We start from the raw sequence: 144,179 nt of genomic DNA on the forward strand, positions 1-144,179 counted from the left end.
CTTTTCTCTCCTTTAGAAAAAACTTCCTTAAAGGGTTTTCTGTGTTTGCTACCTATATTTTCTCTCTTCTTATCACCCCTTACACTCACTCCAAACTGGTGTTTCTCCATGAAAACTCCATTGAAACTGTTCTTTCCAAAGATACCAATGAACTACGCTTTTCTATGTCCATGGATGAGTGTGTCTCACAGCTCAGGTATGTGTCAATACACGTGACACAGCTGATGGATAACTTCTCTGAGAGTTTCTTTTTCTGGCTTCCAGAACACACCGGTAGGATAAGTAAAGTGTCAGACTTTTCTGCCCTCCTGCCATTAGATTAAATGCATGCCTGATGGCGGACACCTGGAGTGGGGTGTGGGCGTGCATAGGTGGGTATGCCTGGGCTGAGAGACTGCGATTATAAGGGCGATGTCACGGGGATGCCAGCATATTGAAAGAAACAGCAGAAGAGGAGAACTAGCAGAGAAGCAGACACCACGCGAGAACACCAGAGAGCCCAGAAAGAGTGAAAACTTGCTGGGGGCTGGGAGGCCTGCCAGCCTCCCTGCCCTCCCCCCCTGCCCCCTGCCTGCCATGTACCTGGTAAAATGTCAAAGTGTGAAAAAGCCACCCAGGGCTCCAGGACTCTCCCTTACACATCTGCTCAGGTCATAGAGATCCTACTCTAACCCTTCCTACCACTACTACACCCTTTCTTGGTTTTCTTCCTCCTCTCTGGGCAATCTGTCTTAGTTTCCTTTACTGGCCCCTCCTCTTCTCCCTGACTTCATGATCTCTCAGGACCCTGGGGCTTTTTCCTTGGGCCTCTTCTCTTCCTTACTCATTCCCTTAGTCAGCTCACCTAGTTTCATGGCTTTAAATATCATCTATCTATATGCTGCCAAATGCGTATGTCCAGCTCAGACTTCTCTCCTAAACTCTAGACCTTTATCCAACTGCCCACTGGATGTCTCAAACTTAACAAGTCCAAACCCCCATTCTTCAAGTTAAAGGCTGTCCACCCACAGTCTACACCATCTCAGTTGGTGGCAACTCTATCCAGAATTAGCTTAGGTCAAAAGCTTGCCTCCTCTTTTTCTCTTATATCCAAATCTTGTCAGCCTCTCCTTCAAACTATATCTGGAATATAACCACTTTTCCCCATTTCCAATCTTACATTTCTGCAATCACTTCCTAATAAGTCTCCCTGTTCCTACCTGGCCTCTTGCTTCTGCTATAGTCTAGTCTCAAAATTTCAGAGAAATACTTTTTAAAAATTCAGATTATGTCACTCTTCTGCTTGAAATCCTCACAATGATGTCCTATTTCATTCAACGTCAATACAGGCCTCCATAGAGGCCAACACAACCCAGATGACCCGTTCCCCCATCACCTCTCTGACCTCAACTCCTACAGATGTCACCTTCATTCATTCTACTCCAGCTGTACTGGTCTTGCTGTTGCTCAAACTCCCACACGTTTGTTCCCTTGACCTGAAATCCTTTTTCCCAGATAGCCACGCGGCCCACTCTCTCACCTCTTTCACATGTTTGCTAGCTTCTCACCTTCTCAACAGGACCTACCTGCTACTTATTTAAATGGCACTTACTTTCCCTCTCCATATGCAGCACTTCTGCTCCTCTTGCCCTGATCTAATATTTACTTTTCTTCATAATGTTTACCTCTTCTAATGTCTATTGAAAATACAGATTTATTGTGTTATATTTTATATTCTCTCTCCCATCTAGAATGTAATCTCTATAAGAAGAAGATTTTTGTTTTATTCACTAATGTATTCCAAGCACCCGATCAGTGTCTGGCACATGGGAGAAGATCAACATATATTTTTGAATGAATAAAAGTTCAAATCTTCAGAGACAGGAATGACAGAAATGAGAAAAGTCTGTAGAGATCATATCTGTGTTGATTCAATGATTTTAAAAGGGATTTTTATCTCTTCCTGATGACGGAAATGAGCACACAATTTTGTGAAATTCACATATTAAAAGCACCCACAACAGTGTGTTCTCTTCAACTGTGGCTTTTGAAGAACTTGATAAGCATCTTGTCCTTCCAGCACTTCTTTTATTTTTGGTAAACCTTCTTTTAAATACTCAAATAACTGGGGTTTTTCTTCTCTGAAGGCATCAGAAAAGCAAATAGCTGGTGGAAGAAATTTATCAAGTTTCACGGTCAAAACATTCCTCAGTACTTGTTCTAGCCTGTCTTTAAGGATAATCCTCATACTCCTGTCTGGATAGCAGTCATAACACTCACACTGTTAGGGGCCTTGAATTCACTTGACCTATTTTCTCAGCTGAAAGGGTGGGGTTCTGACGGTGTGTTGTTTTGTGAACAAAACCTTTGACACCATCAGTCCAGCTCTGAGGAGGCACCATAGCTGTTATATGTTTCTATTGATGTTTCCCTTTGTGAGATAATTCAAGAAGTACTTTTCTCAGGAGTATGAAGTAGACTACATGTACTAATAACAATATTTCTGAGGTTGCTCAAGAGAGTTTTCTGGTAAGCCTAACCACTGCATCATGGATACTTAATGACATCATAGGTGGTACAGAGGTTAAAAAGGGTCATCCATAACACTCTCCTTTTCAGTGGAAAGCTAAAATAGTATACGCCATTTCATTCTCTAGCTTTGTACTTTCCCTACTCCAGGCATGTGCTGAAATAACTGTGGTAATGCATGTGCTAGAATCTGGTATTCAGATTAAATAATTTATGTTTTTTTTAAAAAGCAATTGTTGGTTATTTATAAGGTGGTTCTAGTACTTAAAATAACTATTCAAATAGATCAAAGTTCATCACTCAGGTTTTAACACGAGGGCTTAAAGTTACTGCTATATTTTTTAATTAAAATTATTAAAGGAATCTAATATAATGACAGGAGTATGGTAATATTATAAGAAGTTTGGACAATTAAAAATTTACTCATAATTTCATCTGATGTTATGATCATTGTACATATTTCCTGCTCATCATTTCCTATAGGCATGATCATTATTACTAGAACTGAAATGAATGTAATTGTCACTGGATGGTAGGGGAAATCTTTGATAGGACCCTTCCGGATAATTCCATGTATACCCATAGTGTAGCACAGGACCTGACACAGACAGGTGCTTGAAAAATTGTCAATGAATATAATAAGCAGATTTATGGAGTATCTAAAACTTAATTAAGTGCAAGCAGCACTGGACTGATTATTTTGTTAGTTTACAGGGAGAGGCCAAAGTCCCATCACTTGGCAAACAGCATTTGTTCTGTGACTTTTTTTTTTTTTAAGATTTATTTTTTATTTTTACAAGAACCTGGGTACAGGCCAGATGTGCAGGAGGGTGAGAGGATTCACCGGAGACAGAGCAGGTAACTGAGCAAGCGGACTGACGAAATACACTGCTGAGGGGAGCAGTGGGCGAGACAGGAGAGGTCTGCGGTGCCATGTGGGACCCTCACCGGGCTGGCCGGGATCGAACCGGCACTGCAGAGGCTGCGGACAGCTTCACAGCACTGGACTCAACCGCCTGCATTACCAGGGAGGCCCCTGTTCTGTGACTTTCTTTTCTGCTCAGACCTCTCTGAGCAGTCAGCAGCAATGGCGCGGTCCAAAGGTGCCATGGTTACTTTTCTGTCTTGCTTGAAAGCAAGGGCACTAAACCCTTTCACTCTTGCACTCTTGTCTTCAGATTACTGGACCTAGACTAACCTTAAATCTCTGAAATAGACTGAATACTAATAAATGAGTTGCTTATCCTAAAATACAATTTTAAAATAAGGGTTGAAGTTTGATGTAAAAGCCTGAGAAACACAGGTTTATTACTAATTCAGATTATAAATGTCATAAAAAATAGAAGCCAAAAAGGTTAGGTAATTTCTAAATTAAACACTCTTTCTTAAAATAATTACCATGTTACAGCATCTGTGTACTTTGGAGGAATTTGAATAACACCTCATTGCTCAGAATAATGCTCTATTCTTGTCACTAACTCATACTTGAGTCCATGATCTTGTACTCTGACTGCAGGAAGGGTGTTGCCCTAAATGCTGACACACCCTCTGCAGTGAGGCTTTGTTTTGCTGCAACTTTTCAGGTGCTAAAAAATCTCTTTCCCCATTCATTCACAGGTAAGACAACTGAGCTTTGTTACTTTTTCTAGATCTAAATTGATTGAGTTGGGCTAGTACAGTTCGCCATTAAGGACAGACCATGAAAACATGGAGAATATAATTTGAATTTTTTTCCATAGGAAACTATGAAAAGGGTAGGTCCATTAATCATAATTTGAAAGGCAAGTTACAAATCTTTTGATGGAGACTTTATAAGCTATCATTGCAGCAGACAGAACTGGGAACACTTTTTTTAGTTGAACATATCCACCTGGTCATTTTGGACATTTCCATTTTGATAGATTGGCCAGTGGGAGAAGGTTCTCTAACTTTAATAATAGCTTTTCAGCATTTTATGTTTCTAAGTCTGAGTCTGAATTTAAAGAATGCAAATCTGCCTCCTTTTATCCCATAACAGCTACAGAATTCCACAGAAATTTGTATAAAAGGACAATAATTGATTATCACAGTCTAGGAGATAGTCCTTCTCTAAGACATGGCATTACCTTCATTCAAAAACTAACAGTGGTTGTGTTTTGTATATTTTTCTGTTTAATGCACTTAAGTTTCAGTGTATGAGTTTTATTATTAAACTCTCCTTAATGTTCCTTAATCATCACTATTTTTTTCTGAATTAAAAAAGAAAGTCTGTTACCTTAAAAGCCTGTGTAATCATCCTAAAAATGAATGACTATGCTATTCATCTCTTAATATTTCTTCTCCTTCCTTCTGTAGTAAAGAATCCTTGATTTTGCCCAATAATAAAAGGGCTATTTCCCAGTTTCTCTTGCATAGAGCTAAGGAAATGTATTATATGGCAACTTCTGGAATTTCCTTTAAATGACAATTGGTGTATACCTCTTGCCCCTTCTTTTTCCCTTCCTCCATCCTACTCCCATGATTGTGGACATACTAGCAGGACCTTTAGCAGCATCTTGGGCCATGAAGATAAGGGCAACACAGCAGATGAGTGGCTTGCCTGCTTTTGCAGCTGTATGTGAAAGAAAGATGGACTTTCTTGCTTAAATACAGAATTCCACAGAATTCTGGACATGACTACCTTTTTAGAATTGTCTCTCAAATTGAAAAATAATCCTAAAATACACAGACATCTCTAATGAAAAATACTGGACTATCGAATCTGACATGAGGAAATAGACATCCTGTAGCAGATATCGATTCGTTCATCTGCCCAACACCTTTATTCCAGAATTGACCCTCTCTCTACCACCATCTAAATCATTATATAACATGAGAGTTTCTTAAGTCTAGAACATGACCCCATCTTTAGTTGAAGAATGATCCCTAACCTGAGTTGGGTCAACAAAAATCTCTGTCTGGGAATTTGAAAATAAGATGAAGAAAATGAGATTAGATTCTTTGATCTATGATACCATGATAGTAAATATCCGAGCTACTAGAAGCTTTATTTTCCACCACGTGTTGGGAGAAGTATGAGAAAACAGGCTATGATGACTACGAACAATGAATCAGAGTCAAAGAGAGAGGCAGAAATGTAGAGATGGAGGGTAGGGTCGATTCACAGGCTCCTCATAATCCTTCAGTGCTTGGTTGTCTCATCACAGTTGCTTGCTTACTTAACATCCATGCTCCACTTAACATACCTAAGCAACACTGACATTGTTCTGAAATCACCCATTCCCTAGAGATGGTTCCAGATTGGTCTAAGACAGGATGTACATGGTCACCCCCTGGGAACTGTATTGTTCCTGTGATGGGCATTTTTTTCTAAATTGGCCCAAACTGACTAAAGATTTATATTCCATATCTAGGTGTGGGGAAGTTATTCTTTCTTAGCTGGACATGAACAAGCAAGCACGTGAGCTTAATGGCCGTTGTCAGTTCTCTTGCCATCATGAGGGTGAACTTCTGGGCAATATTAAAAATGGCTGGAAAAAGAAATCTAAGACTGGGCTTTTAATGCTGTTTTTGAGCCCAACCTAGGCTGAATCAAATATATTATTATTTTAGATAATAAGTGTACTTTTATAGAAGTCAAGTGTCACCAAACTTTTTCATAAAGGACCACGTATTTTAAGATTTGCTAGCTAGAAGGTCTTTGTTAGAACTGATCCACTCTGCTCTTGCAGCTCTGAAGCAACCCTAGACAATACACGTATGAATGGCTGTGAATGTGTTCCAGGAAAGCAGATGACCAATTTACAGGTTATAATTTGCCAATTCTTATTATATGACATTCATGTCAGTTTTCTCTTACTTGATACCAAGTAAGTTACTACCTTATATGGTAACTAGATTGTAGTCCTTATCTAAAGGCCTTTGCATCTTGCCCTTGGAGTCTGTGAGGAACTCCAGTGTCCAGAGATAATGGTCAAAATATTTAACAAAATGTACAGCAAATATACCAACTAATCATAAACATGTAGGATGACCATGTTGGAGTGAATTGCCGTTATCTCTCTACCAAGTCTTATTTGCTATTTAATTAGTCACAGCTTATTTCTGTGATTTGTAAAAAAAAGTATCCTCACTATTCTGTTTTAGGTTTTCATTTTGGGTGCCCTTTTAATTGCTTTACTAATTTTTTTGTTATGAAGCTAATTAGTTTTGGGTTATTTCTTCTTTTTGGTCCTCCGTATCTTAAGTTTGATATTTTAGTGCCAAGATTGTAATACTGATTCTTTTAAAAATTAGGTAGATTAAAACTGGACCTGATGATGAGTTCTTTTTTTTAATTCCTGCAGTTCTTATGATCAATAACACAATCTAGCACTTGACACATAAAGTATGACTATAAATTATCAAAAGATTGCTACTCAGACATCCCATATATTTTGTTAAATGAAGTTGCAACTAGAAGTTTTAGTCCAGTAATGCTGCTATTTCTTGAAGTGTCTTTGGAAATTCTCCAGTCTCCTCATTTTATTTTCATATCTGCTGTTGACGGAGATCTATCGCATTGTCACCAGTCTTGGCTCTGAATGGATGCCTGCCATTTGAAAAAAAAAAATCCATCTTAACTATTTGCAATTATTGAGTAGTTCCCTTTTCTTTCTTACGTAATTATTAGGCACAAAGCTATACCTGATAAGTATTGATCACTCTTCTAGGTGCAGGAGAGATAAAAGTCCCTATTATTGATGTGTACATTAAAGGAAGAGAAAATAAGTAAATTAGTTTTAACGTAACCCAAATTTGCCCAGGTTGTATCTCTGGATACAAATATGGTCCTCCTAGGAGAAATAATCCAGATTTTTCAGGCTTTGCCCCACTTCCATCTGTAGGCACTTAGCCCTGTGCCAGGCTTTCACGTGTCTCCCACACTGACCACTTCGGCCTTCCCATTCCAGCCCTCCCCTGTTGACAGCTGCTGCTTTTCAAGCTTTTAAGCTTGCTAGGTATCTAGGTGTCCGTGCTTATTTCTTTATTTTTTGACTTAATTGATAGTGGAGGAAAACAATTCTACTTGTCATACTAATTTAAAGTTTTTCACGGTTTCAAAAAATTTATAAAGCAATTTAACAAGGAATAAGTCTCATAGTGGGCAATCTGACTGGCAGCTACTGTCTCTAGAGCAGTGCTGAGTAGAGGATTCTTATTATTTCCCAAACTAGCCTGTTCCAAAAAGGAAGAGGGTAGTCTAATCCAGTAAGCAAATACAGAACTAAAAGACAGGAGGAAAATGCACCAGGAGAGTGATTGAGACCACATTTCCTTCTCAAGTTCAACCAGTTGCCCCCTCCTCCTTTTTGGGAGGTAGAAGAAATGAACTTAAGTTTCTGCAGATGGTGCCTCCTGGTCATAACATAGCAACAATAAGCTCAAGAGGGCAGGAGCTTGGTTCATTTTCTTCTGTGTTGTATCCCTGGGCTTAGAACAGTGCCAGATACTTACTAGCAGCTCAATATATAGTGTGAACATTGAATAAATGAATGTCAAAATAGCGTTAGTCTTTTAGTTCATATTTCACTGTAACCCAGCTATCTTCCACCTGAACATGGGGAGAATGCACCTCCTCTTACTCAGTACTACTTTTTGTTTAAGGTATCCCCAGAGCAGAGGTATCTGGGCCTCTTCTGAAAATCCAGGGTAATCACAGTCTTTTTCAAATTATCTCTCAGTTCCTTTCTCTAAGAACGCAGACCTGGTTCTTTGGTCATTGCTGAGAAATAGACATATTTGAACCCCCTAAAATGGCTTATGTTCAAACCTAGTTTCTTGACTTAATTATAACTTAAAGTGATAAAAGCTTCATTAGCTGCACACATAGGGACAGCAAAGAAGATAAGAAACAAGGTATCAGGAAATCAGAGGGATGGGCACAAGTGATATAGAAAAGATGATGGATAAAACTTTGCTTGCTTCTTATTTTTGTCTTTTACTTGTTCTGAAAATTTTCTCTTTGTAACCTGATTGTAAACTCCTCCTCCTTGTTTTATAATTTACTCTTTCCAAGTACACAGTAGATGCTAGTTAAATATTTGCTTACTGGTTGACAAAGAGAATTGAAACCTTAGTGGAATCCCATTGCTTTCACCCTAGTATTTGTTTTTCCATCTTGATTGCTCTGTGGTCACCCTGGACTCTGAGATACTGGGTTATGAGAAGTCAGCACACCTTCATTTATTTAAATCAATAACTACTTGTGGACTACGTGTTATGTGCCAAACTTTGTACTACATGGAAAGCCGAGAAGATTAGTAAGGTGTTGTTTCTAAAGAAGTATGCAGTGTGGCAGTAAAGATTAGAGAGTAGAGAACCAAGTCAAAGAGCTATAATATGAGGTATGTAGAGTTCCATGGTACACTACAAGATCACATTACTTGTTATGAGGACACAGAGGAAGCAAAAATAAGTGATTTGTGAACTCTGAGAAGATTCCATAAAGGAATTCTATGAAGAATCCGTAGGATTTTAACAAGCAGAGATGGGTGGAGGAAGCATGTAGGAGTGGGAACTGCATGAACAAATTTATGGAGATGAAATTCAATCTACAAAGGATCATCCCTCATAGATGTTTCCAGTATTTTCTCTCATCCTTTTTATCAGTTATGTGTCAGTCTCTTAAAACATAACGAGTAGAATAGTGGCATGCCATGTTTTTTTCAATTGCACTGAAGGAGAAGCTTTTACTGAACAATGCTGCTGGCAGTATTTTAACAGAAAGATTGAAGTATTACACTGCAAGTGAATTGGTCCTTCCAACTCTATATGCAAAGCAGATGGCTGTTAAACATTTGTTCTGCCCTTGGTTTGTCTGCCTTATAAAAACTAAAGAGTAGCTGAGATGGAGAATTTATCACTTTAAAGGAATTTTGCCTATAATTTGTTTATAACACACTTCGGACTAATGGGCATGTCCTCTGTCTCTTGGGGTTATGGTCCAAATACACATACATTCCAGAATGATTAGCCGTTCCCCTGTTGCTGCTAAGAGCCCTAAAAGCCATGGAGATCAATACATATAATAATTTATCACTGACAGATTAAAATTTTCATTGATTTCTTCTGGGATGGGACTTTGTGCCCCCCAAGGAGCTTTATTCTTTTAATAGACAACTAGGCAATCAGTTGTAATTTGAAGTTTTGAAATTCTTTGGTAACAGTTTTTCGGAAAGACACAGAAGAAACATAGCAAGAGGCCCTGGATGGTTTCACAGTCTTGCTGAGATGTGCTGAAATGAATGTTGTTTGCTTGTCTGTGCTGACTGTGCACCTCGGTCCCCTAACGAAGATGCCCTGTCCCTTGCCAGGTTGCTCAGGACTGCTGTCAATTCTAATCACTGGGTGTCTAGTGAGTTCCTTGTCTTTCACTCCTTTCTGGAAACAATTGTCTACTTGCAATGCAATCTGAAGCTATACATCTCCACAGACCAACATGCAGTTGGTATTTGGAGGGTCCATTGTTCAAGAGGCCGTGTACTAGTGCTTTTTAAATATCGATTTGCCCATGAGTTTCTGAGGGAATTTGACTACAAAGCAAATTCAGGTTCTGGAGTGAGACCTGAGATTCCAGAGTCATAACATGCCAAGAGGTGTTGCCTCGTGCTGAACCTTAAACCCATTCCTCTCCCAAGTAGGAAGGACAGGCAGTGTGACAGGGCAGCAGGGATGCGCTGAACACTCAAAGGCCACCTGACTAACATCCCCAAACAGCAGGAACAGAACCCCAGGGAGAGTCTCAGCTTCTCACTGGTATAATTTGTCCTTATTTATGTGTTTTGCTGAGATAATATGGGGATACTAATAAAGTATCATTCTTCTGTTCATTCTTCTGATCCGCACATTTTATTTTTTTTTATTGAGGTAACACCAGTTTACAACGTTGCACATGATTCAGAGTACAGGATCACACCTCCTCAGAGAAACTTCACCACATCACCCCCACTACCGAGGCACCCACAGTCTTCACCAAAGCATTTTGCACATTTTAATCCCCTACACCCTGCCAGGCATTTTAGGTAAAAGGAATATAAATTATAAGAAAACTGGTAGAGAAGTGGTCTATTTTTGAAAGACAGACACTGAAAGCATTTCCCTCATTCCCTTTATTTTTGTCAGGAAACTTTTACTCCAAGAGACCCTATAAGGAATCCAGCATTCAGCATTTCCCAGCAGAACAACATAATCTGTCATTGTTCTTTGTGTTCAAAGATACTTCTGGCAATGATGTTACTATTCCTGTGTCTGAGTCTGGCAGAAAGCCCTAAGATGTGACCTAATTTCCAAATAGCTTGTCCTTCTGGTGAGCTGTTATTAGTAAAACCTGCTGTAGTTTATGACTCTACCCTATAGACTTTGAGCAAATAGTCGGGAGGGCAAAGGAGAGTTCCACCTGGGTTATTTTGTGTGACTAGATGATCCTTGGGGAATAATAGTTTCTGTCCATTATGTGAGGAGATCATACAGAAGCCAACACACCATGATTTCTTTCTGAGAGAAGAGCTCTTAACAGCTTGAAAGTAGAAGATCATTAGGTAATTTGTTGCTAGCTCAAGAAGGACACATCCTGGTATACTTATAGTCATGTTGCCCAAGGGGAGAATGTTTATGTATGGACCTGTTTTATCATCCTTCTATCCAGAGTGGATCTGGAAAGTTAAATTACAACATTGCATTATGCTTAAAAGGGCAGGATGCTTCACACAAAAGGCATTTACTAAGCTCTTGAGGGGCTGTTGTGCACTGATCAAATGACAGATGGTGTTCAGCTTTCACAATGTAGGAGTGCTAAAAGAATGTAAGGTCACAGCGAAGCCACGGAAAATCAGACTGAAATATGGTGCAAGTTGTTATAAGTCTGGCATAAGAAGAGGAGGTACCAGGAAAATGATCCTAACCACCCAGAGAGAAAAGGAAATTGAAATGGAAAATGATAGTACTTCAATTTTTTAAAAGCAGGACTGCCCCTAATTTAGCCCTGAGATGTTGGGTACATCACCAGAGTCTCTGGGCCTTGCTCTGCCACCCTGTGCAGATGAGGGGGTCCAGATGATCCCAGCTCTGTAACTCAGCGCTTACTCTACTAAATGCACCATCAGAGTGACACCTTGACATGCTTTGTCCTTTAAACTCTGGGAAGAGTGTCCTTTGTTTGTTTGTTTTGGGTTTTTTGGTTTTGTTTTTGTCATTCCAATTTTACAGTAGAGGAAATTGAAGTTGAGAGAACTTTAGAAACCCATTAGCTCATATAGCTCATAGGAGACAAGTCTGGGCTTTGAACTCAGGTTATTTGGCACCATACCTAATGCTTTTAGGCTTTATTCTTATGAGGATTTTATGGGTAATGAAAGAAGGACTATTTTGTTACTTTCTTAAAAAATCAATTGTGGGGGGGCATCTCTTACAACATTTGATATATACCTGTTTTATGTATAATTCTTGACATACTGGAGTTTGATCCTGATAAAGGAAAATGTAACTGGTGTCCTAATTTATTTATTTATTTATTTTAAAGATTTATTTATTTATTTTTACAAACACTGGGTACAGTCAGAAGCAGGGGAGGGTGAGAGAACTCACAAGAGCCAGAGCAGACAGAAGGACCGAAGTACACTGCTGAGGGGGAGCAGCGGGCAGCAGGAGAGGTCTGCGCCCCATGTGGGACCCTCCTCCGGTGGCCGGGGAACAGCCAGGGATCGAACCGGCGCTGCAGAGGCTGCGGGCAGCTTCACAACCCAGTGCTCAACCACTGCGCCACCAGGGAGGCCCTGGTGTCGTAATTTAAATGTCCAAGAACTGAAGATGTGAGATGAGCAGCATACACATTTCTACCTTACTCAGCTCTCTGAGCTGCAGGTACTGGCAGCTTTACATTTTAGGTTCTGGCCTGCCCAGCGGAGCCTGCTCTGTCAGGCCAGCCTGCTAAAAAGTAGTGGCATGACTGTTGACTAGTGGTATCTAGGGTTCTTGTTGCTGTTCTTCTAAACCTGAGATCCTGGGAATCTGGTAGCTCCGGGTCGCTGACAGCAGCTTCCTCTCACCTTCTTTCAATATAATTTCCCACATCCACATGACAGGGACTCCTGTAGACTTTCCTGGTTTGCAGGCTGATTTCCCTGCTGAGAGAAGAGTTCTGTTTTAAACACCATCCTATCCAAATGGGATCGGACACCCTCTGTAGCCCTGGGAGGCAGAGTGGCCAAGGACAGTGGTGGGGTGACGCTTAACCATTTTTTGTGTATCTGCATCCTACATGCAAATTCTCTCATTATATTTTTATTTAAGCTGACTCAATAAAAAATATTCAGTCGCTTAACTCCATTGTAAAAGTACTTCAAGACGTTTTGTAGTTTTAAGTTTTACATTTAGGTCTACGATTCACTTTGAGTTAATTTTTTATGGTGAGAGGTATGGATAAAGGTATTTTATTTGTTGCATAGAGATACCCAATTATTCCAGCATTGTTTATTGAAAAGATTATATTTTCTCATTCTAATGGTCTATGCACCTTTGACCCTCTCTTTGGAAGTTAGTTAGACTGGGTTCTTTGTTCCTCTTAATTGCTAGCTGAGGAGCCCAACTATGAGCTACTACTCATTTATCTTGAACTACTCTCCCCCCACCCACTGCCACCTCTCCCCGCCCCCCCCCCCCAGCAGACTTCCTGTGCATTCATTAGCTTGGACTCTTTGGTTTGCTTTATCTTTGGATGTTGTGACTTAGTATCTCAATGACCTCTCTTTTGTAAGGTCTCCCCTTTTCTTGAGTTAACTAAGCACCTCAGTGCTATCTTGCCAACTCCTTAACTTCTTTTTTCATACCAACATCCCTTTGATACCCCAAAAGTTACCACTTAAATAAAATGAGTTTGAAATTTTATAAGGCACGGGAGAGAGTAAGAAAAAGTTTGAATATTGTACAGAAGAAATGGGTGGGCAATCATAAAGACATTTCATTAACTAATGCATTTCCCAATTCAGATTCCTTAAGGATTCTTGTGGACCATGAGTTAATTCGCTTATGTGACTTTTGTTTTAGGGTAAGATCAAGCCACCTATATACTATCACACAAATAGGTACACACAAAGGTAGCTATGTAGACATAAACACACATGCATATCCAGAGATCTGGAAATATTTTTGCACTGAAATGTGACTTCCCTTTCACTTAGTCAAAAGATATATTTTATAACTATAGCAGGGGGGAAATTCCTAAATTACTGAGTTTTAGAGACTCTACAGAATTATCTGGGTTGATTGGCTGTCAATTCTGGTGAACTCGTGGTGATGTCTTGGAGCACTGCACTGAAGGACTGCCAGGCCGAATTTAGTTCATCAGGATATAGAATTATCATTGATTAGTCATGGCCCTGTGGCTGGGGGTGGTGGCATATGTGTGGTGTATTACTAACTCTAGTCTAAGACTAGGCCACTCTCTCTTCCAGTGCAATAATCTCTCTTATACTGTCTTGAGAGTTGGCCTTTTCAGTTTGCTATTTTTCAAGAATACCCATTGCATTGTTGAACAGCTCTTCTACAGGTTGAGTCCAAAATCAATCTCATTTCAACTTCCAATCACTTGTCCCATTTCTACAGTTTGGAACTGTGTGAACCAAGTTTATGGCCTATTCCACATCACAGCTGTTCCGACTATCAGAAGATAACTATTGTGTAATTTCTTCTCCTAATAAGCACTGCTTTATTTTAACTATTTCTTAGATATTGCAGTTTCTGGGTCTTTCATCATCCTGGATATTATTTAATTTTTCCTTGATCTCTTCCAAGAAAGGTACAAAGCATTTTTGATAGGATCTGATGGATAAATTGAGACTTTCTTATTGGCTTACACATACTTACGTTAATAAGTTTTAGTTTGCATCTGAAAGATGTTACTTGGTTATTTCATACTGAGCTTCCAGTATATTAAAAAAATTCTTTTTATCAGAACTAAAGTTCTTCTTTTTCCTGAGTTTGTATTTTCCTGAGTTTATATTTTATTTTCATCTTTTTTTTTAAAGATTTCTCTATGTATGCATACAAGAACTGGGGTACAGGCCAGAGGCATGGGGGGGTGAGAGGATTCACCAGAGACAGAGTGGGGAACAGAACAGGCACACATGGACCGAAGCACCCTGCTGAGGGGAGCAGTGGGCGAGCCAGGAGAGGTCTGCTGTGCCATGTGGGTTGCTCCCTGGCCGGCTTGGGGTCTGAACTCCTGTCGCAGAGGCTGCGGGCATCCCAACCCCCTGCGCCACCAGGGAGGCCCAATTTTCACCTTTTAAATTGTATCTTAATAATAACTACCCTTTCTTGAGTGCCTGTGTGGATACTCTATGTGTATTTTCTTTCCTATCTATGAAGTTGATGCTCTATTCCTATTTTGCATTTGTTAAAAACTGAGACTCAGGGGCATGTGTCAGGTGTAAGTGGCAGAGCTGGGAATCAAACCAGCTCTAGAGTTTATTCTCTTGTCTTTCAAATGCTCATGGCGGGGGGGGGGGGGGGGGGGGGTCCTCCCTGGTGGCGCAAGGGTTAAGACACAGCACTGTGAAGCTATCTACAGCCACTGCCACACCAGCCTGATCCCTGGCCAGGGAGCTACCCACATGGCCCAGCAGACCTCTCCTGTCTCAACCTCTACTACCCTCAGCAGTGTATTTCAGTTGATCTACTTGTTCACCTCCCCACTCTGTCTCCTGTGAATCCTCTCACCACTCCCCACCCCCCCTCCCCCCGCCCTGCACCTCTGGTCTGCACCCCAGCTCTGGTAGGTATAAATAAATAAATCTTTAGGAAGAAAAACAACAAATGCTCAGTTTGATCATTTTGGATCCTGAGGCAAAAAAAAAAAAAAAAAAAAAAAAAAAGAAGAAAGAGTAGGCTGAATTTTGTCAAAACATTCCTTGTCTTTGGCATTAGATGCAAGTCAAAGTCAAGTACTTCATTTGAAAAAATCAGTATAGGAAAGGAAATAAAATTTGGCCTCAACAGTTTCTGTTGAACTCTCACTGGTTACTAGTGGTAATCTTTAATAAATGCTCACTAGCTGCCTGCCTAACTGTGTAATCTAGAACTTTGCTGGGGTTTAGTGGCAAGTTTGTCAGTCTCTTGTGTTACAGAATCCATGTTCACTGGGACATTTGTGTTTTGCCCTTTGTCTGGTCACTGTCCTATATCTCTTATGGTCTCAGGGGCTACTCACAGTGGTTCTATTCTCATGGCGGTGGAAGTGTTCAGTTTTCTGGGATTGAGGTTGGGTGGAGGAGGAGTCAGTCCTTATTTATAAGTAGCTAAGCGCTTTCCCTGGTCGTATTCTTTGATTTCCTACCAATGATGTTTTTTCCATTTCCAGTTTATAGGTAAGTAGTAAAGCCTCTCTGCTAATGAAGGGATTAATGGAACAGATACACTCACGGTTTCCAGTAATTTCTGTTAAGTGAATTCTAAAGTAGACTCTTAAGAGTCCCAACGACAAGAAAAGATAGTGAATGCACATTCCCAAAAGCCCACCTGGTATTATAAGTTAATGAAATGCATTTGGATACTACTTACTCTTTCAGATGATCTGCACTAGAAAATTTCTCCATTAATAAAAAATAAGAGAGCTAAATATCAGTATTAATGTACGTGGTTAATCCCCTGATAATGTCCCCACTAGATCTATATGTATTTTGAAATTTATAGTCTATGACACAGAATGACATGGATGCGAGAACATTGATCAGATCTTAAGGAGGTTCGCCAGAACTTAAGAGAGGGGTGCGTTGTTAATGCAGAGGTTTGCCTGGATAAGAATTATGAAATAAGAACTTAATGGCCAGCTTAAAGCCGGCTCTTGGTTGTTTTCATATTCCAAGCGAGCTCTAGAGACTTGTCCGTGAAACATCAGTTGTTGGGGGGAGGGGGCACTGAAAGACCGATAAACTATAAGGAACACCACCGAGCTCCCTTTATAAATCTGACCTCGCCTAGATTAGCACCGTTCAATTTCCATGCGCCCCCTCCTCTTTGTAGTCTCAAAAAGCAAGCCCCAACAAAGCCCGGCTCCCATCTTCCTTCCATCCCGCATCAGGCGTGTACCACGTCTTTCTAATCCCTTTAGAGGCTCCGAAGCACAAGGCGGTCATGAATATTCATCAGGGGCGTGGCCCCGCGGGTTCCGCGCGGCTGGGACCCGCTGCAAAGGCGCACCAGCTGCACGCTGGGGAAACAGTTCTCATTTTGTGTGCCGGGCTGACAAGATGTCAGCTGGAGCCAGCTCGAGACCACACACTGTGCATGTGTGGGAGGGACTTTGCCACAACGATTGGAGTTTTCTGAGGCAGGACTTGGGAGCGGTAATTCGAGGGGCCTCAAATCTCCTTGCCACCCGCTTACCAGGACATGTGAAATTTCACTGATAAAAATTCAGGAGTTTTTCCCTTTTTAAGAAAACAAATACCCCTTGTGTAAATAACTGGAGGTTTTTTATTCTCTGGAGGCACCTCCTTCTTTGCAATTCTCTCCAACGGCTGCTGTTCTGCTTTCTTAGGCTAATTGCACTGTTCAAGCCATCTTGTCTCTATGTCTTCTCCTCTCCTTCATTCCTTGTTTAGTAGTACAGTACAGTAATTAAACGCCATTCTGGATTGAAAATCTAATCTGCCCGTTTACAGTCTGTATGAATGTGGCAAGTTAACCTCTTTGCCTCAGCTTCTTCATCTGTATGGTGGCCATAATATATATTAGAATATATATAGAATATATATTATATATATAGAATATATATTATATATAGAATATATATTATATATTATTATAGAATATAATATTATAGAATATATATTATATATAATAGAATATATATTATATATTATAATATATATATTATATATTATATATAATATAATATATATAGAATATATATTATAGAATATATATTATATATTATTATGGTGGTTGTTCCATATGTTTACACAGTGCCTGGTAAACAGTCAAAGTTAATTATTGTGTTGTTGTTTTTATCTTCTGCCTGAACAAGCTTGACTGAAAAAGCTAGTGTAAAACAAAGTGAACATCACCTGGGATATATACAGTTGGAGGTGGAGCTCCATTAGCGAAGGGGCAAATGAAACTGCATCCACCAAAGTAAAAAACAAAGTCAGGCTGAACGCATAGAGAACTGGGAGTGAGCCTGCAGTGGAAACTGGAAGGCAGCTGAGAAGGCAGTGACAGTGGGCAAGTGTGGGAGCCAATCCATTTGTGGAAGGATCACAAAGTTTCTACAGGTATTGAACACAGCATAGCAATAGACTTTTGCTGTTGATATTTAAGCTGAGTCCCAAACCCTGCTCTATACTACACTGAATCCCAAAGCAATAGGAACTGCACGCTGGTCCTAGGAGCAAGAGATGACCCTTCGCTCCATGTGCTTCTGGTTGAGAAGTTTGAGCTCTAGATTTCCACTGACCACAACTTCCTATCTTTGCATTGGTCCTGTTTTCAAACCTCCATTATTCTCAGCACAGCACTTAGCTACTGACCCCACCTAGTCCTTCTAAGTATATTGTCTCTGGCCTTACCTACCCGACGCCTTCTCTGGCCCTGTCTACCCACCATTTTCCCATAACACAGATTAGCCCTCACCAGCCCCATTAATTCCCAGGTATGCCAGTCTCACAGTCTCCTAAACCTGCTATGTGTTTACTACCTTATTTCATTTTCTTGAGCAGATGAGAAGATATTTCCAAATTCTTTTTAAATTAGGTTGGGACATTAACTAATGTCTTAATAACAGAATTTAATGAAAAGTGAGCAGAAAGAATTATGAGACTTCTAGGAAGTAGGAGGGGGCCCGTTTTCTTCATGCTCATTCACTCTCTTTTCTAAGCCAGAAAGTGTAGAACTCTAAGAGAGTGGGTTGCAAGCTGAAAGCAGGCTGGATCCTGAGTATCTGCTGCAGATAAAAAGCAACAGAGACTATGGGATTTATTTATTATATAAGCAAAGAATACTAACCTGACTAATAATATATATATGCCGTGTTCTTTCTCATTATGCTCAGGTTGTTAGCCTGAGTGATTGAATGAGTCTTAATACTAGTAAGGAAAATGAGAAAGGAGGAAGAGGAGTACATTTGGGCAAAAAGAAGAGCTCTATAATGTGTACGATGAATTAAGAGAATGGGATACCCAGGCAGTGATGTCCTGTAGGCATTTGGGTATATGAATCTGAAGCTCAGAAGAGAGGCCTGGGCTTAGGGGTAGGTCGAGAGCTGGAGCGACTGGCACATAAGGAGAAGTGGACAACATCCCTGAGGAAAGTCTGTAAATAAGATAAGAAGAGGGTGGAAGATGGAAGTATGGAACTCCTTGGAACCCCAACATTTAGGGAAAGTCAGTGGAAACAGAGATGTTACCACTTCATTAACTTTACCATGTCCTCCTAAGTCTGCCAGGATTGAGCATGAAATCTGAGAAACCATGACTAGTTTGTTGATCAACATTTATAAATGTAAAATTTAATTTTGAAGAAAAGAAGGTACTGTGTAATCAAACCTGTTGAGTATACATGAAAATGTCTTTGAAGGTAGATTTGCTTGTCTTTATTATTGAGAAAACTTCCTTGTGATAGTTTAGCTTTGATCATGTCAAAGGAAACCATAAATTGGTAAATTTAATTTAAAAACTTACCCAGGGTTTTATATCCCCGACTTCCCTCAATCCATAGTCTCCTGTGGTCTGTCAACCTCAAGGAGTGAGAAAGTTGTAAGGATTTTTAATTTATTATAGAAGTCAATTGTCTTCATTATTCTGTTTTGTTATTCATGTGATTGGTCTTTGCAGGTAATTCCTATATTTTCCTAAATGCTCATATATTACCATAGATCTATAAATAGCTCCCGGCTGCTGTCATGGGCCTATATATATATATATATATATATATATATATATATATATATATATATATATATACTACAGAGGTTTTTTCAACACAGAGACTCCCAGGTTAAGATCTCTGGAGTATCTCTCCCCCAGAAGAGTAACTCTCTTTTAAATCATCCCATGTGAAAAAAGAAATAGTTTCCCTTTGATGTAAAGATATATTATATTATATTATATTATATTATATTGTCAAATAAAATTCCAAATGTGACTCACTGTGCTGGTTTAATATACATGTTTTCAGTTGGAAGGGAAGAACCCCCCAAATATGTTTCAGCATCAGTTCTGTCACAATCCATGCCATTGGATGCAGTATTAAATAATTTAACTCTCTTAAATCTCTGTGCCCTTGATCTTGGGAGTCTGGAGCAAAGAAAGCAGTCTACAGTGATAGATGATATACCACTATGCAGAATGATCTATTTGATGAGCATCATATATTAAAAGGCATAATTGTGGGAGTGAGAGAGAGAACAGAATGAAAGTCAGCCTGCCCTGTGTCAAGGGCACCACTCCAGGGTGACATCTGCTCATGAGCTGCTTGGTAGCATTTTTCTCATACTGAAAAAATTATCCTTGTGATCTGCAGATTGAATGCCCTGTCCATGTGTTTATTAATTATTTTAGCTTTCCTTTCATTAAGTCGGTCGAAACCTTCACATGTCCTCTAAATGTACGATGCTGTTCTTAGTGGAATCATTGTTGTAACTGGCATTTGGTTTGTTGGTTTGCATCTGAGTGTCTATGACGGACTAGTCATCATATTAGGGAGTTTTATAACATCAATTTCTACATCAAATCTACAAGATGGTCATTACAGTTTTGGCTTTATTGGTGAGGAAACTGAGTCTGGAAGAGGCTAAATAAATCACTTTGGGTCACAGCTACTGAGTGATAGAATTGGATTATAATCCAGGACTGTCTGCTTTCAAAGTTCATGTCTCTATGAGACCTGGCCACTTCTCAATCTTCTTCGTGACACCTTGGAGTTCTTTCTCACAATTTCTTCCTGGAACCTAGAAGTTCTGATTTCCTGAGCCAGCCCTTGGGACAGTTTGATGAGTTAATTTCAAGTCCTTTATCTGTTCAGGGAACTGAAAATCCTCTGATTTTAGACTTCAGGTTTCATTTTTCTTGATGCCTGCTTCCTCAGCTCCTGGCCTTATCAGTGGCTGGCAGAATCAGTGGTGGCAGGTGGGTCTGTTTGTGCATTTGAATTCCAGCCTTGGGTCTGCCTCTAACTCACAGCGTGACCTGAGGATGTTACTTAACCATTGCAGGACTCTAGTTGAAACATGAAATATAAAATGGAGGTATATTAAGAATGACCTGCTTTCCTGAGGGCTTGCATGGACTAGCTAATTAGGCCCAGGACTGCATTTTAGAGCTATGAAACATGATAATTGAAGTCAATAAATATTTACTGAGTGCCTTTAATATGTAGGAAGGTGGAAGCATCTTGTTTTGACCTATGGATACACTATTTTAAACATTTCCTTCACTTTTATACCTCCGAGACTTGACCCTACCTCTAAGGATGACTTTATCTTGTTTAATTTCTATAATCACCTACATATTTCTTTAATTTCAGTGTGTGCCAAGACTCATTCTTCAGTAATATGTCATTACTGTCCACTATACATTGTCTGAAGGGAGCATAGTTAGTTCCTTCATGCCTTTTAGGAAGTCCTGCTAAAATTTAACCAGTCTGGAAAATGGCTTCTTCCTGCTCCATTGAGCTCATCGTCTTTTTCTGGTTGGGAGTGTGGTGTGGTCCATAGAGGTCTACACTCTTTGCTCAGAGGAGCGCACTTCTTATGTTTGATTTCAAACATGGGACCTGACCCAATGGTGAGACTCTGCCAGTGCACCCATACAGCATTCGCGAGATTCTAATGACAGATCTGCCTTTGTCTTCGTGCCAACTCATGAGACATTGTGAACAAATTGAGTTTACCTTATCTGAAGCCAGCTCCCCAAAGGTTAAAACTCAACCTTATTCTATTGAACCTGTTTTTCTTGTATTTTGATTTAGGATCTTTTAGTAATATGACCATCTTTGGGGACTCTGTTTTGAGCAGTTCTGAAATTGATGAGTATTTTTACATGTTTGGCTATATGTTTAGCAATTTATTTCTATTCTTTTTTTTTCCCCTTTGGGTGACCTACCAGTGGTAAGAGTTTTGTTTAGCTGGAAGCCTGTGATGATTTAATCTCTATTATTTGGGTTAATTAATGTAGCAAATGTTTCAGAGACTTAGTTATCTTAGGGATATAATGGGAATGTCTTCAAAGAATCTGCACCCTAGTGAAATAATGAACAGTGCTTACTGAAAGAATGAGCAAGACTGTGGGCCAGGGGCAAAATCTGTGGAAAAGAATTAGTAGAGGTTTTATTAAGTCTCGAGGAGAAGGAAGTATCTATGCTTTACCTTACTAAGCTAAAGCATTGTCCATTTCATAAAACATTTAGGCTATGCAAGATGTTTTTCAAAACAAGGTATCCAGCAACCAAAAGCAGTGAACTACCATTTTGGGAGAACAACAGCAATTTAACACTCAAAATCTTAAAAAACAAAAACAAAAGCCCCCCCCCCAAAAAAAATAAAATAAAGGAATGCTGTTAAAGTGACTTCTTCACTTCTTCTGGTAGTATCTCTGGAAACAAAATTTCATCAGCATTAAGAAAGTGGGATAAAATTTTTGAGACAAGTTCTGTCTATGTTGGACTTTCTTCCACAATCCCTTGGTTATCTTCTGTTATAAGGAACACAAATATATTTCTTATCCATTCAATTAATTCATCCAGCAACATGTGATGTTATCAGAGATAGTTTTGTTTATTGGAAATCCATTAATGTTTTCAGAGATTTGGTGTCACTTTTTCCAAAAAGCTTTTTAAGGCAATGACTAACCTGACAGAAGGCCTGGTGTCACGAATTAGCAATCCTAGTCAAAGTGCCTCAGTAGGGCTCATCACTCATCAGCTGCACTTTTTTATTTTTTAAATTTACTGTCCTTATCTGATATGTAGTTGCACCCGAGAATAGACACAATAATTGAAGACAGAGATCCTATCCATCTAAAACTCAAACACTGTTGTAAGTCAATGTTACCTCAATTAAAAAAAAAAAAAGAGATCTTTATAGTTAAAAAAAAAAAAAAAGTAGCCACTGCTGAAATGCGTCCTATACAAAATTTCCTTTAGATGGAAACATTGTGGTAACTGACATTTTATTTCTAATACTAATTTTAGAGAAACTTTCACACATCTAGGAATGTCAGCCAAGCACACCTTCTCATAGATCCTGAATCCTATTGTTTGTGGATTCATTATTAAGTCACAGTAGAAGTGGCTTCATACTAATTTTAGAAGCTCTTTTCTCCTTGAACCAGGTAAGCCCTCAAATGACCTGGTGCATTTTGAGAGGTAAGAAATTATAAAGTCACTCATTTGTGACTTTTAAAATTCTTACTATTCGTAGCAGAGGCCCATGATTACTTTAAAGATTGTTACTCATTTTCAGAGTTAGAAGAAATATCATGACAAGTGTTTTAAGTATTCACTGTTAAGAATTTGCCATAGGACCAAGGTATTGCCATTCCCATATGACACCTTTAGAATTTCAATTTAACATCCTAAAAGCTTGCTGTTTTGATTGAAACAATGAAGACATGGTAAGGCAACTCAATGCAAGTAAATAAGAATGCTGTTAAATGTTATGTGATGTTGTTAGTGCTACATTCTGTGAACTAAAAAAAGGATATGCTATCAGACCTGGGTAAAATATTGTGATTGACTCTGTATTTTTCTCAAATACTCATGGAAATATTGATCCCCTCAATATGTTAAATTTATTCCAAAGGGCCTCCCTGATGTCGCAGGCTGATGAGCGCAGCGCTGTGAGGCTGTCCGTAGCCTCTGCAGTTCCGGTTCCATTCCGACTGGCGGCTGCAGAGCAACCCACATGGCGTGGCAGCCCTCTCCTGTCTCACCCGCTGCTCCTCTCAGCAGTGTATTTCATCAGTCTGCCTGCTCTGTTCCCTGCTCTGTCTCTGGTGGATCCTCTCACCCTCCCACACATCTGGCTTGTACCCCTATTCTCGTATAAATAAATCTTTAAAAAAAATTATTCCAAGCAAATAATTAAAGACATGTGCAAAGAATAAGCTACAAGTTAGTAAGAATAAAAAAATTGAAAGTAAGCTTACTTTCAGGTTGTTCAACATTAGGGAAATTGTTAAGTAAATAATTGCATATATATACAATAGAACTTTGTTGCAGAGGAGTATTTAATGACCTAAAAGGATGATCCAGATGTACTGTGTGTAAAATGTAGTTCACAAAATTGTATGCATAGCCTTAGTGTTTCACCCCTTTGGGTCATGTCCCCCCTTGAGAATCTGAGTCAAAGTACATTGACTCTCAAATTACTAATGCCTGTGGCCTTTTTTCACAGGCTACTGTGAAAGTTTTGCTTTCAGCATTTTACCCTTGAGTTTTTCCCTGGTTTTCAAGTAAGAAAACCATGTAACACTGAACTTTGAAACTTTCCCATAAATTTTATGTAAACAGAAAGGCTTATGTGTAGCTTGTTTAAGAAAGGATATGATGTCAGACCCATGTAGGAGACTGTATATGAATCCATATTTTTCTCAAATACTATTGGAAATATTGGTCCTCATTTCCCTATGGAAATATTAATCCCTTCAATATATTGTACAGTAAACAAATTTGTATTGTATTGTAAACAAACAGCTTGCTTAAACTCTACTATTTGTTTGGATGGTTTAATATTCTTAGTGCTCTTTTTTTTAAGATTTATTTTTATTTATTTATACATAGAAGAACTAAGGGATAGAGGGATACAGCAGGGTGAGAGCTTTCACCAGAGACAGAGTGGGAAGCAGACAGGTGGATCTTCTGAAATACACTGCTGAGGGGAGCGGCAGGTGAGACAGGAGAGGTCTGCTGTGCCACGTGTGTCAGTTCCCTGGCCGGGGATCAGATTCAAGTCTCAGTGACTGGCAATAGTTTGATAGTGCTGAGACTTTAACCCCTGTCCCACCAGGGAGGCCCTTAGTGCTCATTTTGGATGGTGGTTCATTCATTCTCACTTGTAAAATACTCAGCACAGAGACTGCCATGCAGAAAACAAACATATAAATGCTGTTAGTTTCGCTCCCATGGTTTTGCTCTTCTACAGTTCTTCATATTTATTGGTAAAAGCAGACATTAATTAAACACTAAAGAAGAAAGGGGGATGGTGCTACAAAGTGGAAATAGAGAGCACTATGAGAGCACATATGGGGGTGTGCAGCCTCTTATAGGGCCCTAGGGAAACTAAGATCCTACGAGTGACTTGAAATTAGGTTAGACACTGGAATAGAGTAGAAGGGAAGGGAACAGCACTTCAAGCAGAGGAAAGAGCCTGTGCAAAGTGCCTGGTGACAACACTTGACCTGGACTCCTATAGATAGGCTTTCATAATTTAAAAAAGCTATATTCTTGTTCGGTCATTAGCAATCAAGAGCAGTGTAAGTATAACTCCTCCAAAACGGACTCCTTGCTGTTTTCAAAGTTTGTCTTCTTTAACTCTATTTAGAAAGAAGGTTGGGTGTCCACTGAATTGTGGTGATCTTCCCAATAGCTATAGGGATATGTACTTGGGAAGTAAGCCAGCATGGTTTCAACTGCAAACCTCAGCATTGAACTTCTGGCTCTGAGACATAAATTGCCCTGAAAATTTTAACAGTGTTATCTCAAGTTGTGTTTGAAAAAAAATTAAATTCAGAGTTCTCCCTTCATAAAATCGTCAACATTCTTAATTGATAAATATTATTTTGATATTAATTGGGATTAAATGAGAATGGGACAGCATTTGTTCACTGTTATTTTGCTGGGAAAAATGTTTGGCTTGCCCCATAGTGTGTGTACAGGTGATGGGACTCGCTTCCTGTGAAGTCTGTTTGCATATATAAACAGAGGTAAGTTCACTAGGAATTGCAGGTACTGTAAATTGTTCTGTATGTGCCTTGACTGGACTGAAGCCTCTTATCAAGTTTCAGTTTTATCAAATTTTACAAAAGGCTTGAGTCTATGAAACCAGAGTTTCTGGAAGAGAAAGTTCAGTGTAAGTTCAGAGGCAAAAGATGTGACAGAACTGCTTTACAAACATGAAAGATTGAAACTTTACTTCCCTGTATTTAAGCATTATTAGCCTCCCTCTTCCTGCATAACATCATGTAAGATAACATTGCAAGCAAATGCCCAGACAGATGCTGAATTATTCATAAGAACAGACTACTGATGTGGATTGGAGAGAAGAAATGACAAAACAAGAAATAATAATGTTATTAAGGCTGATAGAGCAAAAGGACATAAGCAAATATGAGTGAACAATATCTTTAGAGATTTGCACCCACAGGAAAGCTGTATGCTGTCACTCAGTTCATGTAGATGCTTACTTGAGAATAGAAATGACACCTGGGAAATTATCAGTATTGTATTATTTAACATTTTATTTTTAACTTTTCAGCAGTTTCTATAACTAGCGTTATTTAGTCACAGATGTCTTTGTAATCAAGATCCCAGGCTTTTACAGCCATATTTTTTAAAAGTGATGATTTGTAGTATCTCTGGTGCTTGACAATTTGGAATCTTCCGGTCCTTGCCTATTCACTATTGTATTTTTACAACAGATTACGTCAGCAATGGCAATTAGAAGATTTAGAAGCTCTATTCTCGTGCTCTTTTCAAAGAAATATCTAGAGACAGTTTGTTTCTAAGGACTTTGTTGTTCTGGTTTTTCAGATGTGAGCAGTCAAGATAGTATTTAGATTTCAGCCATGTGCCAATAGAAAATCTCAATGATTACCACCGTGGTTGGAGTACAGACGAGTCAAAAATCTTAAGAGGGCCCTTCTCTTTTAGGAATTTATTCTAGGGTGGAGATATGCTCTCCAGACTTTTCTGATTGATCACATCCACTAAATCTTCCTAGTTTTTTAAGGACCAAATCAGATTTCTTTACCATTTAGCAAAACCATACTTATACTAATTCATATCTTTAAAAATTAAAATGCAGATAGTTGTCATTATTCCTAATTAGGATTTAGAAGGTACATGATGTATCTTACAATGTATTTTTCTTCCATGCAGGCAGTGACTTTTTCATAAAGTCAAATTTGTCTTTTTTTACTTTCACCCTCATTGGCTAGAATAGTGCCTGACACAGAGAAGGTGCTCTATAAATACAGGTGAATAAATTAAGCAAAGCAAGTCAGAACATTTGTATAACCTAAACATATAAACCTTAGTAGTTTAGGACCATACATTTAAGTTACATTTAATGCCCACTTTATGATAACTTTGAGTTTATGTCTGGTCTACGGGAAGTTAACCCTCATCAAATATCCCCAGGGTATTCCAAAGTAAAAAGTTCATTAAAACATAAGCTACACTGGGGCATAGATTTCAGGAATCATAATTGAACTAGCTATTATGATTTACTTTACCATTAAATGTAGAGGGAATCTTCCTAGAAAATAAGACAAACAAGGGAGTATGTAAGCTGTATGGTTCTTCTAAGAAAATAGATGTATTATATTCATTTGAAGTTATATGATTTTCCCTTCAGGATTTCAGAAGGAATTTACTACAATACTGCTTATATAAGAAATTATGAGGAACTTAAAGGATGCGTTCAACTATTTAATGAAAGAAAAGAAATGATTTCAAATAAGTTTTTCAAGTGTTGTTTCTCAAAAATATCAAGTACAATTAAAAATATTCATCACTTTTTTTGGGGGGGGTATAAAATTGGACATAAAATTATATGCCCCAGGTATATTACTCTCTAATTATCTTACCTAGAGGAGTTAGAAATATAAGTGGTTAGAATCATTGGTTAGATAACTTAAATGTATAAAACTAATACCTTCTTTTGGTTGTGCCTTTTAATTAAAAAGTGCCACAGCTTACTTTTAATAGGGATAGGTCATAAACTCATTGTTAAATATAAATGGAAAAGATGCATAAATTTGGGGACATTTAACAGGTGGTAGGTCATTCCTCTTCCATCCTAAGTTAGACTACATGAGACTTATAAGAAGTATTTATTTGTTTTTACCCCCAAATCTTTTAATTTGCTCAAATAACTGAGCAATATTGTGACCGAGAGTTCCGCATCAATTCTGATATAAGAAATGATTTGGGCTTGAATGTTTTTATGAGTATCTATTGCTGATCAACCACTCAGACGATAAACACTGTAGTATATTCCTGTGACTGTCTGCCTTTGAGTAAAATTACAACCTGTAAAATCCATACAAGACTTGTAACTCCTGTGTGGTGGAGTATATTAGCTGCCCATTGAAATGCATGCTCCCATTTCTCAGCCTTTAACTAAGCTCTCACCAGTGGGATGTGGGAGGAACTGATATGGGCAAATTGTACCTCCTTTGCTTAAGAGGAATCTCTGATTCTGTTCTTCCCCTCTAGATGGTTGGAATAGAGCAGTTTTGGAAGCCACATGTTGAAAAGGGCAGAGGTCCTCTCAGCCTGAGTCTTTGAATGACTGTGTGCAATAGCACTGTCTACCAGCACAGAGCCAGCCAGCTCAGACAAAAAAAGACAGATGATTTTCTATATTCTAAATTGGTAAGTCTCCTATTGTAGTCACTTAGCTCACTTTGTTTGATACAACTACCAAAAAAAAAAAAAATCCACAAAATACAAACAAATTGAAAACAGGGATTCTGCCAAGCTGTGCGGGAGCATGACCTAGATCTTTGGTTTTCTGCCTATGACCCTGAATCTCTGTCTCTACCTTGGAATTCATAAAGTTATGTTTCCCCACGAATACTTGATTAGACTATGTCACAGATTCTGACCACTAACACTGCAACTGAATGGATCAAAAGTCCTCTCACTTACCAGCCAGCCCTGAACTGGAAGGGAAGGAAAAAGGTTAGCCTCTATTTGTTAGTGGTCCTTCCTGGTTTTCCTACTATATGGAAATATGAAGCACAGAAGTGCGCAAGACTCTCAACTATATAGGCCAGAGCCCGTTTCTCTTATTATGAGATCCACTCACCCCACCATCCATGAGTGTGGTTCAATAAGTGATCAAACTCTGACCAACTGGATCAGCTACTCCTTCCTTGGATAGCGGCAGCAAGTAGGTTAGAGATTCCCTTACGTCATTCCCCAAGAGGGGAGCAAAGTGGAAATTCAATATGGAAATGTTTCTCCTACTCAAAAAAGTCAGCTATCAAATGTGCTTCCTCAGTTGATCTGTATGACAAATCTAATATGTAGCATTCATGTTAATATTTTTCCAATTATGATTTTGGTTTCCATGTTTGGTAACTCTGGTCTTTTCAAGCCACACCTTCTGGAAGAGAACATGCAGACATTAGGAGACAGACATATAAATAGTGAATCCCCATATAGTAGAACCACTGTTGTCAGTGCCCCCAGCCTAGAATAGGGTCCTGGGTTACTCACAGACAGGTGTATCTTAACTGAGGTAACAGTATCTGAGGGAATTGAAATGTTTTAAATCCAGATAACAAACTATAAAATAGGTACAGTTCTCTCAACCACAAATTGAAACACTAAAATAAAGCAAGAAAATGATCTTTCAGCACTACCATAAAACAGTATTTTATTATGCAACAATATGCAGTACTGTGTTATGCATACTGAGAGCAAAGACCAGGAAAGTTAATTGTTTTCCTTCTCTTACCTAAGTGCTTCAGCTGCTCAAATCCTACCCTCCCTCTGATGCAGTGCAGAGTCTGCAGCAGAAAAGCTCAGTGGTGATGGTAGTTGGATGCCAGGCAAGAAACATGGGGAAATGTTTCCCAGGGGTCTGAACGGCAGAAGTCAGGAGAGCAGATGTTTAGGGTCAGGCTTGCAGTGTGCCACAGCTGAGATGCAGCGTCTGAGGGATAAAACTGCCCATATGTTTGTTTCAATTTTTTTTTCTTTGTGTTTGTGACATATGGGACCTTCCAAAGCACAGACCTCTCTTTTCTGCATCGAAGGGCAGCGTGTCTTGCAGATTCTCCTCATCAGCCATTAAAGTTTCCTTGCAGCTATCACGGGGCCCCTCCAGGTCTGTAGTCTGCAGACTTAATCCGCTACTCTAACTGAGGGTGAACTTTCTTGCTAATGATTTTTTCTTTAGTGCTCTGAATGGAGGGACTTGTCCTTTCTTTTCCCTAATAACCCTCCCTCTGGGGAACATGGAACAAGAGCCCTATAATTGGCTTAGAAGATTATTTGGGTAGCATTATCTGAAAGCATCCTTCCATACCACATCAGCCAGGGCCAGCCCTCAGAGAATTCAGGTATCTAGGTCCTTGACCCCATCCTCAAGCCCCTATGAGTTCTAAAGTTCTCTTTGCCCTCTGGGTTCACCGAGTCTTCCAGCAAATAAATAGGGCTCCTGTTGCCTGCCCTTGTTGCCAAATCCCTAAGCTGGAACTGCAAATTAGCACACCCCTCATTTCTATAGCTTATGCTTTTTCTGACAAAAATCAGACAACAGGTACCTTCATAAAGCTGTCCCAGGTTCCTAACTATAAACTCATGAGCACCAGAGAAGACTCTTGTCTTTCTATTTCTGATGGTTGGAGGGCATCTATCTAATTAACCTGATAACTGTGCCAAATAATTTACACAGATGGTCTGAAGAAGGGGGAGGGAGTTTTACATCCTTTTAAAATTGAGATTTCATCCATCAAAGGACTCTCCTTGTCTGTGCTAGGTTTGGGCATGTGACTTAAACAGGATTTATAGTTTGAAAGCCATTCTGTAATTATCACAGGCAGCTTTTGCCTATAGACTCACAGGATCACAGAAGGTCGGTGTGAGACAAATGTGATACTGTCCTTAATCAGGGTTTCTGGGAGCTGAGGCAAAGTCTTGCAATGACCAGGAAAGAAACTGGGAGCCTAAATCTCATATTTAATATAGTTAAATTGAGAGACTTAGTCCTTAGGTAGCTTGAAAAGAAAGAAAACTAATGTTCAATTTGGAAGGAAATGTAGCAGACTTGTCTGAAAAATTGAGGGCTTTTTTTTTTTAAAAAAGGGCTTGATTGTACTTGAGTGCTCTCTCAAGAAATCCATATGTATGTGATTAATTAGGACAGTTAGCATGGACTGAGGTTGAGTTAGAATGCTGCATTCCTATTCTGGCCATCTCTGGTTCATTTTTAATGTATTTTACTTTATAAATAATAATTGAGCAGTTGTTGTGCTCTGGGCATTATACTAAGCCCTTTCCCAATACTTACTCCACACACACACACACACACACACACACACTTGCATAAGTTAAGTATCCCTGTGTTCATTTCCTAGATGACAGAAGTGGAGCGAGGAGAGGTTTAGCAATTTGCCAAAAAGCTCACAACTAGTGAGTCTCAAAGCTGGAGACTGAGCTCCCATTTGTCTGGGTACAGGGCTCTTTCCACTAGCTCACACAGCCTTCTACTCTATTTGCAAATACATGAGTCTCTAATGCTTGGTCCAAACAATAAATTCTAGTGGTGTTCAAGTCTAGGTGGTCAAGGGTAGATTTACCATGAAGGAGAGAGCTATTGCTGTTTGAAAAAATATAGAAATGATCTAAAAGATGATTTTCCTTTTAGGTTGAGATTTGCTTCAGAGGAAAATACTGGAAGAAATGGCATGTAGCTGAGAAGGGATCATCACTTGACCTGCTTGTTCCTTCACACCAGGTCAGAAGATTCAGTAGAACATTCTGGGTCCCCATATTTCATTTGCTTTTGGTGTCCACTCTCAATGCTTCCACTATGTAGAGAGAAGTGACCATCCTGAGGTTCTCAGTTTAATGAAACATCTTGCTTGGAGTTTTATGTCAATGGGAATTTAATATAGAACAATACATGCTCCACAATATTTGGAAAAATTAACTTTCAAGAGCAAGGCATTGACATTTCTTTTGTTGCCAGTATTGAGCTAATTTTGTGACAGGGAATTGAGGGGACAACTGAGACAAGAAACAGGACTGAGGGCCTCCATGTACCTGCTTAGTTCTCCACCCCTGTGTATTTGGAATGAGTCAGCACTTTCAATGAGGTGTTTGTTTGCTTGTTTTAATGTTCCTTTATGTCATCTCTAGGTTCTATGCATCTTCTATGTGTAAGTCATGTGTATTTATGTCACATGACTTGATCTTATTAAAGAGAGGAGGTGTAATGTAACAGTAAAAACAAGGACTTTAGAGGTTAATGCATTAATTCTGTCCCTTTCTAGATACATGACCTTGGTCAAGTCATTTCATTGCTCTGAGTTTACGCTGGACAATGGGAGGGGCTGGTGTGTGTGTGTGGGGGGGAGGAATTCTTATCCCAGGTGGCCTAGAGGCTTAAATATAGAACGGTGTGAATGTCCTAATATCTGTCTCACTGTCAATACTCAAAAAAGGGCAACCACTATTGTTGATTTTTGTCTTTCAAGTTTTTTGGTGAAAGTTTCATGAATATTTTTTTCTTCAACAGGTACACAACAGGTGTTTGTGTCTAGTCAGCATTATCATCAGTACAGAAAAGGGCAGTAAATGTTCCTGCCTGAGGGTCTCCTTGCCCTCTTGAGTGGCGTCTCCCCTCTCTCTTTCCTATCACCTCCTCCACCCCTTACCATCCACTATTAGATTCTGGGTAGAAAACATAGTCACTCCACTACAGGTTTTAGTGTCATTTTAATTTTAAAAACCCTCTCCATTTCACATAATCATGGGTGGCTTCTGTTAGGAATAATAGACAAAACCAAAACTATTGTGCAGACCAAAGAGCATGTTTGGTGTCAGGTGATTTTTATGTTTTCTCCAACCAGCCACACAATGTATGCCTAACATAAATCCGAGACTCTTTAGGAACAAACTAGGCAAGAAAGATGATAAAACATATTTCAGACTAAAAATTCCACTCAAATCCTTGTTTTTGACCTGAGTAAAAATAAAGAGAAGAATGCTGAATTGTCTACCTCCAAGAAAAGCAGCCTGGATTGGGGGGTGAGGGAAGCACGACCAGTGGGGTGTCATTAACAGGGGCAGGCTGATGTGGTCTTAGCCACACTTCCTGACACACTTGGAAGGGACACTTGGGCACCATTCAGGCTCTAGGCCAGTTCACCTGCACTCTCAGCTCCTGCTGGGGTCACACTTACAGCCACCCCATTATCCCAACAGTCCCCATTCCCTTCCCAGAAGATAAACACCTTCCACTTATTAGAAGTGGAAAAGGAAGCCCAAGTGTGGTAGTGGTAGAGTAGGCAGAATACAATCCGGGCAGTATTTGCAAATCTGAGTGCATGTCTAGAGTCTTGGCTAAAACCTAGACAAGAGTTAGCCTCAAACCTCTGCATAAACCAGTTAGTTTCTTGAGCCCAACTACTTTGTCTATGCTTCTTTTATTCATAATCAGATATCTATTAATTACTTACTAAGTGTCAAGTATAGTTCTAGGTTCCCACTATGCCAGGGAAGGGAGTTAAGGGGTTTGGATAAAGGTACAAAGGTAGGTACAAATCAGTTTTAAAGTAGCTGATTAAGAAAGATTTGTTGAGGTGTCATTCGAGCAAATACTTGAAGGAAGTGAGCGAGTGAGTCATGAGGTGTGTGGGGGGGATGTCTTAAACAAAGGAACTAGCTAGTGCAAAGGCCCTGAGGTAGGAGTCACCCTGATGTGCTGGAAGAACAGTGAGGAGACTGATGTGACTGGAGCAAGTAAGCAAAGCAAACGATAGCAGCAGATGGTGTTAGAGGTATTATAGGAGAATAAAAAGGTGTTACAATTCACGCTGTCTTAGTGCAGACTTGGATTTTCACTTTGAGAGAGGATGGGTTGTGAATCTCAGACTTGAGTTTTGGATGGATCCCTTGGGCTGCTGTGCTGAGAACAGGCTACAGAAGGGGAAGGGTGGGCAGCAAATGAAGAGACTGTTGCCTCCAGATGAGATGATGGTGGTTTTGGACCAAGGTGAAACTGTGGAGGTGATTAGATTCTGGACATATCTTGAAAGTAGAAAGAAGGGGGTTTGTGGTTGCATGGGTAGAATGTGAGAGGAAGGAAGTAGTCAAGTCAAGGGCTCGGAGGCTTTTGGGTTTTCAGTCTGAACAAGAAGCATTGTGTTGATGTTAATTGAGGTGGGAGTTGGGGAGGGAAGGAGATGGAGAATTTAGTGATAATAATAAAATCTGCCCTGCCTCCCTCATGGGATTAAATGTGGAATTTACCCTCTAAAAGTGCCTTACTGTTCCTGATATTCAAGGACTCCTTCCTTTCCTATTCAAAAGCAGTCTGTTCTGTGGGTATTCTCTTTTCTCTCATGCTCAAGTGGTTCTAGTTCGTGGTGGGTAAAGGGTTTCTGGCACATGGACTCTTGGATCTGCCAGGTATTATCTGGGCTATGTATCAGTGGATATTTTAGGAGAGATCCTCACAACCATGACTCAAATATGACTTAACAGTTAATACCTTTATTTCTCCCTAGCAGAATATTGCTTCTAATTTTTTTCTTTTATATAGCAACAGATGTTGCCATGCAGATCTCTTGGTTGCTATGCGATGGTAATGTTACTCTGCCCCACGATTGGCCAGGCCCTCCTAAGCTGTGTGGTTCTCACTTGGGCGACTGACACTGAGCTGTTACTATGGTGAACTTTACAATTTCCTTTGATTGGTGGAATTCAGAAATAGGTCATCAGTGGAATTCATTATATTCTGTAAGCAAAAATGAAAAATAAACATCATAACTTCCCCCTGTCATCAATATCAAGGAAATGTGACACAATGACATAAGGGTCTTTAGATGACTTAGGATCCTTCTGATCACAGAAGAGTGATGAGGAACCTGTGCTAAATTTAGGTGGGAAATATTTTCCCTCTTATTTTGCCCTTGATTATTTAGAATTAAGGGCACTGGGCTGACCAGAGTTGGGAGGACGGTGTATCTAGAATGAAATGTAAACTCCCTTCTCTGGGGGTCTAAGGGTGACATTGGGAGCCTCGGTGTTGAGGTAGGAGGACTGAGGGCTCTGGGTAGGACTGATTAATTCTGTTTCTCAGGACAAAGCATCCTCCCAGCAGTAGGAAGGTGCCAAGACTTGGCTCATCAGACTCTCCCCCCAGAAAGGAACGTCACTGAGTGCTCACGGCTGCAGATGGCTTCACACAGGGCCTGGAGTTTCCAAGCAGGGCTTATGGTAGCTGAATTCTCCTCTCCCTCAGCCCCACCTCAGCTACTCACAGGTGGGTTCACAGGATCTGGTGAGGCAGACCTCAACTCTTCTCTTAACAAATGGGAAAACAGAGTGGAGGAAGGGATTTTAACCCTTCTAATTTTAATTAAACTCCCTTCTCTACAAGAATAAGTGGGAGAAAGCTAGAAGAACCTAGCGGGAGGGATGAATTATTTCAAGCACATCAGATCTGCCTTTCTCTAACACTTGCCTATAGTGATAGGTGTGGGGATGGGGTGGGGGCAGGGTGGGGGGGGTGAGGGTTGAGACTGTGTGGGAAAGAGAGAGTTAGGGAGTCACAAAAACAGAATAGGTGGCTGATTAGGACACTGGGACTAATATGTGACACCCAGAGAGGATAATTTCTAAGACTCCCTTTTTATATGGCAAAATTAATTTTAGTAATAATCACACAATGAAACCAGTAATAATAATAACCAGAAAAGAAATGTTCTTTTATAGAACTTTATATCATATCAATAAAAAAAGAAATATTATAATTCAAAATAGGAAAAGCGTTATGGAATAATACATTTAACTTCATTCATGTAACTTCTAAAAAAGATGAAAACATAGATTTACGTATTGGCCTTTCATAGTAATGAGTAATGAATAGTATATTTTAGTTTCTTTTTATAATTCTGAAAATTGTTCAGTCACTTGTTAAACTTTTTTTCCCCATATTTATGAAATGTTGCTTTATCTTTAATCAAAAGCATTTTTATTCATTTTAATTTTGAAAGTTTCCTTTCACTTGAAGCAACAGATTAAACAAATAAGAAAACTCTGAAACCAAGGATACATCTGGGAGTGATGTATAAAAATCTATTTCATAATAAATGTCAGAAAGTTTAAACCCAATTAAAAAAACCTCTAGTAGTCACAGAATGACAGTGTTGAAACAATTCAAGCTCTGTTTGTCTCTACCATCACTGTGGTAGCGTTGTTTATTCTGAATCAGTTGTTTGAACAGGAATATGCAGTACCAGAGAGGTTGGAGACTCGTGCCCAAAGCAAGCTTTGTTAAGTACACTCTCAAAATAAATGCATGAAGTTAATTCTCTGAATCAACTTCCATGTAGAATACGATGTTTACTAAAGGAGAAGCAATAAAAAATGTGCTGAATTGAAACTTAAATTTATATTGTTAAAACTGAACAGCAACTGTAGCAATTTCTTAGTCCAACAAAAGATTTTTGTGTGGGGTGGGGAGTTGGGGGGGAGTAGCTTGTTACTGATAGCAGTTGATTGTCTAGAGTAGTCTGCCACAGTGATAATTGAAAGAAAATTGGATTTTAGTTGGTTTTATTATTGTTTTTAAATCCTCTCCAGGTCTAGTACCCCTGGATTACCTGCCCTTAGAAGGGAACACTTCTCCTGCCCCTGCTACCACTCTGAAATAGAGTCACTATGATTGTGCCTTCCTAGAGCACAAGAGTAACAGGCACAACAGAGACAGATGCAGTTGGTCAGCAAATATCTGACAATTTTTCTGACCCTGGCACAACCAAATGGACTTTTTTTCTCTTCTTACTATCCTATAAAACAATAAAAACAATCACGCATCATTAACTTAAATGTTCTTTTTTGCTCATAAAAACATTAATGACTCCAGAGAATGTACATGCTATTTGTAATAACCCTCACGTAGCCTATCATTTCCACCTGGATTTTTGTCATCTTATCCTGTTTCATGGCATTGTTTTTGATCCCTAATTTTATATTTCTCTGAACTCGGCACTCAGTAGTATATTTACTGATAAAACATGTGGCATGCTTTGCCAACCTTTAGAACTGGTTTAGTCACAAGGAGTGATGGAATCAGGGACGTGGACTTGCAGGTCCCCTTGAGGGCTGGGGGCTAGAATGAATAGAGAAGAAAGGAAGAAGAAAAACACGCAGAAGTCACGACTTGCCCTTCTAGGTTTGCACTGTATGACATGCTCCCTTTTTTTCTTGTCACCTCATCAGACAGATATATTTAGATCCACCCTTGTATTAATAGATGGTTTCCTGGGTAGGGTGGTTTAAAAGTTCTGCTGCCCGAAATTCTACCATTAGTTCTTTATATTCTTTTAAGTTAAATTAAAGGGTCTCAACAAAAGCAATTACCTCCGGAGGGCAGGTTCCTCTGGGAGATGTAACTCCCTAATACTTTCATATAAATGGGAGTACTTGATTTTTTCCTCTATTTATCTGATCAGCACAATAGGGACCCTGGATACTGAAATGTCATGGAGACACCTCTCATCTCAGCCCTGCCCAGCTTTGAATGTGTGTCATTACTTTAAGGAATTCCAATTCTTACTCTGAAGTAAACATCAGACAGAGACCCACCCTGTTGATGATAGGTCTGAAGGAAGCTCACATGTAAAGGATAACGTGTTCTAATTTCTCCTCTGAGATTCAGAGCATCCTCCTGACCTACAACACAGTGCTGTTGTACAGTACCTTGCCCCAAGAGTGCCAGAGACTCCATGTTATCATCTGTGTCTCATTCTTATTCTACTCACGTATGTCTGGGGTGAGGGCCCTTTGAGATTTCTTTTTCTCTTTGTTTCAGGCTCCATAATAGCAATGGACCCACGCTTCTTAATGCAGTGAGGGCAGGTGGCAGCAAGCCAAAGTGGCCTCTGTGGAGTACGTTTGCAGGAGTGACGTTTTCAGCACGCTTTAAAGAATCAGAAACCAGGCAGGACAAAAGTCCAGATTGACAGTGTGCCCCTAAGAAGGGTGCTGCACCAAGGTTTTATAAAAAAAAAAAAAAAGAAGAAGAAAGAAAAGCATTTTCTTTTCTATTGAATTGAGTTAATGTTCTATGCCAGCTTTTGTTCCTGGGAGCTTTGTGTACATGCTGTGTGTGCGCACACACACATCCACATGACTAGTTGCTCACACATCTGCTACCTGAAAAATCAAATAGACAAGTTGTAGTAATGACATGACGCTGGAGAATGCTACCATATGCACCATGTAATATTACATCACAAAAATGGTAATTAGACCCAGACCCTAAACAAAATGATTAAAATTCAAATCTGAATGTGAAAGAAAATGGAACTTTAACGGGAAGAGTGTAGAAAAGGTCATAGGAAGTTATTGAAACAATAACTCGCTCAATAATTTTTATGTGGACCCTGGTGATAGTAAATACCAGAATAAGCCTGGAAGCAAATCTAGTGCTCCCTTTGCCACACTATATAAAGGTGCGGCAGGACACCTTGTAAATGGAATGCATTTTACACTGTTAGCCTGAAAGCGTTTATTCTGAGGGTTAATTTCTGCACCTCCCTTACAGACTTGCTCTCAGTGCTGCTTGGTCGTGGCACATGAAGAAGGAGGCTCCCAGCTCACATTCCTCCTGTTTTCTTGGCAGCTGCACCCTGGTGGACTACACCAGTCTCCCAGGCTTAGTTGGAGCTGTTGTTTTGCTCATGGATCCTTTCTTCCTTCAATTCCTATGAAAACATGACTCAAAAAAGGATTGTGAGTTTTTGCTCCCTTTCTTTTCTGAGCAAGAAATGTGACTGATATGATTAATGAGCTCAGCTGGACTTTCCTCAGTGGGCCGAGGGGAGGAGTGGATTCCCAGAATGCTTAGGGGAGGAACGGGAAGAGACCCAGCATGCTCTGCTGGCAGTTAGCCCTGGGAAATGCCAGGACTTGGAGAAGGTGTCCTTTCCCAGTAGGATTGCCTATCGTGGCATGACAGAAACTGCTACCCACCTACTCATAAAGAATAATTCCACCCCTCTGACAGCTGTGTGTTCCCTTTGATTCAAAGATGTCCCTGTTAAATGTGGCAACACACGAATTAATGGGGGAAATGGGCTTGCATGCCATCTAGAGAGGGGCTTAGCTAAGAAGGAGAACCAGGTGAGAAGGAAATGACCTGAACCACGACCAGCTCCAGTTCCCCACTTTGGAGACACTGTTCTTGCTTCCTAAACCTTACTGAGTTTAGACCGTGATTGTTATCTTCTTGGTAAAGGTATAGTGTTTATTGTCCTGTGTGAAATCAATAAGGTTTTCTTTCTTTTGAGAGATGTCTCTTCTTGGTGAAGGGAGGTCTCTGAACTGGGTGCACACAGGACAGTTACCCTGGCTGTGCCTTTTCTGGGTGAAGGGCTCCAGCCAGGGCTGCATTGGCCTGCTGAGCTTGCTGAGCTGCACCTGGCCCAAGGCCCGGTGGGTCAGCCTAGGGAAGTCTGGGGAAAGAGCACCTTTGTTGAACTGGTCTGCATTCTTCTGGTTTGCACAAAGTTCTCTTAAAGTACTAGTGGTTATGTGCCCAGGATCACAAGAGTGTCCAGGAGAGCATTCTAGGCAGTTTCGCTACAAAAATAGTTTTGTTGCAAACATTTTCACTGCATAACTAATTGGCTGTAAAGAAACTTTGCTGTGAAAGAAAAAAAAAAACACCTAATTGGTTGATACTTTGATTTAATTTCTCTATCAACAAATCAATCAACCAACTACCTTTGGCAGATTTACTTAATATATTTAAGCTAGTGGTGAGTTTGGTTTTATTTCTCCATTGGCAAAATAAGAAACCAACTCTTTGCAAACTAATGTGTTATACAGTATGTGATTTTGCTTTTCACTCTCTAATTTCACACTTCCTGTAAGTTTGATCACTGAAAAAATGTTTTTTAAAGGTGTAATACTGTGAACAAATGAAAGACTTGGAATGCAAGGCTTAGGAACATTCCACAAGAGCAAATCAGCTCCCTGTCCAGTGAGGCCATGAATCTCTGCCCATTTTTTAACATATTCATAGTATTTTGTTTTGCAATTAATTTTTCATATTTTGTGTTGTTGTTTTGAATGTCCCTCTTCTCTTCTGCTCTTTTATCTTTTACTGCACAACTGCCTGATGACCAGTTATGACACGAAGTGTTTGCTGCAAAAATGCTTGTAGAGAAACCACAGGAAACAGCCAGGAGCGTGTGCAGTGGCAGTCCGACATTGACATGGTGGCTCATGGGCCACCTTAGTGGAGCCTATCATCTTCAGGTATCTGCTTATTACCCTCGTACCTGAACAGTGACAAAACCTTGACTGTCAAAAGTTATGTGAATGACTGTGCTGGTCTGAGAGCCCTGAATGAGGTCCCAGGCTCATGGGTCCCTTTATTCTGAGAGGGCTCCAAAGACCTGCATTTTCCATCCAACTCTACTCTATTTAGTGTATTTAACCTAATGTGAGTCATTTAACCTTGTGACATTCTTGTTTCCTTACCTGTAAAAAAGGGGGTGACAATTTTCACATCAATCAATTGTCCTGAGGATTAAATCAAAGAATATTCTGGAGAACATTTTAAGACCTGTAATATCCTGAACAAATGCAAGCGTCAGGAATGATCATTATTCCCCATGCACACTTAGCCTCTGATTCACCTGGGGATGGGAAGCCAGCTGTTCTTGTTTCCACTTTGTACAGTGGCCACTTCAAAGTCTTGCTAAGTCTTAATGTGCCTGCATGAATTGAGCCCCTGTTTTCTGGAAGCAAGACTGTACCATGAGCTCATTGTTGCTTTGCTGTAGAAGATGTCTTTAGAGATAAATAACACTGCTTATGGGAACTTCAGAAAGAAGATCTTCCATGTGCCATAAAAAAAGATTTAGCTTTGTGAAGCTGAGTGTCTATGGAAATTAAATATTCAAAAGACAAAAGATTAGGGGACAACCAAAGACAGGAATTTATTCACTTTAAATGAATCTCTAATGTTTTTGTTAGTTTATAAATGTTTGAGTCTAACTGAGACAAATGACAATCTCTTGGGCTGTATCTTTCCCACTCCAGCTTGCCACCTGCATCACTCCCAGATGTTTTCAAGATCAACCTCTCTCTGAGTCTTTCTCCAGAACTCTGTAACTTTCTCAGCTTTATTAAAATCTTCAACAGGTGACTCCACAGCTAGGTTGATGGATTAGGTAGTAATTGAGCCTAAGAAATTCACGTGTATCCCATTGCTAATGACTAAAGTCCTGCTATTAGCCACTGTTTTTTAGATCAAGAAGTTATCTCCTATTAAAATCCAAGTAATCCCTGGAGAAGTTGCATATTACAACTGTTTTGCCTTAGTGTGAAGGACTTAGAGGCCAGCAGACTTTTTCTAGAAAGGATGACATAGTTAATAGCTTAGGTTTTGAGAACCAAAGAACTGTATTGTAACCACTCAACTCTGTCACTGGAGGGTTAAGGCAGTCAGAAAAGGCCCATAACGAATGAGCATGGCTGGTTTTTATAAAAAGGAGGTACATAAGGCCTGTGTGCTGCAGTTTCTGACCCCTGACTTAATTGAATCCCTTCAAAGGGAGCAACCAGCTGAGAGCAGCGAGGGCAACACCTGCACCTGGTGTTGGGGAGGGGAAGTGACCAACAGGGTGTGCGGCTGTGGCACAAAGAGTCCCGGGAGAGGTAAGTACTGTTTAGGCATTTAAATATTTTTTTTTTGGTTGAACTCAATCAGTTTGTTTACTACATATATTTTTTACATTTTTTTATTTGGTAGAAGAGGGACATGTTTTTCTACTCATTCTAATTTTATTTAGTGTATTAGTCTTAGTATCTTGATAGTGAAAGAGAAGGCAGCTCCCATTTTATTATATAAACCACTTAGAATAATATTCATGTCATGAAGTTCCTAAACATGAAAGTGCTTGAGAATACAAATAAATTTCAAATTGTATCATGCTTTCCCCCTCCTCTACACTGAATGCTTTTTGATGCTTGAATTACATTGCGGATGGTCTGAGAAGTGAGTGGTGTTCTGATTTCCTTGAAGCTGTGCATGAAAGATGCTTTTCTGGGTCTAGGCAGCCTTTTATTTCAGGATCAGTGGTGGCTGATGCCTGGTGCTTAGTCTTAACTGTGACACGTTCTTGAGGTAGAAAGAGAAGTCTTTGTAAACTGTTTCCAGCCTCATTCAGGTGTGGGGTAGGCAAGTGAGGGAAGTGCACTGACCATGGAGGGTGTAAGATGGTGCTACTGTCCATGGAGGGTGTAAGATGATGGTGTCCCAGGAGCAAGGTGGATTTGCCCTAACACTCTCCTCCTTTTTGTCATTCCCTCCTGTGACATACAGTGCAACATGGAAGATAACAAATTTAGAATAAGTAATAGAGCATGAAGCTGTGAACTAGGCAACCGGGAAGACTAAGATGGGGAGTGGGTCTGTAATGGGGTCTTTGAATTGGTGCCTTCATTTTACTGACTTCTCTCCACCTTTGGGAATGCACCAATACTTTGGAGACAGCCTAATTATCTTTTTATACATTCATAAAGAAGTTTATTTTTGGTAAAGACACTCAAATTGGAACACACTTGATTGGTTTGCATTGGAAAAGTAATTTGGGACTCCTCATCCAAATTACATTAAAAATGCAGAAATACATCACACTTATGTAGTCTAGTCTACTTACTGTATCAGGGAGCTAGAGTAACATCCAAATTATAAGGTCTGTATATGTTTTGTGTCTTTAAATATGAACTAGTAAAAGAAAAACTTTGCTTTTAAAAGGGGGCTATTAACATTCACTAGACAGTTTATACATGAACCCCTTCCTCCTCCTGCAGAACATTGTTAAGAGAAAGGACAGAAGACCCTCACAGGGAAGGGTGCTACTGTACCTGTATTAAGGTGCTTCCAGAGAAACAGAAACAGCAAGGAGCATGTGCAAACACATATCCATTCAATTCTTTTTTTTTTTTAAGAATTATTTATTTATTTATAAAGAACTGAGGTACAGGCCAGATGCGCAGGAGGTGAGAGGATTCACTAGAGACAGAGGGGGAACAGAACAGGCAGACTGATGAAATACACTGCTGAGGGGAGCAGCGGGTGAGACAGGCGAGGTCAGCTTCGCCACGTGGGACCCTTGCGACCCCCACCCGCACCCCCCGCTGGGATCAAACCCATGCTGCAGAGGCTGGGACAGCTTCACAGCGCTGCGCTCAACTGCCTGCGCCACCAGGGGAAGCCCTCCATTCAATTCTTGTTACTCATAGTAGTTATATTCCAGAAAGTCACCACAAACACTGAACCAGCAATACTGAACCGTGGCTCCCAGGGGAAAATATAAGGCTAGGTTCCTGTGAGCCTCTGGTCATATTTTAAGCAGCCTATCAAGACATCACCTTGTTTTGTCTGTGTTTCCATTTAAAAGACTTACTTATTTACTATATTCCTATTTATTTACTGTACAGTGTTGACTCGTTAACACTGAGCTCATAACCAACAGTAATATAACTCACTCCTGAGTGAAATTCATCTAATGTATGTTTTCATAAGGCCCATCATAGCCTTCTGGGATTGGGAACACTAGACCACATTTCAGGCCTATGCTTAGGAGCTATTTTAAGCAGCAAAGTCACAAACAAAGCACAAATATACGAAAATTGTGGTACTAAGTAGATTGGGGAAGGACATGTGTTTATAGTTGACAAGTGAACAAGGAGGCAGAGTGTTCCCCATACAGCTTCAGCTGGGAACATGCCCATTCAGTGACTTACATTTTTCTCCACTGTGCATGTGTTGATAAATGACCACAGAAGTGCTGAGAATACCAGTTTGGGGATTACAAATACATTTTAGCAAGTAGGCAAATTAACAGATAAGGAATCTGTGAATAGTGAGGACTGACTGCATATATAACAAGATTTATTTCAAGGAGTTGGCTTACACAGTTGTGGGGACTGGCAAATCTGAAATCTCTGGAGCATGCTGGCAGCGAGGCGACTGGCATCTCTGTACTTATGAAGAATTTCTTCATCTTCAGAGAAACCTCAGTTTTGCTCTTATGGCTTTTATTTTGGTTCTCTTAGTAACTTTTTTTATATTTTATTTTATTTTATATATTTTTCACATCATTTTTCATTTTTGCACAACATACGCATTTTCATCTTGGTTATATTCCCCATACAATTCCCATCCCCCTTATTTTGACTCTAATCCCTCCTCCCCTCCCCCTCCCCATAGTGTGTCTCTGGTTTGTAGTTGCTTGTTGATTTTGATTTTTACTTTATTATAATTAGTCTTTTTCCTTGTCCCTTATTTAGGTTTTCTAAATTCCTGCTATGAGTGAGACCATCCAGTATTTTCCTTTTTCTTTCTGGCTTATTTTGCTGAGCATGATCCCTTCCAGCTCCATCCATGTTGCTGCAAATTGCATGAGTTTACCTTTTTTGATTGCTGAGTAATATTCCATGGTGTATATGTACCACATCTTCTTGATCCAGTCATCTATTTTTGGGCATTTAGGTTGTTTCCATAGCTTAGTTATTGTAAATAATACTGCCATAAACATAGGGGTGTAGGTGCCCTTTTGAATTAGTGATTCTGTGTCCTCTGGGTAAATACGTAGGAGTGGAATTGCTGGATCATATGGAAGCTCCATCTTTAGCATATTGAGGAATCTTCACATAGCTTTCCATAGTGGTTGGAGCAGTTTGCACTCCCACCAGCAGTGCAGGAGAGCTCCTTTTTCTCCACATCCTCGCCAACATTAGTTGTTGCTAGTTTTTTTTTTAATATGTGCCATTCTCACTGGTGTAAGATGGTATCTCATGGTAGTTTTGATTTGCATTTCCCTGATTGCAAGTGATGCTGAACATTTTTTCATATGCCTGTTGGCCATTTGCATTTCCTCTTTGGAGAAGTTCCTTTTTAGCTCTTCTGCCCATTTTTTGACTGGATTATTTACTTTGTTTTTGTTGAGTCTCATCGGCTCTTTGTAGATTTTTGTGATCAGTCCTTTATCATTAGTGTTGTGTGCAAAAATTTTCTCCCAGTCTGTGGGGTGTCTCTTTGTTTTGGTTACTGTCTCTTTTGCTGTGCAGAAGCTCTTTAATTTGATGTAGTCCTAGCAGTTTATCTTTGCCGTCACTATCACTGCTTTGGGTGATGAGTCTTTAAAGATATTGCTGAGGTGTATGTCATGTAGGGTTTCGCCTATCTTTCCTTCTATATATTTTATGGTTTCAGGTCTTACAAGCCCATAGTCAATATTATTCTCAATATTATTCTCAAAAGTGAAAAGCTAAAAGCATTTCCATTAAGATCTGGAACAAGACAAGGATGTCCACTCTCACCACTGCTTTTCAATATAATACTGGAAGTCATAGCCAGAGCAATAAGACAAGAGAAAGACATCCAAGGAATCCAAATAGGCAAGGAAGAAGTCAAACTATCACTATTCACAGATGATATGATAATATACATAAAGAACCCCAAAAATGCCACAGAAAAACTAATTAAACTAATCAATCAGTTTAGTAAAGTGGCAGGATACAAAATCAACACACAAAAATCAGTAGCCTTCCTACACAAAAACAATAAATCTGAAGAAGAAGAAATCAAGAAAACCATCCCTTTTACTATTGAAACAAAAAAAAAATCAAATATTTGGGAATAAACCTAACAAAAGAGGTAAAGGACCTATACAAAGAAAACTGTAAAACACTGTTAAAAGAAATAGAAGATGACACAAAGAAATGGAAAGACATCCCATGCTCATGGATTGGAAGAATTAACTTTATCAAAATGGCCATCCTACCAAAAGCAATTTACAGATTCAACTCTATTCCAATAAAAATTTCAATGACATTCTTCAAAGAAATAGAACAAATATTGATGAAATTCATATGGAGCCAACAAAAACCCTGAATAGCCAAAACTCTCCTGAAAAAGAAGGGAATGGAGGCATCATACACCCATATTTCAAGCTATACTACAAAGCCATAATAATCAAAACTGCATGGTTTTGAAACAAGAACAGACCTATGGACCAATGGAAACAAACAGAAAATCCAGAAATAAACCCACAGATTTACAGTCAACTAATCTTTGACAAAGGATCAAAGAATATGAAATGGAGCAAAGAAAATTTGTTCAATAAATGGTGCTGGGAAAACTGGGTTGCTACATGCAAAAGAATGAAGCTTGACTACTACCTCACTCTATGCACAACAACCAACTCAAAATGGATTAAAGAACTAGACATAAGCTTTTATGGCTTTTAAGTGATTGGATGAGACCCACCTAGATTATTAAGAATAACTTCTTTTACTTAAAGTCAACTGATTACATATGTTAACCACATCTACAAAATGCTTTCACAGTAAACCTACACTAGTGCTCTATTGAATAGCCAAGTTGATGCATTGAAGTAAAAAGAACAAACCTTGGCACCCAATTTAGAGTCCAAGAGAATGGCCATGGAGGAAATCATCCCTCTGCCTTTTTCTAGAAAACCAGTGTGAGAGAGCAGTAACCCATAAACTTCCCTACGACTGGGGCCAGTGTTTGCTCAGTGGACTCCAAGTCCCCTCTGCAGAGGGACCACAGTCAGAGCACTGACCATAGTGCGGGTGATGATAGCTGCTTATTTTGAGGTGTTAAAAAGGGACAGAGACTTCTGACTCACCAAAGATCACCCATCTTTTTTTCTAATTAAATGCTTTTTCTGTGCCCATTGACTCAGGCTTTCTTCTCTGAAGCTCATCCAGAGGGATCTGAATGCAGAATGGACAGAAGATCCTTTTTGCCAAGGAATTAATGAAAAGGAGTAATTCCCTGCCCTGAAATGAATAAGAAGACCCTGCCTGCTCCTACTACATGTTTATGGACTTCAAGACGTGCATGTTATTCTGAGTGTTTTTTTTTAAGATTTATTTATTTTTATACAAGAACTGGGGTACAGGCCAGATGTGCAGGAGGGTGAGAGGATTCACTGGAAACAGAGCAGGGAACAGAACAGGCAGGCTGAAGAAATACACGCTGAGGGGAGCAGTGGATGAGACAGGAGAGGTCTGCTTCACCATGTGGGATTCTTGCCAGCTGGCCAGGACCAAACCCCTGTTGCAGAGGCTGCGGAAAGCTTCACAGTGTGATGCTCAACCACCTGTGCCATGCCACATCTGAGTGTTTTAATGGTAGGATGGGAACTGCCTTGCACTTCAATTATCAAGATAATAAATAAGACTAATACACTTGGGCCTCCCTGGTGGCGCAGGCAGTTGAGAGCAGGGCTGTGAAGCTGTCCACAGCCTCTGCAGTGCGGGTTCAATTCCGGCCAGCCAGGGAGCTACCCACATGGCACTATAGACATCTCTTGTCTCTCCCCCTGCTCCCCTCAGTCGGTCTGCCTGTTCTATTCCCTGCTCTGTCTCTGGTGAATCCTGTCACCATCCCGCACATCTGGCCTGTATCCCGGTTTTTGTATACAAGAATAAAAAAATATTTAAAAAAAAGACTAATACACTATATAATCCTGTATGTTATTGGGCAGTAGTATTATTGTCCAGTCTTTAAAACATCTCCCCATCCACTTGAGCCCATCATGGTTAGGAGAAGAGGGAAGAGGAATTGTGTCCTGTGCCGTGGCCCCTTGCCATTCAAAGTGTGCTACATGAATAGCAGCATCCAGCATCCCCTGAGAGCTCCTTGGAAATGCAGAACTCCAGGACTACTGACCCAGAATCTGCATTTTTAGCAAGATACAGGTAATGCATATGCTCAGCAGTCATCTAAGCATGTTCTCACTAGCTATCTGGAGTCTGCAGTCCTTCTACAATCACTGTTTTGGTCTTGAGTCCCAACCCTTCTTTCCACTTGTTGAATCTTTTTCTTTTAAAGATTTATTTTTATTTATACAAGAGCTAGGGTACAGGCCAGAGTCATGGGAGGGTGAAAGGATTCACCACAGACAGAGCAGGGAGCAGAACAGGCAGACAGACCAAGGGCACTGCTGAGGGAAGCAGCGAGCAAGACAGTAGAGGTCTGCCTCGCCATGGGGGATTCTCCCCGGCCAGCCAGGAATAGAACCAGAGCCGCGGAGGCTGCAGACAGCTTCACAGCCAGGCGCTCAACCTGCTGCGCCACTGGGGAGGCCCACCACTTGTTGAATCTGATATCCTGAATAAACCTATTCCACCGGGCACTGGTGAGCAGTCCCCTCCATCCTGCTTCTCACATTCGTAAGCACTAGAATAACTCCACCTACCTAGCCGGTGCATTTTCCCTTCCCCTGGTTGGGCATGACCTATTCTCACGCCCTCCCTAGCAGTGCTATCTCTGCCCAGTTCTGTCCATGTTCCTGCCAGCTTCCCTCCCCAGGAATGCTTGTTGGTCTCTACATGCCAGAGTGTGGGGGTGGAGGAAGTGACAGAAACTTCCTTTTCAGAACTGGCTTGGACAGATTCAACACTGATGAGCACAGTTTGGAAAGGAAGTAGAATCAGTTGAGAGAGTCAAGGAAGAGGGGGTCAATTTCTGGATATCTCACATCTGGAGTGAACTGAGATCAACATATGACTTCTAGGGCCTCCCTGGTGGTGCAGCGGTTGAGTGCTGGGTTGTGAAGCTGCCTGCAGCCTCTGCAGTGCCGGTTCGATCCCCGGGTTCTCCCTGGCCACCAGAGGAGGGTCCCACATGGCGCGCAGACCTCTCCTGCTGCCCGCTGCTCCCCTCAGTAGTGTACTTCGGTCCTTCTGCCTGTTCTGCTCCCTGCTCTGGCTCTGGTGAATTCTCTCACCCTCCCGCGCTTCTGACTGTACCCAGTGCTTGTATAAACAAACAAACAAACAATTGATACAGGTACAAATTCAAAGTGGCGAAAACTAGGATAAGGCAAGACATAAGCAGTTAACTCTGACAGTTTTTAATTATTCAAGCTATCCCTATGTTAAAAACTGAGAGGGCAGGAGACCATCTTTCCTGATTTTCAATACTTTGCTCAAAATCAGAAAGATATTCCTGTAAAATATATTTTTGAGTATGGTAAAAATGTTAACAGCAGTCTAAGGAAAGAACAGAAGAGTTGTCACAGGTAATACACGATTAATTACCAAATTATTGTACAACCACGATGGCCTATGAATATGTTTAGCTTGAGATAGAGAAGATTTTGTGAAGGTTGGCACTAAGCCAGAAGGTCTTAATGGGATTCTTGGTTTGAACCTAACCTATCTTCACCAGCCAAATTAGAATATTTCCTACTATATCTGATAGTGGAGCAAACAGCTCTTGAAATTACTTTCATGGATAAATTGTAAGGGTACTTCTACGGGGGATCAGAGAACAGAAGGATGGGTAGGATTGTGGTCTGAGCCTGTGGAAAGAAGGCAGGTACCCAAGGAGCATCTTCCTAGAAGCATCTGAGTCTCAGGTCTGTAAATAGTGTCCCCCTGGAGTTCAGGGGATGGAGACTGGCTTAATACAGTTGCCTTGAAGACTCTGGGGGCCACAGCACTGTCACCTTGAGGGTTGAGGCTTGGGGTCATCAGGAGAAAAGACATTATGGTATTTGTGAAAAACTTGAACAGGAGTGGCTACCTCAACCAAAAGCATAAACATGGTTTAAGGGTGGCTGGAGCAGGAGAAGAACATGGCAGGGGTCATGTGTCTTTGGTATGCGGTGAGTATGTGTCAAACATTGCCAGGGGTGAAATTTCTGGGTGTGACTTGGAGGGGCCTCAGAGGTCTTGCATCACCTAGGTGGGGCCATGTAGGGAGCTGCTATTGGAATGATTCATATGCCAATAAAGCTAGAGCCACGCAGGTTAGAGAGTTTGAATGCAGATATTTGAAATGAAGATCTGGGCTCATAATGTGGCAGAAAGATGTGAGCAAAACATTGGCATTAGGAATGTATATGCTGTAGTCTAGAAGAGTCCTGTAGGGGGTAATGGAAAACCAGGGTGTCAAAAAGATAGTGTCCAGAAGCAGAAGGCCTGACTTGCTAATGGAAAGGTTTGTTGATGAGTATGGTGCACAGAAAGCAGCATTCTGAAGATTAATCAGCCAGGGGTTTTAACAGTAGTTTTAAACTTGCTTTAGCAGTGGAAACATTCTGTGAAATGAAAACTAGTGAGGATGGTTTATATATGAGAAGTAGGTCAGACCAAAGTGGAAGAAAAGAAGAAGTGGGCCTTGGGGTACAGTGATACCCAAGTTGTTACTTCTTGGTGATAGGTCAGTCAGTGAATTTAAACTTTTTTCCCTAACCTCTATTTTGTATAACAAGAAGTTATTAGTTTGGTAATTAAGAAATCCAAAGCTATTAAAAACAAAAATAATTCACTGTTTTCTATTTCAATTTGGTTCACAGCTCATCTTTTTAGAAAAATTTTTCTTCTTGCTGTGGACTTCATAGATTTCTTCCTAAGCACATCTTGCAAGCTCTTTGGAAGTTGGGGACAGATTTACAGATATATTGTCGTCATCTGTTCAGTCTGCTATAAGAGAATACCCCAGACTGGGTGGCTTACAAAAACCAGAAATTTATTTTTGGGGTCTAAGAAGCCCCAGATCAAGGTCCAACAGATCTGTTGACTGGTAAGAGCCTGAATCTGAGACTTCTGTCTTCACATTGTATCCTCAAATGAAAAAAAAAGGATGAGGGCACTCTTTGGGGTCTTTTTAAGATAAGGGCATTGTTCCCAATCATATGGGTTCCTCTCTTATCCCTAATCACCTTTCAAAGTCCCAGCTTCCAAGTATCATCACTTTGGGGATTAGGTATCAACACATGAATTTTGGGGGTACACAAACATTCAGTGTTTATATATCAGGCACCTACTGCCCAAAATGTGTTAATGTTACGTTCATAAACACTCTGTAAACTTATTAAGGCCTATAAACTTACTAAGGTCCACTTGTCTTAACTCACAAATCCTTACTTTTCATCAGTAGGTGCTTAGTTAATGCCTCTTGGTCAAGAAAAGCTCCTTCTGCTAAACTGGAAGGAAATAGAACAGGAAATTTCTGGGTAGTCCTTAAAGCCTTGGTTGGAATGTTTAACCTGCAGCTTTAGGAACGTTGCATACATTCAAATGTTGACTTGTTTTTAAATCAGTTACAAGAATCCTACTGCTGGGCCTCCCTGGTGGTGCAGGTGGTGAGCGCAGCGCTGTGAAGCTGTCCGCAGCCTCTGCAGTGTGGGTTCCATCCCAGCCGGCCGGCTGGTGAGAATCCCACATGGTGTGGCAGACCTCTCCTGTCTCGCCTGCTGCTCCCCTCAGCAGTGTATTTCAGTCCTTCTGCCTGTTCTGCTCCCAGCTCTGTCTCTGGTGAATCCGCTCACCCTCCCATGCATCTGGCCTGTACGCCAGTTCTTGTATAAATAAATAAATCTAAAAAAAAAAAAAATCCTACTGCTATCAGAAATGGCAGCACATTCTTATATTTGTCATCCTAGCCAAAAGAGACTGCACCTCTGGAGATTCTGTCACTTGCTCAGAAGCATTTAATCTTTTACTAATTAGGTTAGGAGAGGACACACACATACACAAACACACGTATGGAAGCCGGGTGCTAATATAGCTCTGTCTTGAGGAAATGCCAGAGTGAGGTAACAGGTAGCATGTGTTTTTCTCAGGCTTCAAATCTGTCATAGGTATTTCAAGACACACCTCCACCTGCCTATGCAAGGCCATTTTGCTCTGTTACCCCTTCTTCCGCCTGGTGTCACATTGTCACAGTCTCTCTTTCTCTCAGATGCTTTCCTTTGTTAACTCTTTCAATAAGTCTTTGGTTGTATAAATCTTTATTTTTTAGTTAATTTCTTATTTCTTTTGGATTTGAACTTGCAGACATTTTCTGATGTATCTGGCAGAAACAAATAATCACAAACAAGCAAATGGCCAACACCAGCCCGGAGGTCTTTATGTAACAGCCATCTCATTACGTAGCAACAACAATAAAAGTCCTGAACAGCAGAGGCCAGGATGACATACAGACGACTTGTTCTTTTTAATATTAATAATGAAAATATGGGACAACACAAAGGTTAATATTGCTAATTCTTTAACTGGTATCTGATCTTTTACCACCACTTGGCTCACAGCATTCGGTAGTCTCCATGTCATTGAGTTACCCATGTTGTGCAACCAGAGATCAGTTTTGCAATGACTGAAGAAAACAAAGGCCAAAAATCAAAGAGTTCCAACAGAGGGGAAGGAAATGAGACTTCCTGCCAGCTGGAACTTCTCACCCAAAGGAAAAAAGGATTAGATAAAGTGAAAGGTGTTTCTCAGAGATGGGCCCAAAGTTGTTTCTGTTTTCTTGTAGCCTCAGGCTGGGTCTAGCTTTTAGGACAATATGATCCAGACTGCATCCTCCCACGAGTTCCTACCAAGCCAGGGCCAGAAACACTCATCCATCCTGATGTGGAAAATCATTTAGTCATGAGATTTGCAGTTTGCCTCATTCTGGAAGTCAGCCTGGGCTAACCAGCCTGGAATTTTCATATGGAACACTAAGGGACAGCTCAGGTGAGTTGTGGGGCCTCAGCAGAAACTGATCTATGGACACCCCAGAGTAATTCTGAGTTCTGAGTCCCTCCCTAGAGCCACCCTTGGCTCTCTCAGGGCTCTTTGAACCAATGTTTTGAGGCTGGTTTGTGCAACGTCATTTCTCTCTCTTTAGGATGTCCGTGTTGCTATTGCTCCATCTCTGCTACTAAAATCCTAACCAGCTTATTACCTTTCATCTGGACCAGGACTGAAAGCGGTTTCCATATGAAGGGTCAATTTCAATTAATTGGTCGTGACTTCTGGAAAGGATATTGAGTTTAGTAGAAAGAGTAGGTTGTCCATTAAGTGGTCATCCCCATGGTATGGGGGGTTGGGGGCAAGAAGGGGATGGCAGTATGCATCCTGATCTGGAGAGTTAAGTTAGTCTTCTAAGTGATATGCCTGCCTATATTCTCTTCCAGAAAAAGATTAATCTTCTAGAAGCATTATTTGATAACATCTTATAAAAAAAAAAGCCCTAAACTCCACTCTACTTGAGAAACTCAGACCTGTTCTGTTATCTCTTTCCCTCCCTCACTCCCTCTCTCTCTCACATATAATCACCCCTTATTCTTCCAGCTCCATCATCCTCTTTCTTTTGGTCTATCTGCTGTTTATCTCCACTCCTTTCTCCTAGCCCGTTACCAATGTGGTCAGATCCCCAGATACAATGTTTTTTTTTTTTAATTAAATTTTTTTAAAAGATTTATTTATTTATTGATTTATTTATACAAGCACTGGGGTACAGTCAGAAGCACGGGAGGGTGAGAGAATTCACCAGAGCCAGAACGGGGAGCAGAACAGGCAGAAGGACGAAGTACACTGCTGAGGGGAGCAGCGGGCAGCAGGAGAGGTCTGCGCGCCAGGCGGGACCCGCCTCCGGTGGCCTGGGAGCAGCCAGGGATCGAACCGGCGCCGCAGAGGCCGCGGGCAGCTTTGCAACCCAGCGCTTTGCAACCCAGCGCTCAACCGCTGCGCCACCAGGGAGGCCCCCAGATACAATGTTTTTGCCACCCTCTTGCCAACATCATTCTCTTAGCCCTCTCCTTTTGCTGTCAGTCTCCCAAACCCGTCACCTTGCGGATTAAGGCTTTATTAGGAATTTTGAGGGGGACACAAACACAGTCCTTGACAGCTTCTATTTCATGATCCTCAGTACCTACCCTTAGAACTTCAGGTTCTTCCACAGCCACACTCACCTTCCAGCTCTCCATCTCTTCTCAAAGCTGAATTCTCTTCTGCCCAGAGCCTCCAGCGGGACTGGATTCATCTCTCTTTGGGCCTCTGCTATCCTCTTTTTTCATCTTCACACTTCTGGATGTTCACTGCGACCTATAAAGATGATCAGTTCTCTTCTTTCTTAGAATACATTTTTTAAAAACCTCTCCCTCCTGGCATGTCTGTCACTATCCCTCTCCTTCACGCCATGTTCCTGGAAACAATCCACTCATCCACTTGAGCCTGTCTTGCCTGTCCACCTTGCAGCAGATTCTGCCATTTTTTTATTTTGGTTTTCTGAATACTAAGCCTTCTTGGTTCTCCTCTTCCCCCCCTGATTATTTCTCCTCAAACCTTACCCTTTAGTGATGGGGTTACCTGGAGATTTGAAAATAGGTCTTTTCTGATGGTAAAGGCTGATCCTGTAAGCACCATGTCATGTTCTACGTGGTAAAGTTCAAGCTGGCACCAGGTGAAGAATCAACCATCTTCCAGGGTAGGCTCTGGAATGTGGACAACTGTCATACCTGAGGATGGAGAGAATGGACAAAGTAACATTATTACCAGCAGAGTGAAAAGTATGAAGAACATTCCATAAATTCCAGATCAGCCCTGCTGCCTCTGTGGCATTCTCTTTAGTTCTAGTTAAAGAATGTGAAAAATGTAAATTTCCTTCCCATCTGAGTAAGACACCTGTATTTAACTGTAAGTATTGTCATGAAAGGGCTACCTAAATACCTGTTTACACCGATAGCGGCAGCTAATCCTAACTAACCTGCCTGGTTCTGAGACCTGTGCTATCCAAGGGACCATCAGGGTGAATCTGAAAAAGGAAGATCTTTCTCCAAGTCTTGGTCTTTGAGGTTAAGCCTCTCGTGTAAAGGAGGAAAAAATAAAAATAAAAAGACAGCCCTCAAGCTGCTTTATGACATGGAGAACTTGCTCTGAGTGGGAGGGGTTGAGCTCAGAGTCCCAAAAAGGGCTTGCGAATCAATCCTGCCTCCTTCCCAGTGGGTCTGGCTGGGACTGGTCTCTGATTCCTCAGACAGCACGATTGATCTGAAACTGGCCGCTGATGCTTACAAAATCTACCTCTATTTAGGGCCAGAAAGCTCAGACCTCAGGCAGGAACAACCCCAGCAGCCTCTCTGAGTGCTGGTGAATGTTGACAGAAACCAGGTGGTGCCTGAAATCAAATACCTCTTTGTAACTTGGACCCTCGGTTTCTTTCCCTGTGACTGGTAAGGCTTAGGAAATAAGCCATCCTTGGAAACGGAGCCCAGAGGTAAACAACTGAGAAGCTCACCAACCAGTTGGAGAAGTTCCACTTCCTGTGCAGAATGTGGGTTTTGGAATAATAATGCCCTGCTTCATAAGCTGCATTCCAGTTTCGAGAGCCCAGTGACTGTAACCATTCATCTCCATAGACAATTAGTCTCTCAAAGTGCCTTTCGAGTTGAGGAGGCGCTTGTGTGTCTGCCCCACACCGGCTTGGGGGAGTAGGAGGGGTGTTTGGATGATGCTGTGCCACAGTGAAGAGGGTCCCAAGATCTGAAAATATAATCAGATCCACCATCTGAGAAACCAGAGTGCTGGTTTCCTAAAGAGCTTAGTCACTTTTAGCCATTGCTTGTCTCCTCTGTGATTGGGCCCAGTGTGAATGTGAGTGAGTCATTCATTGGGGCAGGACAAACACAGACAAGAACAGCAAGGTTTTTTTTTTTTTTAAAGCCAATCTCATATTTACTGGCTAAATGTATTTGGCACCCGGTTGGTGCTCCTCGTACCTCATCATTTCATAATTTCTTTTTTTAAAGACGGAACCTTGGGAAATAAGATTTCAGCTGTTTTGGTGGAGGATCAGGAGTAGTAGCTTGCCTCAGTTTTGTCACCGTGAATACTGAGGGGTTTCTGCTTTCTACGCTTGGTGATACCGAGCCTTCCAGTGTTTAGTCTGTGGGTGGAATCCCCACTTTCCCCTCAGTTTCCAGCCCCAGTGGAGTTACACAGTGCAAAAGGAGAAGGAAAGAGCATTTGGGAGAGCTGCCCACCACCCAAAACAAACCCAACCCAATTCCAGATGACTTGGCTCCATTTTGAATGGGGTTTCTTATTGTTTTTCTTTTTCCCTTGGAGACTGGTTTTCATTATCCCTTGTTTTCCTAAGTGTATGAAAACTGAAAACTATGGGTATTGCATTTTAATTGGGGCCAGCACTATTCTAACAACAGACATTTAACTGATTTTTTTTTTAAACTCAACTTGCTGACTTGTAAGTCTTTTACTGAAATTTTTCACATGTTGATGCAGGAGGGTAGGAAAAGTCATTTATGTCCAAAATTAACATCTTGTCAAATATGGTCAAGTAGTAGACTATTATTCAGTTCTACATCTCTTTTTTGCCTAAATATTATGGGGACCCTGCTGTTGTCACAACCAAACTGGCACATGTTATTACAAATATCACCCCTTAACTGTCTACTTTCCTCATTAGCTCTTGTTGAGTGGACATTCTTTCAAACACTAAGAATTCCAAAAAGAATAATTTTAAAGAATTAATTATACTCATTATTAAAAGCAGAACCAGAATATATGGGATGTACTACATTAGCATGTCTCCATTTGTGACTATAAAGACATCAAATAGAAATTAATCTGCTTGCTACAAACTTAAGGAAGCAAATCAAAAACTCCATTTTATATTAAAGCTCTAATTAATTTATCAGCTCTTTGCTTCAATACTTGAAAAAGTAAAAAAAGTCATTTATATAGTTTTTGTCATATTTCATTTTCTAGACTATTTTATTATCTTAGCCAATAGATTTGTAGCCATATTATCTCATTTGTTATTTGTTGTTGTTGTTCCTGTAACTTGGGGTGTACTACTGATGATTAAGATGTTCTTTAGATTGTATAAGACAATTTCCTCAAAAACTGGATAATTCAGGGCCTCCCTGGTGGCGCAGCAGTTGAGCGCTGGGTTGCGAAGCTGCCGCAGCCTCTGCATTGCTGGTTCAATCCCCGGCCGCCAGGCAAAGGTCCCACATGGTGTGCAGACCTCTCCTGCTGCCCGCTGCTCCCCTCAGCAGTGTATTTCTTCGTCAGTCTGCCTGTTCTGTTCCCCGCTCTCGTTCTGGTGAATTCTCTCACCCTCCGGCGCTTCTGACTGTACCCAGTGCTTGTATAAATAAATAAAAATAAATCTTAAAAAAAAAAAAAAAGGGAAACTCCTTAATTAAAAAAAAAAACAACTGGATAATGCAAAACAAGATGATTCGATAGTTTGGTATCTACCTACACCCACGAGATCAATATCATATCTCAATATCAGACACACACTATTTCATGGATTTAGTCCTCGGAATTCTTGAGGGTGAGCCTGGGAGGGGCAGAATGACTTGCTTACTTTTCAGTGAGACAGAACACAAACGAGTCTGCTACCCCTAAAGGGTTAAAGGTGAAACCACATCGATCCATCAACTTGTGAATGTTTAAAATCTGTCTAGTTCAATTCTTTCCAATCTCTGGAAACATTTTCTGGAACATTTAAGAATAAAAAAATAATTCAAACACTAAAAAATGGTTCAACTCAGTTCTATGGAGAATAGAACTGCTAATCATCTGATTAGACCTTCTGTTTCCTTCAGAACTCCAGGAATACTGATGGCCTGTTCACTCCTGAGAGCTTGCTTGTGTTTTAGACATCAGGGTGCTGAACTAGTCTTGTCTGTATGTTTAACTATCAGGTCAGCAAGGTCAAGTGAAATCTGAAAACAGAATTGCCTGATTTTTGTTTTTTGGTTACCTAACATGTAACATAAACAGAATTGCTGCTGCCCCTTAGGATTTAAGTTAAAGCACTCAAAGCAGAGGGGGATGTGAAGAGAGTTTGTGATTATAAATGGAGCCATGTAGTTATTGCCTTTGCTCTTGTTAACTACTTCTTTAATTCCCATTTTTGCTTCCAGAAATTCCTAAAGTACTGCCCCCAGCTCCTACTTGATGAACTCTTGACTGTAATACAAATAATATTAATCTCTTGACTGTAATACAAATAATACTCCACTTTATGTAGAAGGGATGGGAGGAAACGAGTTATACTTTTATGGTTGTTGCTCCAAAGACACAGCTGGAAGACACAGCCTTGTGTGACTGGACATTCGGAACTCAGGAGTGCGGTCAGGACATGGCGACTGACCTCCCACCTCCCATGGCTGCTCCCTAATAAGGTGGGCTGAGGGAACCATGGCTATTCCATTACCTCCAATTACTGTGGACTTAAGGCTCTAAAACAATTGCCCACAAAGCAGAATAACCAAGTATTTCAGTCACTAGCAAAGCAAAATATCAATCCCTCCCCTTCTCTATGCATCCAGTTAGTGGAATGCCTTAAGACTGAGATACCCTGAGAAGAAAACAAGGGTAGTAGCTAGAAGGTGTATGGGACTAACAGAGGAGAGCATTTTGCAGAAGGGTATTTACATACAGATGGGAACAACGGATTGGGGGTGGGGTGGGATGGGGAGAAACAATAATGAAGGATGAATAGTGATGGATAGAGAAGAGGAAAGGAGAGAGCAGGTAGGAAGTGGTGACACACAGAAAATGGAACCGAAAAGGCATTGAAAAGCATCATCAGAACATGCTGGGATCATGACGAGCCGGGAGGGGCTCAGAGAAGATGCCAGCTGCTGCTTGTGAAGGGGAAACCATCACTCAGGCTAAGTGGTTAGTCAGTCTGTTGGCAGCCAGACCCTGGCCCCAAGCCAGCCACTTATTGGGAGCAGAGTAACGCGTCTTCTAGCAGGTGCTGCTGAAGAGGAAGGACGGTGTGGGTGAGCCCCGAGCAGTGGGAGGGCAGCCAGGCCAATTTCTGAAGGTGCAAACTCAGTGGGAGGCTGCAGGCAAAGGGCTAAGCGATGCCATGCATGCCCCCTGCCCCTTGGTTTCTCTCGCCCAGTCTGCAACCAAAGGAGTGGGGGTGTGATTTAACTCATTTCTCTCATTACCTCTCAGTTTTGCCACTTCAGGGTGACTGTCCTGCAGCTCCCTGAGGCTCTCCAGGAACAGATAGCACAGCTCCCAGCTGCCTGGGAGGGAGAGCCAGGGAGGTGCTGCAGCTGAGGGGGCCCTTGCAGCCCCTTGCTGACCTCATCTTCTCGAAGGAGAGGCAGAATTTCTCAAACGTTAATGTGTAGAGAATTACCAGAAGATTATGTTAAGATGCAAATTATGAGGTGAGGCCCAAGAGTCAGCAGTTCCCAAAGCTCCAGGCAATGCTGCTGCTGCACCAAAGAGCTAGGTTGTGCTAACCCTTGTGGGTCAAGACCACTCTGCCCTGAGAAATACACAGAAGCTCATACACACATACGCTTCTTACCATATGGGAGTCACCTCCCCAGCAGGCAATTACCTTGTGGCTTGACATCCTGGATGGCGACTCCTGCCCCACGTGCTTGCTGCCCAGTGGTTGCCCTTCCCCTGTCCCCACCTCACTGTCTCAAAATTTAGAGGAATCAGAATCACTGGGATACTTGTTAAAAATGTAGGCATCCAGGTGTGAGGGGTTGAGAGGCAACCTATGAAGCTATTCGCAGCCACTGCAGCATGAGTTCAATCCCCAGCCAGGGAGCTACCCACATGGCACAGCAGACCTCTCCCTTCTCGTCCACTGCTCTCCTCAGCAGTGTATTTCAGTCAGTCTGCCTGTTCTGTTCCTCCTCTGTCCCTGGTGAATCCTCTTACCCCTGCCCCTGCACCTCTGGTCTGTACCCCAGTTCTTGTATGCATAAATAAATAAATCTTAAAAAAAAATGTAGGCATCCTACCCCCCCTTCTCAATTCCAGAAAAAATGATTCAACAGGTTTGGGGCAGGGCACAAGAATATATGCTTTTACCAAGCTCCTCAGGTGATTCTGACCCCGGTATCGTCATTGAACATATCTGAGAAACACAGGATCAGGGTTTTCTAGGAATATGTACACTGAAATGCAAAAATCTGAAGACTTGAAAGAATGAAGCTATGATAGAGGAAGGTTAGGTGCTGAGGTTTGTATTTGTGGTCAAGTGACCTTAAGAAGCATTCTCTCAAACCACCTTGAGTGATTCTTTGACTACATGTTCAGTTGAGCCTACCCTTCATTTGGTAGAGGGTAACTGTACCTCTCACCCTCTCCAAGGAGTTGAGAGCTCTTTTTTCAAGAATTGATGATGGATTTGAAGGTGCTAGTGGGGTTGCCCTCAGGACTAGGGACACCTCCTTACCTGCTGCTGTGTTCTCTCTTTTGTGGGAGGGTGTTGGTCTTTCAGACACCTGAAAGGGGAACACCCACAAAACAAACCTTTCTCCTGCTAAGGTAGCAGGCAGGAATCTCAATCCACAACACAGGGTACCAGAAAAATGTCACATCTATTTGTTTCATTTAACTCTGATTCTAAGTCTTGGGCCCACTGGGCCACTGAGAAATTTTTGGGAAATCTCACTACCTCCAGGGTGGTATGAAGATCCCAAAGACCCTCAGTTCTTTGGCTCATACCAGTTTCTTTTCAATTGCCCTTTATCTAACCCTTCACTCAATGGCTTTAGTCAGAGCTGCTGGCCTGTCCTTGGATCCTGTGGAGACTGGGAACAGCCTGCTTAGGATCCAGCCTCCTCGCTGCTCTGTGAAGCATTCCCCTCTGGAATTCCTGGGACTTCCCTAGAACTCTGTAACAGAGCAGGCCAAGGGTCTAAATATCTTTTAGGAGCTGGGGGCCTATTGTCTTCCTAGTATTGGGGAATCCCCCCCCCACTCTATCTTGCAACTTCTGCCCTCTATCCATCCCTGCTTTGCCTAAACATATCAATAAGCTCAGGCTTTAGAAATACAAAAACCGGAAAGAGAGGTTGCCTGTAATTTAAAACATTTTTGAAGGAGTGTCAAATTTTCAAAAGGTTAAAAAGCATGACTCTGATGTAGATATAAAAAGAACACATGTCAAAGATTGTATTCAACTTCAATTTGTGAGGGACCAGGTAAAACATTAAAACTGGTCCAAAGAGCATTTGAATATCTCCCATATACATGCAATTAGTACATTGCTAAGCTCATTAGATACAATACTGATTAATGTCCAATAGGGCCATAAACCATAACTTTAGGACTTTCTACTATGCGAAACAGAAATTATTTACATCTCTTCCCAACACAAGTCTGCAATTAACCTTGCCAACCCTACAAAGTTGGAAAATATTCTTGGGAAATACAAAGTAAACTCCAGCACTGACTAAAATAACACCAACTGCTCCTCTCTCTTGCCTGTTTCCAAGTTTGAGGCATTTTTTTTCTGACAGAAGGCAACTCAAAGGGCCCAATGAACTTGGAATGGGTGAGGAAAAAATATATAGCAAGAACAAACTTCAAAATAATATCCCAATTATCCCATCAAGAAATAATGGGGCATGTGCAGTTGTATGGGGGAATATAAAAATAAAATTTATTATTTAATTAAAAAAAAAAAAAAAAGAAACATATGACCCAGGAGGACAGAGGACTGTGGTGATGGTGCACAGGTGAATTGGTGGTGGAAATTCTATGGGGACTACACCTGAGAAAATAAAGCAAACATTGTTTAAAAATGAACAATGCTGTAATATGTATGTGTATATATATATATATATATATATTTTAAAAGAAACATATGATCCCAATAATATGAGCAATTATTATGCTAATAGGGTATCTTTGTCTTTATTCTTCCCCTCCAAAGGACCTTCCTCCCTACGAGGGGAAGGGGTAATACAGACACAAAATCTTCTTATAGCATATAAAACACCCCAAGTGTAGCCTCAGCCCTCTAGCCTGTCTCTGGAGTCACAGTTCCTACTTAAAGACAAGACCTACTTCCTGTGAGCAAATAGTGTTTGCTTCCTTAGTTCCTGGGTTGCACCTTTGAGTCTCCACAGCTGTGCTGCTCCCCATCCCTCTTCCTCATGCGCCATCCCCTCTTTGTTTCATATGAAACTCATTGGGAAGTCAGACTTTGGGCTGGAATCAATGTAGCCTCTGGCAGGGATCCTGAGAGGGAGATCAGAGAGATCGTGAGAAAAATGCAAGCCACTGCTCAGACCGGATGAGTCCCAAGAAGGGAGGAAGGTGGGTCTCACAGAGGAGAAGTTGTTATTCATCTCCAATCTTTTTGATAGGAAGCCAAAGTTACACACAGAATTTAGGGAAGTGCGTTAACCCCCTCTAAAATGCTCAGTAGGTCAGATTCCCCAGTAGTTTCTCAAGACCGAGATTATTGTTTTATCCCTCTAGCATTGTGACTCTGAAATTTTTGTGCGCACCAGAATCACCTGGATGGCCTATTCAGAATTCTGAACCCCATTCTTCACAGTATCTGATTCAGTGGCCCATAAACTTGCATTTCTAAGTACTGCTGCTGCTGGTGGTGGTCCAGGAAACAAACTTTGAGAATCACTACTCTAGACCAGTGCTTCTCAGGGATTTTTAAAAAAAAAATCACCCAGGGAATCTTCCCAAAATACAGATTCTGACTCAGTAGGTCTGGGATTCTGCATTTCTAACAAGTTCCCAGATGGCAGCTATACTGTTGGTTCTCACACTGCTCTTTGAGTAGCAATTTTTTAAGCAGTGGTTCTCAATCCTGGCTGCACATTAAAAACATCTGGAGGAATTTTGAAAACTCTATGGTACAGGCAACACTCAACCAATTAAATCAGCATTTCTGGAATGAGGACCAGACACCAATAATTGTAAATCTCCCCCAGATGAATGCAATGTGCAGCTAAGATAAAAGACTCTTGTTTGAGAACAGTGGTTTCCAATCTCACTGCAATTTTTTTCTTTTAATTAATTGTTTCTTTTCTTATATCATTGTAGTCCCCATAGTTCTCCTGCCACCATATCACCCATGAACCAACACCATACTCCCTTGTGTTCTTTTCTCCTCTGTTTTGACACCCCTCTTTCCCCATCCCTTGCTGTATGCCTCAAATCTATGGTCATTTGCTAGTTTTAACTTTTTCTTGACTTTTTGTTTGGTTTCTCTATGTTCCACATAAAAGTGAGACCATCCAATATTTATCTTTTTCCTTCTGACTTAATTTGGTTAGCATAATCCCTTCCAGCTCCATCCATGTTGCAAAAAATGACATGAATTTGTCTTTTTTGATTGCTGAGCAGTATTCCATTGTGTAAATATGCCACATCTTTTTGATTCATTTGTCTATTTGAGACATTTGGGTTCCATAAGGCATTCCACATCTTGACTATTGTAGATAGTGTTCTAACTGCAAATTTTAAATGCATGGGATGGTTTTGCAAAATATCTACTCTTGAGTCATATGACTAATATCCTCCTAATAGGTCTCCCTAATCTGTTATCCAAATACACAGACACACAAAAACACACACACACACACACACTTTTTAAAAACATTTAGTAGTTTCTCCTTGCCTTTAGGATAAAAACAAGAGTCAGAATTTCTGGATGTGGGTCCTGGGTTCTTTATATTTGAAAAATATTCTCAGTAATTCAAGGGCTCAACCAGCATTGAGAACCATTGCTTTAGATAGTCCCTTAATCAATTTCTACCCGTTCTCTAACATCAAAGGTGGTCTGCCCACGCAGGGTTGTAAAAACCCACCTTAGGTTTTCTGGGTACACTCCCTCCCTCTTGTCTGCCCACTCTGCCTCTCCCCACTTTCACCCTATCATTGTTTGACCCCTGTGTCTTTACCTCCCCAAAGCTGCTTGGGACTTCTCCTTGTTTAACTAAATGTCATCCTTTTTTTCCCTGGGCTCTGACCCTGATACACATTCTCCCATGACCTAAATTGACTTCTGGCTCTGCTCACTTTCTCTCTCAGCTTCAGCCTCATTCCCCACCCCCAATACTGACTACTTGCTTAGCCTTCCATCCTCCAGAAAGTGTGTAGACCTACTGCAAATATTTACTGTGGGCCTCTGAGGTACCAGGCACTGCACAGGGTAGGGGCAGCCATGTGAACCAAGGTCATTGCATGGGAACCTCACCTTGTGTGGGAGGCAGTGCTCAAACAAATGTCAAATTGCTGCAGTTTTTCGTGCTGGAAAGGAGTGGGCACAGTGTTAGGCATGTCTCTCAAAGAGAAGACTTTCCCAAGGAGGGATTTTGAAGTTAGTATATAAGAGAACAGTAGGAGTTCCCCAGGTGAAAAGGAGAGGAAAATGCAGGTGGAATGTCACTGGCAAAAATTGGGCTGCTGGTGGCGCAGGTGGTTGAGCACAGAGCTGTAAAGTGTCCGCAACCTCTGCAGTGCTGGTTGGATCCCTGCCGGCCACGGAGATACCCACATGGCACAGCAGACCTCTCCTGTCTTGCCCGCTGCTCCCCTCAGCAGTGTATTTCAGTTGGTCTGCCTGTTCTGTTCCCCGCCCTGTCACAGGTGAATCCTCTCAACCTCCCACACATCTGGACTGTACCCCAGTTCTTGTATAAAAATAGAAATAAATCTTTAAAAAAAAAAAAAACCTGGGCTATGGGAGGGAACATGGCATATTGACAGCCTAAAGGCTTAGTGGCTGTAGCAGAGAGGGTGGGGGGTGTGAGATGGTGTTAGACATTCTCTAACCCATTCCCCAGCTAAGTTTCAGCTTACAGCAACAATCTACCTTGGTGTGGTAGTCATTTGGGACCCAGCTCTGCTGGGCTACACTTTGCACAACCGAGCAAGTTGCATGCTATGGTGACATGGCTAGTGCAATAGAATCTTTCTCTTTCCTCTTCCTGTCTCCTTTTTCTGTGGTCTCTGCTCTGTTTCCTAGGAAAATGGGGCAATTAACTGACTAATAGAGGAAGAGATTGGATATCACAGTTTATTTCAGCTGGCCAGGCGCAGCCTTGACATCCAAATGAATATTCAAAACAGTCCCTAATTTTAGATTCAAAGTGTACATCTTCTGGCCCATATACTATCTGCAGGAGCTGGAGGTTTGGGAGAGAGTCCATTATCCCATTCAGTTGTGCCATCATTCCCAGCAGGTTGTTTCCTTCCACCTTAGGTCTTTGTTTTTTGGGTTTTTTTTTTAAGATTTATTTATTTATACAAGAACTGGGGTATAGGTGAGAGGCGTGGGAGGCTGAGAGAATTCACCAGAGCGGGAACAAAATAGGCAGACAGACCAGAGAACACTGCTGAGGGGAGCAGCAGGCAAGGCAGGAAAGTTCTGCCCTGCCAGGTGGGTATCTCCCTGGTCGGCCAGGGATTGAACCCATGCTGCAGAGACTGCAGACAGCTTCACAGCACTGCGCTCAACCCGCTGTGCCGCCGAGGAGGCCCCATCTTAGGCCTCAGAGGCCAGCCTCATCTCACCCTAAAGAACAGCAGCAGCAGCAGCAGCAACAGAACTTCCCTTTGGACTCTGCTTCACAATGAAGCATTCCAGGAAGAGGTAACAGACAGCAGCGAAGGAGGAGGGAACAGCCCAAAAGACTCTAAGTCAGCAGGCACTCTAGAGTTTTAGACCCATGTGATCCTAAGGAGCATAACTGAGTGCTTGAGTGCCAGGAATGGATAAGAACCAGTCTCTGCTCTTGACACAGAATAGCCTCAACCGAGGAAGGAAAGATGTTAACAGAGACAACTATAAACTAAAGGTAGAAAAAAGTGATGTGTCAAATTTAAAAAGCTATAATTTCCTCAACTTGATAAAGGCTAGCTACAAAAAACCTACAGCTAACATTATACTTAATGATGAAAACTTTGAAACATTTCCACTAAGATCAGGTATAAGACAAGGATGTGCCTCTCAGGCCACCTTTTCAATATCACACTAGAAGTCCTTGCTGAAGCAATAAGGCAAAAAAAGGGAATAGAAATATACATATTGGGAAGGATGGTGTAAAACTGTTTTTGTTCATAGATGACATGACTGTTCATGTAGAGAACCCAAAAGAACAAGCAAACAAACAAAATCCTAGAATGGGGCTTCCCCGGTGGTGCAGCGGGTTGAGCGCAGTGCTGTGAGCTGTCCACAGCCTCTGCAGTGCCAGTTCAATTTCCGGCCAGCCAGGGAGATTCCCACATGGCAATGCAGACCTCTCCTGTCTTGCCCGCTGATCCCCTCAGCAGTGTGCTTCAGTCCTTCTGCCTGTTCTGCTCACTGCTCTGTCTCTGGTGAATCCTCTCACCCTCCCACACCTCTGGCCTGTACCCCAGTGCTTGTGTAAATAAATAAATCTAAAAAAAAAAAATCCTAGAATTACTAAACAACTATAGCACCCTTGCAGCATACAAGGGTAACATACAAAGTCAATTTTCTCCCTATATCCCGACAATGAAAAAGTAGAATTTTTAAAAAAGATTTATTTTTATTTATTTCTGCACACAAGAACTAGGGTATAGGCCAGGGGCACAGGGGGTGAGAGGATTCACCAGAGATAAAGAGAGGAGCAGAACAGGATGATCTACTAAAATACACTGCTGAGGGGAGCAGTAGGCAAGACAGGAGAGGTCTGCTCTGCCATGTGGGTCAGCTCCCTGGCGGGGGATCAAACTCATGCAGCAGTGGCTGGCAATAGCTTGATAGCACTGAGACTTTAACCCCTGTGCCAACAGGGAGGCCCTGAATAAGTAGAATTTGAAATTTAAAACACAATATTATTTAAAACACAATACAATTTATATTAGCATCTTTCCCCCAAAGAAACATAGGTGTAAATCTAAACATGCGTAAAATCTATGTGTACAACTGTGATGAATGAAATCAAAGAACTAAATAAATGGAGAGCTATTTCATATTCCTAAATAGGAAGATTCAATATCAATATTGCCAAGATGTCAGTTCTTCCCAACTTGATCTATAGATTCATTATAATAGTATTATGAGCCTTGCAGAGAAAATAAGTCTGCAGAGAGAATGGAGAAGGCAAGGAGAACAAAGAAGAGATGGGAAGTGTCCTGGTTTCAGAGAGAAAAAGAGAGAGGGCAGGGAAGGAAGGTGGGGAATGAGAGAGACATCATTTCTACTTTCTAACCTGGCTTCTATGACATCACCCCTCTTTCCTTATGATTTTATTTTCAAGTTCCTTTAAATGTATTTCAGTTTCGTGTAACCAAAGGGTCTTAAGTGAAGACAAGCAGGAAATCCAAGCTTTGGTGAAGGCCACAGTGCCACTAGCCAGAAGAAAATCTAAAAAATCTATAAAGACCAAGTGGGTGGAAATCACAAAGTGCCTCCAGGAGGTTTTGTCCCTCCCACCTGAAGGATGATTAAATTATTTGGTTTTTAGAAATGTACATTCAATCCAAGAATTTCAGAGTAGCAAAGAAGGTCTAGTGAGGGGTTGCTGTGTGCCCGGGATTCTGTGCCTCTTCAATTTACAGCTGACCTGCAGAGAGATTTGATTGCCTGACATTACAATGAAAACTTAATGACCAAGACGAGAAAGTTACTCAGGAATACTAGCCTTCAATCCTTACAATTGCTTATTGAGGATGGTTCTTATGCTGTGTGAACATTCTTTCATGTAGCCATTCATCCATCCATTGATCCTACAAGTATCTATTTAGCACCAACTAAGTAACAGATATTGCAGATACCAAGACAAGTAAAACATTGCTCTTTGTCCTCCAAAGGCAGTGAGGACTGTTCATTAATACAGCTTTCACAGCTTGTAATTGTATGTGTTTATGGGATTCTTTGTTTAATATCTCTTTTCCCCACTACGTCAACTTTATAAAGGCGGGAATCATGTCTTCTTTGTTCATTCTTCTATACCACCTGGCAGGGTTCCTGGAACACAATGGACACTTAATGCATGTTTGGTGAGCAAATGATGAATAAAGGGCTTTCAGTCTATTCCAGACCTAGAATTGCCTTTCTTCTGCTTTTATTTAACCCCTATTATATTCTACCCCATCAAAGGAAATCTTTATAGGAGAGCCAGGCAATAAAATATTTTGAAAGTTAGATGAATAATGTCGTGCAGTGTCTGAAAATTGAAGGTTCTGTGATAGGTGCCTGAGCTAACAGAACCCAGTAACTAAGAATCCTCCTTGTAATATAGATCCTGGCATCTGGGTCTTTCCTTTCCTGGTAGCTTTCAGATAAAACTACTCAGTCGAGAGACAGAGTGCAAAAAATGCATTGGCCTTGAGGAAATTGACCATGGAAAACTGAAGTGGATGTGGATCTCCACACTGACAGAGGGCAGAGAGGACCAGGGACTTTGTGTGTGGCTGTGTGGGTTGCGTCCTGCACAAAGACACCCGCCAAGGGGATGACTGGGGGCAGAAATCTAGCGAGGCTTCTCTCTGGCAATGAACCTAGGCAAGAAGCTGTTATCAAAGATGCCCCAAGGACCAAAGGTGGCCTAGTGAGGAATTCTGACAAGACAAGTAATGAGGGAGGGTGTGGGGGTACCTGTTTTTAGCATTCGATCAGAAAGCAATGAGGCAGAGTGCTGCCCGCTCTGATGGCCTCGTTCTGTGAACGACTGTTTGCTCCCGCACCCACCCTAGACCCCTCTACCTCCCTCCAGCACATCAGTTCTCAGAGTGATAGGACTGTTGACTAGTAATAGCAGGAGAGACATACAAGAGGAGGTTTAAGACCAGAGCTCTCAGCAAGAAGAAAAGAACCATCCTGCTCCCCTGGAGATGAAGGGGCTGCTAGCCTGCCCACCCAGGTCTCTGTACTGGCTGGCAGTATCAGGTTTCCTTCTCCCAAATTGGATAGGCTCTATTGACACTGGAAAGAACTCACATACACAGCTTAACAGAAAACCAATTTAGTACCAAATAGCTTTTTAAAAAGAAATTACCCATATCCAGTCCTATTCTGTTCTTCATGGTACATGGAAACTCCAGGGCTATTTCTAGCTTGAGATAGAGGGGTGCTGATGAGCAGTGGGGTTTCTGCAGCCGATTGCTGATAGGACCAAGCTGTTGCCACCCCGCAGAGGTGCTAGGGACAGGCAGCTTAACTGCACATGGCGGGCACATGGTGGGTGGGCGGGAGGACGTCTGGCTGCTTGGGGGGAGCTGAGGGAGGAGGGCTGGAAGCAGCTCTGAAACTGTATTTTGGGAGCAGTAAGTTAAGGACGTTGTAGCTCTGTGTGCCTCCAACATCACCTTCCTTCCAGAGCCCTAGCCTTGAAGGGAACCGAAGACAGAATGAAAACTCTAGGGCTGTCAGTGCAGCATCTCTGGCTGTTTCTCTTGCTTCCAATCTGGAGTGTCTTTGCAGGGGGCCAGGATGCAGTTCTTTTTCCTGATGGAGAGTATGACTGAGCAAATGAAAAATCTTAAGGAAGGTTGTCAAAACATCAGGGGGAGAGCAAGCGAGAGAAGATTGACTTCAACTGTAAAATGTCAGAGACTTTGAAATCAAATGAATTTGAGATAATTTCTGCCTCTTTCTTTATCAGTATATGACCTTAAACAGCTGCTTAATATCCCTGCACCATTTCTTCCATCTGTAAAAGGGGATAGTCATAGTGGGAAACATGATTGAAATCTTTTATACTGGTGGAGGTTGGCCTCTCTACGGGTAGTCTATGGATCTAAACACTTCCTTAGAATTAATTAATTAATTTTTAATTCAGGTAATATTAGGATGCCCCCTTCAGCTGCTGCCACTGTAGTGCGCCCACCACCAATTCACCTTTAGGGCACCACCACAGTCCATTGTGCTCCCTTCTCTCTCCTAAATGTTCACTTCTTTAGAGCTGATCAGTCTTTCCCAAACTCAAGTGCCTGCTGATTCCCAGAGGGGGTGTTTGTTGCTTTAATTCACTTTGATATTTTATCTGAATAGAAAGCTTGAAATTTTTTGCACACTCAAAAAACAGGTGGTACTGTGGCTTACACTAGGTATGTTATGTTATCAAAATCCACACATTGCCTTATTTTCAATAGTTTAAATATGTTTTGCCCCTCTAGGATGTGGGATGTCAGACATTGCTCCTTCAATGCTTTGTCTAAACTGAGAATGATACATGCATTGAAATGATTTTTGTAAGAATCAAGCATATGAATACTTAGTTCCATGCCTAGCATACAAGTGCAAGGAAGAAGAGTGGCTTTTGTGGCAGGTATGTGTTGGCAAACACATTTGGGTACAAGAATCACGCAATTACTCTGTGAATCAAATTACAGGCCAACAGGCAAATGAAAATATGTCCATCTCTTGTTACTAGGGAAACACAATTGAAAACCACAATGAGAATGGCTGTTATCAAGTGATAAGAAACAGTGTTAACAAGAAGGTGGAGAAAAGGGAAAACTTGGGGCCTCCCCGGTGGCGCAGCAGTTGAGCGCTTGGTTGCGAAGCTGCCCGCAGCCTCTGCAGCGCCGGTTCTATCGCCGGCTGCCAGGCGAGGGTCCCACATGGCGTGCAGACCTCTCCTGGTACCCACTGCTCCCCTCAGCAGTGTACTTCCGTCAGTCTGCCTGTTCTGCTCTCTGCTCTGTCTCTGGTGAATTCTCTCACCCTCCCGTGCTTCTGACTGTACCCAATACTTGCATAAATAAAATAAATAAATAAATCTTTAAAAAAAAAAAAGTGAAAACTTGTCCATTCTTGGTGGGAATGTAAATTGGTGCCATCATTATGGAAAACAGTAATGAGCCTCCTCAAGAAACTAAGAATAGAAATCCCATATGATCCAGGTATCCCACTGCTGGATATCTATCTGAAGAATACAAAAACACTAATCAAAGAGATATATACTGTATGTTCACTGAAGTACTATTCACAATCGCTGAGCATTGGAACAGCAAAATGTTGATAAATTGAATAAAGAAGATGTTGTATATACACACAATGGAATACTATGCAGTTATAAAAATAGATTTGCAATATCGTGTATGGACTAGAGGGTATTATGCTTAGAGAAGTAAGTCAGATGGAGAAAGACAAACACCATGTGATTTCATTCATGTGTGGAAGATATGGAAACAAATGAATAAACAAGACAAGGCAAAAATAAACTATTAGACTACAAAAACAAAATAGTAGTTAGCAGAAGAGAAGGGAGGTGGGGTGAGTAAACTAGGTAAAGGGGATCATTTGTACCATAAAAGGGGGAAATTAGACTTTTAGTGGTGACAGATGTTAGTATATGATTCTGTATACCTGACACCTGTATAGTGTTATAAACCAATGTTACTTCATAAAATGTTTTTCTTTAAATTATATTTTACTCTGAGTCTTTACTTTCTACATCTTATTCATTTTGGGGGATGGAATCTTATCAAGTCATGAGGAGGTCTGAGGAGCTTTACAAAGAGCAGAACTTTCCAGAAGGTTCTCTGGCCTTCCACTCATTCTGGTCACCCACTGATGTGCTCACTATCCAAAGCTGCTCTGCTACTTCCATCCCCGTGTTCATAGTGCTTATGGTGGCTGGAAGCCCCCATTCCTAGCACCCTGGTCCCCTCATCTCCCTAGTCTTCCAGTTTGCTGCCTCACGACTCCCCTGTGAGACTGAGGTATCTTGGCGGGGGAAAGGGTGGCAAAGAGTAGAAACTACTACTCAAAAGGTTCTGAGACTCCCCTCCACTATCACCTCTTCTTCAACTCAGGGAATGTCTTGTTTTCCTGGGAGAGAGGAGGGGGCTGGAGAGGGCTACTTTAGCCTCTGCTCTGCCAAACCCCAAGTGATTTCCATCGAAGGGGCCATTTCCCTTTTAATTTATCTTTTTCCTCTGCTATCATCATTATTTCTGAATAGGACATATCATCTTGTCAGAGGAATTTAGGACTCTTGTCATTTTTTATTTTGAGAGTTATGTACAGACTCAGAATCCCCTTCAACCTGACACCAAAAAAATACCTAAACCCAGAGAGCAAAAATCAGCTTCAGGTCCATTGAGAAACAGAGCTCTGCCTTCTAATCCTTTTCATTTATCGATTTCATGCACTCTTCAAGACAGTATAATGCATGACTTCACTGCTATTCTCTGTGAAATCTCCTCTATTTACCCATAGCTGTTGGGGACTTGCCTAACTTATCTAAGAGTTATTTCACTTGACTGCACTGTGTACTAGGGGAGAGGCAGAGTCGATCTCTCAGTCTGATTCTCTTGGGAAAGGAAATGTGTTTGCCAAGGATTTTCTGCAGCGGGCAGACACCGATACAACCCTGTGGCCAATATGTAAAACATCTGACTTTCTCACTAATGTAGTTAAATCTTCTGTTTTCTTACTTAGCAGGAGCTTGTTGAAAACTGACATTGTAGTTGCTGGCTATGATCACTGGCCTGCGAATTATTTGTGTGGTACGCAGTTTTCTAGAAGGCATTAAGCAAGGTAGGCATGATAGTTATTTGACTCATAGTCTCTAAGGTTAATGGCTCTTTTTTGTTTACTTCAGGGAAGGAAAAGAGAGGAGGGGCTGAAGACCTGGGATGGGCAGCTTATCAGCATAGATGTTTCTGAATTTTTTCCATGTCTGAAGGAAAAGGCTAATAAAATGTAAGCAAACTGATCTGTCAACTTTGAATAGGTTTGTTTCTCCTATTATTAAATGCTTCTTAAAAGTCATCAATGTTGAAGAAGTAGATGTGCAATTGTTGACAACAAGAGCAAATAAGGAAGCCTGAAAGGAGAAGAATGTGAATTAGCCTAGACTTACAGGGTCAACAATAGAAAGCCATGTCGTCACCAAGTCTGTCACAAATGAAAGTCTGGTTCATTTGTGAGACGGTATACTTGTTCTATGGAGAGTTGGGAAGACTTCGGCCAAAGATGTAAGTGGAATTCCTTCACTTCACTCTAAACACCAAAGTATTTGTTGATAAAATATAATCAAAATATTTTTAATATGTACCTAAGCATGATGTTAAAAAAGGATATCTTTTTTGCAGAAGCAAAAAAAAATTAAAGAACCGATAATCAGAGATAAATAAGAGTTTTACTGTGTGTATGTATGTGAGATCAAATTCACATTATCTATAGAAAGTGGAAACCCAAGTTATAATAGTGATGCTAAAATCTTGTATTAAACTTAATGTAAACATATAAGTTCACTGAAAGAGAGTTTTAAATGACTCCAAAATGAAGGTTAAGAAGACCCAATGTCACAAAAATCAATTTATCCCAAGTTTTTCTGTAGTTTCAATCAAAATCTCAATGGGAATATTCTGTGGATATTCTACAGAAAAATCTCAGTTTCTTATAAAATGTATATGGATGGGCAAAGGGTCAGAAAGAGGAGAGATAATTTTGGAAAAAGTAAAGTAGAAGGAAGGAGGGGGCTTGCCTTTCCACATATCAAAAACTTACTGTAAAACTGGTAATTAAGACAAGCTCCTGGGGGTTGTTGGCAATCCGTTTCCTCTGCTGTGTGGAGGAATTGATCGTGCAGATTTTGGAAAGCTGTAATGTTCTTAAATCAAGCTGGGATGGAGGCCAGCTATGGACTGGCAGCCAAGTGTGCCAGACGTCGGAGTCGAGAATAGAGTGCTTAGGTGCTCCTGGGATCCTGGGTGCTTGGAGAAGACAGCAGCAACAGTCGCCGAAATATAAATGAAAAAGAAAAGACAGCCAGTCTTTAATCTGAGCTGTTAAGTCCTTGCACCCCTCACGGACTTCCTTGACCTGATAGTCCAGATCTCCTGGGACTCTCTCTTTTCTTGGAAATGAGTATCAACCCTAAGAAAATATTTGGAACTTGAGAGAGATTTAAATGAAGTTTGCCTACTCAGGGAAGTCCATCTTGGTAACTCTGGTCTTCCTTAAGGGGCTGAGTCAACTCTCAGCACAATCCTCACATCCTCCTCTAGAACTTACCCTACCGATATCATGGTCAAACTTCTTGAAGACGTTATTTACACTTGTACCCATACATCTTTATCTCCCATCTAATAATCCAGTGAAATTGCTCTGGGAAGATTAGCCAATGACCTTGTTGCTAAGTGGGCACATCCCAGCTCTTGTCTTACTTGGTCTCCTTACAGCAAGGAGTTGTCATCTCTTTGGAAACACTTCCCTTGGCTTCCCTTGGCTTCCATAACTCCACTGTCTTGACTTTCCTTTTCAGGATCTCCCCAACCCCACCCACCTCCAACAAATTTTTTTGTACCTCTCCTCCTGCATATGATGGCGCATTGTGAGCTCTGGGAGGCAGAGCTTTAGACAAATAGCTTTTATCCTGAGGTCCACAGGTGAGAGCACCAGTGATGCCGGGAGGTTGTGGTCTCTGAAGAAGACTGAACAGTAATATCCAACTTGTGGAAATTTCAACCTGTACCCTTCTTCAGTTCTCCCTTCTCCTCCAACTGTGTGTGTGTGTGTGTGTGTGTGTGTGTGTGTGTAGTGAGGGGTGGGGAAAAACATCAACCACAGCTGCCTCCTCCTTCCCACAGCTGACCTGAGCTGGGAGCCTAGAGAAGCCTGAACTTTAAATCTGGCTCAGAGTTTTTATTATTACATAGGTGTAGGGCTTGCCTAGTTCTTGATGGCAGTAGATGAGAAAGCAGGTCACGAAGCCCGTCTGTGGGGAGCAGGAACAAGCAACAGGAGATACACAGGTAGCAACAGCATTATCTGTCCAGCCTGGAGGGAGCAGCCCAGGCCAGTGGCTTGGGCAGCAGCAGCCCCATGTCGGCCTGGTGGAGGCAGGCCCTTTGGGTTCCCTCATGCCCCCTTGGGAAGCCCTGGGTTCTCTGGGTCCCTCAGCCCTGGCAGCAGCAGCAGTAACAACAGTGGCAGTGTCCAGAAGCAGCAGCAGCAACGGCCCCATGCCCCATAAGTGACCAGTGAGTGGCCAGTGAGAGCTGCCCCCTGAGGAGCCCTATTAATTTTTATATGATCTATAGATAAAGCTGGAACAGGGCCAAGTTTGGGCCTAGTTTACAGAAGTATGTTTCGTGCATGCAAACTATATACCAAGGTTACATTATTATTTACCACTTTCCCCTCATGTGGACTACATCTCCAGGCTACATGTTACCTAGTAGGCCACCTGTGCTGGATGGTCACAGTGAAAAACAGTCTGAGAAACTGAGAAAACTTTTTTTTCCCATGGGCCCTACAATAGGACTGGACGTTTAATTTCGTAATGATACTGTATTTTGTGACTTCAATGGCCAGAGGACTCTAAGCTAAGGGGAAACAAAAAAGTCAGCAGCTCTGCGTGGGTTTCATTCTAGGGTCCAAGGAAGAGCCCACAGGGCAAATGTATAGGACTCCTGGGAAGTAAACACAGTTGTATGAGCTCTTCCCCAAGTTGCACTGGCACAATAAGCAGGAATAGAAACAAATCCAGGTCTGTCTCTGCCCTGGAGCTGGGACAATAGGGGGCATTAGGGTGTATGGAGGGCAGGCTTAGGGTCCTAATATAGTTAGAGGACAAATCCTTCCTGGGCAGAGGCAGGAAGCCCAGCTCACTCCCTGGCACCAGGGAGTCTGGACTGTGAGGGCACCATGGAGAGGCTTCTGGCTCTGGGTGGGAAAGGATGGGCAGAATCACACAGTCTGAGGACACAAATGGTCAGGCCCAGCCACCAGGGGCCCCTCCAAGGTAAAAAGCACACCCATCAGATAACAGGTGGAGACACCCAGGAAAGTGAGCCCAGGTGATGATGTGCCCTTATGCCTCAGGCTGAGGGAAGGCAGATGAGTTCAGAATCAGAATCAAAAGAAGGTGTAATTAGAATCTGCAAGGAGACATAAACGAACATGTAATACCTACCCTCACGCAACTGAGAGTGCTCAGAGCACTTTGGAAGAAAGGCAGGGCAAAAATACAAAGTAACATTATCATCTTAATTATAATTAGAACCTACAAGTCCAGTCTTGAAAGACATTCATAACCCATCCTTACTTGTTTAGGTCAGCTTCCCAGAAAGTGGGGAAAAAATAGACGTGAACATTTTTAATTTAGGCAAAAAACAAGTCCATGTGGCAGGGCTAATATCTGGAGTTCCCCTATTTTAAGAATGTCCTTTGGGGCTCAGGTATATAAAGAGTTGGCTAGATCTTCAGAGCTCGAGATGGTCGAAAAATAGTCTTGTTTTTTAGCTTTGGAGGGCTAGAGGCCAATTGGAAGCTCCCACCCACTGTGAAGTAATATGACTGGTAAAATAGCTGGTAAATTATCCGTGACTCAGGGCCTGCTGAGTGATTGGTCTGCAAGGCAGAGCATCAGAGGAGGACACTGAACAAATGTCTAGGGGAACCCCAGTGACTCTTGACTTTTCCAGGAGTTATTGTTCAGGTTGAGGATAACTCAGAGTTGCTGACATTTTCCCTCTCATCTCCCGTTCTTCTTAGGGGGCAGGAGGCAACCAAGCAGAACTGGAGGGAGAAATGGTACCTGCCCATCAGCTGTGATGGGCAGCAACGGTGAAAGTCCGTGAGAGCAGGTTTGGCCTGATGGTTGCAATGAGGTCTCTACCTCTGGACTGCAGGCACCCATGCTGCTTCTGTGCCCAGAGCACTTTGAAGTGAACAATCCAGAATGGCTGTGATATGCGGTGTCCCAGTAACCAGAGCCATGTAGACTTGATGCAGTTCAGCTGGCTTTGCGTGCAGTTCGGCTGGTTTGCAGACATTGTGACTGATCAAGACAAGTGCAGTGACTAATAAAGGCAAGTGTTGCAAGTCTTATGAAAAACTGGTTAAAAAATATCTGTTTCAAAAAAAATAATCTGTTTATCTGCGTCAGAGTCAAAGTGGACTGAACGGAGATGCACCTATGGATTATTTCATTTCTATCTCATCTTCTAGTCTCTAAACTTAGGTACCCAGGTTCCCTTGGCTTCCCAAGGCCCCCATCATGCCTGGCACTGCCCCGTTTCATACTCTGACCATTTCTTGAACCCCTTTCCCTTCTCTACCAGCTCCCACATTCCAAATTTCCCCATTCTTACTCTCTTCCCTAGGGATGCCGATTTGAAAATCAGCAATGTTGGATTAAAGTAACTCTTACATTTTATCCTATTTTGTGGAGATAAACCTCACCTGAAAGAAGACCACTGGGAGTGTTTGAGGCATTCTGTAGCCCTATGGGGGAGACCGATGTGTAGAGGGCATCCATGAACAGCACCAAATGCACATAAATCTGAAAAGTCTTAGAGCAACTGGATTACCCACTCCCAGCCCCCACTCCCACCCCTACCCCCTCAACAACATGGCTCTGAGTTTTTGGGCTACAATCAAATAAATTTACCACTTTCTAAGTTTCTAATCCTTAGGTTTGTCATGACTGATATTAAAAACAAAATTTAATTTTCTGCCTCCCAAGGGTCATAGCAGTTTTTGTCTGGATGGGAAGAAACTTAAAAGTCTGCTCCAAAACCTCTGGGAAAGGCAACTGTCATCTTTGCAATGATCACTATGTATTTTTCACTCACGGGAGTGGTTCATTGCAGTGACTAGCATTTTGTTATATCTCCTGGGTGATTTTGCGCAAAAATTTACAATGTCAAGAGAACATGGTGATTAGGAGCAAACCATGCAAACTCTTATCTGTTTCTCCACAGGCTCTAGCCACAGGGGTGAGAGCCCAGCGCCAACTCTTCCTGCTCAAAATGTTCACAATTTGGTCTCTGCCAGCAGTGAGTGAAGACTGCAGTGTAAATGTGCGAAGTCTTGCTCCAAACTGGCTAGACCTACACTTTGTAAATGTCATTCTGGGGATCCGTTTTATCAGAGAAACCCGTGCCACTGACACTAGCTGATGATGCCGTGCGAGTCTGCATCCTGCAGGGAGAAGCTCTTTTGAGGTCCCTTTCATTACAACTGACATGCTTCTTACTTGTGAACCTTTCCAGGACAAACTTAGACCCTCAAATCATTCTATAAATCTGACAAAATGAATATCAAAGACAGTACTTTTATAAGCTGCTCAGGTACTCTCCTTTAAAACATGTGCTGTCATTGTTAACATAACAGAAAAATTTAAAACCCTCTTTTTGCTTTCTGCCAGTGGGGTAAGATGGGTTCAATATACACCAAAATACAGAACTGAAAAAGCATTACATATTTAAATTACAGATTTTAAATACAGATACAATCCTGGAGCTTCCTCTTTAAAAGTCAGCATCATAATCTCCAAAGTATTTTTGTCATGCAAATTCAATATCAAACAAACCTCAAATTCTTTTAAAAAAATATTTTTATTTATTTATGTATATAAGAACTGGGCTGCAGGCCAGAGGTGGCGGGGGGGGGGGGGGGGGGGGGGGGGGGGGGGTAGAAGGGGGGATGGCTAGAAGAGTCACCAGAGTCAGAGTGGGGAACAGAACAGGCCAATCAACTGAAATACACTGTTGAGGGGAGCAGTGGGTGAGATAGGAGAGGTCTGCTGCACCATATGAGTCAGCTCCCTGGATGGGGATTGAACTCCTGCTGCAGTGGCTACCACTATCTAGCTTGATGGTGCTGAGACTCAACCCCTTACACCACCAGAAAGCCCAAACCTCAAATTCTAAATTCTAAGGTAAGGGATGCTACTTCAAAATGGAAGAAACTCTTTTTCTGAAATCATCAGATATATTATTTTACTTGGGTAAGGTCTGCAATGAAAGACTTAAGTGCAGCTGGTCTCTAGGTATTTATTTATCTAAGAAAGGATATAATCTTCAACCAGATATTCTACTGTGTTTCAAAATGAGATCCATCACAGTTTATATGCAATAGAACTACTATACATGTGCATTTAAATGAAATATGGTTTCTCCTCTAAGTGAAGATTTAGTGAAAGTGTGTACATGGTTTTGGTAAGCAGCAAATAAAAATCTGAGTGAGCTACATGTCTGCAAAGTTAAAGATGGGGTTAAACGTGACTATTTATTGTTCAAATTACAGCAAATACTTGATTTCCTGGAATCCAAACTGCTAGATAAGTTAAATAATTGGAAACATTCTGTTTTTATGGTTTTTATGTTTCCAGTAACTCTGTTGATAAGGAGATGTACATAACTATCAAAAACAAAAACTTCAAGGTTGCACCTTAATAGTGTTTTTGTTTCACCCCAAGATATTAGCCACCTGAGCTTATAGTCATCTGTTTTTGTGCTCTGGGAGGGCCCTAGATGGCTCGGGACGGTTGTGTGAAACCAGCATCCACAGAGCCAAGAGGTGGAAAACCACTCACTTGCTGACCACTCACTTGCTATGGTGACTTTAGGCCACTTTTGAATCTCCACTAGACTCAGTTTCCTTATCTGTAGCATGCAATGTCACATTATGGAATTGTGAAGAGAATGTGAGTGTAGTGTACCAAGCATAATATTGGCATATAGAAGACACTCAACAAACATCAATGATTATCATTCTCAAATGTTCTTTTTTCAATCTATGCCTTCATTTGACTAAAGATGTGATAGGACCCTTTTTGGGAGGGTTGTCATAGAAACACCTGTCACCTTTCTATTGCTCCAGGTGCAGCTCCTAAAATTCCATTGCTTGAGAGAGTGTAAACAGAATGGATTAGGATGTTGAGCACAAGTGTTACTATTAGCAGTAACAGCAGCAAACACCTTTCTGCATGTGTTACATGCTTTGCCTCAGGAGTCAGTTGAGATGTGGAGTTCTGACCTGTCTCAAACCTAGAATTCCCAAGCTCTGGCTTCCTGTGTCTCTAGCCACTGGGTTTACCATTTCACGTTGGCTCTTTGACCAGTTTATAGGTGTTTTCACTCCTTGTAATGATTGTGTACTCTGGATTTAAACAGAGCAGATCTCCTTTTATCCAGGCCAATGCAGAGAAAGCAAGAGGGAAATATGTTTCTCTTCCCAGCAAAGCTATCAGTTCTCTGGAAGCTGGCCAGGGGGAAAGATAGTGCCTATAAAACCAGTATCAGCTGCCTGGGTATTGCAGGCTGTACAGACTTCTGGGGTGATACTTTTCTCTAACATTTAAGCAGAGTGGCAGGAACCCCATCCCACATTTGGTGGATGCTAACAGGCATCTCTCTACAAGTCTTGGGGTATTCTCACAGGGCCTACTCATCTCCTAGTCCCCTCTTGCTCAGATTCTTGTTTTCACAGCACGCTTGAGCTAACCCCATGTCTCGCCTCCTAGAGCTGCTCCACACTGCTTTGTCCCATGCTGGACACAGACCTAATTCTTTCGTTGTCTCCAAAGTCCCTCTAATAAGAGGCGGTGGTGTGTAGCAGTGTTTGGAACAATGAGGGGTTACAGCACGGCATAGGAACAACAGATGTCATTGTTGTGAAAGCCCATCAATTATCACTTTGTTTCCTGCTGACCATCTCATCCCTTAACCCTATCTTGATACCATTTTTTGCAGTTCTTCATTTTCTTCTCTCCAAACCCTTCTTCCTTCTCTCTTCCCTTCCTCCCTCTTTTCTCAGGTCAGTTTTCTCCTTCAGATTCTAATTTCTTTCTTATGCATTTTCTTTCTTATGGTATTTCTTTTTTTTTCTTTTTTTTTTAAATGGGAGGGAAAGCTGAGGGTTTTTGTTTTATTTTACTTTGTTTTTAAAGATTTACTTATCTATTTATACAAGCACTGGGTACAGTCTGAAGCGCTGGAGGGTGAGAGAATTCACCAGAGCCAGAGCGGGGAACAGAACAGACAGACTGACGAAATACACTGCTGAGGGGAGCAGCAGGTGTGGCAGGAGAGGTCTGCGCGCCATGCATTGTATTTCTTCATCCTCTACTGCCCCTTCATCAGGTGCACATTTGCAGATCTACCAACTCTCCAAAGTGACTTGCCAATCAGAGGAATTGTCTTACTCTGGGGATCTGCCCTGAAGCTGCATTAACAACTTGACAGGTGGGCCTCCCCAGTGGCGCAGCGGTTGAGCGCTGGGCTGCGAAGCTGCCTGCAGCCTCTGCAGTGCAGGTTCAGTCCCCCACTCTGTCAAGGGGCCCACATGGTGTGCAGACCTCTCCTGCTGCGCCCGCTGCTCCCCTCAGCAGTGTACTTCGTCACTCTGCCTGTTCTGCTCCCCACTCTGGCTCTGGTGAATTCTCTCACCCTCCTGTGCTTCAGACTGTACCCAGTGCTTGTATAAATAGATAAATAAATCTTTAAAAAAAAAAAAACAACTTGACAGGAGCTTTGAAATCACGTGATCAAAATCATCAATAGGACATTTGTTTCTCCCGTCTCTGCAAGAGAAAGAAAGACAGTATATTGGTTGGGATAGGATAGAGGTGTACCTTATTGTCAGAGACCCAAAATGACAGTGGTTTAAATGAGATGGAATTTTAGTTTCTCTCATAATAGGTATCTGAGCTGCAATTGGGGCATTGCTACCTAAAGTTATCCTCAGGGACACAGGTTCCTTTTATCTTATTGTTCTGCAATCCCTAAGGTGTTGTCTTCACCACATGGTTCTTAGGCACATCCCAGTTCATCAGGAACAACCAGAAGGAGATAACAAGAATGTGCCATTAGGGCCTAGCATGGAAGTCTCTTATCCTACCTCCGCTTGCATGTATTGACCCAAACTCAATTACAGGCATGCAAAAGAGGCTATATAGCTGTATCTGTATATTTATGTATCTATGTCTATATCTAGCTGGCTAGTCTTTATTTCATGTGAACATGTGCCCAGTTAAAAATTGGGACTACTGTAGAACTGTACTGTTCAATACTAGTAGTCACTAGCCACATGTGGTTATTTAAATTCAAATGAATTAAAATTAAACAAAATTTCAAACTCATTCTTCCAATTGGTTGAGCCATATTTGGAGTGCTCAGAAGCCCCATGTGACTCATGGTGGCCATATTGGACAGTGTGGATATAAAGCATCCATCATCACAGAAGGTCCTACTGGACAGTGCTGTTATAGAAAAAAGAGCAAAATGCTGAAGCATAAGTGGCAATCATTGTCACAAGCAATTTATTTATTCTGCCCCTTTCAAGACCAAGTCCCTTGAAGTTGGGGACTTCTTCTTGCCCTATAATGTGACTCTATGCTGTAGCCACTTCCTCACTTGAACATGCCCTGCAGCTGGTCACCAGGCAGCAGCATGGGTAAAGTCTCAAAAGTATGCCTGGCACAAGCGAGGCAATCAATAAGTGTCAGTTTCCTGTTGCTATGCCCCGCTTACCTCCACACACACTCACAATCCTCCTCCCCTCTGAGGAACTTAGTTACAGAGTTCTGTGCTAGCTCCAGGGTTGGGGGAGGAAGACAATATTAATCCCCACATGACAGAAGAGAAACTGAGGAGACTTGGCCTTTCCAAGGTAAGGGAGCAAAATGTTTGGGGTGGGGGAGTGATTCCAGTTGTCCAATTGTCTCTCCCCTAGCTCACTGGGTATCTGCTTAGATGGAGTAGAAAATCTGATGGTGACAGATGACTACCTCCCCATCCTTTCTCAGAATTCATGGAAAGAATATATTAATCACAGCAGCTTGCAAAAGAGAGAACGGTTATCCTCTCCAGCTACCCCAGCTCTCAGCCTGCAGGTAGGTTAGTCTTGGACTGTGTTTGCTGGTGACCTCATGGGCCACCAGTGAAGCCATCCCAAACATCTCATTCTAAAGAATTTCCAGGTCACTTGGCTTGGACCCCCTCTCTGGCAACCAGGGATTTACATGCTGTGACATCCCAGAATCCCTGAAGGGTGGAGGGAAGAGATGGTAAGAGAAGAGAACAAAGTGAGGGAGGAGACCAAGGGGCTATAAAAGTTCAGCATTAGTCCTTTAAATCAAACATCTGTGTTTGAGGCAGAGGGGGGAATCATGAAGTTCAAGTTAATTCTTGAACTTTGTGCAGTCACATACCCATTTGAGAATGAGATTTTCTCCTCAGAAAAATGCATGTATATATCAAAATATAAAAGCCTCTTAGAAAGTCCCTGGACCTACTTAATTAAAGTATGTGCCATTTGCACTGGTGTCCCATATGGTCAGTGTGGTCTTAAATTTTATGCAAGAGCATTGTGAGGCTTAAAGAAGTTCTTTGGGGCCAAAGCTTGTTAAGGGCCAGGTTTACAGAGACCAGTCATATACTGATGCTCCAGCATGTAGGTTCCATTTTGATTCCTTTGTTTCTGGGGAAACAGGAGGAGTGCCTTCTCTAGAATTACACTCCAGGGACACAGGGGGCCATGTCCACCAAGGCTGAGAAAATACCCCAAGGTTCAGCCAGGAGCAAATATTACCCAGATTGGGAGATAGAGAAATGAAAATGCATGAGAAATGAAAATGCATGAGGCCCAACTGGCCAAACTTTCAAATGAGAAAATAAAATTCCTGATTTGAATTCTCCTTGGGGAGGAGAGTTCTTTGCTGTGTTATGGGAACAAAAGGTTATTGCATGGTAAATGTTTTCTCATTAGAGTGTGGGCTGAGGTCTCTTGGCTCAAGTGCACAGAGAGCATGTAGCTGGCTGAAAATGCAGTGACTGTTACTATGACCTGTACTATGTCACCCGGGGCTGCCATCAATGCCACGTTTAGCTCTCCTGCTTTATCTGGAGCTGCAACTCCTGGGGCAACTGTTGTTCACATCCTCGTAGTAGCTCTGTCCTCTAAAATCAGTGGTTCTGCCCCTGGCTGCATCTCACCTGGAGACGTTAAAGCTAACTGGATGCTGTCATTTATCTGGTCTGGAGTGTGACCCAGGTGTCCTTTGAAATAAAAGTTCCCCGGGGATTCTAGGGCACCATGAGGGTGGAGAGCCATTACTTTTAAGTACTGCTAGAAACTAGCGTAGGTATTCCAAGGGGTTCTAGAGAATTTAGATACTTAGTATTCCGAGAAAAACTCTAAGGACTTTCTTTTAAAAAAACATGACTGCCTTAGAGTTAGGGAAACTGTTGTCAAAGATGGTTGACCAAAAAATGGGTTTGTGGGTCTGACATTCATCCTTCTTTAAGTCATTAAATAACAAGATGTGATCAGCTTCGGTAATGAAAGTGAACTGCTGTTAAATACTTAATAAGATGAGAGCTTCCAGAGAGAATTAATCAAGAGTGAGTTTAATAATATTCCAATTAGGTGTGGGTTAAATAATGCCCCACATAAAAATTTAAACCAAACAGAGATGAAGAAAACTGTGGGGTTCCTCCTGATCCGGGTAGGGGTTACCCACACAGGTTTAATACTATTCCAATGAGGTATAAGTTAAATGGCACTTTTCTTCCAACTAGAGTATTCTTGTTTTCAGGAACAGAATTAAGGGTGATAGCTGGGGAATGTTCAGTGACATGTACAGTCAGTGAGATGAATATCTTAGTTTGGGTTCCCCAGAAGCATTCTCTAAAATATGGATTCGAGGACAAATAGTTCCTTTGGGGGGTGATCCCAAGAAAGAATGGAAGGTGGATAGAAAAATGAGAGAGCAAAGGAAAGTAGTAAACGGACTGTAACCTGGCAGACATGAAGCTTTTAAACTGTCTTCTGAATTTTCTAATGGGTGGGGGCTTCTCTCCACATATTAGAAAAGGTAAGATAGTTCTCAGTCTGGTCAACTATGCAAATCAGAGTTATAAGTCCATCAAGTTCCTATTGTTGACCCAATATGCAAATTAGGCTAGAAGTCAGCTGAGTTTCAACTGGTCCAATAACATGCAAATTAGTGAAAAGTTAGTTGAAGAATATTTGCTTGAGTTCCAGTCCTCAATGTTCTGTCACAGGCTAGGTTTGCATCAGCAACTTCCTGAATGGACGCCTGGACATGCCTGTGGCCTCACCGGCTATTGCCTCTAGATTCTGTTTCAGAGATCCAGGCTCAGATGCCTATAAAATGTTTCATATTTCTTGTCACATGCAACATGGTTACAACATGTTTATTGAGTGTCAAGCACTGAGAAGTTGATAAGAATGTCCCAGCTCTCCTAAAGTCCACTGTTGGTATTGAGGGGAGATAGACCTTAATAAAATAGCCACACTCTTCAGTGCACAATTACTGTCAGTGATTAGACTCCCCGAGGGAAGAAACCCAGTTTGAAAAGAACACAAAACAAAAGGAGTTGAGGAAGACCTTCCTGAAAAAATAATGCTAAGATCAGAAGGAGGTGGTGTTAACTAGTTGAAGAGTTGGGTTTTAGGATGGACATTGCAGATGGCAGGAGCAGCATGTGCAAAAGCCCTGTGATAAGAGGGCATCCCTACAGGGACTGAAGGAAGGCTGTGGGCTTGGAAACAGAGAATGGCAGAGAATGTAGTGGATCAGTCAGGATTCTTCAGTCACACTAAGGATCTGAGAAGCTCAGGAAGGTTTAAGAACTTGTCGGTGGGTAGGTGGTGGAGACACACTGATGCTGATTGTAGTTAAGACAATTGGACAGGGGAAGGGGAATAGCAGCATTAATGGATGTAACCCAACAGATGGACTACTGCTATTGTCCTGGCAGACATGTATCTCCAAACCATCTTAAAACTACAAACAGAGCATTGCTATTTCTGCTGCTGGCTTCCAGAAGTCAATACACCATGCCAGCCCAATTGCATCAGCTCCCCTGAGGGAGTTTCCTGGGGGCCTGTACACATTGATTCTTATTTAGTAGGTCTCAGGAGGGGCCAGGAATTGGATGTTTTAAGGCTTCTCTAGGTGATGCAGCATCGCATCTGCATTTTTTTTCATTTCTCTGTAGATTTGTTTGGATAGATGGCATTGAACCCTGGATGGAGCACTAAGAGTTAATTCAATTCCACCACTCCTAACAGTATGCCTTTAATTAAATGCCTTCATCTCCTTAGTCTCCATTTCACCATCTGTAAAATAGCCATCATCCTTTTCTCCTTGTGTGTCCCGTGGGGTTGTTTTGTGGATCTAAAGAGATAATGAATTTGAAATCATAACACAAATATCTGATAAGCTTTACCTGAAAACAAACACTGGTTTTCCGTGGTATTTTGGCCACCACCGCTACCCCCCCCTTTTTTTTTCTGGTCTCTGCTACCTTGGATAAGTGAGGGTTTTCTAAATGCACTTGGTCCCACGCGCCCACTCCCAATTCACCGCCTATCTCCTTCCCTGAGTGCTTGCCTTCCTTCCAGCAATGGTTTCCCCTCTTGCTTGCTCACACACTTCCCTCCACTGCAGCCAGCATTGGTTGCTCCTGCTCACTCTGGCTGTGCACCAATTAACACTGGCTGTGTGCCAGACACTGAACTAAACTCTTTACACATATTCTCAAAAATTATCGTTATGGTTCCCATTTAAGAGAGGAGGAAAACGAGCCCAAAAGAGGTTAAGAAAAGCAATAAGATATTTGCACCCATTAAGGACTCTGTTACACCTTTATTTGTAGGAGGAGGGAGTTTCCTTCCTCCCTGGGGTGTGATTGCCAAAGTTAAGGCGGCCTTTATTTCTATTCTTTACCTCATTTTTAAATCTGTGTCCCAGAATCTGAGCATTAGAAGCAAATATCACCTTCACATTTCTTCCAGAGGAAGGGGTGTCATCAGGCAGTGGTGACTCTTGGGGAGAGTATGTAGGTCCAACTGTAACAGGGTAATCCCCAGGCCAAGGGAAGGTTCCAGGTTCCCTGCCCCACCCTAAGGAAGGGTGGAGCTGGACAGAGAGAAGCAACTAAAAAGACTAAGGAGGACTGCATGAGGGAAGGACCTGGCTGAGGAGAAGTGCAGAGATGGAGGAGCTGCCCTTGCTTCTCGGCCTTGGACTGTGACGGGGACTTGCAGGATGTGGAAGGAGACACTTGAAAGAGACAGAGATGTGGTGAGAGACCCGTGGGGAGGCTGACAATGGCAACTTTTATCTTGACTTGGAGTTTGATTTTGCTCTTTTCTTTCCAAATTAATCTGGCCCTTTGTATTCCTTTCCTATGGATTCCCACCAGAAGATGCCTTAGACTTGTGGCAGGCTTTGGGGGCTAGTGGCCCCACTTTAGGCCAACCCTGTTTGACTTGGGTAATTTTGGGTGTTTAGCTGGAAACTATCCTCCCCTCCCCCCTTTCTCTCCCCTCCCCCTCGCTTCTCTTCTCTTTCGCTCACTAAATGTATTAAAGTACCTTTCCATTGAAGGTCTTGCGCACTAGAGGATATATTGTCTTTATGCTGCAAATGACAGAACCCGTTTAGAGTGGGCAGGTTTGAGAGTCCTGGGGTGCCCCTCACCCTGCCCTAAAATACACCCAAGAGTCTCATTAATTTGTGAAAAGGCTCATCAAGTCCTAAGCTCCTAAAGGGCAAAACCCCTTCTTTCCATCTTTGTGTGAACACACAAGGTAGGTATTTGGTAAACTTTGTTGCTGAAGGGAACATCGGCAAGATCACTAGAGGGTGGGGCAGGGAAGCAATTAGTAAACCAGTGCTGGCTTCCAAGGCTCTGCTTTGAATCTGGAGCAGCAGCAATGTTCACTTAAAGATGAGAGGCACTTTACAGGTTACATTATGCATCAACTTAATATCCCATGAGAGAGATGAGTTTTCTCTTCATTTGAAAGAAGAGAAAATTGAAACTCAGAGAGGTCAGGTGACTTACAGTGCTGCAGCATGGCAACAGGTGGGTTTGAACCTCAAACTAACTAGTTACCATTTGGCTCTGTGACATTGAGCTGGGGGCCTCTGCTCTAGAAAACCTACTTTCCTCATAGGTAAAATGGAGATGATGATAGTGTAACAATAGCACCATTTACATAGGATTGCCTTGTGGAGTAAATGAGATCATGCATAACAGTGTGTGGCAGATAGAAAGTGCTCAGCAAATATTGCCTCTTCCCAGTAGCCACAGAGATGGTAAACTTTGGTTATCTGACTTCAGTTGAATGCCCTTTGCCCCAGACTTGAAAACCTGTGGCCAGTACAATTATTTTGAACAAGTTCATGGCTGACTATTGTTAAGAGAATTTTGACAATATTTATCTTGGGACTTGGTATTCACTGATGAAAGCTACAAGTAGGAGCTTCAGGACTGACCAGGGAGAAAAATGGTAGGTGTCTTTGAACAGGGATTCTTACGTTCGCCCTGGGAGAGGATGGTTCCTGCTGATTATAATTACAATGTCCTGCACAATGACCCTGGCTCCTTGTCACCAACTGATTTCAGTAGTTGCCCTAGGGCTTACTTGAGAATGGAATAGCATTTCTTTACTCAGCAAACATTTATTGGACATCTACATGTGGCAGCCACTACACAGGAGTCGGATGTAATGGTGAGCAGAAGAGGCAGTTTGTACCTGTGTGAAAGTCTAGTGTAGTAGGAACCCTGGAGGGGCTGCAGATGAATTGGGCCTCAAGGGTGTGGAGACCCAGTGTTCTTGTCTTCAGAAAGGAAAGAATTCAACTTTGAGACAAGGATTAAGTAGAAATGCAAGAGATTTATAGATAGATAAGAGGAGGGACAGGAAAGCTCTCTGAGCAGAGAGGGTAGACACTGTGGGGGCAAGAAGTAGGTGTGTATATGGGTAGAGTGGGCAAGGAGTGAGGGTTTGGCCATTGGGTGTCTCCATGTTGTATCTTTTGCTCATTGGCTGGGGCCTATGGGGTCTCTCAGGTTTACTGAGGCCCACTGTTTTCCCATGTTTCCTGGTCTGCCTTTCTGAAACTAGCTTTGGCCCATTACTTTAGCATTGTGTTGTTGTGTTGGTGTTCTGAACATTCCACTCTTTACTAGATTCACCCTGACTCCCAACCATTCTTTCTCGTTCAGTTTGATACATGGATTTAAGACACCTGGGCTTGGGCGTGGGGTGGGGGGGCGCACCCTTGTGCTTCCCACAGATTATTCCTTATTCCTATTGACAAATGGGCTTGGGGTCCCCTGATCCTAAACTGTTCCCAGAGGATATCAGCACCAAGGAGACACACCCCATCTTGGACTTGGGGCCACTTGCATAGGTAGCCACCAAGATCTGTTGTGACACATTCTTAGTGGTGAAACTGTGCAAATTTCAAAGCCCTTTTCTTCTTGGAAGAAATACAGACAAAAACTTGCCATAGAAATAAAGGCAGAGAGGAGAGGGCCTTCTTTTGGTGCTGACACAGGGCCCATGAAAACATCGCCCCATGGCAGTTACCTTTTCATCTCATAGAATCCCATGCCTAAGCCTGCTCTAATCTGACTGTGGGAGCCTTTTAAATGCTATCCTAAAGAATGTGTATTCTTGGCTGGGTGGAAAGGAAAAGATGCCCGCATCAGTTTCCATGATGAGACTAATCTCTCTTCAATGTAGATACATAGGGATGGTGGCTTAGGAGAGAAATCCAGATATAAAACAACATTTATAAAGGTAAACATTTATGGTCATAGCGTGCTAGCTCCTGATACAGAGAAACCAGAGCTAAAATATTGTTTTCTAAAAAGACATTTCTCCAAAGAGGAAATACAAATGGCCAACAGGTATATGAAAAAAAAATGTTCAACATCACTTGTAATCAGGGAAATACAAATCAAAACCACAATGAGATACCATCTTACACCAGCGAGAATGGCACATATTAAAAAAACAGAAAACAACCAATGTTGGTGAAGATGGGGAGAGAAAGGAACTCTCCTACATTACTGGTGGGAGTAGAAACTGCTCCAACCATTATGGAAAGCTGTGTGGAGGTTCCTCAAACTACTGAAAATGGAGCTTCCATATGACCCAGTAATTCCACTCCTAAGAATGGATCCAAAGGACACAAAAACACTAATTCAAAAGGATACCTTCACCCCTATGCTTATTGCAGCACTATTTACAATATATAAGATATGGAAACAACCCAAATGCCCCAAATTAGATGACTGGAATAAGAAGAAGTAATATATATACACAAATGGAATACTATTCAGCAATCAAAAAGACCCTCTAGGTCTTAGTCACTGATATTGAAACAGGCTGCAGAACACCTCCTTTCAACTCATGCCATTTGCAATGACATGGATGGAGCTGGAAGGGATTAAGCTCAGTGAAATAAGCCAGAAGAAAAAAGAAAAATATCAGATGATTTCACTTATAGGAGGAATGTAAGGGAACCAATTAAGGGACCAGGAAAAAAATTATAATAAATTAAAAAACAAAATCAACAGGCAACTATTAATCAGAGACACTGCAGGGAAGGGGGGGGAAGAGGGACCAAAGCAGGGGAGGGAATGTGTTCTTACACAAGGGACTATGGTGAGGGTGCACGAGGTGAATTGATGGTGGGAATTTTGCAGGGACTACACCTGAAAGGAGAAAGCACGCACTGTACAAAAAGGAAGAATGATGTTTATGTGTGTGTGTGTATATATATATATAGGACCTCTTTATTTTCAAAGAAAATGTATTCTCACATTCAGATCATACATTCTGAGTGTCCCAATCCCAGCACTGGAACTAGCAGAAAGCACCTAAATATAAATTGTATTGTGGCTTTTCATTTATTAGAAAAGCTAATGTCTTGTAGTGGATCTGCCTCAAAGAATCAGTTTGACAATCTTATGAGATCATGTATGTAAAATGCTTACCATTGTGCCTGAAATGTTATAACGATTTAACATTTATTTGCTAACCATTTGCAGTGCCTTGTTTTGGTCTGTCTGGTACCCACATCTCCTTTAGGGCACAGTCCCCCTCCCATTCCACACAACCTTGATAGGCATGGACCCCAATCTGGGCTGATTTCTCCCAACTGCTGTAGGAAAGTCAGCATGCACAGATGTGCAGAGGTGACATCTGGGTGGAGAGAAGGTCCTAGTGTATGTGGTACTTGCTTTGATCCTGAAATTCAGGCTCCTGTACCTCCTTATTCCATTCTGTGAGCCACTCTGGGTTGAGCCAAAAGGTGAGGAAAAATTTCCTGCTTGCTTACGAAGTTTGAGCTGGGTTTCTATGACCTACTGTTAGGATCCTGAGATGATGTGAGGTTATGAAGCTGTAAGGCCACAGGACAGGGGGCTGGGGGCAATACACTTTCAGGTGCCCACAACTGAGAAGTGAGAATGTTCCCGGTGCACCCCCTGGGTCTTAGTCACTGACATTTAAACAGGCTGCAGAACACTGCCTTTCATCTGGCTCTCACGTGTCCTGGGTGAGTTACATCATGTGGCTTACCACTGAAAGTCACACTTCCCTCCACTTCTCAACGACAAGTCAAGCTGAGAACCTGGAACTGCTTTTAGTGAGAGAGTCTCTCACCTGTTTAGACAGGAAGGACAACAGCTGGGGGTGGGGGGGGGGTGGTCAGTCACCACCCAGGCTGCTGCGGGAAGGAAGGCAGCTTGAGCATAATGAGCCTGGACACAGGCACACCTTGCAGGCACTGCGGGTTCGGTTCCAGATCACTACAATAAAGTGAATATGGCAATAAAGAAGTCACATGCCTTTCTTGGTGTCTCAGTGCATGTAAGAGTTATGTTTATACTCTGTCATCTACTAAGTGCGCAACAGGATTATGTCTAAAAAAACAATGTGCTTAATTAAATGGGACAGAGACAGGAAGTGAGCACAAAGGGATTTGCTCAACACAGGGTTGACACAAATCTTCAGTTTGAAAAAAAAAAAAAAAAAAGCAACGAAAAAACCACATCTGCGAAGTACAATAAAGTGAAGTGCAGTGAAACAAGATGTGCCTGTAGAAACTGAAAAATAGATGCTCATCCCAGGCTACATCTGTGCTTTATTCACCTTTGGCTCTGCAGGGCTGAGTGTGCGTCAGGTGCCTCATTCAATTCCACACTAGGTCTCAGGGAACTGCGTGGAATCTGACCAGGCAGGAAGCACATCTTTAGCTCACTCTGGCCGCACAGGTCCGGGGAGGTGGGGTACAGAAACGAGTCAGACCTTGCTCCTGCCTTCTAGGAGCTCCAGCAGAGAGCGTGAGATGAGATAACTGATAGGGGCGCATAAAAGGAAAAGCCCCATGCCACAGTGGTGCTCTCCATGGAGAAGTAGGAATGGCTGGAGAGGGTTTCCTTGGCCAAGGAGAGTGAGTCAGATGCCAGAGAGTGTGGAGTAGAGCAGGAGACCAGGCAGCCTTGGGAGAGGGCAGCAGGAGTTTTAGGCCTGCACAGCCAGGAGGGACAGCTGGACAGACAAATGTCCTGGCAGACACAGGCTGCTGCAGCAGTTAGGAGGGGTGGGGTGGTGGCACAGTATTGCTGTATCTTCAGTTTTGCTGAGTAATTACCATAAGAACTGGACCTCAACCAACTGCTCAGATACAGGATGAGGGGTGCCCTCTGTGGAAATGGGTGACAGGCTCCAAGCATGGTCTCCAACCAGCAGCACCAAGAACACCTGGGAAGTTGCTAGAAAAGCAGATTCTCTGCCCCACCCAGACCTATTGATTCAGAAGCTCTGGGGGTGAGCAGCTGACTGTGTGTGACAGGTGGTTCTGATCACTGGCCCTGTGGTCAGCAGGCAGAGGTCTGAGAGGACTGGGCGGGCATGCATCCGATGGCAGGAACCTAAATACCAGATGCTTCTTTTGATAAGAGTTATTTATTCATTCATTGCAGAAAATAAATTCTAGCCTTTTACCCAGGCAGGGGACGAACAAGCGGTACTTCAGGAATGGTGAGGTCAGGAGAAGCTTTATTACTCACGCATGAGTTTCTCAGACCTGGGCAGTCCCGTCAGGTCTGAGCACCTGTCTAGAGACAAAGGGTTTCTTTTATACACAACCATCTTACATGGATAACATTGGTTAGCAAGCACAACTATTTGCTGTAAAACTCCTAGACAGAGGGGGAAAGATGGACATTCGGGGATGTCCTTTGAGAAATAAATCAGCTTGGCCGGATGTGTGACCTTGTTAAAATGTAACCTCGTTTAGATAAGCTAAAACTTAGATGGAAAGTTCTCTAAGGAAAGGTTTAAGTAAGCAAACTTGTTATTTACAATTGCATTGGATTATTTACTGCACCAGGCCTAAGACCCTTTAGCAGGAAAGATTTATTTGCTTCGCAATTCCTTTTCACATCCATTCAACCAATGTTTATTGAGCACCTACCCGTGCTAGGCCCCGTGCTGGGCCCCGTGCTGATGCTGGACGCTGGCATCCAACCTGATCACAGTTCGTTCAGGGCAATGTTTGAAGGACGGGCTTATCTTGAAACAAGAGTGCTATTGCCTGTCTGTTTTAGTCTGATTGACTGATAGCGTACACCTATTATGCTCGCCAGAACAACACCTCTGCTTGTCTCTGACATCAGAAGTTGTTCTGCAAGGCGTTGACTAAAACGTCAGACACTGAGGACACGAACTGGTGCGGGGAAACCGGCGCCTGCAGAGTGGAAGGGGAGGGCGAGGGAAGATGCGTTTCCTCAGTCCCTGGTGCCTGGTGCCAGGCCCAGCAAGGGCCACTGTCTCCGAGTTCTCAGGTTGACAAGCCTCAGGCTTTTTCCAAGTGGGGCCACTTAGCCCCAGGGGTTTCTGTATTTACCTAACAGTTTCAGGAAGCTGTGGGCGGGAAGATGGGTGGGAGAGAGGAGAATGGAGGCGGCTGTGGGAGGTGCTCTCCTTCTCGACGTCACTCTGCTCTGTGAAGTTGAGAGATGGGTCTTTGCGTTTGGATTAAATGGAACAGGCCTGTGTTCTCTGCTGTGGCTCTGGGGCTGGCAGGACCACGTCCAGCTCTTTTTTCTGGATGAGACAAAGCCTGACTGAAGCTGAGGACGGAGAGTACCTCCTGGGTGTGGTCTTGTTACAGGGCCACCCCGATATAAAACGGGTTGCCTGACTGTGGGTCCTCACCCCTGCGCTTAAATGGGACTTAAAGTGCAGGCACACACAAAAGGTTAACAAAAGGTTTATTTACAAGGGAAGGGGAATGAGAAAATGTACAACTCAGGGAGAAAAGAGAGAGATAGTCTTAAATGCATCCTACCTATTCCACCGACCTGGAATCCCAAATCACCAGCCGAGACCAAACCTGCCTGGCCAAGAGCGCGAACCAAATGCCCGAGACCCCCTGTAGGGGCAGGACAGGCACTGAGCAGGTTTTCTATGATTCTGCATACCGGGTAAAGGAGAGTCCTGGAAACTTCAGAGCATCTCAGTCTTTTATTGAGCTTTACATGTAGTGTGACAAACAGGTACATGGCAGGCAGGGGTTCTGGGGGGCCAGGAGGCCACCAGGCCTCCAGGCCCCCAGCCAGTCTTCACTCTGGGCTTCTCTGCCTTCTTTTCTCCCCTTCTCTGTCCTGCCTCTCTCCTGCTTCTGCTTCTCCTGGTGACTCTCTCATTACTCCTCCCATGGCCAACTGAAGTAAATAAGACAGCGTGCAACACTGTAACAACTGCAGGTGCCCCATCAGGCAGGGCAATCCTAATGGTGGGAGGGCACAAAAGCCTGAAAACCATTTACCCTACACACCCCCCCTAATATGGCTGGTTTTATTTACAAACAGAGAAAATGGATGATTAACTCCGCCCTTAGGTCCTTGTAACTTCCCTTTGGGGATCATGGGATTTATAGTTCCCAGTGTCTTGATGGAGTGGGGGTGGCATCCACAAAGCCTGTATGGAATTAGCTCAGGACATCCTTTCCCCCTAACAGTCACTGGCCCCAGTGGCTCCTCTGGGGGTACCTCTGGGCATACTGGGCTGGGCGGGCATGGCCTCTGCTGGGGGTAGCCAGGAGAGCTAAGCAAGTCAGGACAGGATCCCCGGGAGCCCCAAGGCTATTCTAGCTGGTGTTTGGCTCCCTGGCCTCTAAGAAACCAGAGCCAGCTTTCTGGCTCCCACGGCCCCTCTCTCTCTCCTGTGGGCACCTTGTCAGAACCCCAGAAAGATGCTTATTCCTTTCCTATTCCCAGAGTCTGCCTTCACTTCTTCCTCTGAAGCAGATCTGAAGAGAGAAGCTGGGAATTCTCTCCCTGTCCAGTATGGCCAATGCCGCCAGCCCCGTGCACAGTTCCCTGGTCCTGCTCTGATGATACAGCAGCCGGACAGATGCAGGACTCGCTTCTCCTTTGCTGCCCAGGGATTGTTTACAGGAAACCAACACTTCAGAGAGCTACACTTCAACATATCGGTAGGCAGCACATCTTCATCTTACCATCTACCACAGATCTTATTTTAAACTAATTACATTATGGAGGGGTGGGTGGGAGGGAGGAGAGGGGGTAATTATAATCCAGGAAATTTTTCTTAAAAGACCTAGTTTTAAAAATATCAGACTTAATTTAGTAAATTTCAATTATAAGGGGAGTTACTAAACTGAAGATCATTTGCATTATATCCTTAATTACCATTTCATTTGAACTGAGATCAAGATCGTCAATAGAGATCCTTGGGAATGTGTATTCAGAATAAGTGACTGATCCTAATGAGGCCTTTGTTCTTTCTGTACCTCACTCACAAAGCTATTTCCTCCCTTGTGGAGAGGCATGGAGCTTTCCAAGCCGGGTGCAGACAACTTAAATTAGAAATGGAGCCTGTGAATAAATCTAGAGGCTTTTAAACTGGCTTCACCCCCAGGGAGAAAGGATGCCAAACTCAACCTCTGTTTCCCTAACAGCTCCTCATCAGAGTTTTATTCCTCTCCCCTTGAATGCATTAACTCTGCTGGCTCTTGTGGATGATTCCCCTTCCATGCCAGCTGCAAAAGTCCATCTGTATGAGCCAGTGACAGAGGAAATAGCCTTTCTGGGCCTTCCCATTGCAGATAATGGAGGCCGCCATAAAGCATCCTGCTTCTGCTTTTTCTTTCTCCTCTAAAGAGAGTGTATCCAGCAGTCCCTGATTATTGGGTCTTTATAGGAAAAGCTGTTTTCCAAGATCATTTAGCTCTAAAAAAGTGATGAACCCATAGGGAGTGTAGTTTCTCTCCCCCCCCCCGTGTGTGTGTGTGTGTGTGTGTGTGTGTGTGTGTTTGTGTGTGTGTGTGTGTATTAAGATTCATTTTGTAGAGGGAGACACACTTCTTCAGAGGGGGAAGGTAAGGATGTTAGGGGAAAGGATGTCCTGAACAAACTCTACAAATAGGTTTTATGGACCCCACCCCACTCCAGACCAAAGAGATCCAAGACACCAAGAACTACAAATCCCATAATGCCATCACTGAAGGAAGGATTGCTGGGACCTGAGGGTGGAGGTTAAGCAGCCAGGTTTGGTATAAAACCAGACATGTGGGCCTTGGGGGTCTCTTGGTTTTTCGCAAGCTTTCAGCGTTCTATTGGGATTCCAGCTCAGCAGAACTGGTAGGACCCATTCACCAACTTATCTCCCTCTCTTTCTCCCTGAGTTACTCATTTCTTTATTTCCCCTTCTTTTGTAAATAAATCCTTTATTAACCTTTTTGTGTGTGCCTGCAGTTGAGTCTAATTATAAGTCCCTTTTAAGCATGCGGATAAGGACCCACAGTCGGACAACCCATTTCCTATCAGGCTTGCCCTGTAGCAGGGAAAGAGCAAATTAAATTAAAAAATCTCTTACCTAAATCCTGCTAATGCCAGTTGTTGTTTCATATGGTACCTCCCACCCTGCAAGACCTTATAAAACACTTGTTCATCTATTGCCTTATAAGTGAAAGACTAATTGCCCTCATTCTACAAATGAGAAAACTGAGGCTCACAGAGGTTAATTGATTTGTCCAAAGTCACTCCGCTGGGGGTGACAAAGTAAGGATTAAGCCCAAGTGTCTTATTGCTGTACTCCTTCAGTTATCCCAAACCACATCTCCGGGGCTGCTGGAAGTTTACGCATTCACTCTGTGGAGGTCGGGGTCTGAACCCCACCTTAGCATGTCACCCCATTTAAACTTGATTTCTGAATTTTTATATTTAAGCAATGATTTTGTTTCAGCGGAATCCAGAGAGTGGCCTTACTTAACCTTCTGGAGGTGTGTCTATTTCATGGCGAACATGGTGGTCTGGCAGGAAGGGAAAGGAGGAGCCAACAGGGAATCTCCCTAGTTTTCCACTGGATGAGGCCAAGGCCCAGGAGCCAGACAAATCCATCATTCTCCTGGCATCTGAACATTTGCCAAATCCTTGCTCTTTGCTCTCATTATTCCTCCAGGATGGTTCACAAGTGTGGAGAAGTGTAGGCTGTGGAAGTGTTTGGTGTTGGGGGTTGAGGGGCTGGCAGCAGGACAGACACGGGGAGGAAGGAAGGAGGGCATTTACATGAGTCCAGTCAAGGCTTGGGGTCACAGAGTAGGAAGCTCCTCTGACCTAGAAGGGTGTTCATCTATTCTGCCTTCGGATCACGTAGTTTCCTCTGCGGTCATTGGCCATCCTTCACGGTACGGTACAGATGGAATATTGTGATGAAATGAACAAAAGTTCTGGAGCTAAGTAAATCTGGGTTCTCATCCCCCTTTTGCTTAGAAGAGGGATCATCAGTAAGTCACATAACCTTCCAAGGATCTGTTTTCTCACACATAAATTGAGAATAGTAATATTCACTCACTGGGTTGTTCTGAGTGTAACTGAACCATGGAAAAGCAATAGCACATGGTGGTTTTCATTGCAGAGGGCCTGAGGCAGTCAGGAAGTGGGAGGATAAGAAAAGGGGACTGATTGTCCTACAAAGACACTATCAAGGGGCAGGAGTGGGTTCAGTAATGAATTAGCTTGCAAGGACTTTTGTAAATAGTCTATATGCTGGCTCTGGGGAGCAGTAAGAAACTAGTTTGAAAAGCATAAAAAGTCATAAAATAGCACCAGTGTTTTTCTTTTCTTAGTGTGTGCAAAAATATTCAACCAGACAAACCCAAGCTAATCTTCTGGGACTAAGATTCTAAATATTACTTGTGAGTCACCCCAACTTCCTTCCAAGAGAAAGACTCCCCCAATCCCTCACCCAACACCCCCATGTGTGACGCATGAGGATTGTAGCTTTTCAGCTTCTTCCACCAAAATCAAACACCCTGGTTGTGGGCATGTCAGCCCCAAATGCAGAGAAAGCAGCGACTCAAGTCAGTCCCCCTGGTGGTTAGAGCCAGTTTCAAAAAACCAAAAAATCCAAGGGAGCAGGGCTCACGCCCAGCGCTACTGAGGACACTAGGTGGCGCTATTACCCACGTTATTCAGCAATTCCACTTGGCACCCTTTTCTGGAAATGTTCCTGCGGTGAGGTGCTTTATATCCCCGAGACCTGGGGTCTGCTTCCGTCTATATCACAAACTTACAGCGCCACCAAGAGATCGAACCTGACTTTGCTGCTAACGGGACTTTGGGTGTGGCTTCTGAAGGCAGTTCCCAGACCTGTGACTGGAGAATCAGCAGCCCTTTGCTTAGCTATAAATAATGTTAGGAACAAGTAGCCCTTTTCAACTTCTGCTCAGGCCAGAGGGCTAGGAAGGAAAAGAATTCTCCGTCTTTAGGAGGAGGGGCTCAGAGGAAAGCGACAGATCCTTGAGGCTCCTTTGTGAGAGACGCCCAGTATCTCCCTCCCCCCGGGGCAGAAGCCAGGGACTTGGAGCCAGACTTGAGGTCATTTAGTTCCAGACCCTGCCTTCCTTCGAAGTGAAACCGTCCTCAGCGCCCCTAAGGAACTGTGTTAAGGGTTTATTTTCTCTCCAGGGATCTGTAGTGAAGTTGCCCTTAAGTACCCGTTTAATTTCAGCACACTAAACCTGTACCCGCCTGTGTATCAGGATCCCTTTGCTGCCATTCCAGAGCTCTTAAGAACACTAACAGTAAGGGGTAGTTACAAAAGGAGTTCCAGTTTTCTGAGCTTCATGAGCCCTCTTTATACCTGAAGCGGCAGGTGAGTTGCATTTTCTGTTTACTGATAAAATTATTGACACCCTCACCCTCACCCCCAAGGTCTCGTTGGAACTACTGGCACAGATGTTGGCTCTTTGAAACTATTATGATCATAGTTGTTTAGTACCATTTTCCTACTTATGTTCCCTTTGGTGTGCAAGAAGCCATACAAAACACTTGCTTAAAGAGAGCTGTTGGCTAATGGGCCCCATCAGTCTGCCAAGCAGCCCATTTTGGGCACCTTACTGTAGAAAAGAAAGGGCGAGGGGCATGTAAGTGAAGTGCAGATCAAGTCTTTGCCTTCAAAGAGCTTATGGAGCAATGTCATCCGGGCAAGTACAATATATAGAAATAAAGAGATTTAAGGACTCAGAAATGTCTTAGTGAGAGTCCAGAAACCTAATATCCTAGCCTGATTATGTGAACTTACCTTTATTTTTTTTAAAGATTTTATTTTAATTTTGTTTTTTGCATGGAAGAACTGGGGTGCAGGCCAGAGGTGTCTTCACCAGAGACAGAGTAGGGAGCAAAACAGGCAGATCTACTCTGCTAAGGGGAGAAATACAGAAATGCGCTGCTGAGGGGAGCAGCTGGCAAGACAGGAGAGGTCTGCTGTGCCACGTGTGGAATAGCTCCCTGGCTGGGGATCAAACTCAGGCCATAGCAGTGACAGCACTGAGATTTAACCCCTACACCTTTAGAGCAATATGGAGGGAAGGGGTTGGTGGGGCCTGGGAGGAGGTGGGAGGAAAGAGCCAGTTCATTGTCCTGGTGGCCTTGACTGGACCTTCCTTCTGCATAAAAGGGGCTTACCTTAGGTCAGGTCCAGGCTCCAGATGCCTTGCTGGGGTGAAAATAGAATCAAAGATCCAGGGTGCCTGGGTGATGTTTTGTATGTGCAAGATGCTAGTGTTGTGGCCCAGGAAGTCAGAGAAAAGTCACCCAGGGGAGATGAACTTTCTACTCTCCAGCCCTTCCCACCACAAAGTTCTGTTCCTCAGGTCCTCTGAGATGTGGACACAGTTTCAGGCCATCACCCCCACTTCCAGTGAATTACTGAGTACTGGTGACTATGCTTCTACTTACCCCCTTCTCTTTCTCCCCCCAACCCCCCTTTCTGCCCCAAGCTCTCATCATACTTTCCTGAAGGGATTTTTTTTTAAGTAATCAAAATGAGTTTTATAGGATAAAGGCACCATGGAGGACCAGAATTTTGTTTTTCAGAAGTGCAGGGTGGTGGTGGGGGGTGGGGTGGGTGGGCCTCCCTGGTGGCACAAGGGGTTAAATCTCAGCACTGTGAAGCTGTGGGCAGCCACTGCAGCACAGGTTTTTTTCCCAGCCAAGGAGCTAACCCACATGGCACAGCAGACCTCACCTGCCTCGACTGCTATTCCCCTCAGCAGTGCATGTCAGTAGATCAGCCTGTTCTGCTCCCCACTCTGTTTCTGGTGAATCTCTCACCCCCCCCTCCCAATACCTCTGGCCTGCGCCCCAGTTCTTATATGCATAAATAAATATAAATAAATCTTTTTTTTAAAAAAAAGTGCAGGTGGATCCCTTTGCCCTTGTTGGCCTTGGAATATGCAAAACTGCAAACTCCTTGACTGGCCAGCAACCCTGGTCAGGCTCCCCTCCAAGTCTCATCACCCCCAGACCCCACTCACAAGCTCAATGCTAACCAGGCTCAATCCTTGCAGTGACAAAATCCATGTCTTACTTAGCACAGTGTATTTTTAAAATAATTTTCAGTTTACATTCTTGAGTAGATAACATGTTTATACACATGCACATACATTATTCCACACCCCCAAGGAGAACCATTGTTTTGTAATTTCTTGTATTCCTTCCAGATCATTTTGATGCATTTTCTTCCTTTTTTTTTTAACCCAAATGCAATTCATACTTTTTTTCTTTTATAACTATATCCTCCCCTTCCACTCAAATAATAACATGCAATTAATACTTTCTATATCTGCTTTTTAAAACCTTATCTTTGGAGACTTTACATAGTAATACCTAAAGACCTTTTCTTTTTGTAGCTCTGTCATAGTTAAATGCATGGAAATACTCTAATCCAGCAAACTTTTTATGAAAATGATGAGATAGTAGGTATTTTTATTGTTTTCAGATATAGTACAAAAGAAGCTCTAGATAATGTGTGAGGAAAGGGCATAACTGCCCAATGCAACTTTACTTATGGACACTGATATTAGGACCTCAGAGAATTGTTAAATGTCATGAAATGTAATTTTTCTTCTGATTTTTTTTTCAACCATTTAAAATTGTTGAAACTATTCTTAGGGTTGGGCCCCACAAAAATTGGCAGAGTCATCTTTGGCCGCTTAGTGAGAGGTTGTTGACCCCTAACCTCATCAGATTTCTATTAATGATCAAATTGTTTCTCATCTTTTGCTGCAAAGTGTAATCATGTACAGATGTCACTTCACATGCAGGCAAATCTACCTGTCTGTTGGGTAATTCTAAGAAGTGAGATTGCTGGATCAATAGAGGCATTTCTTTTGAGAAATATTGCTGAGTTGCCCTTCCAGGGCTGCACTAGTTGACATGCCCACCAGCATCAGCAGTAAGGGGAATATCTGTGTTCTCAGAGCCAGCATTTTCACACTTGGGCTTTTGCTAATCTGAAGCTTAAAAATGTTATCTCAATGCTTTCAATTTACCTTTTTCTTTTTTAAAAAAAAGATTTATTTATTTTTATACAAGAACCGGGGTACAGGCCAAATGCGCGGGAGGGTGAGAGGATTCACCAGAGACAGAGTGGGGAACACAACAGGCAAACTGACGAAATACACTGCTGAGGGGAGCAGTGGGCGAGGCAGGAGAGGTCTGCTTCGCCATGTGGGATTCTCGCCGGCCGGCTGGGATTGAACCCGCGCTGCAGAGGCTGCGGACAGCTTCTCAGTGTGGTACTCAACCGCCTGTGCCACCAGGGAGACCCCTTACCTTTTTCTTATGAGGTAGACTGAACAACTTTTCATCTATTTAACAGCAATTTGTTGTTTTTTTCTTTTCTGTGAGTTGTCTTCTTATATCCTTTAACTCTCTTGGGCTTTTTTCTTTCTTAGGTTTATTTATATATTTTTATGATTTAAGGAGATTAGCCCTGGTCACTAAGCTGCATAGATTCTTTCCAGGTTTTTTGTTTATTTTACTTATACAGGTTTGCTTGAAATAGGCAAGCTTAAAAAATTATTTTTATTAGCTGAATTTACAAGTTTATTTTATGGCTTGTGGTTTTTTAGTCATAATTAGATAGAATTTTTCCACCCTAAAATTATAAAAGAATTCTTCCATATCTTTTCATGGTACTTTTGCAGTTTTATTGTTTACATTTAAATGGTTAATTCATTTGGAGTTTATTCTGGCATATGGCAAAAAGAATGGCTCCGACTTAATTTTTTTCCCTAGATGGCTACCCAGGAATCTTAACACCTGTAAAGTTTTTAATTACCAAAGTACCAAAGTAGGTGCTATATTTGCTGACCTAGTCCAGGGTTTCTCAACTGTGCCCTATTGACATCTCGGGCCAGATGCATGACTTTGTTGTGGAGGACTGTGGGTTGTAAGATGTTCAGCAGCATCCCTGGGTGCCAGTAGCAGGCACCCATTGGGTGCCATTGGGTGCCAGTAGCAGGTGCAAGACATCACAGCTGTTATAAGGAAAAAAAGAAAAAAGTTTCCTCATGTTACCAGATGTCCCCTGGGAGACAAAATTGCCCCTGTTGAGATCCACTCTTCTACCCATTGCCATCGCTCTTTCTTTTTCATAGCTTCTATTTATTTGTTTTTATTTGCACATGCTGTTCCCTTTACCTGGAATGTCATCCTCTTATACACTTTCCCATCAGATTTCAATTCAGGCTCCATCTCCAGGCAGCCTTTTTGGACCACTCTGCTCCATGCTGTGTCCCTACCTGCCCAGATACCAACCCCCATGGTTCTCTGTGGAAATGAGCCATTTGCTCGTCTTACCCCAAATAGGTTGTCAACTCCAAGAAGATAGGGGTCTTCTTCAGGTTCTTTCTTTATCTTCAGCCTTTGGCACCAAACCTGGCACAGGGTAGGTGTTCTATCAGTATAGTTGGGTGAAAGAATAAGTGGCTTTTCTTTGACTCAACTCCCACCAACAACCAGAGGTTGGGTGAAAGAAGACACATTTGAGGATGGGGTCTGTGACCCCAAGTGACGCCCAGGAGCTGTGAAGCCCCAGGATGTAGGGAGAGCTTAGCCTGAATCACGTATTTACTGCGTGCCAGGCAGGTGGTCTATGAGCTGTGTGCAATCTCCTTTTTAAATAATCTGTGGTCCAGTGACACACCCAGCTGTTCAGCAACAGGAAAAGGAGGAGAGCTGGGAGAAGCAAAGTCCTCAGTGGTTTCTTGTGAAAGCAGGATAAATAATGTTATGAGAATGATGCTGAAATTCAACAGCTGATGTCAAATTTCTACTCCATTCTCTTGAACCTCCTGAAGCCTCAGTTTCTTCGCTAGTAAATCCATGATAAAAATAGCACCCACTTCGGAAGGCTTCTGTGAAAATGTAAAGGGTTTAAACCATGCTGATATTAAATATGAAGTTTATAGTAGGCTCTTATATTTCTTCATCAGCTAACATTGGACAGTCTGAAAAAAATTTTTTTTTCCCAGCTGGGGAATGGTTTACAAGTAACTGAGGCAATGGAAGCCCCAGGGTGAGATGATTTTCCTGGGGATTCCTTGCAAAGAGCTGGGAGCTCTGGCAGGAGACTTTTCCACAAACAGCAATGGCTAACCTCCTGGGGGCATCTTTTTATGTTTTTCTTAATATGGTCAGCACTTAACATTTCCACAGGACTATAGTGGCCTGGGTTTCTCCTGAGTCCACCAACCCCTGCTGTCTCTGCATGTGGAGGAGGCCTATGTCACTCATCACTCGAGGAACTCCTGTGTCTGTGCTACACTCTGCTCCCAGAGCTCCCCAGGGAAGGGACTTGAGATGAGGGGAAACCCTGAGCTGTTCACCCACCTGAATCCACAATGCCATCTCTGTCAAACCAAATCTTTATTTTACTAGAGCCTTCCAACTGCCTGGCCCTCACTCCATCTCTAACTCCCCATGTCCAGAGTTGAATGAAGTAGGAAGCCAGGGACTATCACCTCTAGGTGCTCAGACCACACCAGGTACTGTGGGGAGATGCCCTAGATCAAGACTCTTCAGCTCTTGTGAGCATGATAGCTCAGAGGAAATCAATTTGCACTTGCTTATTTGTGGTTTGGGAGTGATCCTAAGTCTTCCTCATGTCTCAGCCACAAGTTCCTTGAAGGCAAAGTCATGTCTCTGTTGTGGTTCATGAAGAGGGCCATGGCAGTTACAGTTTTTGCCTGTTCAGCTGACTTTCCTGTCATCACATAGTAACTGCCCACTATTCCATGGAGGGATTTCTCCTCCAGTCTATGTGATGGAGTGAAGCACCTGACCAATCATGCTACTCGAGACTTTTGGCCACTGGGATTGGTTGGAGATAGAATCTGCTAGATCTAATGGCAGGACTCTCTTCCTGATGAGGTTGACCCACTGAGATTTGGGAGTCTTTAGACAACACCTATTTCATGTCAAAGCATGAAGTAAACAAGACGTGCAAAGCTAAGAGACCATGGGCATAGGGCCCTGACAACATCATTCAAGAAAGGGATCCACGTGTTCCTGAAGCTTCTATATGCCACGTACTACCTAGTCATATGAGCCAGTAAAATCCCCTTTTACTGCTTCTGCTTGTTTGAGGTTGGTTTCTTCAGTCATATCCAAGAACATTTTGACTGATTGACCTGTGCTGTCTTCCTACTATCTCCAGTGCACCTTGTACTCGCTCTCCCATAACTTCTTTTTTACAGTCACTCCCTTATTATGTATTGTCTTGCCTGACACCCCCATCACACATCTGAACTGGTGGTTATTCTGTTGTCTCTCAGTCCAGTATTCACATCCTTCTTATTCTGCTCTCTAAGTGGTGGGCTAGGAGTCTGAAAACTACATTTCTCAAGCTCCCTGGTCAACAAGCTTGTCAGTGGCAGAGAAAAGTAGGCAGGAGAGGAGAAGGAGTTACTGTTTACTGCTCAAGCATGCTCTCTCCACACCCTCTCTTACCCTATCTCTCCCTACCTCTGGTGGCATCTCTAGAAATTGCTGAATCCCCTTGGTGATCCCAGACTCAGCCTCAGTGGCTTCTGCTCAGTGGCTCTAGAACCTTCAGCAGTTACAGGGTCACCTCCAGAGCATTTTTTTGATACGTTATATTCTCTGGTTTACTTTGCCTTTTTGTTCTTTCAGTTCTTTATAAATTGGCTTCCTGTATGAAATGATCTCTGTATAAAACTCCTGAGTCCTGTTGACCTGGCTGGAACTCTGACAGATATAGTACCATATTGTATGCTGGCTAATTCACTAGTAATTTCAGATGGGAATGAGGTTTCTTCTCAGAAGGATGATGAGCTTTCTTTGTAGTTTTCACTCTTTCTCACAGACACGGTAGAGCAAAGCAGATAATGTGGATTCATACATATTTAATGATCGTTTCGTCCATACTTGAGACAAACCCTATTCAGAGGCATCTGTAGCTTAATGGTACATGAACATAGAAGCAATATTTAAAACATATTCAAGTTAAATGTTTAAGATAACTCATTGTCCAACTTGGGAACATACAAACAATGACAGCTCTTTGGAGATATCAACAGAGGTATGCTTTCTGAAAGATGAGGAATCTCAGACTGGTATGGAAATGCAAGAGACATTTCTTAATCTTTCCTCTATTTCTGGGAAAGACTGAGAAGATAAACTTACAGGAAAAGCCAAGGAGAAGCTAAAATGTAATTGACTCCATGTTAGACAAATGCATGCATTCATTCATTCATTCAACTGATCCTTATGGGTCCTGCAATGTGAAGACATGTGTGATCACACAGCTCTGTCATGTCAGCATTTCGCTCAGAGTGTTCATTTTTGAGTTTTATGCAACATGCATGTGGGCTCAAACTTAAAAATCTACATTTGCTCACATTTAAAATCTTCAAATACAAATAGTTTATTACTTATAATTCCTTAGTCAAAGAAGAAAACTCAGTGGGAGACCAACCTCCTTGACGCACTTTGCCTCTTTGTATTTTCTGGTTGTGTAGCATATAGATCATCAGGGCTCCAGTCCTGTCTTGAGACCATCAAGAAATGAGACCTTGATGACAGCTACCAGCATTGACTCAGGTGTGGTAGTACAAGGATCTGCATTGCCTTGGCTGTTACAAGGGTCCTTGCACAGAAAGGTGAATCCCTAACAATGTAGAAGGATGATCTGCTCCAGGCTGCACTAGGACAGTTGCTGGCATCAATGACAGCAGGACTATACTTGGCCTTTGCCTGGAAGAAATTAACAGTATTTATTTATATGAGTGAAAAGTTCAAAGTGACCTAAATATGTACCAATAAGTTGGAGCAAATTTATGGAATACTGTGCTGTCATAAAAATAACTTGATGAATCTATGTGTACTAGCAATGGAAAGATATTTAAAACATGGTTAAGTGAGAAAAAGAAATTTCAGAATATCACATATAGTTTAATTCTGCTATATAAGAATATTATTAGAACATTTTTAATAAGATATATAAATGTGCAAGTTTGTGTATCTGTTACATATGTGTAAATTAACAGACTAGAGATGAGAAGAGTTTCTTCAAGAGTGGTTACCTCCAGAGGGCAGAAATGAAAATAAGAGGTGATGGGGGTAACTTCATCAAGTTTTGGGAGGTGATATGCCTCTGAACATTGGGATGTTTATAGTAAGAATATAGTTACATGTCAGATAATTCCTTTCCTCACAAAAAGAAGAGGAACAAAGAAAGAAGTATTATTAATGCTAAGAGAGGAAAATTGAGAGGAACAATCAATGAAAGGGTTCTTTCATTTTTTTGCTCTGTATAACTTTTGTATTATTTGAATTTGTACAATAGAACACATTCATGTACTTCTTGTGTAGCTATTTTTCATCATGCAAAAATTTACTTACGCACTCAAGAGCTAATAGTTTTTGACTTTTTGCTCTACCCTGAACACTGTGCTCTGTACTTAATCTGTGATAATCCTCACAATACTCTGTGAGTCACGTATTATTATCCCACTTTACAGAAGAGGAATCTGGATCCTAAAGACCAGCTAGGAAATCTGCCCTATTGCCTTTCTATCTAGAAAATGACAGAGCTGAGATTCAGCCAGTCTGCCTGATTGCAAAGCCCATACTCTCACCTCTGCATTCCACATTTTGGGATGGAGGTGAGTTCCAGCAGGAATGAGCCTTCCCTGTCTTCATGTAAGTGGGGATTGGGTCAAGGGGAAAAACATGAACAGGCTGAGGAAAATCAGCAGAAACACTTAATGGAAAGAAATGCTCAGAGAAATAACCCCAGTAAAGTTAATGATGGATAGTCAGAGATGGTTTTATGTGCTGGAACACCCATAAACATTTTCACTCGGGTCTGTACACCCAGAAGCCTCATGTCACACTGCAGCTCTGTCCAGATGATTCTAATAATAACCTGATGGAATCCTGTGGTTGGAAGAGGCTGTCAGAGGTCACTGAGGCTGTGCCCTGCCTACAGAAGAGAGTAAGTGTTCTCCTTGTGGGAAAACTGAGGCAAGGGTAACTTAAACTACTAGATCAAAGTCACTTCTCTGTCTCCAAACTCCAAATCAGCAAAAACAGCTGGAACTGTGAGCTGGAGTCCAGGGCACTGACAGTCTCATGAGTCAGCATGTGGAAAATTATATTCATGCTGCAGCTCTTTACAAAGGAAACAGCTGCCCACCCCTCTTTCCAGCTGTAAAACATCTGATTGAGGGGACGGTGTTTGCTGGGGAAATGAAAAGGAGTCACTCTAACTGCCCCTTCTCCATGGCATCTGGAGAAGGGATGGGACCGTCACGAGAGGCTCGTGTTATTCTCGTACGGACCCCGGTGCCTTTTCTTCCCGTTGCTCTACTTCATCAGGATGTGGTTCATCAGCACTAAGAAGCCATCAAGTGCATTATGAATGATTAAAGCTTGCAAGAGATTAAGACAGTTGCATTTGTATACTGCATCTAGCCACAGGCTGAGGGACAAACACTGGCAATCCCCTGCACAGCTTTACGCATGAAAAATAGAGAATTGCTGAAGCTGCTTCAGGGCTTAGGGCCTGATGAGGACGTAATGTAGAAGCAAGTTCACTGAGGGAAAGCAGCTCCTCAGTCATGGGTACTGAGAGGATCTTTAATGGGTAAGATTTGAATGAAGTTAGTAGCCTGACAACCGCATCCTATAAGCAATCCATGGGGCAAGTTCAGCTCTGTGCCACTGTGGGCAACCATGTCAAGACTAGGGTGAGGTACTTCTTCTAATGCAAAATCAGAGGGTCACTGAAAATCTCAGTACTTAAGAAAAATGTTTTTATTGCCATATTTTAAAATGAACTAAATGCAGAAAAAATCAGATGGACAAAATTTTAAACACACACCAGTGCCAGGGCCAAGCCATTTTGGAGTCTGAGGCAAAAGGAAAACTGTGCCTCTGGACTTTGCGGAAGCAAACACAATACTCCTAATTTCCTAGTCTATTCCTTCACTTATCTCCTTTTTATTTATTTGAAATTGAATTATTTTTATTGAGATAATGTTGTTGTACAATATCGTGTATAATTTAGAGGTATAGGTGACACCTTTTCAAATGCTTGTTAACACACCGTACCTACCACCAGTTTATCCCACTTTTTTTTTTAAGATTTATTTATTTATGCATACAAGAGCTGGGGTACAGACCAGAGGTGTGGGGGGATGAGAGGATTCACCAGCAGAGTGGGGAACAGAACAGGCAGATCTACTGAAATACACTGCTGAGGGGAGCAGTGGGCGAGACAGGAGAGGTCTGCTGTGCCATGTGGGCTGCTCCCTGGCTGACTGGGGATCGAACTTGTGCTGCAGAGGCTGCGGACTGCTTCATAGTGAGGTGCTTAATTCCTTGCACCACCAGGGATGCCCCTTATCCCTCTTTTAATTATAAGAAATTGCCTTTTGTTTGACAATTTCTCTTGACTAAGTGATAATCTGAAATAGTTTTTAATTAACTTAAACAGAACCAAAATTATAGTTAATTCTATTTGAGTATAAATCCAATATTTAAATTTAAACAATGTTGGGTTTTAATACACCGACTTTTCAATCATTCAGTATTATTTCAATAGGAGTGCACAGTTTCCCTTCTGTCCCAGGCTCCAGCATGGCCTTGCATGGCTCTGCTATAAACCACATCAGCTGGTCTCCAGTGGGGAAACAGGGTGTGTTGCTGTCAAATGTGGTGGGAGTTCTTGTTCCCCTTAAACTGCACAAGACCCTTCTGCCTCTGTGAGTTCTCTCTGATTGGGGGTTCACAGAGTCATCTCAACCATTCCACACCTTTCTAAAAGACCATGAGATTACTGGAAACTGAGGATGACATTAACTCACCCTCACCGTTTGACATTTGAGACTCCCAGGCCTTTGTAGGGAGAAGACCACGGGTCAAAGGCCAAGGGCACATAGCACATCCCTGATATGGAAACTTTGCCTCTGAACTTTGTACACCAGGCAACATTAAGAAAAACCATTTGGAAGTTCTTGACTAGAAGAAACTTTCTGCAATAATGTGGGGTCTTAATAATTTTTATTTATTTATTTATTTTTTTGTGGGACCCTCGCGGGCGGCTGGGGAATGAACCGGCACTGCAGAGGCTGCGGGCAGCCTTGCAGCCCAGCGCTTAACTGCTGCGCCGTCAGGGGAGGCCCTTAATAATATTTTTAAATATATAATTTGTTCATATGGTTCAATATAAAAAAATTATTAAAAAGATAAACATTAAGAAGTCTTTCTCCCATTCTTGTTCCACACTGTCCCTCTCCCCACATGCAAATAGATTTTTTTTTGTAGTTTCTTAGTAGTTGGGCTTCTTTGAAAATAGTATCCAATAGGGCCTATGTTAGAGTGGGACCCACCCAACTCCTGAACAGGACCCTGTGGCAGGTGCCACCCGCAGAGAGGGTTGCCATATTTGGTATGCAGTTGACACTGGCAACATCGAGTCAACATCATGCTTGGTTGCCATCAGAGCCCATGGCAGAGGTATCTGGGCCTCTCTTACAAACTGGCATGGAGTCTAGGCTTCCTGTTGCTGGATATGCCAGAGGAAGCCAAAGGGGAGTGGGTGTGAGGCCATCAGCATGGTTGAGGTTTTCCTCCTGAGACATCTTTGGTCTAATAATAGGCCCCAAAGGAAAGGGTATCAGTGTTTGCTAGAAACACATGATAGAGTTTATAATCTGTCCTACATTCAACCACAAGCAAACTTCTGCATACTCAGGATTACATGCATCCTCACGATTGCAGTGACATTCCAAACCACAAACACAGCCCTTTGTTTTTGTGGTCACCATGTACTCTCAAGATATCAGTTGCTCCAAAGGCGACTGATTTCCTATGCTGTCTTGGTTATGGTTGAGGATCTCACTGGGCGTGGAAAGGAGGAGCCCACTGACTAGGTTCCAGCCCCCTTACAGGTGAGGGTTGCCAGGGGCTCGGAGCTGGAATATAAGCAGAAACTGGGCTGGGAGAAATCTCAATACAAACTTGGGAGAAATGCTGACTGAACCACCTGCCACATTAGCCTCATGACGTGTCGATGGTGGCTTCTTGGCATGCCTCTCACCACATCCCTACTCATCAAACAACTTTAGTTGTTTCCCATTGAGTCACCCTCTAGGGCTTGCTGGCAAATTCTCAACTTCTTTTGGCTTTCAGCCGACAGCCCCTCCCAGCCTTCCCCCATTCATAGCACCCTTCCCAGGGTCTTGGAAACTTCACTGCAAATCTCTGTGTCGTGTTAACTGCTGGGGCCACAGCGCATCCTGAGGAAAGTCAGCTGGGTCCATTGTGTTCTCTGGGCCTTTCTAATTTGAATGTAGGAGGACCAGAGATTAGAGGTAAAGAAAAACCAATCAGAGCCTGGGGTTTCCCGGGGCAACTTGTCATTGCTTACCTACCCTAGGGCTGATACATGTTTTTGGTTCAGTTCACTAATGCCTTCAAGAAAGTGATAATAACTGTGGGGGCAAATATAAGAGTAAGAATCCTCTGTTGGGGAGGAGGGGCAAAGGGTAGTAGTCAGTATTCAGAGAACAGGAAGTATCTAGAGAATTCTGGAAAGATAACCTGTGAAATTATAAGTGTCAGAGGCTTTAATATTGAAGGACATCCACGTGGAGAGAAAGCTGCAGTTTGGGTTCTGAAGGGAAGTTACTGCATAAAGTAGGATCCTGAGTCCTTTTCTCATTTTCCTCAGACCCAGGGAAGATCTCCTTTCCTTCATCTTTGTGACACGTATTTGCACCTACTTCACTTACGAATGTTTAAGGATCAATGAAAATTATGTATTTTTCTATCTCCTTGGATAACTCTTTCAGAATTCCTTAGAAGAAATACAAGGTTTTGAAAATCAAAACTTTTTCTTTGGAAGACTGATTTCACCATGTGTAGTAGATTTCCAGAGATATAACACAGCAACTCTCATGTGCTGAGTCTAAGGAATACTTTGTGTAGCACGCTTTCACAAATAACGGTCACACGCATTCCCAAGAGTCACCGGCTGTGCTTCTCTCAGCGAGTGCGGCAAAGACCAGATCACTGCTTCATAAAGTCAGATGAAAACAGAGTGGGTGAGTGTGGCTTTGCTTTCTTGATGTTGTTGATTCATCACTTGCTGTGTTTTTTTCAAAACCCTACGATTTTGAGGCCACAAATGGGATGTTCCTTGGTACTCTTGCTGCTGTCTAGAAATATTTGTGTTCATCTTGTGGATTAAAGAGAGCTCAGATGTCTTTATTTTAATAAGTGTGACCTAGATAGTGATAAACAGCCCCCACTTCACCCACACCATTTCTGATATAACACAGTACGTCTCAATATGCCTTTTTTTTTTTTTTTTAATAGAGGCATGTTTTTCTTTATTTATTTGTTTGCTTGTTTGTTTGTTTTGTTTATACATGCACTGGGTACAGTCAGAAGCGCGGGAGGGTGAGAGAATTCACCAGAGCCAGAGCGGGGAGCAGAGCAGGCAGAAGGACCGAAGTACACTGCTGAGGGGAGCAGCGGGCGACAGGAGAGGTCTGCGCGCCATGTGGGACCCTCCTCTGGTGGCCGGGGAGCAGCCGGGGATTGAACCGGCGCCGCAGAGGCCTCGGGCAGGTTCGCAACCCAGCGCTCTACCGCTGCGCCACCGGGGAGGCCCTCAATATGCCTTTTGAAATTCTGATTAACTCAGGGCAGGGGAGTATGGATTACTTACATTCCACAGCCTGGAATCTTGCTGTGAAAGGAGACTTCTCTCAGGCCACCCCATAAACACAAACCACCTGGGGGGAAGAGAAGTAAGAAATATTTTCTCTTAAGTTGAATAAACTTTAACTTCCTTCCTTTGCAAGTGAACTGTTAGATCTTTCTCATCTCATTTTCTCCATCCTGTGGGACCCCACCTCTCCCTCATCTTCCCAAAGCCTTCACTCCTTGGGGCATCTCCTCTTTCTCTTCTACTCGGTTCTTCTAGCTCCTGAATTATTCTCATCTACATAAAAATAAATTCGCCTTCTCTCTTACCCTCCAGCTATATTCCCACTTCTGTCTTCCCCACCATTCCCAAATTTCTAGAATGACTCCTCCATCTACTGTCAAGGTCCCCACCCTCACCCCATCTTTGAAATGGCTGTTGTCAAGGCCCCCATTATCTGCCCTGTGGCCTAGTCCATGGCCATGTTTCTGTCCTAATTTTTTTTTTCAAACTGACTATTCCCTTTTCTCAGACACTAGCTTGTCTTCTGGGCAGCTCTCTCCTGGTTTTCACACCCCCATCACCCTTGTCTGCTTTAATATTGGTGTGTCCAATTTTAAATATTGGGATATATCCAGGAGCTTGGTCTCAGCTTCTGACATCCTCTATCTACATGGTCTCCTCGGGTCATCTCCTTAGTGCCCCCAAATTGAAATGCCCTCTTTATGCTCTTGACTCCCAAATTTCTCTCACCAACCCAGACCTCTCCAGCCCAAGGCTGACTCTTAGAACTACCTACCTAGGTGACTTCTCTCCTTTCAGTATCTCATGAATGTTCCAAATCTAACAAAACGAAGACAAGGGATAATATGCATTTCTGAGCATTTGAGAATAACAGGAATTTATTCTTGTTACCTTCATCCTGGGTGACGATGCTTACTAATAAGATCTGTATGTGAATGACGCAGGGTGTGTGTGTGTGTGTGTGTGTGTGTGTGAAGGTATCAGCACCTACAGCTCTATTCCCACTTACCATCTGGATAGTATCGTGACAAGCAGCTTTCATTCTCCCTGGGCTTACTCCTGTTGGGCACATAGGCCTTTTCCTACTGGTTCTATATTTTGGATGATGACCCCCACACGTCATCAACAAAAGTTCCCATGCCACACATTTCCTGGAATGCTGGGAAATAGTCTATAAACTATAATGATTGCCTTGCTCAAACTGGGTCAGGTAATACCCTTTCAGGGAGGGTTGGAGAGAGGGAGCCTTCTGAATCCTCCAAAGGAAAGAGATGTTCACATAGCCATTCAGTCCCAAAAGAGTGGGTTCTGGGCCTTAGATGGAAGTGAGGGAACTCAGGCCTTCCTGTGTGCAAGACCTAGAGACAGTGAAGATCCTAGTAGTCAGCAGCTCCCCAAGTTACATGAACATAAAACACTTGGAACTGTAAGTCCATTTATTCACTAGTCCATCTCCCATCCTGACTGTCCCTTAAGGTCCTAACTCATCGACCATCAAGGGGGAGTCCCTGGAGCAAGACCACATGAGAGGGACTGTGAGCTCTGGTTAGTGGTTCCCCATCCTGCTACAGATGGAAGCTTTTAAAAATGGGAATGGCTGACCTTCCTCAAAGATTCTGATCTTACTTGTCTGGGTGTGGCTTGGTTCTTGGTAGTTTTCAAAGCTTCCCTCCCAGATGGTTCTAATGCATAGCCATGATTTAAAGCTCTATACCATACTGAAATCAAATTCACAAGGTTTTCTTCACCACAGCTGGTCTTCAGCTCCAGAGAACCCTGGGATTGCATCTCTTAATGGTACCACCCAGGGTGGTCCAGGTTAGGGTCTCTGCCCCTACACTGTCCTGGGCAGTATACTTCATGGCTAGAATGCCATGGAGCTCTTTGAATGGATGAACATCCCAAACCAGGTTGCCATCTATTCCCATGCCCTGGTGTTTACCTTCAGGGACTCTGCACCATCAGCTCCACAGCAGTTGTGCCTTCTGCATGCATCACATACATTCCAAGCGCAATATCTCCCAGGTTCCCAGGCAGGGCATTCGGAGTGGGATTGTTCTCCTCGCTTCCTTTGTTCTTCTGCCTCCTCCTCTATCAGGGTGGATAAATGCATCACAATAGATGGTTCCCTACTTGACATGTCTGGGAACGGTCACCCCAGAATGTTTTATTCAGCCTCTGTAAGCTTGTTTTCCCACTGGCTCAGGAACATGATATCCTGAACTCTGGAAGGTCTAGAAACTAGTGGGTGGTTCTGAGACGCCTTCTAGAGGCTCGGAAGTAAGTGTCCCATGAGAGATGGTTTCTCTTTGAGATGTGTCACTGGCTTGATATTGTCACCTGTCATTCTCTGAGTCTCAGGATGACATCATTTAACACAGGACTCCAGGTGTGGTGGCTGATGGTGCAGCATTGCTTGTGTTTTGTCTTTGTGCAACTATTCATGGGACTGAATCTTTCAGAATGGGGTAACTTGACTCAGGGCTGGTAGATGGGAAGCATAATCCATTGCCTCAGTGGCATTACATCAGGATTCTTTATTAAGTGCATTTCTCTAAAAGAGACAGTCCTTTAATTTTCTATCAGATTCTTAAAATTGCCCAAGAAACTATAAAAATGTTGACCCATCAATTTCCTACAGTCTTCCTCCAGTTTTAACCTCCCATTGTTCCTGGGAGGTCTTGAAAGAGTGAATTTTATTTTATTTAATTTTTTTAATTAATTAATTTATTTATACAATGTAAGGGCAGGACAGAACACAGTGCAGGTTTTCTAGGATCCCATGCAGACCGGTAAAGGAGGAGTCAGAGTCCTCAGTGGTTTTGCAGGTCTTTTATTGGGATTACCAGGTACACAGCAGGCAGGGGTGTTGGGGGGCCGGGAGGCTGGCAGGCCTCCCAGCCCCCAGCAAGTCTTCACTCTATCTGGGCTCTCCGGTCTTCTCTGCTTCTCTCTCGGCTTTTGTTCGTTCTCAGCTTCTTGGCCTCTTTCTAGGCTTCTATTGGTGTCCCCGTGACGCCACCCTTAAAAAGCAGTCTTAGCGCAGGTGTACCCACTTCAGGTGCCCGCCATCAGGCATGCATTCAGGATCACAGGGTTCCCTCATCTATCCTGATGGCGGGAGGACAGAAAAGCCTGATATTTTTCCTTACCGTACATACAAGAACCGGGGTACAGGCCAGATGCGCGGGAGGGTGAGAGGATTCACTAGAGACAGAGCGGGGAACAGAACAGGCAGACTGATGAAATACACTGCTGAGGGGAGCAGCAGGTGAGGCAGGAGAGGTCTGCGGCGCCATGTGGGATCCTCGCCGGCTGGCAGGAATCAAACCGGCACTGCAGAGGCTGCGGACAGCTCATTGCATGGTGCTCAACTCCCTGCGCCACCAGGGGAGGCCCATGAAAGAGTGAATTTTGATATCGTTCTGGCACAGGATCTGGGATGATGTTGTCTAAGTTAGACCAGTCTCTGTGGATGCTGAAAGAGACAAAGGGTTTGTAGTGGGCCAGGAATGACACAGTGCAGGTTTTCTGATCCAGCAGGCCAGGTAAAGGAGGAGTCAGTCCTCAGTGGCTTTTGCAGGTCTTTTATTTAGATTTACCAGGCATATGGCAGGTAGGGGTGCTGGGGGGCAGGGAGGCTGGCAGTCCTCCCAGCCCCCAGCAAATCCTCACTCTATCTTGGCTCTCTGGCGTTCTCTCTGCTTCTCTTCTTCTTTCAGCTTCTGTTTGTTCTTGGCTTCCTTTTCGGCTTCTGCAGGTGTCCCCGTGACGCCACCCTCATAAACTCAGTCTCTCAGCCCAGGTGTACCCACTTCAGGTGCCCACCATCAGGCATGCATTCAGGACCACAGGGTTCCCTCATCTATCCTAATGGTGGGAGGGCAGAAAAGCCTGATGTTTTTTCCTTACCCTACAGGGTTGTTTGGTGTGTTAATGGCATCCTTCATCTTCCATCTTGATCTCATGCATGTGTGTGTGCATGCATGTGCGTGTGTGTCTGCAGTCCTCACACTGAGTGTGTTTGTAACAATCTGACAGGAGCTGTCTCAGGGCCTATCCCTATTGACAGCTCCTACTTTCCCTGAGTTCTGTGATTCCTACTCAAAATAACTGGAATCTCCTCAGGAAGACCAACCTCCCACCACCAAACACTCCCAACTCCTCCTTGCCCACCTTGAATCCTCACACAAGCCCCTGTGTCATGCCTTTCTCCAAAGCCTATTTTGTTTATTTTTCCTGTAGGCTCTGTCCTTCCGCGGGCAGTGGCTGTAGGGAGGGAGGTGTTTTCCCATCCTTGGAGAGGCAGCAGCCAGTGGAGCCAGAGCCCCCAGTGCATGCTCAGCACCACCATTCTCCTTGGTGATGGAAAAAGTGACAAGCAAGCAATGAAGCCCAAAAGCCAGTCTCAGTGGCCTGCTGAGACTCTGTTAACACTGACTGGGAGACAAGTGGGAGTGACCACACCCAGGACTGAGTAACATCCCAGTCAGCGTGGGCTGAGCTGGAAATGCAGAGTCAAACCTGCCAGCACTCTGCTCTTCAGCAAGTGGGGGACTTGGGCCTGCGCTGTCCTGGCGAGAGCGGAGGTGTGGGCCTCCCCGGCTACCTGCCTCCTAGATGGGTGATTTCCAGGCTCCACTGCTTTTTCCCACACAGTCTTGCACTTCTTCCCAGAGGGCAGGCAGGGGGCCTCCTTCACCAAATTCTTAATGCTGGGGTAGTAAAAGGTGGGATGGAATCAGAGAAATAGCTCCAGTGGGAATAATAAGTATATCCTGGGCTTTGTGGCAAAACTGTCGTTGGGCCGAAACCCGTTGTCCTCTCTTCTTGCCCAGAATTTTCCATGCGTAAACCCCAAACACACATGCGCTACTAAGTACATAAGGTACCATGGTTGGTACCTCCCTCAAGGAGACTGCAGTGTAGGTTGGAAACCATATACATATAAGCATATCAAGAATTATTTCAAAGCAATAGCTGGCATTTTTGATCGCGAGCTATACGAGGGCCTCCCTGGTGGCACAGTGATTGAGCTCTGGGCTGTGAAGCTGCCCACAGCCTCTGCAGCGCTGGTTTGATCCCCGGCCGCCGGCGAGGGTCCCACATGGTGCGCAGACCTCTCCTGCCGCCCGCTGCTCCCCTCAGCAGTGTACTTCGTCAGTCTGCCTGCTCTGCTCTCCGCTCTGGCTCTGGTGAATTCTCTCACCCTCCCGCGCTTCTGACTGTACCCAATGCTTGTCTAAATAAATAAATAAATAGATAGATAAATAAATAAATAAATTTAAAAAAAAAAGAGTCACACCAGATATATCACTAAGCACTTTATGTGAGTTGTCTATTTAAATCCTCACACTACACGTGGAGTAAGTACTACTATTATGATATTTTACAGATGAAGGTAAACCTCAGAGAAGCTAATTAACTTGCCCCAGGTCACACATAGGTTAACTGTTAAGTGAAGGGTAAAGTACCTGTCAATTTCTAAAGCCTGTGCTCATAACCACTACTCTAAGGTGTTTCTACAAGGATGCCAGGGCACCTGAGCACGCAAGGAGTGGTATAAATGGACATGATCTAGGAACTCAGAAGAATGAACAAAGTAGGTGACAGAGGAAGGGGAAGAAGTGGAGCTGGAAGGAGCAATATATGATATTCTGGAATAGAAAAGCTTGCATTCTGCTGTGAAAATCCATTGGTTCTACCAAAAGCTTGATATTGAGAGTACTTACAACAGATGCTTGTAGTGATCTCAAAAAACTGTACTCAATCTCTCCCCTCTGACAGGTGATCCTTGCCCCCGTTGTGGGACTCACTAGCTTTGGGGGCCCTCCTTAGCCACCCCTTAGCCTCAGCGTATTTTGATTATGCCCCACTCAGCAACTTCCTCCCAGCTGTGTGTGCTTTGCTTTGAAAAACCTGCACCTGTGGCTTCCTCGGAGGCCTGTCCTTGAGCTAATGGAGCCATTTTCCCCTTGAGGAGCAGGAAGTGCTGAGATGTATAACCCCTCCGCCCCCCAGGTCACCTGTAGTCAAGGACTGATGCTCAGCAACATTGTCTCAAGATGAGAGGAATGCTGAGGTGTAATTTCTATTCCAGAGTTTCTCAAGAGCCAGGCCAGTGCCAGAAGTCAGTCCTATGAGCCCCTTGCCTGCCCTGTTTCCCTGTTCCCTTGGGATTTCCCGCTAGATCACTGCCTTCCTCCTCACCTGCACACTGACCACATCTCAGGGGCTGCTCCCAGGAGCCAGACATAAGACTGCCTGTGATGTTGTCTGGGTTGTCATGAGAAGTCAAGTTGATGTGGGCTGACCAGACACCACACCACACCTGAAACTCTTGGAACATTTGTGGGTCAAAAAATGTCCAAAGGAAGAGGGAGAGATTCCATAGGGCAGGGCAGGAAGTGGGCCAACACTCATCCCCCATGGCATTGCCTGTTGCACACAGTGACTTTAGGTTGGCGTATGCCTGTGTAGGGTAAAGAAAATATCAGGCTTTTCTGCCCTTCCGCCATCAGGATAGATGATGGATCCTTGTCCTGAATGCATGCCTGATGGTGGGCACCTGGAATAGGGTGTGGGCATAGGTAGATGGGATTCAGCTGAGCTAAGACTGTGCTTTTAAGGGCAGCATCACGGGGGGACGCCAGCAGCACCAGCACCAGCAGCAGCAGCCGCCGCAGCCGAAGCCGAAGCCGAGAAGCAGCAGAACGAACGCTAGAGAGCCCAGATAGAGTGAGGACTTGCTGGGGGCTGGGAGGCCTGCCAGCCTCCCAGCCCCCCAGCCAGCACCCCTGCCTGCCATATGCCTGGTGAACCCCAAATAAAAAACCTGCAAAACTACTAAGGACTCTGACTCCTCCTTTACCCGATCTGCATGGGATCAGAAAACCTGCCTTGTGCCCTGTCCTGCCCCTTACAATTGGCGTAGTCGGCAGGATCCATGCAGACGGGTATTGGAGCCCTCCGAAGACCTGGAGGGACTAAGGAGAACAGACTTTGCCTGTGACGACGCTGGAGGCACCATGGCGGTATAGAAGATGGATACGTCCACAAGCTACAGGATGAGACCTGGCGTGAAGGAGACGCCCGAAAGGACCAGCCAACGACACCGGAAAGGACCAGCCAACGACACCGGATAGGACCAGCCAACGACACCAGATAGGACCAGCCAACGACACCGGAAAGGACCAGCCAATGACCCCTGAGGCAGCAGGCCATTGCTGAAGCAGGGAGAGGCCAATGGACTGATAGACTGATGAACTGATGATTTTGGACTGACAATCCCGCCAGAAGGCGGAGGACCTTAGCAGGTTATGTTTATTTTTTGAGAATCTGGGGGTGGCCAGTGGGCCTAGATGGCCAAAAGCAGCCTGTGTATGCCCAGTGGCCAGGTGGAGGAGAAAAGCCAACTAAGGTGGCAAAAGCTGGTACTGATGCTAAGTTGAGAAGCCCTAAAGCGGCTGTTAAGCAGCCTGGGTATGCTGAAGCCCTGTGAGTCTCGTAAAATCACCTATGGGTGATGCCCTGCTCATTCTTGAGTGAGGGTGAGGAGCTGAGGAGCCCGTCCTTGGGGGACGGGTGGGGAATGTGGCTTGGGGTGGAGCCCAAGCCAAATGCAAAGTTTGGATCCCCAACCCATGTGCTTGTGCAGTGGGTTGGCTTGAGAGCAGGGGTCTGTGAGTCGCATGGGTGGCCATGAAGGCCGAGTGTTGGAGCGACTGCAGACAGAAACCCTGAGGGTTGGCGATTACCCCCAACAGAATAAAATTGCCAATCCCAGAGCTAGTGCATCCTGGGGGTGGATGCTGTGTGTGCCTTGTAGCCGAGACTACAGCCAGAGAAGGCCAGGAAGCCTGACGGCTCCTGGTGTGTTATAGCAGATGCTGTGTGTGATTTCCCCTCCCTCGTATGAGCAGTGCCTTCGGCAGCAGATTTGGTGGCTCATCTGCTGGTACCAATAATTGTCTTTTGCACTTGGTGCCCTGCCTGGACTTATTTGTGTTCTGTTGTATTTTGTTATGTTGTATTTTGTTATTTGATGTATTTGCTTTTGTGGGCCATGGCTGCATTGTTTGTTTGCTTAGAAAATTGTGTATATATGTATAGACTGTATGGCAGAAAACCCTGAGGGGGTGGACTGTAGGGTAAAGAAAATATCAGGCTTTTCTGCCCTTCCGCCATCAGGATAGATGATGGATCCTTGTCCTGAATGCATGCCTGATGGTGGGCACCTGGAATAGGGTGTGGGCATAGGTAGATGGGATTCAGCTGAGCTAAGACTGTGCTTTTAAGGGCAGCATCACGGGGGGACGCCAGCAGCACCAGCACCAGCAGCAGCAGCCGCCGCAGCCGAAGCCGAAGCCGAGAAGCAGCAGAACGAACGCTAGAGAGCCCAGATAGAGTGAGGACTTGCTGGGGGCTGGGAGGCCTGCCAGCCTCCCAGCCCCCCAGCCAGCACCCCTGCCTGCCATATGCCTGGTGAACCCCAAATAAAAAACCTGCAAAACTACTAAGGACTCTGACTCCTCCTTTACCCGATCTGCATGGGATCAGAAAACCTGCCTTGTGCCCTGTCCTGCCCCTTACAGCCTGCCTCTCAGAGTCGGGACTCTGGCCTTCTGCCCTGATCATTCCCACATCACAAGCATGTGAGAAGCTAGTGTTATCTAGGAACAGAGGAAGGGAAATGAGGCGGCTCCTGAGAAGTGGGTAAAAGGCAGAGGAGAACATTCTGGGGAGCAGAGTAAGGTGAGCCACGAGGAGGAGGTCCTCTTGGGACTTCCACCCTTTGGTGGAGCCAAACCTGGGCCTACAGCCTTGCAGCCCTCTCACTGAAGGCCAGACCCCTTCAGCCCACCCACAGAGCTCTTATATCATGGCTGGGGCAATCATTGAATCTGAGCCATTTCTTTATTCACTAATTCCTGTGCCTACAAAACAGCACACTAAGGTAAGAGTAGGTGGCCATTTCCATGGGAGCTACCTCCCCAGAAGAGTTGTGTTCCCCAGAGTTTCAAGTAAGGGTGGTCTAATGAGAAGGCATGCCACACAAATGACTCCCTCTGTCACAATTCCAAATAACTCCTAATACATGTGTACATGCACACAACCCTCCTGTCTTCTGTCACCTTGACCTCAGTCAAGATCAAGGTAAGTGATCAGGTTTTGAGGCATGTCGTAAAGCCAAACTCTGAGGCTCATGAGTTTTCTAGATTGAGTAAGCCCTAACTGGCAACCTGACAAACATAACCACCAGCACAGGTCACGGGAAAAGTAGTGGGGTTGGGAGAAAGAAAGTGAAGCACCCCAGGGCCTTGAGACCTGCTTGACAGCAATGCGCCACTCCCTTTCTTAAGAATTTCTCAATTCTCTCCCTCCACACCTGCTGAGAGAGTGTGACCTGCTGCCTGGAGAATGCAGGTGCCTCCCTCCACAGTCTTGTCACAGGAGAACAGCTGTTCCACCTCTGGGGAGGAGTCTCCCCCCAACCCCAAAGGAGGCTATCTCCTACCTTCTTCCTCATACCCAAAGTTGTGGCAATTCTCCCTTCCCGAATGATGCCAGGTGTGGTCTTTGGTGTAGTGTATCCTCCACTCGGGGGTGCTTATCTATCATAAGCCACAAATGTATTTCCTTCTCTCAGGATGGGGTGATCCTAAGGTTGTGCCCAGTTCCTCCTCCAACTGCCAGAACTTCCACCGACACTTGTCCTGACAGCTAAACTCAGGCCTAAAAGTAGGCTAAGAAAATCTCCAGCAGGAAAGGAGAGTTCCTACGGGTATATTTCCCTCTACAAAGGAAAAGCAACAAATTCATATTCTCCCAGGAGTAATTCCCCCCTTAAAGCCACTGCAGAGTTGTGGAGGCCGCCTTCTGCATGAATCCAATATCCCTTGCTGAGGGAATAGTGTAAGCTGAAGTTTAGTCAGAGCTTATTTGCCAAACCATGTGCTCGGGTGTGGGACAGCATCCTTTTTTTCTTTGCACAAAATACCCTTTGCCTACTGGGCTGTGTACCCAGAAGAGGCACCTTTTCCTATTTCATACACAGGCTCCCAGCAATATAACCTCTGACCTAGAAACCTTGTTCCCTCAACCTCTTCTCCCTAGAAATGTTCTCATCTTTGCAGTCTCTGAAAGCAACATCTTTCCCTTTCATCTCTCCCCCTTTTGTATGAGGATCGTCTACTAAAGGAGAAAGTCACATCCACAAGCCTTCTCGAGCCTCCCATTCATTCTGGGCAGAACTGTCAATGCAGACTCGCGCCTATTTGCTGCTTTGAACACCACTCAGTCTGATGTTCCTTTTTGCCTCCCACGGTGTTCAGCGAGATCATTTCTTATGAAATTTCTTCCTGGGGAGGTGAACAAACAGTTGCAGCCTTAAGAAATGGCAGGTGGAACTTGTCACCAAGCCTGACTCCAGTTCTCCTGAGTTCTTCTGTGTAATACTCAATTTCCTTTGTTGGGTCTTCCCTGCCAGGCTGGGAGCTGGAACCAATTGTTCTAAGTGGGGGCAGCGCCCAGCATTTTAAGCATAGATTGTGGAAAGGGCCTGCTGCAGGTATATGGTGCTTGCTAGCTTCAGTCTTTCGCATGTAGCGAAGGCACACATGCATCCCAGACGCTCCCTGACCCTCGCTTCTTGTGTGCAGGAGGCACAAGTGTGTTGTTGGAGCTTCTCAAGTTTGGCTCTGAAGCCCCCAGCTGGAAAGACCTCTGCTGCATGCCTCTGAGGAGTGAGGGGTTGGACAGAGGTTTTAGAGGGGGAGCTGGTGCAGAAGCACCCCACTGGCAGGGGCCTGCTCACTCACAGTGTGGTGAAAGCACAGGTGGCCTGAGTGGAGGCTCTGCCAGGCTCACAGCCAGATCTCAGCCTGTTCCCATGTTGTGGTGGGAGGAGGGCAGGGAGGAGAGGGTGAGCACAGCTTAAAGGGATGGAGGGCAAAGGTCAGAGCGTCTCTGGCCTTGGTATGTAAATACTAGTCTTCTCTAAGAGAAATCATGGGATTTTTCTCATGAAACAAAGTCTGGAAGAAAGCAGTTAGTGGCGCCGGTTCTGCATTTTCAACTCATTCGATTAGAGGCTGGAACCGCTAAGATATTGTTTACCTCTCCCTCATAACGGTGGCCCCAGCTCCAGACATCACATACACTTTCAAGGGAATAAGAGAGTATAAAGGGACTGTGCCAGGAGCATCATCACTTCAATTAGAAAAGTGAATTCTATCCCATAAGTTCGCATTATGTCATTGTTTATGTGTCATTGACTAGAGCCAGGTCACATGGACGTCCCTAGTTACAAGGAGGGCTGGGAAAGGGAGTGATTAGTTTGTCCATTATTTATATTGCAGGTGACTAAGGAGAAAGGGCTGTGGGGTGAACCAAGGCGTTGGCCATCAATGGACACTGCAAACCAAGGTAAGTGGAGAGGAACACACTTAGGATGCTAAGGGGTGTGGAAGTCACATCGTAGTAGGAACGGTGGAAGGAAATGAAGATGAAACAGAAACAAATTAGGAGGGGTAACAATTCACCTTAAAGAATTGTCACAGGGAGGGGAAAGTGACTGACTCTGCATTGCTATAGAGAACACGAATAGGACAGAGGGTGGGAGGTGTGAAGAGGCGCCCCATGCCTTAGGTTCACACCACCTGTAATTGTAGCTGCCCCTATCAGGAATGGGATTTTGGTGAGGGCGGGAATGCCCCCTTGTCTGGCAGTGACCCGCAGTAGCTGGCCTGTCACTCTCAGGGACATTGTCCATCTCATGGGACTGGAGTAAAGGATCTGCAGGGCTCCTTCTTTGGAATGACTTTGCTGACTTTCCTGTGACCCAGTTCCAACCCAGGTCCATGAAGAAGCCAACTGATTTCTCATAGTGCCTTGTGACCACAACGTAACTTTGTTTTCAGTAGCGTCTTAGTGGAAAAGAGAGCATCTTGCTTCTGAAGCAAAGCACTTAATCTCTTTAGTCATGTCCTACTGGGCTTGTTTTCTCTCATATAGAGCTTCAGGGATATTTTATCTACTTACCCTCTTGAGCATGGTGTATGACTAAAGAACAGATCCTCCTAACCAATAAGTGCAACAAGAACTTTGTGCTGGACAGAGGGTAGAACAGAAAGTTTGCATTTTGATGCCAGGGTTCAAGGTTTCCTTGGTGGTAAAGATAACGTGCAATCTGTGACTCAGGCAGTCACGGGACCAAGTGTGGCATCTGATCATTCTGCCTTCATCCTGTCCTGTCACGGAGAGGACACTGAACCAGGAGAACCTCTCTGTTGATAGAAAAGTCTGTTTACCTCAAACATAGTTATTTTCTCATCTTGGCAGCTGTTTGAATGTTTTCCTTTGAACCTTCCAAATTAGCAGTGATTTTTTCAGCTCGGGCCTCAGGAGGCTTCAGCATAGAAGACCAGCCTGGGTTTGCTCCCCCGCAGCCTTCATAACTATCTTCTGATCCTGCTCTTGCTCCAGAACTTGAGCCAGAGGGGCCCAGGAAAAATAAAACAGTGTCTTCACTTGCAAGTCATTTAAGTTGCTGTTGTCAAAGGGAAGATAAAGGAACTGACTTTTTTTTTTAATAAAGAAACTTACCTTTTTTTTTTATAAAGGAACTGACGTTAATTCACACATCTAGCATCCTGTGCTAGCCACTGTCTTATGTTTTTGAAGTTAACACATTTAATTCTCAAACCCATTTGTACAAAATAAAGAGAAATGTCCTTATACTACATAAAAGGAGATGAACTTCAGCGAAGAAGTGGTCAACTCTTGAGACTTCTGCATTTTTTCACTTTAAAAATTGTCGATATACACTTGTCATAGATGGCTCGGCTGAGTCTGGACTTTCAGGATTTTAAAACTGGAAGGAGAGGAAAAGAAGCAGGCGGGTAAGTGCTGGTGCTAAGAGCTGGAGATTCACCAGGGTTTTAAAAGTGCCAGGATTTGTTTTTAGCCTCTTGAGGTACATGCTTCTAGCCACATTTCAGGAAGAGTGTTCCTTGGTCTGGGGACTCTCTTCACCAGTTTAGGCTTCTCTGGTGTTGAGGACTCCTTGTAGGAATGAGGGGAGTGATTTCACAAGAGACTTGGGGATCTGACTGCCAGCTGCGGCTTCTGGACCTCAAGGAACACACTTGGCACAGATAAGAGGAGACACCGGGGCTGCTGAGGGAGTGTGGGGTTCCAGGCAAATAGTCTTGGGGGCCTCTACATAAACTATTTGAATCAAAAATGAATTACTAAATTCATAGTCTATGTTAGATAGTCATTTGCTAATGAAGATTTTAAATAACAGGTAGAAGACAAGAACTTCTCCATCTATCATTCAATCAGTGCACCTGAAGATTCCCTGTAGAGCCCAAACACCCCAAAAGGTAACGGCGCTGTAGTTCCTCACAGATCTATGGTTCTTTGGAACCTTTGTATTTAAACGGTGTCGCTCTTACCCTGCAGGTCCCCGTACTGTTATTCAGCCTCACCATGGCATGACTCACAGGCCTGCCTCATCCAAAGGCTGCCCACAGCCAGTCACTCTCTCCAGGGTGGTTCTGTGCCTCCTTCGGGATGACCACAGATGGGCGTCTCCCCCAGCATTTGTGGGAATATACAACAGTGATATTTCTAGTCACGTTAGAAGAACCAAATTTTATAGTGAAATTTTAATAGCGAGAGCACAGAAAGCATAGAAGAACATCTTCTGATCTTGTCTTCTCGTAAATTCATTGGGCCACAATCTCCACATTCCTAGAATGGGACTTCTATCAAGAGAAGGGCCTCCCTTCCAGCACTGCCATGACAGAGACAATAGACAAGGAGCTTGTGGACAAAGACAGAAAATAGACAAAGACAGAAAATTAGTCTGGTTCTTGAGAGGAAGCTCTTACTTAAGACCCCCCACACCCCCCTCACCCAGGGAGCAACCAGTCAGTGAGCAGAAAGGCCCAATCACATTGAAGAGCAGCTACAGTCTAAATCCCCTCAAAGAGACAGGCAATACCACCTCCAGGGCCTTGTGACTTGGGTCCAGAGCCTGTAGAAGAGGCGAGGCTGCTGTGATGAGAGGAAGAAGGTGCCCACAGAGCACAGCCCTTCCCGCCACCCCCATGGCGCTTTGTGCAGTGCCCGGGAGAGGTGCTGCAGGAGAAACTCGTGGGTGAGTCAGTGCAGAGGGACACAGGCAGCCCAGGCCCGAGTCAGTCATGGAGTGTGGGTTTCCCAAAGCCCCAGCCCTGTCCTTAGTCCAACACAAGTGAGATTCTCCCTAAATTAGCATTTGTACCATCCCCAGTGACTCAGTCTCCCATGATTCCTGGCCAAGGGGAGCAATTTGCAGGTTCTGGAAGCCAACTGGAAGCAAGGCTCTTCACAAGTCCCTGGATACCCCTCAAATTTTATATAAGGTGTTCCTAAGCAGCAAGGGAGGAGGGGTTGTATGAAGGGCAGAGCCCCTTTTGCCTGGGGTTAAGAACATTAGAGAAAACGCTCTGCCTGGAACTGAGCCCCTCTGGGAGGAGGCAGCCTTGAGGCACACATTGGAGGGGGAAGACCATAGCCAGGGGTCATGGGAAGGGACAGGGAAATCCCCCAGAATCTACACAATAATGACCGTAGACAGAATACTTTGTGGTTATCAATAATATCTTTTTAGGACTTCCAGAAATTCTTAGAAGACAATTTTTTTCTATTTCTTTTTTTAATTGAGGTAACATTATTTTAAAACACTATGTACGATATAGGGGAGGAGGTTCACAGCTCCTCAAATGTATGTTATTATACTGCCCCAATATCAAAGCATCCACAGTCCTTTACCCTAGGCCTTTGGGCCCCTCCCCCTTGCCCCATTCCTCTCCCCCCTCTTCCCAGCAACCTCAATTCTGCTGTTGTATTTCTAGAGTTTGTTTTGGCTTAGTCTTGTCAGTTCTTTTGGGTTTTTTCCCCCCTCTATATTCCACATGTGAGTGAAAGCATCTGTTGTTTGTCTTTATCCTTTGGAGTTATTTCATTTAGTGTAGTCCCTTCCATTCCAAACATATAGTTGCAAATGGCAAGAGTTCATCTTTTTTTTTATAGCTACGCAGTATTCCATGGTGCATTCACACCACAGTGGAAGACATTTGGGAGTGGGCAGAAGAAACTGGGTGAAATCAACTGAGATCAGCATCTCCTCTCTTATTTGGGGGAATTGCAAATTTTATCTCATTTTACATTCAGAGGGTGGGACCTGCAAATTCAGTTAGGTGATCTTAAAAAAAATCCTTCTTGCTATAGTTCATCATATATATTTCTGTAAGTATTTGCACAACACAAAATGTTTCAAACCTGCTTTAAACAGTACCATGATTCTCTTCCAAGACCAATAATTACTAGTTCACTTTATTTGATATTTTAAACTTGGGAGGTAAAATTTACATATGGCAACATGCATAGGTTACAAAAGCACAATCTGATATGTTTTAACAGGCATACCCAGCTGTGTAACCACCACTTCATTTAAGATATAGACTGTTTCCATTTCCCCTAGAAAGTTCTCTCATTCCCCTTCATTCCCATGGGCAACCACTGTTTGTATTTTCATCATCTTGGATGGGTTTAATACGTTCTGGAACTTCATAAATAATAATCCTATTATTGTCATCATACTCTCTTATGTCTGGCTTCTTTCACTGAATGTGATCTTTAGTTCCTCCATGTTACCGTATATATCAACAGTTCATTCTTTTTTATTGTGGTGGTTAAATTCATCCCTGTTTTAATCTATTATTATAGATGAATACTATCAATCTTTTCCTCTGTTGATGGACTTTGGGTTTTCTTCATTACTGATGATTTTTATTTTTTAAAAAAAGATTTATTTATCTATACATACAAGAGCTGGGGCGCAGGCCAGAGGTGTGGGGGGTGAGAGGATTCACCAGAGACAGAGTGGGGAACAGAACAGGAAGCCTGACTGAAATACACTGCTGAGGGGAGCAGCAGGTGAGACAGGAGAGGTCTGCTGCGCCATGTGGGTTGCAGTGGCTGCGGTCAGCTTCATAGGTTGCGTTTCAACCCCTTACGCCACCAGGGAGGCCCCTTTCTATTGATGATTTTTAAACTGTGTTGTGACACACCTTGGGGGTTGCTATAGGGATCCACTTAGGATGAATCACTAAATTAGAGCTCAGAATTAGCAGATGAGACTTGGACGGGGAAGGGCTATTTAGTCTTTAAGGGGCCGGGATCCCCTTGGCTTGTCCTCAGTGCAGCATCCATGTTCAGGGAGCAGCAACAAAGGTAAGTCAGAAACCATAAACCAGGTGAAATCACAGCTGCCTACCAACCAACTGCCAAGTAGACCTGTCCAGATATGCCATTTCAGTTCACTCTGGTGAGTAACTCTACTCCTGGAACAATGGTCCTTCTGTAATTAACACAGTTCACAAAATGAATTGGACTCCTTCTGTCTGCCACATTCCACAACGATGAGCCAGCTGAAGGCCAAGGTAGAAACCTCAACTTCTGCTGAATTCTAAGTCAGACAGGTAAATATAAGGGGAAAAGGCAAGCTTAACTGCTGGGAGACTCTAACTTATTATTTTATCTGGAAAGTAGAATGTACAGGAGGGTGACAGGTCTCGGAGTTCACCTGGTTTGCTGAGGCCCCACTTGGAGAGTCAAACAAAACAGAGGCTGTGGCCATGGGAAGAGTTGTATTTTTAAAGTGAGTGCTATCTCCCAGCCCTCTCCGCCTCTTCACCACCAAAATACTTGATCAAGAGGAAATGTATGGCTGGATTCACCAACCCAGGCCCTCTGAAGAGAGCGCCTTTTTGCTTCCTCACCTGGTTTTATAGGAAGTTTTGGGCCTTCTGTTTTGACCACTAGCAAACTCAAAGATACATTTGCTATGCAAATATTTCAGGTGTATAAAACCTTGTCATGTAGACTATTCTAATTGGTTCTTTTTTTTACCCTAATTGTATTTTGTATTTACATTTCACTCATGCATTTCTTATTTCTTATCAGCCACACTTAATCCTTTGTAGAATGAGGTGGAGTATAAATAAATAAGTCATAAAGCCTGACCACAGAGCTAAAGTGAAACAACCTATGTCTCTTGTTAGCAGGGGCAGCCAATACAATGGCTCCTTTTTCTGCAGGAAGACTGGGCAAACAGGAGGGTAGCTGCCTCTGGAGGTATGCTATGCACACTACCCTCTCAGCCCTACCACACTACAGAAAGCAGAACACAAGGGCAAAAGGTGCTTATGTCACGTTGGACCCCTGCCTTCTCCCAGGGACCCTTCTATGTGCCTGTGCTACCAGGGTTTCCTCGAAAAAGCAAAGCCTGGGATAGAGATTTTATGCAACTAGCTTCTTTTGAGAAGTAAATCCAAAGAGCCAGAGTGGAGGAACTTGGATAATGAATGAGAAAACAGGGAAAGTCAATCCAAGGGCAGTAGATGGTGCCAGGCACCATGGTGGACAACTTGGTCACAGTGGGACATTCTGAGAAATTACATAGCATGTGCCGTCTACCACCACCACCACCACCAACAACAACAACCATCACCATGACCACCACCATGACCACCACCACCACCACTATCACTCTTCTACCACTACTACTTCATGGTACAGTAAAAACTCCCATGATAATTATATATTGTACCCATTTGGGGTCAAACACTATTCTTAGCGATTTTTACATAACAATTCATTTAAGTTGCATGTTTAATACATAAATGTATATGTAAATTTATATAAGTTTACTGTATATATAAATGAGAAACTTCACATTTTCACATAATAGCATACTTAAGCCTCAACAATGCAGAGGGGCGAGTACTATTATCATCATTTTCTCCGTTTTACAGATAAGAAAACTAAGACATAGAGTAGATGAATAATTTGTTCAAGGTTAACCACTCAGTGGTGGTACCAGGTCTCATTCCCAGGCGGTCTGGCTCTGACCAGCTTAGCTGGTATCTGGCCATGTTCTTGCCTTGTGACTCTACCTCCATTGCCAGGGTTGATGGGAGCAAGCCCAGCTCAGGACAGTAAAGAGAGGGGCAGCCTTCCTTATGCCTTCTCTCCGTCTCTCTGGCTGGAATATAGATGTGATCGTGGAGAAAGCAGTTGAGGGCAATACCCCAAATTTAGTAAAGCAACAAAATAGAAGGAACCCGGGGAGAAAGAAGTTGACTTCTGCTTGGTTTAAGCCTCTGTTGTTTGGGGCCTTAATTACAACAGCTGAATCAATATTCTTGATACAGGGGGCAAAATCAGTCCAGAAGGCAGAAGTTTGCCAGCAGCACAGCTACCTGTCCCTGTCTCAGAAGCGTCTGTCTTGTGAGTACACGTTAGCTGTGCTGCCTTGACCTGCCAGCAGGCCGAATCTGTCTCTGTGTGAGTCTGGACTTCCTGAAGGCTGCTGCAGCTGACTGTACAAACCAGACTCTCGGGCTGCAGGTGGGGAGGGGCCCATCTCCATGACAACAAAGTGGTGATGTTTTTATTTATGTAAACTATAAATGTCCTACTCATTTTTATGAGCGTAAAGCAGAAAATTATCAAACCAAGGCAAGGCTTCCTAAGCAAACAGCTGACACTCCAAAAAGAGGCCTCATCTCACAAAACAGGGCGTGTGAATATTTGGAGAATGTAAAATCACAGGAGAAACTAGATAGGCAATCTAATCTGATTTGAAGGCTGGGAAAAAGAGAAGAGATAGAGGTGAAAGTGGCCAAATAGTCAAAAGGTTTTGAGGCAGTGATTTGGGAGGTGCAAAGCAAGATTCGATGTATTTTTTTCAAATTACCCTTTCATTGAACTATCAATATAATAGTGAAAGAATTTTTTACAGCCTCTCTAGTGTCACTAATCTTTAACAGAACTTAAAATATCTTGTATATATCCCTTCTTTCTAGTCTTTGTACTCATAATTATCAAGCTTATCTACAAATTTACTCAACTTTTCTCCTGATTTGTTCAATTTATTGTATGTTCTACTTCAATTTAAAAAGAAAAAAACTCACATTGATGTCCTCACCTCAGCTAATGGCCTCACCACCTGTTGCATCAAGAAATCAGGGCTCAAGTCCCTCAACCTCCTCTCCCATAACCTTAACCAGGGTCTCCACATAATCCTGGGTTCCTTCGTTCAGACTAAGAGGATGTGTCCTTTGTCTTAGTCAATATTCCCCCTTCAGTCCTGATCCTATTCCTTGCTATCTGTACAGATTTCTTGAGCCTGATTATATTATTTATGCTCAAACAATAATTCTTCCCATGTCCTTCCTAACTTAAGAGAAAAAAAATCCAACCATCAGCTCCTTTGAATTGCCATACTTCATGGAGTCTACAGCAGTGTGGTCTGCTTCCTCATACCCACTCCCGCCTCAACCCACTGAATCTGGCATCTGCTCAACACACTCCTTCCTTTACAAATTGCCCTGAAATATAATATTATTAGATACCCCTACCTCATTTGAAGCCTCCTTCTTTTGTGAGCTTGAGAACCAGAGTGTAGCAGTAAAAAGTGCTCACTAAGGACACAGACTATGTTCAAATCCCAGTTTCTGCCTGTGTGACCTTGGGTAAGTGGCTTACTCTCTCTGAGTTTCACTTTCCTTAGTTATATACTATGGCACTGACAAGTCTCTGCCTGGAAGTGCTGTTTAAGGGTTAAATGAGAGGATGAATGTAAGACCAGGCATCTATCAATATATGTGTATATGGTCACAACATCAGAAATTTCCCAGGTGTAATCTGAAACTGGTAGGTGGCATTTTTAATAACCAAAGAAACTTATTTTAGCTGCTTTTCTTGGGTAGCTACAACACTAGAGAGTTTCCTACTCCCCTATCACCATCTCCCATCTGGCAATCTTTTTTTTTTTTTTTAATTTTTTTTTAAGATTTATTTTTATTTATTTATACAAGCATTGGGCACAGTCAGAAGCAGGGGAGGGTGAGAGAATTCACCAGAGCCAGAGCGGGGAGCAGAGCAGGCAGAAGGACCGAAGTACACTGGTGAGGGGAGCAGCGGGCGGCAGGAGAGGTCTGCGCGCCATGTGGGACTCTCCTGCGGTGGCCGGGGAGCAGCCGGGGATTGAACCGGCACTGCAGAGGCCTCAGGCAGCTTCGCAACCCAGCGCTCAACTGCTGCACCACCGGGGAGGCCCTCCCATCTGACAATTTTAAAAATTTATTTGGAGGCTCTGACTGGGTTTATTAGCATGCATTGTCCAGATGGACTCAATACATTTTGTCTCAGGCATATGTCCTAGGTCAGCTTCTTGGAGCAGTGAAGGCAAGCAGAGTGCACATAACAAGAAGAGGGGAAGGGGTGAGAAGCCAATTGCACAGGGCCAACTCTCATATTCTTTTCATTGTCTGGTTGCTGTTTCCAACACTGTGCCATGCATTCCCCTCAGCTGCCACTGACCACCTCCCACCCCTTGTTGCTGACTTCAGAGCTGCCAGACCTAGCCTCCATAGAGGTGGCCTTCCAAGAGCTCACACCCTCACCAGAGGACACTGGTCATGTGCTGGACTCCATATCAAATTAGTCTTCTTATTCATACAGTTTGGCCTCAAGTGAGTCAGATTCTGAGGTCCAATCATTTGGGGGTACAAACACAGTCAGATTCCTGGGCCTTCACCCAAATGAGAAACCTGTAATCTAGGGACCTGCCAAAAGTCTCTAAATGCACAACCAGGAGTAAAGAAGAAGGAAGCTTCTAGAACAACTTCTAGGTTCCAGCCTTGGGTGTCTGGAGAGCCTACAGAGGGGGCAGGTCCAGATAAAAGAACCCCTTCTGCTGTGAAGTGTTGGCAAGGAGACACCCAGCAGACAGTTTCCAGAAACTGATGTGATAGCCTCAGCCCCTGGATGGGCACAAAGGAGGCTCTGTGTTCTCCAAATTGCTGCTAGTTACCCTATTTCCTCAATTTGAATTAGTGCAAAATTTTTCCTCTCGACAACCCCTGTTGTGCTTGCTTTCACCTTTACAACCTGCGATCCACCCAGGTTTTCTGCTTCATGTTTCTCAGACGGTAGTGATGGCAACTTCAGGCCTCATGCCATTCTCAGGAGAGATTGTGGCTTTTCCCCTTCCAACTAGTGTGGAAGTCCAGGCATTCAGATTTCTGGCTGGCCCTCTGCAATATGAGTTTATTTCTCCTTCACTGAGAGAATAGTTCTTTGTATCCTGCTCCCTCCCCCTTCCCATCTTAAGAGTGTTTTCTTCCTTAGAGGTTGTATGTAACATACAATAGTGGTGGGTCTCACAATCGGATACTTTAGATTAGATGAAATGTTTTCCTTAGTGATTGGACCAGTTTGCATTTCAACCAAAAATGAAGGCAAAGGCTAGCCTTCATTAGATTTTAAAAATTAAATATGAAATCTAAGGTTTAGTGAAAGTAAGCAAATCTAATGCTATTCCAGTAGACTTAGAGAAATAATGTTTAGAAACCCATTATTTTATAAAAGGAGCCCCAACATACCTCTGGGTCTGTGTGAGTTTCCTTCTCCTGCCTCTGGACCTGGCAGGACTGTCCTGAGATGGGTCAGCTGTTCCTTCCTAGGAGAAGCCTGCGCTAGAACTTCTTGCTACAGAATCTTCTCATCTGGATTCCCAAGAATACCAGATAATTCTTTTCAGCTGTGTTATGGTTGTGTGTGTGTGTGTGTGTGTGTGTGTGTGTGTGTGGTGTTCTCTTGGTAAATTATAGGAAACCTTTCAATGTGATGGAAAACACAGGTTTTTAGAGGGAAAAAAAATGCTTTTCAAGTCCCAGTTACTCTATTTATCCCTCTGAGACACATTTGTAAAATGAAGACAACCTAGCTCAGAGTTACTAAAGCAGATAAAACATCTGCTTGTACTTTGACAGAGAGACTTTATTGATCTTACCAGTGATGAAAAGAAGGGGGAAATGTTGTTATTTTTAAAACTAGTGGCTGTTTGAATAAATGCCCCGGGAGAATGAGAGAATTTCTCTGAGAGAAATGACCTTTGTCTATGAAAATTCCTAGTTTCTTTGCCTCACTTGGTTGTAAAAGTTGAGGCCTCCCAGGGCATGTTTTAAAGGTGGAAAAACTGAACTTAAATTATAAAATGATTATAATATCCAGGAGTTAAGTCTATCATTCCTTTTTCTCTCCTCTGACTTCTACTTGCTGTTTCATTTCTTTCAAGAACCAATTGATCCTAAAATTATGAAGGGGCAATACAAGGTAGGTGTCTCCAGAAGGTGTCCAGAGAGGTATGTTTAAGTGCCAGTGAAGTTAGAAGGGTGTCCACACGGAGTGCTGGCCCAGCCAGCGGTGTCTGGGCCTGTATGTGCTGAAGAGGGCAGCCAGGTAGGGGAAAGGGTGGTGAGAGACTGAGTACAGACACAGGGACTTGTTGCTTGTAACTTGATCAACTTGTAAATATAAGGAGAGTGGATGTGACTGTCAGAAACGGGGCTTATGAATGTGGAGAGAAAAGCAAACCTTGTAGTGGCTGATTGGAACTGCAGGCATAAATGTGAGCTGATCCTTTTCCATAGATACAGAGTTAGGAATACAAATAAATATAAATGTGTGTGTGTGTGTATATTTATATGTGTGTGCATGCGGGAGAGAGAGAAAGAGATTTTCTAGGTCATTTTGAGTAAACTTAACATCATAATTATATTGAATATTCCAATCCATGACCTGTATGTATCGTTCTATTTTGTAGGTCTTTAATTTCTCTCAGTACTCTTTTGTAGTATTTAAAGCAAAGTCATCATACATCTTGAGGAAATTAATTTTTAAGTATTGTATATTTTTGCATTTTCATTTCTAATTGTTGCTATTATATAGAAATATAATTGATTTTTTTAATAATTGTCTTTTTTTTAAAAGATTTATTTATTTATTTATTTATTTATTTATACAAGCACTGGGTACAGTCAGAAGCGCAGGAGGGTGAGAGAATTCACCAGAGCCAGAACGGGGAGCAGAACAGGCAGAAGGATCAAAGTACACTGCTGAGGGGAGCAGCGGGCGGCAGGAGAGGTCTGCATGCCATGTGGGACCCTCCTTCGGTAGTCGGGGAGCAGCCAGGGATTGAACTGGCGCTGCAGAGGCTGCAGGCAGCTTCGCAACCCAGCACTCAACTGCTGCACCACCAGGGAGGCCCTAATAATGGTTTTTTATCCTTAGGATTATCTACATAAACAATCCTATCACAAGCAATAAAAAACAATTTTTTTCTAATCTGTTTTTTTGTTTTATTGTACTGGCTAATACCTCCAGTTACAAGGTTTAATAGAAGTGAACAACCCATCCTTTCTCCTGATCTTAGGGGGAAATATTCAATATTTCACCTTTGTACAAGATGTTACTTTAGGTTTTTCTTAGATGCACTTTATCAGATTGAGGAGTTTTCCTTCTGTTCCTAGATTTCTGAGAGGTTATTTTTTTAGTTAGTAATGTGTGCCAAATTTATCATATGCTTTTTCTGCATCGACTGAGATAGCTATATAGTTTTTTATATAACCAATATATAACAAATATTGTCAATTAAGTTGACTGATTTTCTAATGCTAAGTCAATTTTATATTCCTGGGATAAAATCCATGTGATCACAATGCATTATTATTTTTATTTATTACGGGAATTCCATCTGCTAATATTTTGGTAAGGATTTTTGTGTCTATGTTCACAGGTATATTAATCTCTGTTTCTTTAAATGTTTTTGTCAGGTCTTGATATCAGGCTTATAGTGAACTTAAAATATAAATCAGGAAATTTGCCCTTCTTGCTTGCTCTCTTTTTCAAGATCTGCATTTTTTTTCCTTAAAAGAATCAAATTCACAAGTGAAATCATTTAGACATAGAGTTCTCTTGGTGGGAAGTTCTGATAACGAACGCAATTTCTTTGTACAGTATAGGTTGTTAGATTTTCTGTTTCTTTCTATGTTGATTTTGATGTATTTTTCAAAGAATTTGTTCATTTCACCTAAGTTATCAACTTTATTGGCATGAAACGGTTCATAAAATTCCCTTGATATTATTATAATGCTTACAGAACTGGTAAATATGCTTCTTTCCAACCCATGTATTGGTAATTTGCGTTTCCTTTTTTAAAAATTGCTTAATCTTGCTAGGGGTTTTTTGATTTTGTGAAATTTTTCAAAGAAGGAATTTCTGTTAAAACTGTTAAAAATCCTGGCAGTTTGTTTTCCAGTATATTGATTTCTGCTTTTATCTTATTATTTTATTCAACTTTGCACAATTTATTTTTTCTTTTGTAAAGTGGAAATTTGTGTAATTAATTATAAACCTTTCTTCTTTCTTAATATGATCAGACCAATGCTATCAATTTCTCTCTAAATACTAATTTACCTACATCCCACACATTTTAAAATGTAACATAGAATTTTCATTATCACTGAATTTATTTTCTAATTTCAATTAAAATTTCTTCTTTGAAGAAATTATTTGGAAGTGTGTTCTTTAATTTCCAAATATTTAGGTTATTTAGGTAGTGTTTTAGTTTTCAGTTTAATCCCATTGTGGCTAAGATATAACATAGTCTGTAAGATTTCAATCTTTTCAAATTTATTGATACTAAACAAATGTGTAACTTACCTTACAGTAAATGGAAAGTGGCCATCAGAGACAAACAGATCAAGAACGTGCCCTGGGGATTAGAGGAAAGAGGTCAATTCCAAATAGGATCAATCACGGGAGGCTTCTGAAAGGAGGAAACATTTGTACTGGATTTTGAAGGATAGATAGGATTGGAGGGGAGAAGCTAGAAGATAGTGCTTCAGACAGGAAAAACTACAATTAGATTCAGCTTTCCTTAAAAGAGGGAATTATGATTCTCTTTTATAAAACCCAGGCCATCAGAGCACAGCTGGGAAAGTGGCTGCAGAACCATGGCCCCTAAGCTGTTCCCCAACAACCACTTGATATTTTAAACTCTGGACCTGGCCACTTTCTGTTTTAGAAACTGAAGTAGCACGATATACCGTAAGCCAGCATTTATCTTTTTATTTTTAGGCTTTTTAACATAGTAAAGTTTCTTATTTGGCCCACAGATCTGGGAGTATATGACAAGTGGGACAACCGGAAGTTTGTATTCTCACTTACAGGCTCTCTCTTCTAAGAAGTTTAAAATTCAATGATTTCACTGGAGAAAAGTTGCCTTTGACACTATGGTCATGTGGCAAGAGTCACTCTTCTTAGAGGTGTCAAAGGCAGGAGGCAAGGAGGCTTCCCACCTCCCTGAACACATAAACAGAAGTATCCTTTATTTGCACTTCCCTCTAAGAGTGAGAGGTGAGACAGTTGCCCTTATTTTTATGATCCTTAGGGGATGCGTTCCCAGTGTGGTAGGGTTGGCTTGGAATATTTTCTCAGTTCTACTCTGACATGCTAACACCCACATTCCTGCCTAAACTTAATGTCCTGCCAGCCTTGCCAGATGTCGTGGGCTTATCTCTGTCACAGGTGCCCAGGGGGAAGAAGTGAAGGGTTAACCTGGAATAAATATGAACCCTTGGTATTTGAATCTCAAAAGATTGAGAAACTATACCAGATTTCCATCAAGACCTTCTGTTCCATATAAAATCATTTAATAGAATTTCTGGCAAGAAAAGGGTAATTGAAAAATCAGGTTTAAGGGTAGTTGTCTGTGGGTCTAATGGAGCTTATGGAAAAAATCAGCTTGCTGTTTCATTTGGTCTTCCTACGTCAGTGTCCTCTGTCTGGAAGGTGTACACAGGGCATGCTGGCATGCTTGCCCAATTGTGACACATTTCAACTACATGGTTGCAATGACGCTGGCCCAAGGACCCCACCTCCAGTGAGTGCCCCTCCCTGACTTTTGCAACTCCAAGTAGGCAAGGGTTCCCAGCAGGATGATAGTGAAGATGACAGTCTCCCTAGAATATCCCTCTTTAGAAATAACTGACAATTTCATGCCAGAAACTAAGACACAATGTAAGCAGAAAGTGCTTACTGTAGGAATGTGCCATCTCTGGCAGTGGCATCTGGTTGTCTTTTCAGACTCGATAATCCCAGCAAGGTCTACCAGGTCAGTTCTTAATACTGGACAAAGACAGGGCATCTGCCCCCTCACTCTTCAAATGGTGAGGGTAGAATATATGGGGAGTCTATAGGCTAGGGCTCCCTGAATAAGTCTTACAGAGTTTAGTTAGGACAGAGTTTAGGAACAGTTTGGATTCAAACTCAGCCTAGTGTCTTCTTTCTGAGGCATGGCCTTATGTTGCTAATCCCCATATCACTTTATCAAAGACTTCTCCATTGCTTCTTCCCTGCTTTCCTACCCCTTTTTAGAAGGGCTAATATTTGAATAGTGCAAGATTTGGAGGCATTGGGACTGAGACTAGAAACTATAAAAAGGCTCAAGTGAAAAAAAACAAATGCCTCATCAGGCCCTGTGGCATGTATTTGTCAAGGGAAAAGAGGAGGGAGTGCTGAGAAAAGCCAAGAAGGCATCCCACAGATTCTGATAAGGCAGCTGTAAGCCAAGCCAGATTTTACAGAGGATCATGTTGCAAATGTAATGGGTTATACAAGCTGGGGTAACTTTAATGTCATGCTTGTTTGAGATGTTTCTAGCATCTTCTCAGAATGCGCCCAAAGCAATAACTATTACAACAACCTCATCGAAACAGGAGTGCCCTGGAGTGCTCCACCCTCCACCTCAGGTGGGATGGGGTTAGGCCTGTGTATTAGCATACATACCTGACACTTACTAGAACTCTCTCCTTGTGGATAAGATGCTTGGATTCCAACATAATTGGTTTACATTTAAATGCCCAAATATGATTATATAACCTTGATTCAATTAACAGGTCTGACTTGATTCAAGCCTTGCTCAGTAATGATCCAAATAGTCATCTAAATAATAATTAAAACAAGAAAAACCAGTCTTGCTGGTCTTCACTGTTGTGGTTGAAAGAACTTCCAACTTACCCTATGGAGCTGATGGATCTAGAGACCCAATTCCCAAGACTGTGCTCATTCATCTTTGAAGTCCAGGGTATGGGGTCCTCCATACTGGCCAGTGAGGTCTCTGACGATTGCTCCCTAGTCCCAATTTAGCAATGATAAAACAGAGCCCAGGACAGTGTTAATGGCTAGGATATGTTCCATCAGCTGAAAGCAGAGCAAGGACTTCAAATCATCACAAAGGACTGTAGACCCAATCTGATGTGGCCTCTGCCCAGTTTTGGAACACCTGAATGTCACCACACCTGTGTGGCTTCTGGCAACAACAGGCAGCCCACTGTTTAATAGAATTTCTCACAAGAAAAGGGTAACTGAAAATCAGGCCTTAGATGGTTCTAACCATCATCAGCTTCTCCCTGTTTGAATTACAATCTACTTCCTTTAACTTTCATCTGAATGTCCTTTAATCCTTGGGCTGCCAATATCTTTTCTTAACTTGCTCAATGCATGTCTTTTAAAATAAATTCTGGATCCCAAAAACTTGCTGGGCTGTGGTGTGTTGAACAGCAGCTTTGACTCATGGCTTCCTATGAAACCCACCAGCAGGCTCTGCCTTACCTTTTGAATGTTCGGCCATTCACGGTGGAACCTCACCAGAGCCCTAGACCCAGCAGGGGTCAGAGGATTAAGGAATCCAGCAAATTGTTGTGCAAAATAATTCTGAAAACTAGAACAAAATTGGAGAGGAAAATAACATTAAGATTTTGATGGGAGAGTAATATATTTGATAGGACAATCTGAACTTTTTCTAAATAAGTTTTTTGTATCAAACTGACAGTGTCATTTATGATTAGTTCACAATGATACTGTGAAATTTTCATAATATTTGAAATGGATCCCAATGAGGCCAGTTTACAGAAAGGGAAGCCAGTAAGCAATATCTTGACTAGACATTCAACATGAAGCTATTAGAATTAATCACAGTTTATACAATGCCGCATGGCACCAGGGACGCTGTACTTTCAGAAGCAATGTGCCTGCCTGTCCTTGCCACTAAAGTGAGGTTCATGGAGGTAGGAAGCACGTTGCCTTCATCACTCATGGCTGGCACAGGAGTGTGCTCGGCATATGTTTGTTGGATAAACTGATTCATACAAGATTTTCATTCCCTGGTTGCTTTTACCAGTTCACAGGAGTTAATGAGTTCTATATTCTGACATCAACCTCACACTGTGCACCTCAGTCTACCTGTATTCATAAGTGAACAACGTATTCTATACCAGAAATCGCAACATCTGTATCAGGAAATGATTTATAGGGCAAGAAAATCATTTGCCTTCAAAAAGGACTGACCACATACTCCTTTCAAACAATGTGCTCCACTACATTTAAAAGGCTTCAATTTGTAAGACTTTCGCCAACAATGCTTGAGAGCATGTATCCCAAGTGAATGACATGCAGGTAGCTACTGAGACACAGCAGTACATGCTGAACAATATGTTTGGGTTTACCCCTGCCAAATCAGGTATCAACCTGGATCGAATTTTGATCTTTCCACACATCTGCTGGCATATGTCATCAAAGCAATAGACCTTGAGGAAAAGTGTGAAAAAAGAACTTTCAGCAGTTTCTGCTGTGTTGCTTTTCACGTCCCTGAGCTCCAGGCAGGCATAGCCTGGAGATGGTGCCACATGAGGTTCGGCCTCCCAGCCTAGGGAACACGTAACAACAGCACCGTAGAGCCAAACACCCGATAGTCAATGGAAGGAGATCTGCATTTAAAATACTGCTGTTTAATCAGAACAGCCATCCAATGAGTCTTTTTTTTTTTTTAATAATAAAACTGGAGCTCAGAGAGATTAAAGTCCCCTGAAGTCACACAAAGGCGAGGAGTTGGGGATTTGGATTTCAAAACCAGGCCTGACCATGTCCACATTGGGAGGACCTGAGCTCTCAAGGAAGGCCCTTCGCAAGCCAAGCAGGTCTGGCCACAGGCTCCTCTGAGAGCTCGGAGACTTTCGTGTCTTTGATGAGGAAGCTGTTGCCTTCAGGTTTGGATTTCTCACCACAGGGTCACACTCAACCCAGAATTCCTTTGCTTTCTACCTCTATTGGTAAATTACAAACATGTCTGGGAAACCCATTCTGATGTCAGGGAGGTGGGGAAAGTCGACTTTCATGTGAGTGGGGTGTCATGAATATTTAACTGGACTCTGACCCCATCCCACCATCCCCTCTACAACCTTCCTCCCCGAGCCCCTCAGTTTCCTTTACACTCACAGGGGAGAAGACATTAACAGTGGTCATGGCACCCCCCAGGCTTCAATCCTGTCTTTGCAACCTATGTTCCCCAGATTGGCCTCCAAGCATCTAAGTTGGGGTTTGGCTTAATCCAACTCTAGGAACCAACAGGATAGAAAATCTATTACAAGCCCCCCAGCAACTACAGACCAAAGGGAATGTGCCATTTGAGAATACAAAGGGCAACACTTCTCTGGCCTTTGCCTAGAGTGAACCTGGAATGTGGCATCAGGAATGATAATGGGATGAATACAGTGTGCCTGCCCTCTGGTTATGAGTGGGGTTAGGAAACAATGGGCTACTCAGCTTAGTTTCCCATTTAATCAGTTTAGTCACCCAAACAAGCATCGTGTAAGATAGGTCTGATTGGATGAGCCCCCAGTTAATGACCTCCTTGCCTTATCTGGTCTTTATCTGCACCCTCTCCCCCATCAAGACATTTCCCCATCTTGTCTCCACATATGCTTTGCCCTCATTGTAGTTACTTTTTGTCCTCAGAAACACCATGCTCTCTGACACCATCCTGACTTTGCTGTCCCTTCTATCTAAGCTGTCCCCCAATTCTCTTAGCTGTCTACACCCAGGTCAGATACCACCTTCTTGCTGTAGCTTGCTGCAAGATGTCAGGCAAAATCAATTACTCCCGCATCTGAATTCCCATAGCCCTTTGCACATTTGTCTCTATTGCTCGATACAAGATATAAGAGAATTTGTTCACGTGTCTGTGTCACTGGTCGAATGGTGCACTCTGTGGACAAGAGGGTCACTTCTTATTTCTGTTTACATCCCAGAGCTTAGAACATAGGAGGGGTTCCACAAATTTTGTTGGGAAGGGGCAGCAGTAGAAGATTAAATGCCCATTGAAGGAACGCAAGATTCCTTTTCAAACCCACAATGATGATGCCTAAGGAAAAGGGGAGTAGACAGAGAGAAGAGGCACCACTTATGATTGAGGTAACTTTGAACAAGTCACTTAATCTCTCTTAGACCCAGTATCTTATTTATACCAATGGGAAAATAAAGCATGCTTGTGTTGGTGTGAAGATTAATAATTACCATTTACTGGATTTATTATAGTGCTAAGGGCTCTACAAACATCACCCAGTGAGAAAGTGATAGAATCAGAACCTGAATTAATACACTGTATGAAAAGGGCATGAAAACTACACAAAACTTAGCAAATATTAGCTAAACATGTTCACTGAAAGCTCATTTACACCTCAAAACCTCTATCCTGTTAGGAACTGAAATTGGGAAAACTAAAGACACTTTTCTCCCCGGGCCAGAGTAAAAAGCTATTAGAAGGGCAAAAGTGTGTCTTGCCTCCCATGGGCTGCATTGTTTCTGGAAAGTAGCTGCTCATCATCCACAGGTGCTTATGTTTCCTGGCTCCCTTGCATGCAGGCAGGCCAGACAATAGGTGCTCACTCCTACAGGATGTGGTCAGAAGTGACATATGTCACTTACAGGTCAAGATGCTTAAGAAAAGGGTGTGAAGAGTCAAAATGTACAAACCACCCAAGTGCCCATTAGTGGATGAAATGGACAAACAAAATGTGTGTGCATACAATGGAATGTCGTTTAACCTTAAAAGGGAAGGAGCTTTGGACACCTGCTTCAACATGCATGAAACTTAAAGTCATTATGCTAAGGAAAAGAAGCCAGACACAAAAGGACAAATACTGCATAATTCCACTTCAGGAGGTACTGGAGTAGCCAAATCCAGAAACAGGAAGTTGAATGATAGTTGCCTCAGGCTGGAGGGGAGGGGAGGGGAGGAAAAGGAGTTACTTTTTTGTGGGGACAGAATTTCACTTGGGGAAGATATGAGTTCTGGAGACGAAATGTGGTGGTGGTCATACTACCTTGTGGACGGGCTTCGGTGCCACAGAGCCAGTTTGAGCAACCTTCCTCTGGAGAGCATATGCCCCTGGCATGGGTGCCTGTCCAGAAGCCCTGGGTTTGGCAGTGACCGAGAAGCCCCTCTAGTCTTGAGGTGGCTCTGGTAGCCCAAGGGAGCAGGAGTCACCCTTGGATTTCAGGTGAGCATTTTAGGGACCTGGTTGTCTTGGGCTCATAACAGGACAGCCAGCTGGGAGGAAAAAAAGCTCATCTTTGCAGTAGCAGAGATGAAACTGAAGCCAAACTAATGGAACTGATGAAAGAGAGGCAACTTCATTTCATTCTCAAGTTTATAAGGAATTTACTGTTTTAATGAGTTAGAGTGATTCGAGGTTATCCTATAATGACAATACTCTTACATGCATTCTTCCTACACTCCTAAACTGAAGTGGAAAGAATGGAGTTGGGGCTAAGGAGCCAGGAATTGCACAAAAATTGACAGTTGTGTCAAAATCTGGCACTGTCCCTAAGGTTCAGTCATGCAGATAAAGGTCATATGAGTTGCACTAAAATATAGGTTTGGGAGGATTGGGTTTTTATAGATTTTTTTTTTCAGGGACTCAGTATTTGTTACATGTATGAATACCTCCCTGACCCTAGTTGTAGCGTAAGATCTCCAGACATTTCCTATCATGCCTGTCTGCATTGTTCTTGGCTCTTCCCTCTCTTCAGATTGCCCCAGACTTTCACAGTGTGATGTGACACCAGACTCTGGGGCATTCAGGTGGCCCACAGTGCGACATTCAAAGCAGAGAACGTGCAGCCCCTGCCTGTCTTTGCACCCCCTGTCTTGTGAGTCACTCCTTCATCTTCCTCCAAGGTGGTATCTGCTTCTTTCTCCAATTAATATTTGTACTTATTTTTTCACTAAGGCCAAAGTGGAATGTCAGCACCCTGCCTATGGTCTGACTCTTATTTAAAGAAAAGTGTTTTTGACTTTTGGGCATTTTTTGCATTCTCTTATGTTACCTCAGCCCAGGCCTTGTACAAAAGTCAGCTGATAAGCATCTGAAGCCAGCCTTTGAGATGGTGCCGAGGACACATGGGTTGCTTGCTGCTTCCAGCAGCTAGTCTTGGGGCCAGTCCTGGGACTGGCCCCTCCTGGCCACCCGCCTGGGCCGTGTCCAGCTGAAAGTGGAAACCCTTAGGAAAGGGAGGCCTCCTTCTTTGCCAATCACCACTTGGAAGCTGACTCAGAGCTGCCAGTCCAGTGTCCCAGAACATGACTAAGGCAGTCCCCAACACTCCCTTGCCAGAAGGACGCACGCTCTGGCCGTCAGTGCTCACCTTTATGGTTGGCACTCTTGGTCACAGGAATATTTTCCTGTTCCCTTCAGCAATGGAGCAGACTGGTGGTTGTGGGGACTTGAGGTCATTCAGAGACCTGCCTGCTCAGTCTCCTTTGTCCCTTCTGCCCTCCTGCTCTCCCTGAAAACAGCTGAGCTCTTCCTGATACTACACGGAACTTGTGCTAAAATGAATCCAACCAGGGTCTCACCATGCCTGGAAAAGTGCAAAGCAGAGGGGTCCAGACCATAGGTCCACTCCACGGAAAGGCTCACCCCCAGAGGTGTGCATATTCTTGGACGCAGGGCTGAGAAGACACTTAGGTTTTCATGATCATCTCTGGCTCCTAGTTTCTGTTTCCACAGGATTCCTTCAGTTTGAGTCATTTCACCATCGGTATACACCGTCCCTGGTCTGTACCCAGATGTGGAATGCAGGCTTTTGCCTTGATTTCCACCAAAATCAAACCAGACACCCACGCAAAACCTTCTGTGTGTAGCAGATATGTCAATGGCTACTCAGATCAGAAGGATTTATGCTGAGCAATGCAAAC

This window comes from Talpa occidentalis, unplaced genomic scaffold (genome assembly GCF_014898055.3).
Source record: "Talpa occidentalis isolate TD23 unplaced genomic scaffold, MPIMG_talOcc4v2.1 talOcc4.5, whole genome shotgun sequence".
In the NCBI taxonomy this organism is placed as follows: domain Eukaryota; kingdom Metazoa; phylum Chordata; class Mammalia; order Eulipotyphla; family Talpidae; genus Talpa; species Talpa occidentalis.